The 144179-nt window shown below is 40.3% G+C and overlaps 5 protein-coding genes across 7 annotated transcripts in view; 3 read left to right on the top strand and 2 right to left on the bottom strand.

The window, feature by feature from the left end:
- Nucleotides 1-2965, bottom strand: part of LOC131105189 (THAP domain-containing protein 1-like) — a 6059-nt gene extending 3094 nt beyond the window's left edge. The window contains exons 1-2 of the mRNA XM_058053056.1: nt 2794-2965; nt 2132-2403 (exon numbers count right to left, since the gene is read on the bottom strand). Coding sequence (XP_057909039.1) covers nt 2132-2403; nt 2794-2960 — 439 coding nt within the window. The 5' untranslated portion in view covers nt 2961-2965. The remainder of the gene's footprint in view (nt 1-2131; nt 2404-2793) is intronic.
- Nucleotides 2966-3193: 228 nt separating this feature from the next.
- Nucleotides 3194-18104, top strand: rbm42 (RNA binding motif protein 42). Its single transcript, XM_058053050.1, has 12 exons — nt 3194-3485; nt 3905-3961; nt 5744-5879; nt 7455-7521; nt 7872-7946; nt 8026-8174; nt 8665-8835; nt 10947-11087; nt 14460-14580; nt 15751-15848; nt 17700-17796; nt 17917-18104. Exons 2-12 carry the CDS (start codon nt 3906-3908, stop codon nt 18027-18029), a joined length of 1224 nt encoding a protein of 407 aa, XP_057909033.1. The 5' UTR covers nt 3194-3485; nt 3905; the 3' UTR covers nt 18030-18104.
- A 3821-nt stretch (nt 18105-21925) lies between these two features.
- On the top strand, nt 21926-53137 carry LOC131105181 (protein Jumonji-like). 2 transcript variants are annotated; one of them, XR_009119892.1, is made up of 9 exons: nt 21926-22096; nt 29369-29488; nt 33623-34256; nt 36747-36879; nt 38284-38456; nt 44844-44954; nt 45065-45270; nt 48823-50035; nt 52789-53137. XR_009119892.1 is itself a non-coding variant. In XM_058053046.1 (8 exons), the coding sequence occupies exons 2-8, from the start codon at nt 29444-29446 to the stop codon at nt 49936-49938; spliced, it is 2418 nt and encodes an 805-aa protein (XP_057909029.1). In that variant the 5' UTR covers nt 21926-22096; nt 29369-29443; the 3' UTR covers nt 49939-53137. The 2 variants fall into 2 exon arrangements, 1 of the variants encoding a protein (XP_057909029.1); XM_058053046.1 differs by having other exon boundaries at nt 48823-53137.
- Nucleotides 53138-56614: 3477 nt separating this feature from the next.
- LOC131105187 (dysbindin-A-like) lies at nt 56615-70585 on the top strand. Of its 2 annotated transcripts, none has more exons than XM_058053052.1 (11): nt 56615-56654; nt 57039-57235; nt 59120-59173; nt 60712-60762; nt 60832-60892; nt 62145-62277; nt 62363-62486; nt 63102-63124; nt 63242-63385; nt 65801-65929; nt 65998-70585. In XM_058053052.1, exons 2-11 carry the CDS (start codon nt 57180-57182, stop codon nt 66183-66185), a joined length of 963 nt encoding a protein of 320 aa, XP_057909035.1. In that variant the 5' UTR covers nt 56615-56654; nt 57039-57179; the 3' UTR covers nt 66186-70585. The 2 variants fall into 2 exon arrangements, with proteins under 2 accessions (XP_057909035.1, XP_057909034.1); XM_058053051.1 differs by having other exon boundaries at nt 62354-62486; nt 65998-70581.
- Nucleotides 66584-128366, bottom strand: LOC131105180 (IgGFc-binding protein-like). The gene is made up of 38 exons (XM_058053045.1): nt 128308-128366; nt 128145-128241; nt 124739-124789; nt 124478-124629; nt 119554-120212; nt 116946-117379; nt 115369-115532; nt 112384-112560; nt 112091-112316; nt 110325-110570; nt 110062-110163; nt 107952-108099; nt 106388-106508; nt 105983-106312; nt 103443-103614; nt 102327-102424; nt 100417-100547; nt 100112-100281; nt 98939-99153; nt 98687-98881; nt 98435-98620; nt 95176-95609; nt 94163-94281; nt 92609-92805; nt 92298-92436; nt 89673-89855; nt 87316-87461; nt 85705-86051; nt 83546-83769; nt 79466-79607; nt 76814-77150; nt 75806-75922; nt 75634-75735; nt 73856-74051; nt 71878-72141; nt 69788-69930; nt 69647-69713; nt 66584-67066 (listed from the first exon to the last, which is right to left on the bottom strand). Exons 3-37 carry the CDS (start codon nt 124785-124787, stop codon nt 69681-69683), a joined length of 7098 nt encoding a protein of 2365 aa, XP_057909028.1. The 5' UTR covers nt 124788-124789; nt 128145-128241; nt 128308-128366; the 3' UTR covers nt 66584-67066; nt 69647-69680.
- Nucleotides 128367-144179: the final 15813 nt, after the last annotated feature.

Below are 144179 nucleotides of genomic sequence, written 5' to 3'. Positions count from 1 at the left end.
TACATTTTAAAAACGTATTTGTTATTTCTACCATATTGGTCTTGAGAAGCAGAACGTTATCGGCATCGTTTTAAAAAAAGCTATCCTGGATCTCTCACAATTATTCTAACAACACAAATTATTTTTGCAGTCTTAGCCAGCAACAAGGTAAAACTCAATTCTTAACCCCCGACATCACTTCCTGTCCTACAAGGTCTTAAATGTTCATCATTTTCTCTTACTATGTCTACTATATAAGGTAATAGGAGTGTAAAGGCGACTATAGGGGTGTTATGTCACGTCAAGAGAGCTCTGAGGAAGTTCAAAAGCCTACTGTTACTTATCAATGTTGGTTCTGGAACCAATTAACTGCCATGCGGGATTACTGGTGTGAAAAAGTGGTTGCCCCTTCCTGATTTTTTGTTTTTGTTTTTTGGCATGTTTGTCATACTTAAATGTTTAAGAACAAATTGAAATATTAGTCAATGACAACACAACTGAACACAAAATGCAGTTTTTTTCCAATGAAACTTGTTTATTAAGGGAGAAAAAAATCCAAAGCTACATGGCTCCGGGTGAAAAAGTGACACTCGTCCACCCCTTGCCCCTCGTTACAACACAACTGTGATTGGTCACACAGTTGAAGTGGAAAAGGCGATAAAGCTATTTCTAAAGCTTTGGTGCTCAGGCCAACCACAGTGAGAGCCGTTAGTCACAAATGGTGAAAACATGGAGCGGAGTGGTGAAGAGCGCAGCAACGACTCACCCAAGAGGTCACAAAAGACCCCGCAACATCTGCATTGCAGAGTACCAAGACCAAAACTACTGCTGAATAAAAAGAACATCAAGGCCAGAAAAATTTTGATGATCCCTAAGACCTTTGGGAAAATTAAAGTTGAACTTTTTGGAAGTAATGCCAATTAAAAAAAAGAACTTAAAATAAGTAAAATAAGGTGGTGGTAGTGTGATGGTCTGGGGCTGTTTTTGGACCTGGAAGACTTGCTGTGATAAATGGAAGCTTGAACTTTTTGGAAGGCGTGTGTCCCATTACATCTGGCGTAGAAGTAACGCCGCATTTCAGAAAAAGAAGGTTACATCATTACTGTCGCGTGTAGTGCTTCCGCTTCCCAGCATTTCAAAAGTTGTTTATTATTCCCCGTACTCGTTGTTTATTATCCCTCGCTTATGGTGGTTAACTGTTTTCAGGGCATTTCCACAAAGTAGGAGTCCTTATTTATAAATTGAATATTTACATACAGCATATTAAACCTGTTTACCAGCTTCTAAATACTTTTTAATTAGAGCCCTCTTGACATGAAATAACACCCCTATAGTTACCTTAATACTCCTATCACCCAATATAGTAGACACAATTAGAGACAATATCACATAATTAGCGTTGGGATAGTTCCTTGTTTTATTCTGGACATTACTTACTTTGGTGGCCATTACCTCATCAATTAACATTACTGACACCGAGTGACCAGCGTAGAATACTACACACCATCACAGTCTTTGAATGTATCTTCTGAAAGCCTTAAATTTGAAATTTAGACATTTTTATGATTGGAAATGCTTCATATGGGCACATAAACTTCATAAATATTAAATATTAGTAACTACGGCTGCACGTGGGACAAGTGGTTAGCGTGCAGGCCTCACAGCTAGGAGACCCGAATTCAATTCCACCCTCGGCAATCTCTGTGGAGTTTGCATGTTCTCCCTGTGCACGTGTGGGTTTTCTCCGGGTACTCCGATTTCCTCCCACATTCCAAAAACATGCTAGGTTAATTAGCGACTCCAAATTGTCCATAGGTATGAATGTGAGTGTGAATGGTTGTTTGTCTATATGTGCCCTGTGATTGGCTGGCCACCAGTCCAGGGTGTACGCCGCCTCTCGCCAGAAGACAGCTGGGATAGGCTCCAGCACCCCCACGACCCTTGTGAGGCTAAGCGGTAGAAAATGAATGAATGAGTGAATTAGTATCTATATTTGTTATTGATACTACACCATTGTAGGTTCAGTGTTTTGCTATGTCTGACCCAATGAAACAGTATCAGAAGAACCAAAGATCATCTCCCCAGGCTGCTTGGGCTGCACTTAGACTCAACTTAAGAAACTTTCCCAAATGGCCAAAAGGTGTACACCGACCCTTCTGCTGTTTTGCTGCTGCGTCCGTGCTGGAGTCGCCAGCAGCCTGCTTCCTCTTCCTGGGACCACGTCGTGTTGAGTCGGACTTGGGAGGATCGGGAAACTGAAAGACGTTCGGAACGGCGTTCCAGTTCAGCCTGTTCTTCACTTGCCGATTGGAGAACTGGTCCTCGGTGAAGTGTTCTGCGCACAAGCGGCAGTTTCTGGAGATGTAGAAAGTGGTCCGACTCAGCAGGTCTGTTCTTCTGGCGCTTACAACCCACTGCTGACATCTGAAGATATTTTAAACATGAAGAAAATAAAAAAATATATATAATGATCTGGATTTGGAGTCTGGATTTACACATTTGAGGTATAATTAATTTTTTTAGCCTAGAAAGCTTGACAATAAACTAAAATTCATCAAAAGCTATCACCCATTAACTCTATAATGAGCACACGCGGTATCATTAATTACTCTTACAGTAATCTAGATGTGGATAATTAACTCGTATTTAAGCAACATTTATTTCCATAATTCCATTAATCATCATCACTCACACAACAAAGATAGACTATGTGGAACTACACTTTGAGTACATACACACTTGGCGTCTTGGCCACTATCCCGTTTGTTTATAACTACCAGTGTCATCAGTCAACAACGCATTTATGACACATACCTGTCTTTGTTTCTGGGAAACTTGAAAAATGACAAATCTGGTCTTTTCAATCTTCGATTAGTACAATTTATTGCTGAACAATGTGCCGAGGACATCTTCGAAGTGAAGTGTACCGGGTGCTGCCTACCAAAATGGCGGCCAAGCTCGCACTCCTCAACCGTCGTCATCGCCGCTTCTCAGCGGAAGAGGAGGGACTAAGCGGTGGACGGCATTGACCAAAACAAGAGGCGGGTAGCTATTGTGGTATTAAAAACCATGCAAAACTAAATAAAGCAATAATAAATATATTAATATTATTAATATTTAATTAATATGAATGAACTAGTGAGGTTCATTTCCAGTTAGTGCACAAACACTGCATTTGACAGCCCTGAAGCATTAACAAAAGTGACCACTCCAGTCCAGCAGGTGGCAGTAATACAAGGCCAAGTATAGCCACGGCAACCTGCAGGCGAGAAGCTTGTGAATGGCTCGATCGTTTCGTTATTGATAGTATTTTTTCCCCGGAACCACGGTAGTGTTGAAATGTGCTTTTAGCGGACGTATCGTACTATTTAACTAATGAGTTGTATAGTTCGAGCGCCATGTTAACTGCATGATAGCAAGGACGACTGCTATTCATTTAGCTAATGCTAACGGTGCTTGTTTTAAAGCCTCGTTTCGACAGGACTTCACAATAACTAAACGTACAGGTGAGTGCCTTGGCTTATAAAACTACTATATGACAACATAGTTGCACTGATAAACACCAGTCGTGGTATCCTAATATTATGAGAACCGACATTTTATGCACTTCCATTTGGAGCAACATTGTCTTGCTATACAGTAGATACAAAACGAGACATTTCCTATGTAGTTATATTCCAATGCTAGTATTTAAATGTATTATAAAGACAGAATAACATTTGTTCCCCATGCAAAACATTGATTGTATTTGTATAATAATGTACTGTTTTGTAAGCCGGTCAAAAAATTAAAAGTAAATTAAAAATAAATAATGTGTTCAAATACCTAACTGTATTGTGTACATATTTCTTTTACATATTTCATATCTACTATAATATTTTGACAATTTTTCTAACGCTGAATAATGAAGGTTTGTGTGTCCTAGCATGGCGCTAAAGTCAGGAGAGGACCGTCTGAAAGAGATGGAGGCGGAGATGGCTCTGTGAGTACCACTCATCTTTAACTATTTACTATTTATGGGGGGGGGGGCTCAGTGCTCATGACTGCACTGTAAAAAAGACAAAAGCTGAACTTTTAGGAAGGTGTGTGTCCCATTACATATGGTGCAACAGTGATGCCGGACTTCAGAAAAGAACATCATAGCAACAGTAAAAAATGGTGGTGGTAGTGTGATGGTCTGGGACTGTTTCGCTGCGTGAGGACCTGGAAGACTTGCTGTGATAAATGATTTCTTCTGAAGGAGAATGTCCAGCCATCTGTTGGTGACCTCAAGCTGAAAGCAACTTGGGTTGTGCAGCAGGACAATGATCCAAAACACACCAGCAAGTCCACCTCTGAATGGCTTTGGAGTGGCCTAGTCCAAGTCCTGACCTGAATCCTATTGAGATGCTGTGGCATGACCTTAAAAAGGCGTCATGCTGGAAAAGCCTCCAATGTGGCTGAATGACAACAATTCTGCAAAGATGGGTGGGCCAAAATTCCTCCACAGCGCTGGAAGAGACTCATTGCAAGTTAGCACACACGCTTGATTGCAGTTGTTGCAGATAAGGATGGCCTGACCAGTTATTAGCTTTTGAGGGCAATGACTTTTTCAGACAGGGTCATGGAGCTTTGGATTTTTTTCTCCCTTAACCCTCCTTTTGTGTTAGGGTCGGCACCGACCGGTTTTACATTTTAATGCATAAAAAGAATCACATAACATTTGTTTATTGCATCAAGGCTTTTTGACTTTGTCAGAAAACTCTATTTCAACAAAATAAAACCCAAAAAATCATTTTTACTACATTTTAAAATGGTCTGGTTGAAATTATGACCACTGTATTGTTAGGGTCGGTTTGGACCCGGTTATAATAATATGACTATAAAGCAATATTTTGAGCCAAAACTGAAATCATAAGTGTCCAATTAGCCAACACAATGACAACCAGCTCCTCTTCTCATCATGTAAGCTTCAGGGGATTCTCATTTTGACCGCTTTTCCAGTATACCAGCAGAAAAACAAGGTCCAGACATGTGAGGTGAATTCACTCATTTGACTGATGGCTGATTTCACATTTACAATTTGGATCATGGAAAGAATGGCAAGAAGTACAGTGAACCAAGATCTGGACCTGTTCTGCTTTTTTATTTCACTTTATACTAAAGTTCTGTTGCTGAAAACAATCACTTTTTCTACCTTTTCTTGACATGAATATATATGGGTCAAAATTCACCCCAACACCATAGATGTTTCTTTAGTCATTAATACTAAAATGAGAAAATAAATCAAACTAATTGATTTAAGAGATATGTTCTATAGCCCTCAGTAATAGCCAGGTAACAAAATAACCTTCAATTTATGAATATGATTCTTTTGAGGTTCATTTGACCATTTTTGGAAATAGAAATGGAGGGGTATAGTGACAAAAAAAGGCCTACATGCCCACACCAAAAGTATTAAAAGCAACATTTTCATGGATGAGGAAGCCTAAGAAGGTAACCAAGACATGAGAAGCAAATTTGATGGTAACTTATTGTTTTTAGTGTATTTTATAGCTGATTTAATACATGGGTCAAAACCCACCCGTTAACATAAGAGATGATACCAGAAAGCTAACACAAGAGGAAGGTTAACGAAGTTTAAAAACTGCATTTTGTTTTCAGTTGTGTTGTCATTGACGCATTTACTTTTAAGTGTGACAAATATGCAAAACAATAAATTAGGAACCACGTATGTATGAGGTATGTTAAGAAGTGATCATTTATATACTGTCTCCTTCTGCAGGTTTGAGCAAGAGGTTCTGGGTGGACCGTTGCCAAAGGCAGGAGGTCCACATGTCATGGAGGCTGTACCCGTTGCTCTGGCTGTCACGGCGCTGCCAGTCGTCCGACCAATCATTGGCACCAATACCTACAGACAGGTTTGTGTGACTTTTAGAAGCAATGACGGCCACCAACTACCATTTAATACAAACAACAAATTTGTACACATATTTATTTCCATGTATTTGACTTATAATGGGGAAAAAAGGCTCCTTTATCAGTGTTAATCGTTTCCCGACTATATTATGATAAGTGAATTTCTGCCAATAAAGATCATATTTCCATAGAGCATAGAAAACCTGTTAACAACCTTCTGAACACAACTAGAGCCTACTAGACATGATATGTGTGTGTGTGTGTGTGTGTGTATATATATATATATATATATATATATATATATATATATATATATATATATATATATATATATATATATATATATATATATATATATATATGTATGTGTGTGTGTGTGTGTGTGTGTGTGTATATATATATGTAAAAATGTGTATATATATTTATATACACACACATTTATACACACACATATATATGTGTGTGTGTGTGTATATACACATATATGTGTATATGTGTGTGTGTGTGTATATACACATATATGTGTGTGTGTGTGTGTATATACACATATATGTGTGTATATGTGTGTGTGTATGTATGTACAGTATGTATATATATGTGTGTGTGTGTATATATGTATGTATGTATATATATATGTATATATATATGTATATATATGTATATATATGTATATGTGTGTGTGTGTGTGTCTATATATGTATGTATATGTATATATATGTGTGTGTGTGTGTGTATACGTATATATACTATGTATGTAGTATATGTATGTGTACATATGTGTGTGTGTGTATATATATATATATATACATGTCACCTGAAATTGAAAATGCTCAAGTGTTTTTTACTCGCAATTTTCATGCATACATACGTACATACACAACTGTGAAGCAGCAAGGAACTGCACAAATTTCTAAATGAATATACAGTCGTCCCTCGCTGCCTTGAATTTCGCAGCTGTGTCACTGTTTTTTTGTTGTTGTTTTTTTTTTCAAAAATATACATGTTGTTTTGTTGTTGAATATGGCCTATTATTTGTCAGAAATATGCGTATTTAAGTAGATTTTACATATTTGTCCTAAATGAATGAAATGAATGTTTGATAATACAAGGATGAAGAGTCTTGAACCAGTCATGATGTGCTATATATATCACTATATTGACACGCACTATGGTACACATTATGGCATTGGATGCTTATATCACCTCGTACTTTGGTACGAGGTACATTATTAAAAAAAAAGAAAAACAAAAAAAAAACCTTAAACTGTATTATGGGAAGCAGGAAGTGAACAAATGTAACAGTTGGTGATTGTAAAAGTACCAGATGGAGGGGTAGGATTGAATAAGCTTTGCTTCTTCCTACTCCTTTTGGACATGTAATCTGATGCCTGTTCAAATGAAATAAAACCAGTACCATTAGCATTACATTTATAGGTCAGAATATGTTAGTCATATATATGACTAACAAATATCACATAGCCAACCATGAATCAGCGAAGAGCCGCGATGTGATTATTTAATGAATATATTTGGAAAACCTGGGTGAATGTAGCGCTAATTCCAAGTTTCTTTTTCAGGTACAGCAAACACTCGAGGCCAGGGGAGCCTTTGTCGGACCTCCACCACCGACCTTTGTTGGGCCAGGTAAGCATCCTCATCCATCTCTTTCTCTGTTTCTACTGACTCCTGGCACTCGTTTCTTATTTATGTATTTCAAGGGAAGGGAAGGCTATTGCTAGCCGCAGATTGGGCTGCACTGTAGTAGACCGTCAGTGTGGGAAATTGCTAGATGTTTGTACCGAACTGAAACGTTCCAATGATGATGAAAATATTGTCATACGGACAGGGAGAAAATAACGGCGAGCTATTGTGAGGGCTGACTTTTTCATTTTTTCATTACGCTGCCCCCAAGTTCCAAGTGTGTACATAGCCCAGGATGAATTCATCTTGAACCACATAGGATGCTTTGTTGATATAGACTCTGTCTGGTCCAGTCCCTCCAGTACCTGCCCCCCCGCCTCCTCCGATGATGAGACCGGCCTTTGTTCCCCACATCCTGCAGCGGCCTGGTGAGAAGCACATTCATGATGTTTATGATTGCTGCTCTGGATGAATTCATGTGATGATACACGTGTGCTGGATACGCAGGTCCTCAGAGGATCCATATCATGCCTCCTGCTGCGCCTCCTTTGCCACGGCCGCCCCCACCTCCGCCAATGATGATCGCCCCTTCAATGCAGGGCCAAACACCTCAGGGTGTCTCGTCGCCCATCCAGCACATGGCTGCCGCACCCCCGGTTAGTATTGCTACATTTCATTGATTTCTGCTGCATATGCGGCGGTCTACCTATGGGTCACCCTTTTGCTTCCTCTAGGGGTTTCCAAAGTGCAGCTCAGGGACCATTTGTGGCCCTCTGCTTTTTTTTCTATTGGCCAACAGCACATTCTACAAATGTAATTTAACAAGAAAACTAAAATAAAACAAAAACTGAAAAAATGGCAGCATTGAAGTGATCAACACTGCCTGTTATTTGCTGATCGAAAGCTGCCCCCTGTGATGTAATGACACCCCACCCCTGGACAATGGAAAAAGTACATTGGTGTCAGAGTCGGACAAACCACCGAAACTGAATCCAGCACCAACACCAAAGTTCTTTACAGTATAAAAGGGCATATGTGGCCCTCGCTGCGAAAACCTTTGGACACAACCCGTCTTAGTCCCTTGTAGGACTAGAAGTTTGGAACGCTGATATTCCAACATCTGATGTTCCAACATGTTCTGTTCAGGTCAGCGATATGATGTCCATGGTATCCTCTCCACCCACAAGACCGGGAGTCCCGTCTCCCATCAAGTCGGCCCCGACAGTCTTCCAGGCTGCGCCTACTGTTTACTCCGCCCCTCCTGTCACGGTCGGACTCCCCAAAAATGATGTTCGAGCCCAGCGGCAAGCCAGAATGGTAGGATCTGTGATATCAATGACAAACATCAGCACTCATCTCACGTCAAATCTTGGCCCACTACCTCAGTTGTTTGTTTTTCATGTTTGATACTGGTACTACAGCAATACCAATCACATACACTAACCTCTTTTTTTGTACTTTGTTATAGTTTATTTTAGACATTAGACATTTTTTCCCCCAAACATACTGATAAAGATACTGATAAAGTGTTTTTTTTTACCTCAACCTTTTTAAAATTCAGATTGAAGTATAGTTTGTGCACACCCGGAAGTAATACAGGGCTCGTCAATAACGATGTACCGATGGCCCGGGGCAAGTTAAAACAAAATTGGGGCAAGTAAATCCAATCAGTGATATTCCCGTCGGGCAAGTGTACTTTGGCATGCCATACTGCCAAGAGTTTTTTTAAAGCGGTTCTTGTTGGGTGTTGGTAAAACACGGACTGCGTAATTCCGGTGCTAATTTGGAAACCAATCCTTGCAAATCTTGAAATGGACCAATCAGAGTCGTTTATTTAGACCGCGGTCCACAGTCCGCGTTTTACCCACACCCGTTCTTGTTGGCGATCAACCAATGAGCGATGGTTTGACTAGGAAAACATCTATCATGGCGTCCCTGCCAACATGGTCTAATTCAGGGGTGGGCAAACTTTTTGACTCGGGGGGGCCACATTGATTTAACAAAATTGACAGGGGGGCCAGACTATATATTTTGTATTTGTATATTTTCGCTTTGTAAACAGCAGACCACATCAAATAAACAAATTAATAAAAACAAAAAGTACGGGTTGCACGGCGGTCGAGTGGTTAGCGTGCAGACCTCACAGCTATGAGACCCGAGTTCAATCCCACCATTGTGTGGAGTTTGCATGTTCTCCCCATGCATGCGTTGGTTTTCTCCGGGTACTCCGGTTTCCTCCCACATTCCAAAAACATGCTAGGTTAATTGGCGACTCAGCTGGGATAGGCTCCAGCACCCGCCACGACCCTCGTGAGGATAAGCGATAGAAAATGAATGAATAAAAAAGCTACCGAAACCATCAAAAAGTTGGCTCAAGCCATGATGGATGCCAGGTTGTATGTTAAGTTTCAACGAAATATTTTGGAAAGAACATGCGGGCCGTATTTTAACACTTGGCGGGCCGGATGTGGCCCCCGGGCCGTAGTTTGCCCACCTCTGGTCTAATTCTTCAACAACTTGTGAAGGAAAAGAGCAAAAAGTGATGAAGCAGTGCCTCCTAAACAAGTATTTTATTAGCGGCAGCAAATCAAATGATGGCACAGGTGAGTGAATCACATTGCTGTGACAATTTGAAGTGGTCACAATGAAACACCACCCATTAGATCCAATACCAAGTGCTGATTTTGCACAAGCTACAAAATCTAGCGCTTCCATTTCTCGCTGGATTTTTCTCACCTTTGCTTCACAAATTATTGTTTGACAAATTGAGCATTTTCTTCTGGATTCAAAACACTTTACTAGTACACAAATGTGTCTATTCAATAATGTTTCATTGTGGTGCACAACTTATAAATATCACTGCTTACTACGACTACCATGTGTAAGGTAGTATGGCATGCCATGTTAACATACGTTTCAGACATTCCTCCAAATACAATGCATCAGTACTATTATCTGATGAATTATCAGCATATTCGGGCAAGTAGTTCTCACCTTAAGGATTCCACATGGGCAAGTCATTTTTGTTTTTAGTGTAGAGCCCTGGGTGTGTAAAGGTGACTATAGGGGTGTTATTTCATGTCTAGATGAGTGAAATGCATGAACAAGAGCCATACATGTTTTCATTTCTCTAAAAGTTTAGTCCCTGGATTTGCCACTAGTTGCTTTTTTGAAAAAGAGAAACTACAGATGTCCGATGACTGGCTAAATAGAGTGACAAACAGTTCTTACACTCTGGCAACCCAGGGGTGTTAAAATGTCTTTATGAGGTTGAACGAGCTTTGACCGTAGTAGGACAGATGCATTTAGGTAAGTTATGAAAAATAATAAGAAACGTCCACAAAGTAGGGGTAATGGTATTACCTTAGCTATGCAAAACATGCCGTGTTTTATGTCATCGTGATCAAAGCGGTCTGCTGCCTTCTCAGGAGGAGCTGGCTGCCCGGGTAGCCGAGCAGCAGGCAGCAGTGATGGCGGCAGGCCTCCTGGACAGGAGGGACAGCGAGGAGAGCAGTGCTGTCATTGGACCCAGCATGCCTGAGCCCGAACCTCACAGAGAGGTACACAAGGTACGCGCTTCAACTTTATTTTCAACAGGTAACAGCAGGGTTTGATGACTGAGGTGAAAAGTGTAAAAAGGAAGTCTATGAAAGCTGAAAGTTGGAGTGGACGTCCGAGATGCCCAGGCTGACTCCGGGAATTCTAAAAAAAAGCCAAACTTTAATTTTGGCCTTGATTTTCTAAATTACAACTGCAATATACATTGAAACCAATAAGCACAAAATCTTAAGACAATTTGAAAAATTGCAAGAATGAACATTTTGCACTATTGGATCTTAAAACCTTTATGGCAGACATTTTCTTCAAAGCCACCCTTTCAGTACCAGCCATTTTACATCATTTTGACTTCTTGGTCAAGGCCAACAGATTATTAGAGGACACTCTCTTCTTTCATCAGAAAAAACGTGTTTTCTAGCCTTTCCCATTCTTTAGTGATCAGCAGTAATTTCACCATAAACTCATTTCTAAACCAGGGGTCTCAAACTCAATTTACTTGGGGGCCACTGGAGCTAGGGTCTGGGCGAGACTGGGCCGCATCAGGTTTTCCAAAAAAAACAACAACAACTTTGCTCTGGTTTCGATTTTCTACAAGAAAAGCTCTGATAAAACATTCCACTGTTCATTTTTCTACACAAAATAAAATGAAAAATAAATAAACAAATCAAGAATAAAGAAAATCAATCAATAAGTAATAAATAAATATAATAATAACAATAAAACTGCAAATAATAAAAACTTAAGAAACCACATATAGTTGGTGGGTAGACAAATTATTTTTTTCAGATTAAAATGAACAAAGCATTATTAGAGCCCTGTAGACATGACAAAACACGACTATAGTCACATTTATACTCTTTTTATTTACAACATATTGCGCAACTGCAGGGTCTTGAGACACATGCTAACTCGCAAACTAGAGAGCTAGCGACCTAAACGGTAGCCTTCAAGTTATTTCCTTTAAACTTAAATAGCCAAAAACTTACCACTTCCACACGGGTAGAGAGGATAACTATTAACAGTTATTTAACCTTTAACATGAACATTAATCAAACGTAATAATTTTTTCTGGGTACATGATACCATACAGCATCCATATCAAATTTGCGCGGGCCGCACTAACATTAAACTTTCATATCAAGGCGGGGGCCTCAAACTAGTGTCCTGCGGGCCACATTTGGCCCGCGGGCCACGTGTTTGAGGCCCCTGTTCTAAACAAAATTCGGTGCACACCATGAACTTTAATTGCCTATGATCATATTTATGGCTTTGTGACCACAGTGGGTTCATTCTATACATTAAAACAAGCAGGTCTTTTGTTCCCATGGAGAGAGAAATGAACATGGATAAGACGGACTGCAGTTTGAGTTTTCAATCTTTCAGTGAACACTCATGAAGATATTACATATACTCATGGATATTACAAAGCCCCCAACACATTTTAAGAGACGATGGGTAGAAAAACAGCTCTGAAACTAGTGATGTTCCAAGAGGTGCCGGGGCTTCCAAGCGTGTGTCGAGTAATCGAGTGGGCACTTCCGCGAAGCGTGTACCGAGGCGTGATTCATTGGGGGGAGGGGCCAGAATTGATGATGCCCGGCTGTACCACGTGACGGGATTCGGGAAACAGTTCAGAATTTGCCGCAATGTTTGCCCGTCACTCGGCGATATAAACCCCCCAGGCTTAAACATTAAAATGTGGGATTTTGTGATGAGAGTCAGTCAGTTGAGCGTGTGGATAGTGTTTGTTGATAGTTTGGAGGGTTTGGTTACTACGGTTACGTTAGTTTGGAGTTCAGAGAGAAGATATGGAGCCAACTAGAAAGAGGAAAATTTCTCCTGTGTGGGAACATTTTGACTTGATCAGGAAGCCAAATCCAACACTATTAAGAGATGGTATGTTTGTATTTCAAAACCTTTATTTGTACTGTTTCTCATTGTTATTGAGAGGAGAAGTGCTTATTGGGATACAACACCTCATCATGTTCACGAACATGAAGATAAAACTGGCCCTTCACCCGTCCATGGTAAGGTTAATAGTACTACATTATAATATTAATATATTACAGTAATACTAACACCACTTATGTTCATTGTGCAAATGAAAGAGCACACGTTTTTATCAGCCACAAGAAAACAAGAGCCGATGAGGCCCTTGTTGACATGGATGTCAAAGATAAAGCATAGTGGAGATGTATCAAAAAAGAGGAATCGCCTCAAACCAAAAATTAAGAAAAAATCATTATTGAATAAAAATCAATTAAATCTCCCATATTCTGTCCAAGTTCCACAAGCATACATGTTCCTAGTTACACAAGCACTTTCCCTGAGCCCATGCCAGCTAGGTGACATATAACCATGATGAAGCTAGCCATATCACATGATACATAGTATTTATGGACAAGAAAACATTCAGTGTTTTATATATGCTGTATATTTTATTTTACACTTTGTAGATTAATCATTTGGTTATACAATTTTTTGTAGTACATAATCATTTTTTAAGAGCCAAAACAGATCAGCATTCAATGCATCACACATGAAGATCCAGCCGCCTGTAATTGTATCCAAGGCCAGCAGGTGGTGTCGTGTGCACATGAAGCTTCAAGAAATGAATCCATTCTCCAACCAGTTGACTGAAATGGTTCGAAGCCTCATGGGGCTTCATCTCGCCATCACTACCTGAAACTACTAAGTGCTATTATGGTGTTCTCTGGTCCCACCCTCCAAGGGTGATACCGCTCCCCTACATGTATATGTGTCTGCATCTATCTGGTTTTAGCTCGTGTCAATAGAGGGTCTGTTTTAATTTATTCCACCCACGGCCCACTTCCACTCTGCTGTGATTGATCACTGTACCGCCTGTTCAGCCAACAACTTGTACCTGGCATGCCCATATTAGGAAGTCCGGCTCACTCAGGGAGCCAATGTTGAAAGCGAGCGATTCAAACTTTTTTCAGGGCTCACGTCCAAATGTGCAAACTCCATTATCTGAAACTTTGGCATGGTTTAAGATGAGAATACAATGTTCTAACTACATTCATTGGTCAGAAAAGTGGTAGAAGTATAATAGGGTCCCCATTTCAACTTTTGATCAACTGACATTTCACTTGAATGCTTTTTTTTGTCTTAATCTTATTTCTTGTTTTTGAATTTTGAAGCTCTACTTAGAAAACTCTTTCAGATCCGACAGTGCAAAATGCATGATTTCCAGCTGGAGTGTGATTGGTGGGTAATAAGGAAATGTGTTGTGGCAGACTGTCTTGTCGGGACTCCACTGCAGTCATGGCGAGCGATAATGCCAAGGAAAATCCAGAAAAAAGAAAAAAAACACTCGTCCACATAAGCATATTCATGGGAATTATGTGAATTGTGTATTCTAGCCCGTGGAAAGTTCATCAGATGACAAGAAGGGAAAGGCAAAGACGGAGAAGGTGAAGAAGTGTATTCGAACAGCAGCAGGGACTTCCTGGGAGGACCCCAGTCTGTTGGACTGGGAGACAGGTAGAAACTTTACACTTGAACATGACACTGTATTACGTATGCCTGTTACATAAGGCCTAATGATTTCTATTTCAATTGTTTTTTTGTACCTTTTGGTCACCTTATGAGACATCCTTTACCCATGAAAAGATACATTTTACCTTGTAAAAACATTTTTAAAAACAATAAAAGATGATATGTTACTGAGAAGTACAAGAGCACAGCTCTAAAATGTTTTATGTTAATATTGGTAATTACTAATAAGTAACATCTGTGGTATTATGGGGGAATTTTATAATAGTAGATGGCGACAAAAAACATTATAGTAATAGAGGATACCAAAATTCATAATATTACATAGTAATAAAAAAAAAGATTGCGGCAAATCTAAAAATTATACATAAAATAAAAATGGCGTCAAATGAAAATGACAAATCTAAAAATAAAAAAAATAGCAAAAATTATAAATCAGATCTAAAGTAAAGCCAAAAGATGGAACCTCATCTAAAAATAACAATAACAAGATGGCGCCAAATGTAAAAAAAAAAAATTATGAATGAAAGTGACAAATCTTAAAAAAAAATAAAATAAAGCGCTACAATAAATTAGAGAAAAATAAAAAAGGACAAAAAAAATCATAAAATGTTGCCACATTAAAAAATTTTAATAAGACAACACCAAATCTAAAAAAAAAAAATTTTTTTTTTTTAAAAAAGCACCAAATTTAAAAGTACAAGAGAACACCAAATGTACAATAGAAAAGTTAAAGATAGTGCCCAATCTAAAAAAATAAATAATAATAATTAAAGATGGTGCCAAATATTTAAATCAGGGCGTCACATCTAAAAAATATATGTATAATAATAATAAATACAACATAATTGCACTCAATGTAAAATGTAAAATAAAAAGTGTAAAAGGGTGCCAAATATAAAACAAAACAAGCAGTAAGTGTTAAAAAACTAAAATATCAAACAAATTTATATAAATAAGAGTGCCAAATTAAAAATAAATATACAAGAAAGCGCTCAATCCCTCTTTACCAGTCCAAAAAGAACTGTGGTGAATTAATGAATGTATGGAATAAACCCTGGCATCTACATGTCAGGCTAAGCTCTTGACAGCTAGCTTAAGAACAATTTATTTTGTCAGAATAAAGACTTGGCAAATTTGTCTCTCTCTGCATTGCAGATGATTTCCGTATTTTCTGCGGTGACCTTGGCAACGAGGTCAATGATGACATCTTGGCCCGAGCCTTCAGCAGGTATCCATCTTTCCTCAAAGCAAAGGTGGGTTTTCCTTTCTTGCATTGCATTTTCTTCCTTTCTAAATGACAGCATTGCCTCGCCACTTGGCGCTTGTGGCTTCACTGTTATCCTGTTTTTTGAAAAACACATGAGTACATCATGGTTGAATATAGCCTCTTCTTCTTCTTTCTCTTTCGGCTTTCCTTCTACCAATATATTCACTATCTCTCCTCTGGACATGTCCCCACCATCTCAGTCTGGCCGATAACTGACTTTATCTCCAAGGCCTCTATCATGTAATGCCCCTGTGATGTACTCGTTCCTGATCCTATCCATCCTGGTCACTCCCAATGAGAACCCCAGCATCCTCATCTCTGCTACCGCCAACCATCTCAGTCTGGCCGATAACTGACTTTATCTCCAAGGCCTCTATCATGTAATGCCCCTGTGATGTACTCGTTCCTGATCCTATCCATCCTGGTCACTCCCAATGAGAACCTCAGCATCCTCATCTCTGCTATCTCCAACCATCTCAGTCTGGGCGATAACTGACTTTATCTCCAAGGCCTCTATCATGTATGCCCCTGTGATGTACTCGTTCCTGATCCTATCCATCGTGGTCACTCCCTATGAGAACCTCAGCATCCTCATCTCTGCTACCTCCAACCATCTCAGTCTGGCCGATAACTGACTATCTCCAAGGCCTCTATCATGTAATGCCCCTGTGATGTACTCGTTCCTGATCCTATCCATCGTGGTCACTCCCTATGAGAACCTCAGCATCCTCATCTCTGCTACCTCCAACCATCTCAGTCTGGCCGATAACTGACTATCTCCAAGGCCTCTATCATGTAATGCCCCTGTGATGTACTTGTTCCTGATCCTATCCATCCTGGTCACTCCCAATGAGAACCTCAGCATCCTCATCTCTGCTACCTTCAGTTCTGCTTCCTCAGTGGCACTGTAGATTTACTCTAGACCAAACGACATGGCTGGTCTCACCAGTTTTGTATACCTTGCCTTTCATTTTAGCTGAAACTCTTCTATCACACATCTCACCTGACACTTTTCTCTCCACCCGTTCTGAATTGTTGACCCCAAATACTTAAAATTCTCCACCTTCTGTATCTCTTCTCTCTGTAACCTCACTCTTTCACTTGGGGCCCTCTCATTCACACATATACTCCGTCTTGCTGTGGCTAATCTTCATTCCTCTCCTTTCCAGGGCAAACCTCCATTCTTCTAGCATCTCCTCCACGTGTTCCCTACTCTCACAACAAATCACAATGCCATCTGCAAACATCATAGTCCATGGAGATTCTAGTCTAACCTCATCTGTCAGTCTGTCCATCACCATAGCAAACAAGAAGGGACTCAGAGCTGATCCCTGATGCACTTTGAACTATTTTGTCACACCGACAATACAGCCCAATAATGTTGTTAGTCCAAAAATGCCTACGTTAAGCATCAAAATGGAAACCGATCCATCATTGCATGAAAACATTACACTGTCATTGTGTAATTGATTGATTGTAATTGACATTGATTTTATTGTATTCATATCAAATAGCCAATAGCAGGGGCGCAGCCAGGAATTCTGGGCTTCATGAAAAAAACACCCTAAAAAGTGGGTGCCTTTTTAGTAAATAGATACTAATCCTATTAGTATTTACTTATTCTTGGGTCCTCCTGGCAGTCAGGGGACTTTGGAATTTCATTCATGGATGATCAGTATGGGAATAGGTAGCGTAAGATCCATGATTGGAGCATCCCTAGTACTAGTACAACCCATACTTGAGTACCATCTACTCTACCATCTAATTAATGAAAAAAATGGTCTCAAAACAGACGCTTTACAGACGCTGTAGGTTGATGATATGTTGTGATTGCCAGGTCGTGAGAGACAAGCGCACAGGAAAGACGAAAGGCTACGGCTTTGTCAGCTTCAAAGATCCAAATGATTACGTCCGAGCCATGCGGGAGATGAACGGTCAGTCTTTTTGCTGGCAATGTCCAAACAACTGTAACAAAGTGACAAAGCTTCTTTACATGCTAATCCTACCCAACTTGGGGTCCTTTTGCCGTCTGTGTTGTTTTCTTGTGTGTGCAGGGAAATATGTTGGTAGCCGCCCCATCAAACTGAGGAAGAGCATGTGGAAGGACCGGAACATGGAGGTTGTACGGAAGAAGCAGAGAGAGAAGAAGAAGCTGGGACTCAGATAGTCTTCCATTGGAAGATGACTTGGATAGAGTGTATACCCTCCCTTTTTTAAATAAAGTTGAATCTTCACATTTGACATGTCTGGTTTTGCTTTAATTTTCTGTATTTATTACTTTAGTACTTGTGTCACACAGGGCTGACCTGTCAGTATTTGCATTGAATATACGTATTTTATATACTTAGCTGACAGGAAGCAATACGTACAGCTAGGAGAATACACATCTGCAAGTTCATATATTACGTGCGGAGTTCCCCAAGGGTCAATACTGGGGCCAAAATTGTTCAACTTGTATGTCAATGATATCTCCAAAGTAACGAAAGATTTAAAGCTGGTATTATTTGCGGATGATACCACTGCTTTTTGTTCTGGAGGGAGTACAGACGAAATCATTAGAAAGGTCAGAGAAGAAATGGTCACACTAAAAAGATGGTTTGATGATAATAGATTGTCCTTGAACCTAAATAAAACTAAAATCATGCTGTTTGCTAACAGCAGAAAGGACACGCACCAGCAAATACAAATAGACTGTGTAGACATTGAAAGGGTGAAGGAAAATACATTTCTGGGGATCACAATAGATGAAAATATGAGCTGGAAACCTCATATTACAAATATACAACATAAGGTGGCCAGAAATATTTCAGTATTGAACAAAGCAAAATTTGTTCTCAATCAGAAATCACTCCACACTCTTTATTGCTCTCTGGTTCTACCATATCTTACTTATTGTGTGGAAATATGGGCTAATAACTATAAAAGCAATCTCCACTCGCTAAATGTACTGCAAAAAAGGTCAGTAAGGATAATTCATAATGCCGCCTACAGAGAACATACTAACTCCTTATTTCTAAAATGACAAATACTTCAACTTGCTGATATAGTTCATCTTCAAACAGCTAAAATAATGCATAAGGCTAAAAACAACCAATGAGCTAAAAATGTCATCCAATACTTCTCTACAAGAGAGGAGAAATATGATCTCAGGGAAGAAGTACATTTGAAACACTTCTATGCTAGGACTACGTTATGCTAGCCATAGCATTTCAGTATGTGGAATCAAACTATGGAATGGATTGAGTAAGGACCTCAAACAATGCACAACGATGAGCCAATTCAAGAAACAATACAAGCAGTTGATGTTTGCGAAATACAAGGATGAAGAGTCTTGAACCAGTCATGATGTGCTATATATATCACTATATTGACACGCACTATGGTACACATTATGGCATTGGATGCTCATATCACCTTGTACTTTGGTACGAGGTACATTATTAAAACAAAAACACCTTAAACCGTATTATGGAAAGCAGGAAGTGAACAAATGTAACAGTTAGTGATTGTAAAAGTACCAGATGGAGGGGTAGGATTTAATAAGCTTTGCTTCTTCCTACTCCTTTTGGACATGTGGAACTGTGAACTGATTATGGGATGCACTCAATTGTAATCTGATGCATGTTCAAATGAAATAAAACCATTACCATTACCATTACCATTCATTCATTCATTCATTTTCTACCGCTTTTTCCTCACGAGGGTCGCGGGGGTGCTGGAGTCTATCCCAGCTGTCTTCGGGCGAGAGGTGGGGTACACCCTGGACTGGTCGCCAGCCAATCACAGGGCACATATAGACAAACAACCATTCACACTCACATTCATACCTATGGACAATTTGGAGTTACCATTACCATATATTTTCCCCAAAAAAGGGGGGAGCAACATATGGGAAACCGGGAGGGTCGACAGGTATGAACAGAACAATTGGATCCGATTCCATGCTATGGTTACATTTGTTGATGTAGATAATCTTACATCATAAAATAAAGATGTCACTTCCTGAAAGTGCCAGTCGTACAGTATTTTCAAATGTGGGAAACAGCACAATATTCCCAAACATGCTGTAAGGCAGGGGTCCCTAAAAACAAACTTTCAGGCTCAATGATGTAATGTAAATAAATAACTACACCTAATTTTATGTAAATGTTTTGGAAATATGGCCAATTATTTTCTTCAAAAATACACTATATGACCAAAAGTATTTGTTCACCTGCCGTGGCTCGTATATGAACTTAAGCGCCATCCCATTCCTAATCCATAGGTTTCAGTATGATGTCGGTCCACCGTTTGCAGCTTCAACTCTTCTGGGAATGCTGTCCACAAGGTTGAGGAGTGTTTTTATTGGAATTTTTGCCCATTCCTCCAAAAGCACATTGGTGAGGTCACATACTGATGTTGGTGGAGAAGACCTGGCTCTAAGTCTCCGCTCCAATTCATCCCGAAGGTGTTGTATCGGGTTGAGGTCAGGACTCGCATCCACACCAGACTCTGTCATCCATGTCTTTATGGACCCTGCTTTGTGCACTGGTGCACAGTCATGTTGGAAGAGGAAGGGGCCCGCTACAAACTGTTCCCACAAGGTTGGGAGCATGGAATTGTCCAAAATGTTTTGGTATCCTGGCGCATTCAAAGTTCCGTTCATTGGAATTAAGGGGCCAAGCCCGACTCCCAAAAAACAACCACACATGATAATTCTTCCTCCAATAAATCCACACTTGGCACAATACAGTCCCAAATGTACCGTTCTCCTGGCAACCTCCAAACCCAGACTCATCCATCAGATTGCCAGATGGAAAAGCGTGATTATTCATTGCTCTATAGTCCATTGGCGGCGTGCTTTACACCACTGCATCTGGCGCTTTGCATCGCCTTGGTGATGTATGGCTTGGATGCAGCTGCTCGGACATGGAAACCCATTCCATGAAGCTCTCTGTGTAGTGTACTTGGGCTAATCTGAAGGCCACGTGAAGTTTGGAGCTCTGTAGCAAATTGACGTCAGCATGGACGTCAGCATCCGCTGACCCCTCTCCATCAGTTTACATGGCCTACCACTTCCTGGCTGAGTTGCTGTTGTTCCTTTGCAAACTCTTCCATTTTCTTATATTAAAGCTGACAGTTGACTGTGTTTTTATTTTTGTTTTTGTTTTATTTAATATTTAGGAGCGAGAAAATTTCACGACTGGATTTGGTTTTATACACCTGTGGCCAGGCCCAGTCATTACGATACCTGATTCTCATCATTTGGATGGGTGAGCAAACACTTTTGGTAATCTAGTGTAATATATAGTTAGAAGTCTATTATGAATGGAAGTAAGTCATTTTAAAAGTATATTGCGGTAGCGGGGTGATTTACAATATTGCCTAAATGTACAACAACAGTAAAAACAGAACATAAATATGTGAAAATGGTATTTTAAACAATAAATAAAAATAAAACCATTACAATAAAACATTTATTAGTCAGAATGGAAACTTTATTCCCAACAATAAATGAAAATAAAACCATTAAAATAAAACATTTATTAGTCAGAATGGAAACTTTATTCCCAATTTACAATTTACAAATGTTTCAGAGGAAAATTATGTCAAAAAACGGAAGTATAAAAAGTATCAAAATTTTGATTTCTAATTAAGTTTGCAGATCATTAAGCGATGGAATTGGAAGTATTGATATTGCTAACGATCCACGTATCACTAGTGTCCAGAAGGAACTTTGCAAATACTAACTTTTGAGTCTATATTATATATTAGTTGTTATTTTCACTGATTATGTCCACTATGTTGGATAATAGGAATGTAACGCTGACAATAGGGGTGTTATTTCATGTCTGGAGGACTCTAACAATGCTAAAACCTATATTTCGAAGATGGTAAACAGGTTTTTTATGCTCAATTTACGAAAATATTCAATTAATAAGTAAAACAAATTAAAAAAAACTGTGGTAAAGGAGAGGATTTCTGTGTAGAAATCCAGAAATCTTAAACGGACTCCCAAATGAGGAAAGTGGGCTCGGCGGGAGTGAAGGCCACGCCCACTGAAAAGACCGGAAGAGAGGATTGACTTGCGCACGGCGCTGCACGCGCACTCAAGCCGCTAAACAGGAGGCTTCCGTACGGTCACGCCACCTTCGGCGGGGACCTCCGTAATGTGTCTTACCCTGGCTTGGAACGGCACGGCTCGGTGTGCTGCTGCTGCTACACGGCCCCGCTAGGCCGGCTGCCCTGCTTGAGGTGGGTGGTGTGCTCTACGCCATTGTTTGACTGCTTTGTTGAACCACAATGGACATGTCATCCCGTACACGTCATTTACCGTTATATGCAAACAATCCACGGCTTTACTCAACAACACGACCGCCACTTATATTGAATGTAATGTAATGTATTCTGTACTGTATAAATAAGCACCGATGCCGTACGAATAACAGCATGTATGAGGCCTGGATGTCCCTAACAGACACTAAAAACAAATGTCGTTTTTTCCCCCATTGTTGCTGCACTTGCTTGACATTCATAGGAACATGCAGCAATTCAACGATAGCCTCATTATGATTGTTATTATCTAATGTAAGGTTGTGTATGTTCTTTGCTGTGCAGTATGTCTATTGTTCCCGTGCCATCTTATGGACATCGAACCCCTCATGATATTGACTTCAATGTTCATATCACACACCACATAATGGAGATCTAATCTCTTACATTGACTCCAATCTGTCACATCATTGGAGGATCTTCATTTAAAAAAAAAAAATCCTTGGGGTCATTACCAACACACGCCAACGTGTATATATATTTCTTTGTAGGTTCAGCAAAAAAAAAATGAGATAAATCTTATCAAATCCAATAATTGTCGTACGTTAATTTCTTGTTTATGACTGTTGATTGGTTTCCGCACCACTGTATGTTTTCGCAAAACAGGATTCAATGTTAATATATTTGGTTGTTAGAATATAGATCATCGGGCTGCATGGCGGTCGAGTGGTTAGCGCGCAGACCCGAGTTCAATTCCACCCTTGGCCATCTCTGTGTGGCGTTTGCATGTTCTCCCCGTGCATGCGTGGGTTTTCTCCGGGTACTCCGGTTTCCTCCCACATTCCAAAAACATGCTAGGTTAATTGCCAACTCTAAATTGTCCATAGGTGTGAATGTGAGTGTGAATGGTTGTTTGTGCCCTGTGATTGGCTGGTGACCAGTCCAGGGTGTACCCCGCCTTTCACCCCAAGACAGCTGGGATAGGCTCCAGCACCCCCGCGACCCTCCTGAGGAAAAAGCGGTAGAAAATGAATGAATGAATGAATATAGATAATCGGTCTGCATGGCGGTCGAGTGGTTAGCGCGCAGACCTCACAGCTAGGAAACCCGAGTTCAATTCCACCCTCGGCCATCTCTGTGTGGAGTTTGCATGTTCTCCCCGTGCATGCGTGGGTTTTCTCCAGGTACTCCGGTTTCCTCCCACATTCCAAAAACATGCTAGCTTAATTAGCGACTCCAAATTGTCCATAGGTATGAATGTGAGTGTGAATGGTTGTTTGTCTATATGTGCCCTGTGATTGGCTGGCCACCAGTCCAGGGTGTACCCCGCCTTTCGCCCCAAGACAGCTGGGATAGCCTCCAGCACCCCCGCGACCCTCGTGAGGATAAGCGGTAGAAAATGAATGAATATAGATAATCTGTGTGTCTATGATTAGAGCCCTCAATACATGAAATAGCACCCCTATAGTCACCTTCACACACCTATTGGCCAATATAGCCGACATAATCAGAGAAAGTAAGCCATTTAGGGCATAAAGAAAGTGACTTGGGTCATTCAGAGTTGAGTGTTGAGTGTCATTATTAATATGTATTATGATTGTGTGCTAAATTATAATAAATATTAAAAGGATGTTAGTCCGGTGAATGTTACTTGTGCCACGTACCTTGTACTGCTGTACACTGCGGTGGCGGTGTCAAACTCAATGGCACAGGGGGCCAAAACTCGCAGCCTATGTTAGGTAGTGGGTACAAACCCCCACCCACATGGACATTTTTTTACATGGGAGTCGGGGGAATGTAGCTTTTTTTCTGTCCATTCATTCCTGCTTGAAAATAATAATAATACAAATATATAATAATAATATATAAAATAGTCATATAAAATAATATATAAAAATAATAATTAATAAATGAATATTCAAGCTAATTGTACTTATTCTTGACCTAAATTAAGCATTTACAAGCAGAAAAATGTCTAATTGATGTAACAATAGAATACAAAGTTGTACATTAGCCATTAGATGTTGTTGTTGTGTGAGACGCGCACTAAGGTTCCCTAGGGGACACATTTACTGTGACACTGCAGGAGCAGGAGTTTTACTTGCATCTTACATGGCTTGTTTACTCTAATTCAGTCTACTATATTGAGTAATACCAGTGTAAAGCCATTTAAATCCACAAGGAGTTACGCTGGCCAAAAAAAATGTCAGTCTCTTATCTTATTTAGGTCTAATACAAATGTAAAGGTGACGACTATAGGGGTGTTATTTCATGTGGAAAGGGCTTTAATAATGTTAACCCTCCTCTTGTGTTAGGGTCGGCACGGACCCGTTTTACATTTTAATGCATAAAAAGAATCACATAACATTTGTTTATTGCATCAAGGCTGTTTGACTTTGTCAGGAAACTCTATTTCAACAAAATAAAACCAAAAAAATCATTTTTACTACATTTTAAAATGGTCTGGTTGAAATTATGACCACTGTATTGTTAGGGTCGGTTTGGACCCGGTTATAATAATATGACGATAAAGCAATATTTTGAGCCAAAACTGAAATCATAAGTGTCCAATTAGCCAACACAATGACAACCAGCTCCTCTTCTCATCATGTAAGCTTCAGGGGATTCTCATTTTGACCGCTTTTCCAGTATACCAGCAGAAAAACAAGGTCCAGACATGTGAGGTGAATTCACTCATTTGACTGATGGCTGATTTCACATTTACAATTTGGATCATGGAAAGAATGGCAAGAAGTACAGTGAACCAAGATCTGGACCTGTTCTGCTTTTTCATTTCACTTTATACTAAAGTTCTGTTGCTGAAAACAATCACTTTTTCTACCTTTTCTTGACATGAATATATATGGGTCAAAATTCACCCCAACACCATAGATGTTTCTTTAGTCATTAATACTAAAATGAGAAAATAAATACAACTAATTGATTTAAGAGATATGTTCTATATCCCTCAGTAATAGCCAGGTAACAAAAGAACCTTCAATTTATGAATATGATTCTTTTGAGGTTCATTTGACCATTTTTGGAAATAGAAATGGAGGGGTATAGTGACAAAAAAAGGCCTACATGCCCACACCAAAAGTATTAAAAGCAACATTTTCATGGATGAGGAAGCCTAAGAAGGTAACCAAGACATGAGAAGCAAATTTGATGGTAACTTATTGTTTTTAGTGTATTTTATAGCTGATTTAATACATGGGTCAAAACCCACCCGTTAACATAAGAGATGATACCAGAAAGCTAACACAAGAGGAAGGTTAAAAAGCATATTTAGAAGGTGGTAAATAGGTTTTCTATGTTCTATCAGAGACAACAGGCTTTCATTGCAGGTTTGAATGATCTCACATCAGCCACAATGATCCCCAAGACATAACCCGCGCCAAGAGAGCATGTTTGGTGCGGTTTTAAGCCCAAAAAACAACCACAAAGGTGGCAGAAGTGCATTTTATAAGTGTTCAGCTTGCATCTCTCCCATTGATTTACAGCTGCACAGCAACCAGGAAGTGAAAAGGCATCGCGCCATGTTGCATGAAAGAGGTTACGCATTGAAGAGAAATTTTAACAAACGCATTCACACACAGTTCAGTTGCAAATGTGAAATTGTAACAAATTCATGGTGTTATATTTGTTACAAAATGTGTCTTTGTGTTGTTTATGTTTGGCATTGTGGTTTAGATATCCATCCATCCATCTTATCCTCATGAGGGTCGCAGGTACAGTGCATCCGGAAAGTATTCACAGCGCTTCACTTTTTCTACATTGTCATGTTACAGCCTCATTCCAAATTGCCTTTGCTTAATACTTTGTTGATCCACCTTTGGCAGCAATTACAGCCTCAAGTCTTTTTGAATATGATCCCACAAGTTTAGCACACCTATCTTTAGGCAGTTTTGCCCATTCTTCTTTGCAATAAGTCTCAAGCTCCATCAGGTTGGATGGGAGACGTCTGTACACAGCTATTTTCATATCTCTCCAGAGATGTTCCATCGGATTCAAGTCTGGACTCTGGCTGGGCCACTCCAGGACATTCACCGAGTGGTTCTGAAGCCAATCTTTTGAGATCTTGGCTGTGTGCTTCGGGTCGTTGTCCTGCTGAAAAATGAACCTTCGCCCCAGCCTGAGGTCAAGAGCGCTCTGGAGCAGGTTTTCATCCAGGATATCTCTATATATTGCTGCATTCATTTTTCCTTCTATCCTGACTAGTCTGCCAGTTCCTGCTGCTGAAGAACATCCCCACAGCATGATGCTGCCACCACCATGCTTCACTGTAGGGATGGTATTGGCCTGGTGATGAGCAGTGCCTGGTTTCCTCTTTGTCCCATCAGACCAGAGAATTTTATTTCTCATGGTCTGAGTCATTCAGGTGCTTTTTGGCAAATTCCAGACGGGCTGCCATGTTCCTTTTACTAAGGAGTGGCTTTCGTCTGGCCACTCTACCATACAGGCCTGATTGGTGGATTGCTGCAGAGATGGTTGTCCTACTGGAAGGCTCTCCTCTCTCCACAGAGGAACGCTGGAGCTCTGACAGAGTGACCATCGGGGCCTTGGTCACCTCCCTGACTAAGGCCCTTCTTCCTCGATCGCTCAGTTTAGAAGGCCGGCCAGCTCTAGGAAGAGTCCTGGTGGTTCCAAACGTCTTCCATTTACGAATAATGGAGGCCACTGTGCTCATTGGGACCTTCAAAGCAGCAGAAATGTTTCTGTATCCTTCCCCAGATTTGTGCCTCAAGACAATCCTGTCTCGCAGGTCTACAGACAGTTCTTTTGACTTCATGCTTGGTGTTTGTGCTCTGACATGCACAGTCAACTGTGGGACCTTATATAGACAGGTGTGTGCCTTTCCAAATCATGTCCAATCAACTGAATTTACTGCAGGTGGACTCCAATTAAGCTGTAGAAAGATCTCAAGGATGATCAGTGGAAAAAAGATGCACCTGAGCTCAATTTTGAGCTTCGTGGCAAAGGCTGTGAATACTTATGTAAATGTGATTTCTTAGTTCTCTATTTTTAATAAATTCAAAAAAAGTAAAAAAAAAAACTTTCACATTGTCATAATGGAGTATTTTGTGTAGAATTTTGAGGTAAGAAATTAAATTAATACAATTTGGAATGAGGCTGTAACATGACAAAATGTGGAAAAAGTGAAGCGCTGTGAATACTTTCCGGATGCACTGTATGCTGGAGCCTCGCCCAGCTGTCTTCGGGCGAGAGGCGGGGTACACCCTGGACTGGTGGCCAGCCAATCCCAGGGTGTACCCATCCCATTCATACCTATGGACAATTTGGACCAGTGATGGAACGCTTTGTGGAAAAGAATTACTTCTTAAAGGAGACCATTATGCTCATTTATCGGCCCTTTGTATTGTGCTGTGGACTCCTATAGAGCAGCTTCACACAAAACCAACACAGAAAACTTTCAAGTTTTTTCAGAATCTGCACCTATTCCAGCTTTATTTCCTTGGATTTGTGCTTCCCACCAAAACTGTTTGTTTTCATTTATTCTACCCATAACCTTCCTCCAGGCACGCCCACTCCACTGTGATTGGTCACACTACTTCCTGACTACTGCGAACAAAACTTTGTAATATAGTGGGTATAGGAGTTGGTAATAAATGAATAATTTATTTATTCATTTTTTTTAATTTTACCTTTATTTACCCAGGCAAGCAATTTAAGAATAAATTCTTATTTACAAATGCAGCCAAAAGTACCAGATGGAGGGGTAGGATTTAATAAGCTTTGCTTCTTCCTACTCCTTTTGGACATGTGGAACTGTGAACTGATTATGGGATGCACTCAATTGTAATCTGATGCATGTTCAAATGAAATAAAACCATTACCATTTCATGTCTCGAGGGCTCTAATAATGTTAAAGTGTATGTAGAAGGTGATAAACAGGGTTTCCGCGGTGAGGGCGATACATGCTGTGCGAGCTCCCTGCACCTTGACATATCAGTCTGGGTGCATTGGACCAACGTCCAACCTGAAACTAACTTTACCATGATACACTGCAGACATGTCTGCATGGTGGTGTTGCCTTTTCTTCTTCTTGGGTGTGGCGGGAATCAAGTTTGATGGTCATGACCGTACCAGGGTTATACAAATATTATCTTGTGGCAGAAATATCTGCACCAGATCTGTACCTCTATACCAGGAGTGCTCACACTTTTTCAGCATGCGAGCTACTTTTAAAATGACCGAGTCAAAATGATCTACCCACTACAAAAATGCAAAACATCTATTTATTTTCAAATGTATTGAGGATTATTTGTACGTACAATGTATGTTGATGTACCTTACATAACCAAATGAGCCAATATTGCAAAACACACATAATTAACTATTAACATTTTTTGTAATTACCTGAGTTTACTTTGATGACTTGCACTGAATTGAACCAGCCAGGGATGCATAGTCCGGACAGTAGCTGCTGATAGCCAGCCTCAAGCACACTTCCAAATGTTTATCAGTCATGGATAATATCCGTATCATAATATCCGTATAATATTCCATATCTGTATGGAAGTGATATGTTTTTTGCCTTTTTACTTGGTCCAGTTTTTGCCTTTTTACTTGGTCCAGCTCCTTCACTCATTTTAGTGACCATAAACTTTAGCGAGGGCTTAAAATCTCGCAATTCGCCGACTAGCTTAGCACTTTGCATCGTTGTTTACGCATGAGCGGTGACCTAAAGGTCAAAATTCAGTTGTCATCTGACTGGTTGTCCTGTATGTCAATCAAGTAACGGGGATGGATGATAGGCTGACATCGTAAGTTCTGCTGCACTTAGAGACGTTGTTTGATTTGATTGGTCGCCCGAAGGGCAACATTCAGTTGTCATCTGAATGGCTGCCCTGTATATCAATCAAGTGACGGCATTGATGCTGGGATGATATTTTTTTAATGTCACGCCGCGATCGATCAGCGATCGACCAGTACCACCTCCGCGACCGACCGGTAGCTCGCGATCGACTTAATGAGCACCCCTGCTGTATACTATTAAAATATTCCATTTATAAATCAGGAATCCTACTTCATGGAAATTCACTGATTACGGTGGGATCCGGAACCAATTAGCCACCATAAAGGAGGGACGGTGGTTTAGATTTGTGACATTCAAAGCGCTACATGGCGCGGGATTGTCATATTGGGATCCTCCACAATGATTTATGAACAAGTAACCTCAACCATTGTTTGTAAAGGTGATTGTTTTTCTTCTTGACTATTTTGCTCCAGGAAAGGACACGACTTCGCCAGCAGAGCAAGCCAAGCAGAAGACCACCTGTCCACGATTCATGTCAACCGTGCAAGATGAGTACAGACAGACCCAAACGGAATATCATCAAGAAAAAATTTGTGAGCAAATGTATATTCTATATTGTACAGGTATAAATACCGCACACACTACTGTTTCTTAATGTTTAATTGAATTGATTAAATTAAATTGAATCATTTAATAGCATTGTTGGCAAGCACAGTGTTCAGACGTTTGGTTGCACACATCTCGGGAGGGATTGAGCTGAGAGAAACATCCCCAAAGCAGAACGCTCCACAGTAGGGATGCTCATATTCACCATTTCTCTGCATGGGTCTACCAAAATAACCTTAAACTTGCCAAGACAACACAAAGCAGCGATCCTACAGTCATGGAAAAATGATTAGACCAGCCTTGTTTCTTGACTTTATTGATCCATTTTAATGCCTGGTACAACTATGATAACAAAAATAGATCAAGAGTTTCATTTAAGAGCTGATATGTAGCAACTTCCATGCTTTTCTTGATGATAACCAAAATCACTTAAATGATACCTTCATTCATTTTCTACCGCTTTTCCTCACAAGGGTCGCGGGGGTTGCTGGAGCCTATCCCAGCTGTCTTTGGGCGAGAGGCAAGGTACACCCTGGACTGGTGGCCAGCCAATCACAGGGCACATATAGACAAACAACCATTCACACTCACATTCATACCTATGGACAATTTGGAGTCGCTAATTAACCTAGCATGTTTTTGGAATGTGGGAGGAAACCGGAGTACCCGGAGAAAACCCACACAGAGATGGCCGAGGGTGGAATTGAACTCAGGTCTCCTAGTTGTGAGGTCTGCGCGCTAACCACTCGACCACCGTGCAGCCCTAAATGATACCTTCATTCATTCATTCATTTTCTACCGCTTATCCTCACGAGGGTTGTGGGGGTTGCTGGAGTCTATCCCATCTGTCTTCGGGCGGGAGGTGGAGGACACCCTGGACTGGTGGCCAGCCAATCCCAGGGCACATATAGACAAACAACCATTCACACTCACATTCATACCTATGGACAATTTGGAGTCGCCAATTAACCTAGCATGTTTTTGGGTCTGCGCACTAACCACTAGACCGCTGTGCCGCCTTAAATGATAACTATGATGCTTAAATGTAGTTAGAATGTTGTATTCTGGTGTTAAACTATTCCAAAGTTTCAGATAATGAGGTTTGTGCATTTGGAATTGAGCCCTGAAAGAAGTTTGGGATGGCTCAAAACGCTTGGTTTCAGAGGGCGTTCTAACACTGGTGGTTTGTGATGTCTAATAGCCTTTCCCCACTACCATTGGAAAAAACATCACTGTTTATAAACTCCTATACCATTTATCAACTCCTTTAAAGTGGAAAAACACCATAAGTCCTCCTGAGCTCCTGAGTGGGCGTGCCCGGAGGCGGGCCATGGGTGGAATGAATTAAAACAAACCGTTTCACAAAATCCAAAGAAATACTTCTGAATGGGTGCAGATACTGGTAGGTCTAGAAAACTTTCTGTGCGGGTTATTGTGTGTAGCTGCTCTATAGGAGTCCACAACTCAATACAAAGAGCCGAATAATGACCTGTAAGTTCTTACATCAATAGCTATAGCATTGTACTGTCAAAAAGTTCAACTCTTATGAGCCATTATGTTATTATGCTATTATTGCTATTATGCTATTATGCTATTATTCTCGTTGTGATTGTTATGACCATTATTATTATTATTATTAAAGTATGAAGTATTTTTGTTATCATTATATTTGACCAAATAAGGTACCTTTAGTTGTGCCAGGCATTAAAATGAAGAAGAAATTGAACAAACCAGGGTGCTCTAATAATTTTTTCCACAACTGGAGATTGGCCTCATCAGTCTCTGGAGGGAGCTGAAGCTTGGAGTTGCCAAGTGACAGCCTCGAAACAGTCACGATTTGGAAAGTGTCTGTCACGAGGAGCGGGACATGATCCCTCCTGAGATGTAACAACAAGAAACATCTGGCATCTATCTGGTGCTTTTGCCTCCATCAGGGGTGTCCAAAGTTTTCCCGCCAAGCGCCACATACTGATGACTCGATATTTTGATCAGCCGATATCAATATCAATCCAATGTTAGCATGTATCACATGTATGCGATTCATGATATACATGCTAACTCCACACAGAGATGCCCAAACAGAGTTTCCAACTGACTTGCATCTTTCATCAGAAGGATAAAAAAGTTTTTTTCTAGCCTTTTCCGCTCTTTAGTAATCAACAGTAGAACTTACTGTATGTAGGTTTCAGGAAAATATCTGTTTCCCACTAAAAACTGAGAAAAGACACTCTTCAAGCATAACTTTCACTTTGACGCAAATATTTTATGCTATTGTGAAGCTCAATAATCTAAACAACTATACCACAACATAAACACAAAAAACAAAAAATGGTTGTTAAACATCAAATATAATGTATTTACAAATACTGCGCCATTAACTATTTACAATTTTCACATTTGAAACATTTGGTGTTGAGGTGTTTGGTATGGTTTTATAAATGTAAAATTGTTTCTCTTTTTTTCACTTTTTTTTTTTTTACATTTTTAGAACTAATTGAACTTATTTTTAAATTTAAACAATTATATTTTTGTCTCCCCCCCCCCCCCCAAAGATACATCTTTATGTGTTTTCTTTGTCGTGATATTACGACATTAAAAAATACTTCTAAATTATGATTTCTTTTTCCATGAAAGGCAAGATTTTAACAACCATATCAACTATATTTGTTTTTTTTCCAAAACCAAATTTTCCAAAAGTTGCATCTTTATGCTTTGCTTTGTTTCTCATGATTAGGGCTGCCGCTATCAAACTGAAATTTTTGTCGATTAATCGAATAATCGGAAACAACATATTTTTGCTTGTTTAAAGACAAATAATGAATTCACGAGAAAAAATAAAACATTTCATTAAGTAACGGAGGACCAATTGGTTTAATTATTTAGATAATCAGGGATTTTATTTTTTAAAAGGATATAGTACATAGTGTAAATGGTGGTTATGTTTAGGGCTATATATACTATATGTCTTAAATGGACATAGTACATAGTGTAAATGGTGGTTATGTTTAGGGCTATATATACTATATGTCTTAAATGGACATAGTACATAGTGTAAATGGTGGTTATGTTTAGGGCTATATATACTACAGTAAACCTCGAATATATCGGACTCGGATATATCGGAAATTCGCTCACAACGGACAGATAAAAAGAACCAATTTTTCTGTCATGCATTTCCAATAAAAATTCATTGCATATATCGGATTTTTTATAACGGATTTCGCCTATTTCGGACAAAATCTCCAGTCCCGTTCCAATGCATTTCCATTAAATTTCCCTCGCATATATATACTATATATATACTATATGAAAAGGTGGATATGGAACAAAATATAAGAAACAGCCAGAAGAAAACAATGATTTAACTAACAGAAAACCACAGTTTTACTTAGGTTGTTGAGTAGAAGGATTTTGGGGGAAAAAGGAAACAAAATAATACCTTCATGGAGGTTGACAGTTCCCTGAGTTTTGTTGGTAAAAGATCATTCATTAGTTCAGATCAGGGATTAGCAACCGTTAAATATACAACAAACAGAGACGGCTATTTAAAAAAAAAAGCCAAAATGTAGGTAACACAACAAAAACTTAAGCCAATGACACAACTCGTCACTCAGTTACGCAATAATAAATTACTAACAAGTCAATGACAAAAATACATTATGACAATGTTGCAAAATTCTCTTTTTTTCTTGAACGATGACCACTTTTTCCCCTAATTTTTAAAATTGAATTCTCCTAAAATTGATACATTTCTTGCAAAATTACTGCTCTTTTCTTCAATTCTTTCATGTATTTTTTTTTTTTTTTACAAATATTTACAAATAAAATATACTCTATTTTTGTGAATCTTTTCCTTTGCAATCCTTTCCCAAAGGTTGCATCTTTATGCTTTTTGTTTCTCTTGATATCACAACATATTTTTTCCAAAATTTTTGAAAGATGACCACTTTATTTCTTTAGTTATCCTTGGCATGTTCCAAAAACGCAATTAAACAAATAATAATAAAAAAAAACTAACAGCATGTTGGACGCCCCTGGCTTAGATGCTTCCATGTTCCTTCAAAGCGACAGATGTTGAATTTGACTTATGTGTGTGTTTTTGCGTGCATGTGTCTCTGCAGGACATCAGCGATGGCATGCCTTGGTGTGAAGAACGTCTGGTGCGCAAAGTTCTTTTCCTCTCCCTCAGGGAATTCCGAGACACGCGCCGTGCCACACACAAACACTCCCACGAACGCGCACACAGACGCCAGCATGCGTGTAAAAAGTCGCTTTCACGTGCTCTGCAAAAGCCAGGCGAAAGAAGCCCGCAACAGCGAGTCTCACACAGGCTGCAGAACATGCAGAAAAACACAGATGGTCTTCAAGTCGACCCCAAGTCGCAACGCTCGCCTGATCACACCAGTAAAGTACAGAAAACCAAGTTGTCTCGGAATACGCAGTCACACAAACGTACCAGCACTCCTATGCGACAAAGCGTGCAAACACAATCCAAAGCCGTGCGACACCCCGGCTTGCGGGAACACGCGCACACGTTCCGGAAGGACTCTTCGACCAGGACGCTGCGGTCACACAAAACACAACACTCACCGTCAACGTTGAACTCAAAGTACACAAAAAGTATACAAGTAACATGCAAAGACCAGCACAAACACTCCGTAAAGAAGAGGAGCACACCACAGAACGTGCAGACCCTGCCCGGCGTTCCTGTTCCAGCCAGGAGGCGGAGGTCACACTCCACCAAAGGCATGAGGGGTCAGTACCTTTTAGTTCTTGTCACTTCTTCATTGCGACTCCTTTACTCGTTCATCATCAGCCACTCATCTGTTTATGCTGGAATTCCTCACTTGATCCAACCTTCCATTTGACGTGCCACTATTTGGCACTATGAGCCGGAAACCTCATATTACAAATATACAACATAAGGTGGCCAGAAATATTTCAATATTGAACAAAGCAAAATTTGTTCTCAATCAGAAATCACTCCACACTCTTTATTGCTCTCTGGTTCTACCATATCTTACTTATTGTGTGGAAATATGGGCTAATAACTATAAAAGCAATCTTCACTCGCTAAATGTACTGCAAAAAAGGTCAGTAAGGATAATTCATAATGCCGCCTACAGAGAACATACTACAGTAAACCTCGGATATATCGGACTCGGATATATCGGAAATTCGCTCACAACGGACAGATAAAAAAGAACCGATTTTTCTGTAATGCATTTCCAATAAAAATTCATTGCATATATCGGATTTTTTATAACGGATTTCGCCTATTTCGGACAAAATCTCCAGTCCCGTTCCAATGCATTTCCATTAAATTTCCCTCGCATATATCGGATGGCCGCATCGTGGCGCTCCGATTCGCCGAATCGTGACAGGCCGCTATACGACGTCATTTGCAGCGTTTGCAGCGTTGCCTGCGCGTCCAGGTACATTGGAAACATAGTCAAGGAAGTGCCTTTTTATAACGGATAAAATCCCATTTACGCATATACCGGATATAAATCCGATATATGCGTAAAACGGACATTTTCCGGTATACGCATATAACGGATTTCGCTTATATCGGACAAAACCAGTGGGAACAATTGAATCCGATATATCCGAGGTTTACTGTAACTCCTTATTTGTAAAATCACAAATACTTCAACTTGCTGATATAGTTCATCTTCAAACAGCTAAAATAATGCATAAGGCTAAAAACAAGCAATTAGCTAAAAATGTCATCCAATACTTCTCTACAAGAGAGGAGAAATATGATCTCAGGGAAGAAGTACATTTGAAACACTTCTATGCTAGGACTACGTTATGCTAGCCATAGCATTTCAGTATGTGGAATCAAACTATGGAATGGATTGAGTAAGGACCTCAAACAATGCACAACGATGAGCCAATTCAAGAAACAATACAAGCAGTTGATGTTTGCTAAATACAAGGATGAAGAGTCTTGAACCAGTCATGATGTGCTATATATATCACTATATTGACACGCACTATGGTACACATTATGGCATTGGATGCTCATATCACCTCCTACTTCAGTACGAGGTACATTATTAAAAAAAACAACCCTAAACAGTATTATGGATAGCAGGAAGTGAACAAATGTAACAGTTAGTGATTGTAAACTCAATTGTAATCTGATGCATGTTCAAATGAAATAAAACCATTACCATTAGCATTACTATTTCCTGTCAATCTAGGATCGATACTCTATACTCCCAAGGGGAAGTAAACACACCACTGTAGTCACCGTCAGCTCCATGTTTAATAGCCCAGCATTGGTGAATCTAAGATGGGCACAAAAAAAGCATATATTATACAATTATACGTATTATTGTGTTCACATTGCACCCCTGAATGTAAAGAAATGTGTTTTGAAAACAGATTATGTATTGATGAATTATTATTGACGTCATGTACGGACTTTAGGGCCACCCTAAACTCTTCGTTTGTGATAAAGCCTGTTTATTTTTTGTAGTATGTTTTTCCACTTAGTTTGGGTCTAACACAGGGGTGGGCAAACTACGGCCCGGGGGCCACATCCGGCCCGCCAAGTGTTTGAATACGGCCCGCCCAATCTTTCCAAAGTATTTAATTTAAACTCAACATACAACCTGGCATCATGGCCTGAGCCAACCTTTTGATGGTTGTATCAATTTCGTTGTTTGACATGGTCTGTTGTTTACTTAGTGCTCCTGAAAAAAGAGACACAAGCACATAATAATAATAAAAATTAAAATTATAATTATTATATTATTATAACTATTATGATTATTATATTTATTATATTAATGCTAATTATTATATTAATTATATATAATAATATTGTGATATTTGCATATTTTACATAATAATAATATAATAATTCTTATTTTAATTTTATTTTAATTATTATAATATTTTATTATTTTTAAAATATTTAAATATAAAATAATAAATAATAATAGCAGATTGCATGACAATTTCACAATTTCACAGATACAATAATACCCCCCCCCCCCCCCCCCCCCGGAAATCTTGTCAGAATCTACTATGTAGGAAACTAAAACTGCAGCAAATATCCATTTTTAGGTGACATTCTTGCTTCCTTCTTGCTTCCTGCTTCCTTCCGTCCTAATAATATTTGCCAGACAAAGCAACCAAAACAACCAACCATGCAGTCATTGTTGTGTGATATTGAGTCTATCTGTGATACTACAGTATTACAGTATTTACTACGTTTCTACCGCTGTCTAGGTTCCCTGCTTCACGGCATCGGCCACCGTCACCCCCTGTTGTCAGCTAACCCGAGCTGGAGCTGGTCCCTGCAGACCTGCCCTCAGCGCCACCCTGCCAGCCTCCTTTGTGACAAGAATGACCCAGATAGGAGGTCAGCTGCCCTTTCTGGTTTGCTTGTGTTTAAAGGGGACCTATTATGCTTTTTCTACATTTCTTACCTGTAAATGTAGTTGTAATGTCGTATCCTCGTGTTAAACCATGCCAAAGTTTCAGATAATGAGGTTTGCACATTTGGAAGTGAGCCCTGAAAGAAATTTGGGATGGCTCAAAACGCTCTGTTTCAATAGGCGTGGTAAAACTGCCCCCTTTGTGATGTCACAGAGGGGCAGACTTCCTTATAGGGTTCATATTTAGGAAGCACTGTGGGCGTGTGACCAATCACAGTGGAGTGGGCACGCCCTGAGGGAATAATTTAAACCGGAGACCGAAATAAATTAAAACAAGAGTTATGAAGACATAGAAAACCAGTTTACGACCTTCTAAATACGGTTTTCAACATTAGAGCCCTCTAGACATGAATTAACACCCCTATAGTCACCTTTACACTCCTATTACCAAATATAGTAGACATAGTACGAGATAAGACATATAGTATAAGACATAGAAAACCTGTTTACGACCTTCTAAATACGCTTTTTAACATTATTAGAGCCCTCTTGACATGAATTAACACCCCTATAGTCAGTCCTACACTATTACACAATATAGTAGACATAAAAGAAAGTAAGACATAGAAAACCTGTTTAGCACCTTCGAAATGTGGGTTTTACCATTAGTAGAGCCCTCTAGACAAATAACAACCCTATAGTCAGTTCTACACTCCTATTATACAATATAGTAGACATGTTTTTGTTTTTTTACTGGCCGGTGGCACATTCTAATAATAGAATTTAACTGTTGAAATATTTGGAAAAAAATTGTATAATTTTAGAGGAATAAAGTCAAAATATGACAAGGAAAAACAATATTCTTACAAGAATAAACTTGTAATATATAGAAAAAAATAGTAAGTAGACATTGTAAGTGGTACTAAATACTATTAAAAGTACTAAATCATTTTAGTAGCATAGTTCAAATAGTCAAGAAAATATTATTAATTTGTAACAAAAATGGTAAAAATGGTAAAAAATGGTAATGGGAAAAAGTCATATACTGTGAGAATAACATGAAAATATTATGGCAATAAAGGTTAGATTTAATGGATAGATTTACTACAAGAAACTTGAAATATTTTTGGAAAATACAAGAAAAAGCATCGGCAGAAAAAAAGGCAAAAAATGGCAGGAAGCACAACTCCAAGGAAATCCAGCTAGAATAGGTGGAGATTCTGCTAAATCGAAAAAATTTTCGGTGTGGATTATTGTGTGTAGCTGCTCTATAGGACACAACTCAATAGAATTGTCGAGAAATGAGCATAATAGGTCCTTTTTCAGAGAACTTGACAATGCCTTCCTGCACTGGTCTTGGAATATTGACATAACCCCTGTACTCGCAGGCCAAAAGTGCAAGCTCAAAGAAAGTTTGCCCAGTCCCCTCCCAGTTCTCCGTGTCCACTCAGGATGATGTCAACACAATACAGCCAGCACAACCACAACTCTGCCGCTGTCAGCAGTCTGACCAGACGTCGACCCAAAACCGAGGACTTCTTGTCCTTTCTCTGCCTGAGAGGTAAAACCTGATACTTGGCTCCACCAGGTCCAGACCAGGATGCTGTTACACACTTAGCAAGCCTCTCAAGCCCAGGCTTTAAGAGGTGGAAATGATCAATACAAGTAATCATAGTACTAGTGATTCATCCATTCATCGGTTTTCCATGCCGCTTAACCTCAAACTAGTGATTTACCACAATCAATAAACAATACAACCTTTGTATAGGACATTTGGTAATGACAGAGAGGATAAGTCATATCGAATGTAACTGGAGGAGCTTCACAAGGAGTGGACTGAGACCTGAGTCGACACATCAAGAACCACGATGCACAAACCCATCACCAGGATTGATGGTAGTGGTTCTTGGTGCACGTCCAGGATCGGTCTATGCATCGCGGTTGTTAATGCATGTCCAGGATCAGACTGCATACTGGTTCTTAAAGCACATCCAAGATCGGTCTGTGGTTCTCGATGCAAGTCCAGGATAAGACTGTGCATACTGGTTCTTAAAGCACATCCAAGATCGGTCTGTGGTTCTTGATGCACGTCTACGATCGGCCTATTTATTGTGGTCTTGATGCACGTCTAGAATCAGTCTGTGTGTAGTGGTCTTGATGCAAATCCAAGATCGGTCTGTGGTTCTTGATGCAAGTCCAGGATCAGACTGTGCATACTGGTTCTTAAAGCACATCCAAGATCAGTCTGTGGTTCTTGATACACGTCTATGATCGGCCTATTTATTGTGGTCTTGATGCACGTCTAGAATCAGTCTGTGTGTAGTGGTCTTGATGCCCATCAAGGGATCGGTCTGTGCATCGTGGTTCTTGATGCAAGTCCAGGATCAGACTGTGCATACTGGTTCTTAAAGCACATCCAAGATCGGTCTGTGGTTCTTGATGCAAGTCCAGGATCAGACTGTGCATACTGGTTCTTAAAGCACATCCAAGATCGGTCTGTGGTTCTCGATGCAAGTCCAGGATCAGACTGTGCATACTGGTTCTTAAAGCACATCCAAGATCGGTCTGTGGTTCTTGATGCACGTCTACGATCGGCCTATTTATTGTGGTCTTGATGCACGTCTAGAATCAGTCTGTGTGTAGTGGTCTTGATGCACATCCAGGGATTGGTCTGTGCATAGTGGTTCTTGATGCAAGTCCAGGATCAGACTGTGCATACTGGTTCTTAAAGCACATCCAAGATCGGTCTGTGGTTCTCGATGCAAGTCCAGGATCAGACTGTGGATACTGGTTCTTGAAGCACATCCAAGATCGGTCTGTGGTTCTCGATGCAAGTCCAGGATAAGACTGTGCATACTGGTTCTTAAAGCACATCCAAGATCAGTCGGTGGTTCTTGATGCACGTCTACGATCGGCCTATATATTGTGGTCTTGATGCATGTCTAGAATCAGTCTGTGTGTAGTGGTCTTGATGCAAATCCAAGATGGGTCTGTGGTTCTTGATGCAAGTCCAGGATCAGACTGTGCATACTGGTTCTTAAAGCACATCCAAGATCAGTCTGTGGTTCTTGATACACGTCTATGATCGGCCTATTTATTGTGGTCTTGATGCACGTCTAGAATCAGTCTGTGTGTAGTGGTCTTGATGCCCATCAAGGGATCGGTCTGTGCATCGTGGTTCTTGATGCAAGTCCAGGATCAGACTGTGCATACTGGTTCTTAAAGCACATCCAAGATCGGTCTGTGGTTCTTGATGCAAGTCCAGGATCAGACTGTGCATACTGGTTCTTAAAGCACATCCAAGATCGGTCTGTGGTTCTCGATGCAAGTCCAGGATCAGACTGTGCATACTGGTTCTTAAAGCACATCCAAGATCGGTCTGTGGTTGTTGATGCATGTCTATGATCGGCCTGTATATTGTGGTCTTGATGCACGTCTAGAATCAGTCTGTGTGTAGTGGTCTTGATGCAAATCCAAGATCGGTCTGTGGTTCTTGATGCAAGTCCAGGATCAGACTGTGGATACTGGTTCTTAAAGCACATCCAAGATCGGTCTGTGGTTCTTGATGCAAGTCCAGGATAAGACTGTGCATACTGGTTCTTAAAGCACATCCAAGATCAGTCGGTGGTTCTTGATGCACGTCTACGATCGGCCTATTTATTGTGGTCTTGAATCAGTCTGTGTGTAGTGGTCTTGATGCCCATCGAGAGATCGGTCTGTGCATCTTGGTTCTTGATGCAAGTCGAGGATCAGACTGTGCATACTGGTTCTTAAAGCAAATCCAAGATCGGTCTGTGGTTCTTGATGCAAGTCCAGGATCAGACTGTGCATACTGGTTCTTAAAGCAAATCCAAGATCGGTCTGTGGTTCTTGATGCAAGTCCAGGATCAGACTGTGCATACTGGTTCTTAAAGCAAATCCAAGATCGGTCTGTGGTTCTCGATGCAAGTCCAGGATCAGACTGTGCATACTGGTTCTTAAAGCACATCCAAGATCGGTCTGTGGTTCTCGATGCAAGTCCAGGATAAGACTGTGCATACTGGTTCTTAAAGCACATCCAAGATCAGTCGGTGGTTCTTGATGCACGTCTACGATCGGCCTATATATTGTGGTCTTGATGCATGTCTAGAATCAGTCTGCGTGTAGTGGTCTTGATGCAAATCCAAGATGGGTCTGTGGTTCTTGATGCAAGTCCAGGATCAGACTGTGCATACTGGTTCTTAAAGCACATCCAAGATCAGTCTGTGGTTCTTGATACACGTCTATGATCGGCCTATTTATTGTGGTCTTGATGCACGTCTAGAATCAGTCTGTGTGTAGTGGTCTTGATGCCCATCAAGGGATCGGTCTGTGCATCGTGGTTCTTGATGCAAGTCCAAGATCAGACTGTGCATACTGGTTCTTAAAGCACATCCAAGATCGGTCTGTGGTTCTTGATGCAAGTCCAGGATCAGACTGTGCATACTGGTTCTTAAAGCACATCCAAGATCGGTCTGTGGTTCTCGATGCAAGTCCAGGATCAGACTGTGCATACTGGTTCTTAAAGCACATCCAAGATCGGTCTGTGGTTCTTGATGCACGTCTACGATCGGCCTATTTATTGTGGTCTTGATGCACGTCTAGAATCAGTCTGTGTGTAGTGGTCTTGATGCACATCCAGGGATTGGTCTGTGCATAGTGGTTCTTGATGCAAGTCCAGGATCAGACTGTGCATACTGGTTCTTAAAGCACATCCAAGATCGGTCTGTGGTTCTTGATGCAAGTCCAGGATCAGACTGTGCATACTGGTTCTTAAAGCACATCCAAGATCGGTCTGTGGTTCTCGATGCAAGTCCAGGATCAGACTGTGGATACTGGTTCTTGAAGCACATCCAAGATCGGTCTGTGGTTCTCGATGCAAGTCCAGGATAAGACTGTGCATACTGGTTCTTAAAGCACATCCAAGATCAGTCGGTGGTTCTTGATGCACGTCTACGATCGGCCTATATATTGTGGTCTTGATGCATGTCTAGAATCAGTCTGTGTGTAGTGGTCTTGATGCAAATCCAAGATGGGTCTGTGGTTCTTGATGCAAGTCCAGGATCAGACTGTGCATACTGGTTCTTAAAGCACATCAAAGATCAGTCTGTGGTTCTTGATACACGTCTATGATCGGCCTATTTATTGTGGTCTTGATGCACGTCTAGAATCAGTCTGTGTGTAGTGGTCTTGATGCCCATCAAGGGATCGGTCTGTGCATCGTGGTTCTTGATGCAAGTCCAGGATCAGACTGTGCATACTGGTTCTTAAAGCACATCCAAGATCGGTCTGTGGTTCTTGATGCAAGTCCAGGATCAGACTGTGCATACTGGTTCTTAAAGCACATCCAAGATCGGTCTGTGGTTCTCGATGCAAGTCCAGGATCAGACTGTGCATACTGGTTCTTAAAGCACATCCAAGATCGGTCTGTGGTTGTTGATGCATGTCTATGATCGGCCTGTATATTGTGGTCTTGATGCACGTCTAGAATCAGTCTGTGTGTAGTGGTCTTGATGCAAATCCAAGATCGGTCTGTGGTTCTTGATGCAAGTCCAGGATAAGACTGTGCATACTGGTTCTTAAAGCACATCCAAGATCAGTCGGTGGTTCTTGATGCACGTCTACGATCGGCCTATTTATTGTGGTCTTGAATCAGTCTGTGTGTAGTGGTCTTGATGCCCATTGAGGGATCGGTCTGTGCATCTTGGTTCTTGATGCAAGTCGAGGATCAGACTGTGCATACTGGTTCTTAAAGCAAATCCAAGATCGGTCTGTGGTTCTTGATGCAAGTCCAGGATCAGACTGTGCATACTGGTTCTTAAAGCAAATCCAAGATCGGTCTGTGGTTCTTGATGCAAGTCCAGGATCAGACTGTGCATACTGGTTCTTAAAGCAAATCCAAGATCGGTCTGTGGTTCTCGATGCAAGTCCAGGATCAGACTGTGCATACTGGTTCTTAAAGCACATCCAAGATCGGTCTGTGGTTTTCGATGCAAGTCCAGGATCAGACTGTGAATACTGGTTCTTAAAGCACATCCAAGATCGGCCTGTGGTTCTTGATGCAAGTCCAGGATCAGACTGTGCATACTGGTTCTTAAAGCACATCCAAGATCGGTCTGTGGTTTTCGATGCAAGTCCAGGATCAGACTGTGAATACTGGTTCTTAAAGCACATCCAAGATCGGTCTGTGGTTCTTGATGCACGTCTACGATCGGCCTATTTATTGTGGTCTTGATGCACGTCTAGAATCAGTCTGTGTGTAGTGGTCTTGATGCCCATCGAGGGATCGGTCTGTGCATCGTGGTTCTTGATGCAAGTCCAGGATCAGACTGTGCATACTGGTTCTTAAAGCACATCCAAGATCGGTCTGTGGTTCTTGATGCAAGTCCAGGATCAGACTGTGCATACTGGTTCTTGAAGCACATCCAAGATCGGTCTGTGGTTCTCGATGCAAGTCCAGGATAAGACTGTGCATACTGGTTCTTAAAGCACATCCAAGATCGGTCTGTGGTTCTTGATGCAAGTCCAGGATCAGACTGTGCATACTGGTTCTTAAAGCAAATCCAAGATCGGTCTGTGGTTCTTGATGCAAGTCCAGGATCAGACTGTGCATACTGGTTCTTAAAGCAAATCCAAGATCGGTCTGTGGTTCTTGATGCAAGTCCAGGATCAGACTGTGCATACTGGTTCTTAAAGCAAATCCAAGATCGGTCTGTGGTTCTCGAGGCAAGTCCAGGATCAGACTGTGCATACTGGTTCTTAAAGCACATCCAAGATCGGTCTGTGGTTCTCGATGCAAGTCCAGGATAAGACTGTGCATACTGGTTCTTAAAGCACATCCAAGATCAGTCGGTGGTTCTTGATGCACGTCTACGATCGGCCTATATATTGTGGTCTTGATGCATGTCTAGAATCAGTCTGTGTGTAGTGGTCTTGATGCAAATCCAAGATGGGTCTGTGGTTCTTGATGCAAGTCCAGGATCAGACTGTGCATACTGGTTCTTAAAGCACATCCAAGATCAGTCTGTGGTTCTTGATACACGTCTATGATCGGCCTATTTATTGTGGTCTTGATGCACGTCTAGAATCAGTCTGTGTGTAGTGGTCTTGATGCCCATCAAGGGATCGGTCTGTGCATCGTGGTTCTTGATGCAAGTCCAGGATCAGACTGTGCATACTGGTTCTTAAAGCACATCTAAGATCGGTCTGTGGTTCTTGATGCAAGTCCAGGATCAGACTGTGCATACTGGTTCTTAAAGCACATCCAAGATCGGTCTGTGGTTCTCGATGCAAGTCCAGGATCAGACTGTGCATACTGGTTCTTAAAGCACATCCAAGATCGGTCTGTGGTTCTTGATGCACGTCTACGATCGGCCTATTTATTGTGGTCTTGATGCACGTCTAGAATCAGTCTGTGTGTAGTGGTCTTGATGCACATCCGGGGATCGGTCTGTGCATCGTGGTTCTTGGTACATATGTCGGATCAGTCTGCGCGTAGTGAATCATACGAACCATTATGCACAGACGGATTGTAGAGCACCGTGCACAGACCGATCCCAGACACGCATCAAGGATCACTACACACAGACCCATCCTAGACGTGTACAGATCCATCCCAGACGTGTGCTACAAATGTCCTTATGTAAAGCTACTCTCGAACCAAAACCACATCGGAAGCATTTTACCTGGGTTTCACGGTGTGAAGGAATGATCAGTAATAGGCATTAAATCAGCTATGCTTTTACCTACCCCTTTTCAGACATTTTGAATTTGTACATGTAACCATGTGAGTTTCCTTCATGTAAGTTGTTAAGCATGTCTGCAACAACCATACCATACCATACCAGACCAGACCAGACCAGACCAGACCAGACCAGACCAACATAGGAATGACAATGTAAGAAAGTAAAACCACTTTATGCCTCCTCAGGTTCTGCAGCGTTGCCAAGGCACGTGGCCTTCTTGAATGGCCGAGAGAAAGAACCAGCCTCCACGAGACGTGTTAGTCCTGTGACCGAGGGGAAGAACTTGACTCTTTTTGGTAAAAACGCTATTCTCTTTCATTTCTGCCATGTGGTCGATGTGCACAGAACGACATGTTGTGGGACGTAATTCACTTAAATGCCAATTTTGGAATGCTTTGTTCTACAGTGCGGAATCTTAGAGGCTCTGTCGCTGCGGAGGACAACAGCCTTTGCCCTCTAAGTGCCCGTGCACAGAGGAGGAGAGGGAGAGAGAGGTGGGATGAAGAACAGACGAGGAAGAAGGAGATAGTGGAGGAGGGGAGTAGAGAGGAAGCAACGAAACACTACCTAAGACCTAGACACCTCTCCATGCAACTCAGGAGGAATCAGAAGGTCTGTTGTATGTTTTCTTTTTGATCATTGGATATCTGTAAGTTTTCAAGAACCTTTGTTAGGCCCTTTTGAAACCTCTAAGTTTATTATTACAGTAAACCTCGGATATATCGGACTCGGATATATCGGAAATTCGCTCACAACGGACAGATAAAAAAGAAGCGAAATTCATTGCATGTATCGGATTTTTTATAACGTATTTCGCCTATTTCGGACAAAATCTCCAGTCCCGTTCCAATGCATTTCCATTAAATTTCCCTCGCGATGGCCGCATCGTGGCGCTCCGATTCGCCGAATCGTGACAGGCTGCTATACGACGTCATTTGCAGCGTTTGCAGCGTTGCCTGCGCGTCCAGGTACATTGGAAACATAGTCAAGGAAGTGCCTTTTTATAACGGATAAAATCCGATTTACGAAAACGGACATTTTCCGGTATACGCATATAGCGGATTTCGCTTATATCGGACAAAACCAATGGGAACAATTGAATCCGATATATCCGAGGTTTACTGTATTATAATTCCATGACTTTCCTCACATTTGCGAGTGCCTTAACATGCATGAAAAGTCCAAACCCCAAACAATATCAATTATGACAACAATATCAACACTAATGATAATAACAAATGGTAATGGTAATGGTTTTATTTCATTTGAACATGCATCAGATTACAATTGAGTGCATCCCATAATCAGTTCCCAGTTCCACATGTCCAAAAGGAGTAGGAAGAAGCAAAGCTTATTAAATCCTACCCCGCCATCTGGTACTTTTACAATCACTAACTGTTACATTTGTTCACTTCCTGCTTTCTATAATACAGTTTAAGTTGTTTTTTTTTTTAATAATGCACCTCGTACCGAAGTAGGAGGTGATATGAGCATCCAATGCCATAATGTGTACCATAGTGCGTGTCAATATAGTGATATATATAGCACATCATGACTGGTTCAAGACTCTTCATCCTTGTATTTAGCAAACATCAACTGCTTGTATTATGAACTGAAATGATGAACTGTCTGAGCCTATTTAACAGTTATAATAAATTCATACAATAAATCACATATTTCTGAATATTCAGACTTACTGTATACGTCTTTTAATTGCTTGTTTTAGGGAGATATAATGTAAGAGGTGACTTTTGGGTATATTATATTCATCACATAATAGACTAAAGAATTGCCATTTATAAATAATTTATAAATAATGTGCTAAAGTCTAGTAATCCCTCTATCTTTCCATATATTCCATTTCACTTTTATCAATTAAATATTAGGGTTATACCAGAAAAGTTGATTCAGAGATGTAGTTGGATTTATTCCAAGTATATTATGACTATGAATATTATGAATTTTAAAAATTAAAAGTTGCTTAAATTTTGCTCAGATTTGATGTATATACATTTTTATATAATATAAACTCTGTATGTGAATGTCCAAGTTAATTAACAATTCCCTTTCAATATAACAATATCGAGGTGTGTAGTGGTTCTTGGTGCACCTCTAGGATCGGTAGGTGTGTAGTGGTCTACCATCCGTAGGCGTGTAGTGGTTCTTGATGCACCTCTCGGATCGGGTGGGGTGTAGTGGTTTACCATCCGTAGGTGTGTAGTGGTTCTTGGTGCACCTTTCGGATCGGTAGGTGTGTAGTGGTCTACCATCCGTAGGCGTGTAGTGGTTCTTGGTGCACTTCTGGGATTTGTAGGTGTGTAGTGGTCTACCATCCATAGGCGTGTAGTGGTTCTTGATGCACCTCGAGGATCGGTAGGGTTGTAGTGGTTTACCATCCGTAGGTGTGTAGTGGTTCTTGATGCACGTCTAGGATCGGTGGGTGTGTAGTGGTTTACCATCCGTAGGCGTGTAGTGGTTCTTGGTGCACCTCTAGGATCGGTAGGTGTGTAGTGGTCTACCATCCGTAGGCGTGTAGTGGTTCTTGATGCACCTCTCGGATCGGGTGGGGTGTAGTGGTTTACCATCCGTAGGTGTGTAGTGGTTCTTGGTGCACCTTTCGGATCGGTAGGTGTGTAGTGGTCTACCATCCGTAGGCGTGTAGTGGTTCTTGGTGCACTTCTGGGATTTGTAGGTGTGTAGTGGTCTACCATCCATAGGCGTGTAGTGGTTCTTGATGCACCTCGAGGATCGGTAGGGTTGTAGTGGTTTACCATCCGTAGGTGTGTAGTGGTTCTTGATGCACGTCTAGGATCGGTGGGTGTGTAGTGGTTTACCATCCGTAGGTGTGTAGTGGTTCTTGGTGCACCTTTAGGATCGGTAGGTGTGTAGTGGTTTACCATCCGTAGGCGTGTAGTGGTTCTTGGTGCACCTCTCGGATCGGTAGGTGTGTAGTGGTCTACCATCCGTAGGCGTGTAGTGGTTCTTGGTGCACCTCTCGGATCGGTAGGTGTGTAGTGGTTTACCATCCGTAGGTGTGTAGTGGTTCTTGATGCACGTCTAGGATCGGTGGGTGTGTAGTGGTTTACCATCCGTAGGTGTGTAGTGGTTCTTGGTGCACCTTTAGGATCGGTAGGTGTGTAGTGGTTTACCATCCGTAGGCGTGTAGTGGTTCTTGGTGCACCTCTCGGATCGGTAGGTGTGTAGTGGTCTACCATCCGTAGGCGTGTAGTGGTTCTTGGTGCACCTCTCGGATCGGTAGGTGTGTAGTGGTCTACCATCCGTAAGCGTGTAGTGGTTCTTGATGCACCTCGAGGATCGGTAGGGTTGTAGTGGTTTACCATCTGTAGGCGTGTAGTGGTTCTTGGTGCACTTCTGGGATCTGTAGGTGTGTAGTCGTCTACCATCCGTAGGCGTGTAGTGGTTCTTTATGCACCTCGAGGATCGGTAGGGTTGTAGTGGTTCACCATTCGTAGGTGTGTAGTGGTTCTTGATGCACCTCTAGGGTCGATAGGTGTGTAGTGGTCTACGATCGTAGGTGTGTAGTGGTTTACCATCTGTAGGTGTGTAGTGGTTCTTGGTGCATCTCTAGGATTGATAGTTGTGTAGTGGTTTACCATCCGTAGGTGTGTAGTGGTTCTTGATGCACCTCTCAGATCGCTAGGTGTGTAGTGGTCTACCATCCGTAGGCGTGTAGTGGTTCTTGGTGCACCTCTAGGATCGGTAGGTGTGGTGTGGTTTACCATCCGTAGGCGTGTAGTGGTTCTTGATGCACCTCTAGGATCGGTAGGTGTATAATGGTTTACCATCCGTAGGTGTGTAGTGGTTCTTGGTCCACCTCTAGGATCGGTAGGTGTGTAGTGGTTCTTGGTGCACCTCTAGGGTCGATAGGTGTGTAGTGGTTTACCATCCGTAGGCGTGTAGTGGTTCTTGGTGCACCTTTAGGATCGGTAGGTGTCTAGTGGTTTACCATCCGTAGGCGTGTAGTGGTTCTTGGTCCACCTCTAGGATTGATAGGTGTGTAGTGGTCTACCATCCGTTGGCGTGCAGTGGTTCTTGATGCACCTCTAGGATCGGTAGGTGTGTAGTGGACTACAATCGGTCTGTGCATAGCGGTTCTTGATGCACGATATTCAGTGGCTAATTTCCACCTTTCTGTGCCCCCAGGTCACCCAGGTGACCAGACTCGCTGAACATAGAGCTTCCTTTGTCAGATCTGTGTCGACCTTGAAGCCGAAGACGGGGGTTGGCAGCCGGCGATCCTCGCGGCCGAGCAATAACCGTAAAGCTGGAGGCCACTCCCGAAGGCGATCACAGGAATCCAACAGCAGTCACCACTCCCCACCCAGCAACCAGCAGCTGCCTCACAATCAACACCTGAATGTTTCTCAGTTCAACAGAAACCCCAAGACTCTCAGAGCTCCTCAGAACTCAGGAAGAACTTTCATTCAAATGCCCTTGACTACTAACTTAGCCCATCTCAATGAGACCCCTGGGGCTATGAGATTGTCCCGAAGAAGACGAGGCCTTCCTCCAGACACGAGCTCGACTCCTGTCAATCATTTTCCCACAGACAATCCCACAAAAGAGAGGAAGAAGTACAGAACACTACAGTCCAACGGGAATATCCAGCTTGACATTGACTGCTGTAATGGCGACACCCTGGTGATGGAGGCTCGCTGTAACCAAGACGTCAACGTGGAACATGTTGGCCATCAGGTAAAAACCCCAGTCAAATGTGGGTATGGCGAGCTGACACCAGTACGGGACGGTTACTTTCCTATGGATCGAATCGGAAAGTTGGATTTAGCCAACGTTGCCACTCAGGAGGTCAACGACGACTCTGACCTCGGCGCAGTCGGCGAGATGATATACAGACACATGCGGGAAAAAGGGCTACGGAGAAACCAGACGGCTTCAACTCCAACCTCCAGGACTCCCGTTTCTAAGACTGTTATCAGAGCTGCGGGAGACGCCAGCGCTCCTCAAGCTTTAACCAACTCAGCGACATCAGCGTACGTCCGTGACCGCCCACCAGCCGATGCTGCTGCCGCGCGCAGTCCAAAGGGTGCTAAAAAAGGTGCTAGCAAAGATGTTGTCAAGTTGATTTCACCAGCCAGCAGCTGCTCTTCGAACTCTTCCAAGGGCTGCGCTGAAGACTCCACAAAGGATAGCAGCTACTCCAGCACTTCCAAGGGCTCCACAAAACGTCTTAGGCGGACCAAGTCTACTACCTCAAGCATTAAAACCAGGAGCAGCCCAAGAGTCCTTCTGAAGCGCTGAAAGCCACCTGAGCCATCTTTTAATGTGTTTACAGATTCACTGTTTGCTGCGTAACGACTTCAGGATCGTCACAAGATTACAAACGTCTCACAAACCAGTGAGTTCCATTTCGAGATTGCTATCAAAAATGCCTTCCTTTTCAAATGTGGATCCCCGTGTATCGTGATCAAAGTGTCGCTTTTTTTAGTGTCTGGTCTGGGAAAACAAACACACAATGACTTCATTGAACCAGATAATAATAACATGATAATAATAATGACTAAAATAATAGCTAAAACTCAACATTGATCATCCGACGTCACTTCCTGTTCTCCGCACATCTGTCCACCCACCGCTAAGGTCCCCTAGGGGACACATTTAGTCTGACACACACAAGCAGGAGCTTTATTTGCGTTATAAATGGCTTGTTCACTCACGGTACGACCAGAAATAACACAAGTAAGACATGCGGAACATACAGTTTATGAACGCTTATGCCTAAAACGGTAAGATTCAAACTGCACGCCATGTTGGGATGCCCACGTGCGCCGTGCGGGAGGGGAGGCGTTCGGTTTGATCAGCAGAGGTGCGACCCACCACACCTTCTAAAAATATACCTTAACAAAAAAAGAACAAAAAAGACTAAAGTCAAAGTATTAAGAGGAAAAATGTTTTCGTCTAACAAGAAAAAGTCTTAATTTTAAGAGAAAGTTGTAATTTTATGAGGCAAAATTGCATTTTAGAAGCTTAAAGTAGAAATGTTAAAGAAAATATATTTTTTATTTATTTTATTTATTTTTATTTTATTTTTTTGAAGCGGTAATATGAGAAACAAAACAACAAAGTTGTAATTTTTGTTGTTGAACCGACATAACCAACCAACACATTTGTTTTTGTCATACATAAGCTTGTTTTGTTTGTGCCTCATTATAATATAATGTTCAAAAATATTTTAAAAAGAAGAATATTACAAGTCTATTCACATAAAACTGCAACTTTGCAACCCCCGTGCCCCCATTTTCATTTTTTTAAAAAGATTTTTTTATTTGTTTGAACTCGCTTCTTGTAAGATAAAAAAGCCAAAATGTAAAACTTAAGCTAATGACACAACTCGTCACTCAGTTACGCAATAATAAATTACTAACAAGTCAATGACAGAAATACATTATGACAATGTTGCAAAATTCTTTTTTTTTCTTGAACGATGACCACTTATTTTCCTAAATTTTTACATTTCAATTCTTCTAATATTTATACATTTCTTTCAAAATTACTGATCTTTTCTTAAATTTTTTCTTGTATTTTTTTTTTTTTTTTACAAATATTTCAACTATATTTTTGTGAATTTTTTCCTTTGCAATCCTTTCCCAAAAGTTGCATCTTTATGCTTTTTGTTTCTCATGATATCACAACATACATATTTTTTTCTTCTTTGAAAAATCTTTCTTCTCAAAAATATTTTGACTTTATTCTCATATTATAACTTTTTTACCCTACCTGATTTTCCCAAAAATCCAACATAAGCTTGTTTTGTTTGTGCCTCATAATAATACAATGTTCAAACATATTTTAAAAAGTAGAATATTATAAGTTTATTCACATAAAACGGCTACTTTTTTCTTGTCGGAATAGACCCCCCGCCCCCATTTTCACTCTTTTTTTTTTTTTTTTTTTAAAGATTTTTTAATTGTTTGAACTTGCTTCTTGTAAGATTTCTTCCTGTACTTATTTATGACTTTATTCTTATAATATTTGGACTTGATTTTTGTAACATTTAAACTTTTTCCGCAACCAACCTAAAAATTGCAACTTTGGTGCCATTATTTTTCCTCATAATATTATGAAATGACCACTTGTTCTTGTTTTATTACTGTAGATTTTTCAATGTTTGCTGTTGCAATGTTTTTTTAAAATAGTTTTCTTGCTAAATAATTTTTTTAGAATGTGGCGTCGGCCAAATGGTCCCTGGACCGCACTTTGGACACCCCTGGTTTAGAGAGATTCGGCCACTTCCCATTTCAAGCTCATCATTTTGTTTTGTATCCTTCTAAGTAGTTCTGGCATAGCTTGGGTTTTTGGGAATTTTGCCACTACAGTAACCCCTCACCACTTTGCGCTCCCGGTGTCCCGTCTTTTTAAAATCATACGCCGTTTCATGTTTGAAATTTGAAATTGAAATTTGAAATTGTTGCTCAATAAATATACATACTGAAGCAAATTTGACATATTGTGGCTTAAGTGAAGCATTTTGAAGCATCGAAATGTCTAAGTGAAGTCAAATAGAATTAGAAGGCATTCAGATGATGCATTCAAAGACGTAGTGATGATATGTAGTATTCTACACTGGCTACTCGGTGTCAGTAATATTACTGCAAAAACCACCTCTGAACACCCAACGTCACGTCCTGTCCATGTCACCGGAACACATTTAGTCTTATTTAGGTCTTCTATATCTTCTTATGTCTTATTATATATACTATATTGTGTAGTAGGAGTGTAAAGGTGGCTGTAGGGGTTCATATGCATTTTGAAGTGGCTCAAATGAAGCATTTTCAAGCATAAAAATGGCTAAATGAAGTCACATGCTGGCAGTATAAAGCAGTCTAAAGATGCTTTCTAAGATGAGATGTAGTATTCCACACTGGTCACTAGGTGTCAGTATTGTTATATTGATGAAAAAGAGTTCAGAACAAGGAACTCTCCCAATGCCAACATGTAAGTCTATGTCTGTGTATTCTATACATACATATACATATACATATAGGGGTGTTATTTCATATTTAGAGCGCTCTAATCATGTTTAAAAAGCATATTTAGGAGGTGGTAAACAGATTTTTTATGATCTAACTATCAAAAGTATTTCTTTTTTAGATAAGGAATCCTACATCACGGAAATTCCCTGATCACAGGTCTGTAACCAATCAACTGCCATGAAAAAGGGATCATTGTATATTTTGTAACAGTCACAATAATCCATAACGTGCTATTGGAATGGAAGCTAAAACTCAACTGTCCCCGAACAAGAGAACGCATTTACAGCAACACAGAAGAGTCTTATGTCTTATTTTCTCTTTCCACTAATTCATATGAGTGGAAAGGTGACTATAGGGGTGTTATTTCATGTCTAGAGGGCTCTAATAATGTTAAAATCCATAAACATTCATTCATTTTCTACCGCTTATCCTCACGAGGGTCGCGGGGGTGCTGGAGCCTAGCTGTCTTCGGGCAAGAGGCGGGGTACACCCTGGACTGGTGGCCAGCCAATCACAGGGCACATATAGACAAACAACCATTCACACTCACATTCATACCTATGGACAATTTGGAGTCGCTAATTAACCTAGCATGTTTTTGGAATGTGGGAGGTGTACCCGGAGTAAACCCACGCATGACAGAGATGGCCGAGGGTGGAATTGAACTCGGGTCTCCTAGCTGTCTGCGTGCTAACCACTAGACCGCCGTGCAGCCTGGCTGAAAATTCAGTTTTTCGCATGGAAAGTTTCAGGTGTACGTCATCATACAGTGCTGTGAAAAAGTGTTTGCCCCCTTCCTGATTTATTTTTGTCACACTTAAATGTTTCAAATCATCAAAATGATTAACTAAATATTAGTCAATGACAGGCGGCACGGTGGTCTAGGGGTTAGCGCGCAGACCTCACAGCTAGGAGACCAGGGTTCAATCCCACCCTCGGGCATCTCTGTGTGGAGTTTGCATGTTCTCCCCGTGCATGCGTGGGTTTTCTCCGGGTACTCCGGTTTCCTCCCACATTCCAAAAACATGCTAGGTTAATTGGCGACTCCAAATTGTCCATAGGTATGAATGTGAGTGTGAATGGTTGTTTGTCTATATGTGCCCTGTGATTGGCTGGCCACCAGTCCAGGGTGGACCCCGCCTTACGCCCGAAGACAGCTGGGATAGGCTCCAGCACCCCCCGCGACCCTCGTGAGGAAAAAAGCGGTAGAAAATGAATGAATAGTCAATGACAACACAACTGAACACAAAATGCAGTTTTAAAATAAAACTTACTAAAGGATTAAAACATGACAGAGAAATGAATTGAGATCTATCAGTATGGAAGATTTTATAAAGAGATTTGTATAGCTCCCTCCAGCCAACCTCAGTTAAGGTCAGTCTTCATGACGCCACCATAAGAAAGACACTGGGCAAGAACGGGCCTGCATGGCAGAGTTCCAAGACCAAAACCACTGCTGAACAAAAATAACATAAAGGTGGCTCTCTATTTTGCCAGAAAACCCAAGACCTTGATCCCCAAAACCTGCTTATGGAAAGCAGGAAGTGAACAAATGTAACAGTTAGTGATTGTAAAAGTACCAGATGGAGGGGTAGGATTTAATAAGCTTTGCTTCTTCCTACTCCTTTTGGACATGTGGAACTGTGAACTGATTATGGGATGCATTCAATTGTAATCTGATGCATGTTCAAATGAAATAAAACCATTACCATGTTGACAATTGTCTAAACTCCTCAGTAGTATTACGATGTTAGCGTACACCAACGTTTGGAAACCTTGTACACATTCCGTCGATTTACTGCGATACTGCAAGTGGCCCGAAAAGCAACGTAGAGGTAAAATGGTCAGCAGGCGTGTCTGTGCTAGGCTGTGTCACAATGCTGAAATAAAACTGATGTTTCTCTCTTTTTTTGTTTGTTGGCCGTTCCTGTCCTGCTTGTAGTGTACCTGTGCATGCCTTCGAAAGGTGTTGGCTTCTGTTTGTGTGCTAAGTAATAAAAGTCCACGTGAAATATTGTAGATACAAACTGGGTTCTTCACACATGGATGATGCAGCACATTATCAATATAGGCTTTAGCAAGAAAAACAGAAGTAAAAAAACAAAAATGTGCAATAATTTACACGAATGAAGTCCAAATATGAAGAGAAAAAAACGAAAAGGTCCTTTCATGAGAATATTGTGAGGAAAGATAAAGGACAAAGTTTTAAATTATATATATATATATACAGTAAAGTCTCATTATATCGATATTGTCGGGAGTCGGAAAAAATATCGATATAACCGGACTGTCGATATATCCGATCCTGCGCCGAACTGCATTAAAAGTGGCCAATAATGCACTCGACATTGTTCTATAGTATAGAACAATGTCGAGCAGCTTAAATCAATCTTTGCTTAAGGATTTCAATACCAAAAAAGAACACGGCGAACGGCTGCTTCCAGTCAACTTTATTTTTCACACTTCCACCACCAGAGCACACCACACACACCGATTCCCGCACTTCCTGGTTCACAGGTCATGCTCAACCCGCCCCACATAGTTGGCCAAACACATGCCTGCAACAGAAGAACCAACTGCGTTCGTGGTTTCTCTCGTGTGTATAGAATAAAAAGATATCTGAATACAACACAATTAAATACATGTATTTGTACGCTTGTGTCTTCGTTGGAATAGGTGTGTATGCTATGTCAGTTGGTTCTTCTGTTGCAGGCATGTGTTTGGCCAGCTATGTGGGGCGGGTTGAGCATGACCTGTGAACCAGGAAGTGCGGGAATCGGTGTTTGTGCTGTGCTCTGGTGGTGGAAGTGTGAAAAATAAAGTTGACTGGAAGCAGCCGTTCGCCGTGTTCTTTTTTGGTATTGAAATCCTTAAGCAAAGATTGATTTAAGCTGCTTTTGTATCGATATAAGCAGACCAAATTGGCTGGCGGGAGATGAAAAGGGCATCGTAGTAACCGGATTATCATAATAACCGGGTATCGTACTAACGGAACTAATTATATTATAAAAGACTAGAAATTTGCCTGGAAATGAAAATAGTATCGTAATAAGCAGTAATTCGTTATAACCGATATCGATATAACGAGACTTTACTGTATATATTTTTTTAATTGTAATATGAGAAAATAAAGTATTTTTTTCATAATTAGGTTGATGGAAATAAAGTTCAAATATAATGGCAAAGCCATAATGATGAGAATAAATTATACAAGAAAGTTGGAAAGCAGAAATGAAAAGAAAAAAAACAGCTGCGATTTTATAATAATAAAGTCCAAATATTAAGAAAAAAATAACTGTATAAACTATGTATTTATATTTTCATAGAATAAAATAGGAATAAAGGCCAAATATGTCATACTAAAAAATTAAAATGAAAGTAAAAATTGATTGAAAGTTAAATAACAGCAGAATTTTTGTGAGAATAAAATGAAAACATTAAGAGAACAATTATTCTAATGTCAAAAAATAATATTATGTAATATTGTAAGGAAAAATAATGTCATTTTGTAGCATAGAGATGAACTATTAAAGAAAAAAATACCTAAAAGTCCCAATATTTTATTTTAATTATACTAATAAAGTTGTGATTTTTGGAAAATTAAGTTGTGGGAAACGTTATAAAATGTCAAGTGAAAATGTGGCAATAATTATAATTTAGCAAGAAAAAAACTGAAATAGTTGTAATATTAGTTGTATATTATAATAATATAATAGTTTTATATTAACAAAATTATTTCTTAAATAATAGTATATATTAGTATATTATATACAGTATATCATATATATTAATAATAGTATAATAGTAATAATAATAAAGGACTAGAAGAACTAAAATAGAAATTGAAGACATAAAGCACATTGAAAGACACGTTCATATGTAGTATTCCACACTGGTCACTAGATGTCAGTAATGTTCCATTGCTGAGACAATCACCACCGTCGTACGTACCGGAAGTAACAACAACAAGGAAGTTGCTAACAGGTTTGAATCTATACATATTATATTGTGTTATTAATGCTTATTTTTCTACTAAATTGGGTAATAGGAGTGTAAAGGTGACTATTTCATGTCCAGTGTGTATATCATTGGGGGTCCTGAAGCCAATTAAACGTGATAAACGAGGGATGCCTTGCAGATCCATATAACTTAACCAGTGAATTATTATTATTATTATCAGAAAAATACGCAGTACAATATAGTGGCCAAGACCACCCTTTGCTTTAATTCAGCTTCCATAGTCTATGACTATGGTCATAGAATACCGTAGTGTCCCAACACAGACCATTGAGTGCTGCTAGCATTACTGTAGGAGTTGAAAGAATCTGGCATTAGCAATACCCCGTTTCATGAAATGTTGTTTCACAGCGAGACCAGAGAGGGCAGTAAAGAGTCTCCGGGGTTTACTGCAGCGTAGAAGAAGAATTGCGGAAGACGAGCATCAGCATGTAAAAGCGGATCCATTCCACAACACAGCACATCTTGGGAATTAAAGCACTCGGCGGAATCATGTTTGAAAACTTCAGGGAAAGACTTCACATGGTGCAACAGGATTTAACCACAGGGTTGGTATGATTCGTCCGTGCTTGTTTGCCGACATTTTAGTAGAGTGGAACAGACGGTGGCCTTTATGTTACATAGTACATGACACATGAGTTGTGAATTACCACGCACACATAAACGGTCTTATAGCTAAACTGCTAAAAAAGCTAGGTCGTTAGCCTTTCCAAGTGATTGCTCTCAGCTGACGGTCATGTGATGTAAGATCAACTCTGTCTGTCAATCTGGGGAGAAAGTCGAGGTGGGCGGAACGATCCAAATATCGATACCATGGTGGTATCGCATAACCTTGTAAAAATTGCAACGTTAAAAAAAAACATTACTCTAACATTACGGCTCTTTTTACCTTATTTCTGCTGCTTTTTATTTAAACTTATTGCAAATGTTCATCATGTAATATATGACTTTATTCCCATAATATTAGAACCTTTTCCCCAAAAACGACAACTTTATTTATTACTTTTTGGTTTCTCATAACTTTACGACTTCAGAAAAATAACTGAAACATTTTTTTCTCTTTATAGTATGACTTTTGTTAGAAAATGACTATGTAAGTACAGCTGTTTTTTCTAATTCTGCTCTTATTTTTCCATTTTACCACAATTTCACTTCCCTCCTGCTTTTTATTCCAATAATATTCCCTTAAGATTCCCATATTAGAACCCCACCTCGTTTTCCTGAAATGACAACTTGATTTTTCTTTGTTTCTCATAAACTACTTAAAACGTAAAAAAAAATCTTTAATTTTTCAATTCTATGCAACAAAATATTTTTCTTCATATTTTAATATAATTTTCCCCATAATATGTTTATATTTTAATATTTCTTCTCATAGTATTTACTTGTTAAAATTGAAACTTATTAGAATATGATGTGAACAATTGTTATTATTTCCATATTTGCGAACAGAATCACGGAATTAGCCAATAACAACTGAATTAAAGTGGAATCTCGTGGAAATTATCACAATGGAAAAAACTGGAATTGTAAAAAATTAAAAACAAAAATTGTGGAATCAGTATGCGGATCAAAAAGATCCGCTGCGGCGACCCCATAATCAGGGAAAAAGACGAAAGAAACAAACAAAAAACAAAAGTGGAATGAAATAAAACAAATTTCATAGGGCCCCATCATGCTGATAAAATGACCTCATTTCTTCAGATAATAATATGAGTACTTACAATTTCAGCTTTCTATATTTGTCTTGACTTGACTTTATTCCGCTAATCTTTTCTTCCACCCAATTCTTGAATATTCCAACTTTGCTATTGAAAGGAAGTTGTTTTTCTTGACAAAAGAGATAAAGATATGCCTTTATTTATGCCTTTATTAATATGAAGATTGCACAGAGTTTCTTTTCAATGTTTATGTATATGTTTGTTAAAGAAGGATGTGTCGACTAGGGATCGACCGATATGTTTTTTTTTTTCGGGCCGATACCGATTTTTTTCCCATCATGCTTAGCCAGTGGCCGATACTGCTTTTGCTCCCTCAATTTACATGAAAAAATGACAATGATAACAAATATTACAGGTCTCAAGTTGAAACAAATATTTATTGAAATGTAAACACTGAACGAATGAATGAACCCTTGTTGTGATTCACCACTCTAGCAGTGTGGGAGGGGTACCGCGACTGCGTGTGTTGCAGGGTCCTCCGGCAACACAAAGCTACCCGGCGGATGCCTGTCTGTAAATCATGCGGCGGAAAAATCCGATGTATTTTTCTCGGCCGATACCGATTCAAGTGAAGAACGCAAATATCGGCCCCATATATCAGCCGGCCGATGTATCGGTCGATTCTTAGTGTCGACATCCTTGGCCTTCTGGTGTGGAGTCTGTTTTGTTGTGTGTTGCACAGCTTGATGGATTTGTTTTTGTTTCTGTTAGCCTAAAAACACTTGGAGACAAAACAAAGGAGTCCAAAAGCAGGAGGAAGTCCAGGTACGTTTGCTGCCCGTGACGTTTACAGTAATATGCACACATGTAAAATGAAGCATTGTCAAGCCTAAAAATGCTAATGGTAATGGTAATGCTAATGGTTTTATTTCATTTGAACATGCATCAGATTACAATTGAGTGCATCCCATAATCAGTTCACAGTTCCACATGTCCAAAAGGAGTAGGAAGAAGCAAAGCTTATTAAATCCTACCCCTCCATCTGGTACTTTTACAATCACTAACTGTTACATTTGTTCACTTCCTGCTTTCCATAATACAGTTTTTTTTTTTTTTTTTAAATGCACCTCGTACCGAAGTACGACATTTTTACCACCTTCTAAATATGCTTTTTAACTTTTATTAGAGCCCTCCCAGACATGAAATAACACCCCTATAGTCACCTTTACACTCAAATTAACTGATAAAATAGACATAAGGCAGATAATACAGTTTAAGGTTTTTTTGTTTTGTTTTGTTTTTACCTCGTACCGAAGGGGTGATATGACCATACAATGACATTAAAATAGAAATATTTGTAGCATATTCAGAAGGTCATAAACAGGAATCCTACTTCACGAGTCACAGTCAGGTGTGGAACCAAATAGCCGCCCGCCGTAAAGGAGATTTAACGTGTTCCTTTTGTGTTTTTCGTGGAACCAACCATCCATGACCCAGTCCTTTATTACCTTTCCTCTACTTCAGGGGTGCTCATTAAGTCGATCGCGATCTACCGGTTGATCGCGGAGGTGGTACTGGTCGATCGCTGGTCGATCGCGGCGTGACATTAAAAAAATATCATCCCAGCATCAATGCCGTCACTTGATTGATATACAGGGCAGCCATTCAGATGACAACTGAATGTTGCCCTTCGGGCGACCAATCAAATCAAACAACGTCTCTAAGTGCAGCAGAACTTACGATGTCAGCCTATCATCCATCCCCGTTACTTGATTGACATACAGGACAACCAATCAGATGACAACTGAATTTTGACCTTTAGGTCACCGCTCATGCGTAAACAACGATGCAAAGTGCTAAGCTAGTCGGCGAATTGCGTCAGATTTTAAGCCCTCGCTAAAGTTTATGGTCACTAAAATGAGTGAAGGAGCTGGACCAAGTAAAAAGGCAAAAACATATCACTTCCATACGGATATGGAATATTATACGGATATTATGATACGGATATTATCCATGACTGATAAACATTTGGAAGTGTGCTTGAGGCTGGCTATCAGCAGCTACTGTCCGGACTATGCATCCCTGGCTGGTTCAATTCAGTGCAAGTCATCAAAGTAAACTCAGGTAATTACAAAAAATGTTAATAGTTAATTATGTGTGTTTTGCAATATTGGCTCATTTGGTTATGTAAGGTACATCAACATACATTGTACGTACAAATAATCCTCAATACATTTGAAAATAAATAGATGTTTTGCATTTTTGTAGTGGGTAGATCATTTTGACTCGGTCATTTTAAAAGTAGCTCGCATGCTGAAAAAGTGTGAGCACCCCTGCTCTACTTTGTCTTGTTTGCTTTCAAGGTTAGAAGAAAGTCTTCCTCAGTTCACTGCTGGACAAGACATCCTCAGCAGGTACACACACACACACACACACACACACACACACAAGATGTATGACGTGCCAATGATGTGTTTGTGTAGGTATGAGGAGAGTTGGTTTGTGCTCCACAAGAAAACCAAAGACTGTGGTCAGGCTGCCGAGGTAAATCTACTTCTTCTTCTACTATTTTCATACTTGGCTAAATGAACCAAAATCTTCTCAGCGAGTAATTCACCAGAAGAAGAAGTTTAATCATGAGCAGCACCATTCAGAGTGTTGATGGGATTTGGTTTCAGCCGCAGACACACGTCGTCCAATGTTTGGGTGAATACAATTAACCATTGCAGTGATTTGCTGCAACGCTGTGAGTGTGCATGGTGTGTTGAATAAAGACATGGATCAGGCCGACATTGACAAAGCTTTTCTTATCCGACGGAATCAATGCAGCAGATGAAAGTAACGCCGCTAACGTGTCCAAGGAGCTGCCTGTGGGACGTTCTTCAAACATCATGGAACAAGAAAAAACAGAAACAAAAGCAGCAGTCATTTTACTAGAGTCAAATGAAAAAAACGAATATACTATTATTCATTCATTTTCTACCGCTTTTTCCTCACAAGGGTCGCGGGGGTGCTGGAGCCTATCCCAGCTGTCTTTGGGCGAGAGGCGGGGTACACCCTGGACTGGTGGCCAGCCAATCCCAGGGCACATATAGACAAACAACCATTCACACTCACATTCATACCTATGGACAATTTGGAGTGGCTAATTAACCTAGCATGTTTTTGGAATGTGGGAGGAAACCGGAGTACCCGGAGAAAACCCACGCATGCACGGGGAGAACATGCAAACTCCACACAGAGATGGCCGAGGGTGGAATTGAACCCTGGTCTCCTAGCTGTGAGGTCTGCGCGCTAACCACTTGACCGCCCCAATATACTATTATGAAGAAGCATAATTTAACATGGGCGGCACGGTGGTCCAGGGGTTAGCGCACAGACCTCACAGCTAGGAGACCAGGGTTCAATTCCACCCTCGGGCATCTCTGTGTGGAGTTTGCATGTTCTCCCCGTGCATGCGTGGGTTTTCTCCGGGTACTCCGGTTTCCTCCCACATTCCAAAAACATGCTAGGTTAATTAGCGACTCCAAATTGTCCATAGGTATGAATGTGAGTGTGAATGGTTGTTTGTCTATATGTGCCCTGTGATTGGCTGGCGACCAGCTGGGATAGGCTCCAGCACCCCCGCGACCCTCGTGAGGAAAAGCGGTAGAAAATGAATGAATGAATAATTTAACATAACATAATTTTAATAGCATAACCATGAACTATAAAGGGTCATGTACTTGCCATGATGGAGGATGAAGAAGAAGAAGGTGGCTGTAATAAGAGTGTATTTTCTCTGTGGCTTTGCTAGGTGGTGGATGGGGACGTGGTGATGCTGTCAGCACTTTGGGAGAAGAGACGATCTGCACTGACGCAACTACAGGAGCAGTTGCAAAGCTTGCCCGCTTTTATCGACCAACTCGACGCCGTCACGGCTTCCATAGGTGCCAGACGGGGGTGGGAACCAACATATCGTCGGCCTGGAAGTTAAATGCTGCGTCTTTTTTTTTCTTTGTCCAGCTCATTTAGAAGGCGACTTTGAGGAGATGGAGAGCAGACTGGTGCACTTGGAGACGCTGTGTTGTCGCTGTGAGCAGCAGACGTCCAAACAGCATCATCTTGACCAACTGGAAACCTATAAGAAGCACAAGAGGTACCGCCTTCATGACACAAAAAACATATGGCTTCTACTCATTTCATACATGCTAATCTTCCACACGACTGAGTACACTAATCTACCTTTATGGCCCTCCATTGCTTCCACATCGAAAACATTTTTACCACCTTCTAAATATGCTTTTTTTAACTTTATTAGAGCATGAAATAACACCCCATAATCACCTTTACATTCCTATTACCCAATATAGTAGACATAAGACATAGAAAACATTTTTACCACCTTCTAAATACGCTTTTAAACTTTATTAGAGCCCTCTAGTCACTAAATAACACCCCTATAATCACCTTTACATTCGTATTACCCAATATAGTAGAAATAAGACATAGAAAATATTTTTACCACCTTCTAAATATGCTTTTTAACTTTATTAGAGCCCTCTAGTCGTGAAATAACACCCCTATAATCACCTTTACATTCCTATTAGCCAATATAGTAGACACATAAGACATTGAAAACATTTTTACCACCTTCTAAATATGCTTTTTAACTTTATTAGAGCCCTCTGGTCATGAAATAACACCCCTAAAGTCACATCTACAGTGTGTTGCTGTCTTAATGGCCGTTTGTCTGATGTTTGTCTTTCCAAAGGAGAGAACTGAAGTCACTGGAAGGTGAGCTCTTGTTTCTCCATGTTCTTGCTGGCAAGTCTGGGAAGTAAAAGGATGCTGGAGCTCACCCAGGCGTCCTGGAAGCACGTGTGAAATATGACGTGTCTTCCGTGCACGCAGCCCAGCTCACCAGCGAGCACGCGCACAAAGCCGCCCAACTGGAGCGAAGTCGCCAGCAGAAACTGAAGCAACGGCAAAAAGTCTACGAAGAAGCCTTTCACCAAGACCTGGAACAATACCGCTCCACCGGATTCATTCCCAGACGTACGTACGCCTTTACCTGCACCCGTCCCTCTCTCTCTACTACTACTACTACTACTACTACTACTACTCTACTACACATACAGTACATATTATCCTTCTAAAAAGCAATATATAGTACAGTAAACACTAAGGGTGTGGAAAATAATCAATATTAATCGATACATCGATGATTAATCGATGCGAGTACATCGGCTCATTCACTTGGTATGAATGCCAATTGATGGGTGTCGAGATTCATCACGATGCGTTTGTGGATATCGGTAAAATCCGATTCAAGCGCCGTTTTATTAATGTTCAACTTCACCCCATATGCTGTTCCCCAGGCGCCATGAATGCACCATCATTATTTGGCGTTTTGTATTGAATATGAACGGAAGACTGTGTTTCCTTGGAAGGATGGAAGGATGGAAGGATGGAAGGATGGAAGGATGGAAGGATGGAAGGATGGAAGGATGGAAAGATGTTATATTATGCTATATGTTTTATGTACGTATGTGTTATGTACTATGTGGTGTTACATTGAAAAGGTACATGTATTTATGGAAGCCCCTTTCAACCACTGAAAGGAAAATATAATATGACTTTTTAGTTTTTATTTCAAAAATTAGGTCTTTTTTGTCATAATTTTCATAAAATTTTTATCAACTGGTTTTAGTTTTAACTTTAGTTAACTTTCTAATCCTATATTGACTTTGTCATAATTATGACTTTTAATCTCAAAATTATGACTCTCATAAATTTGACTTATGAGTTGTAGTATCATAACTTTTTATTTCAAATGATTTTTTAGGTAAAAATGTCCACTTTGTATGTCATAATTTTTTTAATCGCATACATTTTATCTTGTAATTTGGACCTTTTTTTCTCAGAAATATAACATTTTAACTCGTAATTTTGATTTTTTTAATTTCTTTTCAACTTACAATTTACATTTTCTATCTCACAATTTCAACTTTTTCTCATAATTATGACTTTTAATCTCATAACTATGACATTGTATCTCATACTTTTCATCTCATAAACATTGTGTTTTATCAATTTCTATTTTTTAAATCATAATTTCCATTTTTCATCTAAAATTTGTTTTTAAATCTCTTAATTATGACCTGGCATTGGGATATTTTTTTACTTATGTTAACATTTAATTATGTTATATTACGCTATATGTTTTATCTATATGTTATGTATTATGTGGTGTTACATTGAAAAGGTATTATTATTTATGCAAGCCACTTTCAACCACTGAAAGGAAAATATAATATGACTTTTATTTTTTTCAAAATTAGGTCTTTTTACGTCATAATTTTCATCAAATTTTTATCAACTTGTTTTAACTTTAGTTGACTTTCTAATCCTATATTGACTTTATTTCATAATTATGACTTTTAATCTCAAAATTATGACTCTCATAAATTTGACTTATGAGTTGTAGTATCATAACTTTTTATTTCAAATGATTTTTTAGGTAAAAATGTCCACTTTGTATGTCATAATTTTTTTAATCGCATAAATTTTATCTTGTAATTTGGACCTTTTTTTTCTCAGAAATACAACTTTTTAACTCGTAATTTTGATTTTTTTTTTTTTTTTCATCTTACAATTTACATTTTCTATCTCACAATTTCAACTTTTTCTCATAATTCTGACTTTTAATCTCATAACTATGACATTGTATCTCATACTTTTTATCTCTGATTTCAACTTTTCATCTCATAAACATTGTGTTTTATCAATTTCTATTTTTTAAATCATAATTTCCATTTTTCATCTAAAATTTGTTTTTAATCTCTTAATTATGACCTGGCATTGGGATATTTTTTTAATTATGTTAACATTTATTTATGTTAACATTTAATTATGTTATATTACGCTATATGTTTTATCTATATGTTATGTATTATGCGGTGTTACATTGAAAAGGTATTATTATTTATGGAAGCCCCTTTCAACCACTGAAAGGAAAATATAATATGACTATTTTTTATTTCAAAATTAGGTCTTTTTATGTCATAATTTTCATCAAATTTTTATCAACTTGTTTTAACTTTAGTTGACTTTCTAATCCTATATTGACTTTATTTCATAATTATGACTTTAAATCTCAAAATTATGACTCTCATAAATTTGACTTATCTTATGATTTGTAGTATAATTTTTTTTTTATCTCAAATGAATTTGGATTTTTTTTCCCCTGCACATGAAAACCAACAAAATTAGGTGTAAACCAAACGTTCATCATAGTGTAATGGTAGTGTATATAATAATAGTGTATGCATAAGTGGCTTCATTTTAATGAATGGATTTAAAGAGACGGTACGCTAGAAAAGACGAAGCGTTGTTGAGAGAAAGCGTAGATGCCGACGGCGCATATGAGAGGAAACGGGAGTGAAGTGTAAGGTGAAGCTGTCAATCCAGACGCAGCAGAAGCGGCGGCGATGGGGGTTCTGGATCAGATGACGTTCACCGACCCGTCAGACCAGGAGGCTTTGGATGACTTCTTGAACTCCGGAGACGACACCAGCACCGAGTCGTCCCTCACCTCAGGTGAAGCCGTTTCAAACCCCGACGCTCACTCCGTCAATACCTGGCTAACGGGTCCGCGTCTCCAACAGGTCCGGACCTCCAGTCTGACTTGGACAAAACCTGCTCTGATAAGGACTCTGAATGTGTCCAAGAGGACGAGGACGGTCACACGGTTCAGTCGGATGAGGACGACATTCAGCCCGACATGACGTTGGTGGTTGACGCGGCCGGGGGCTCGGAGGACAGTGACTCTTTGGGGGACGCGCCTTCTGGTTAACCTGCTCCACCCGGGGAAACACGCTGCCTGCTACTAGTCGGTCCCAAATATGGCGGCCATTGGTGATTCCTGCTTGTCGTGTTCATGATCCACTAAGTCTTTAGTAAGTAAATCAACATTTCAACCCCATCTTTCCGTTTCTGTACACCCTTCTTAACATCTCATCCAGTGTACACTTGGGGTTTTTGCAATGAAAAGACTGTCAGTGAAGTCTGGTGCTTGTGTGTCTCATCCAACATTACGTTGGCCAACAACCTCTTTCAACGCGTCTCCTGAGTACCTTGTATTTGGATTTGACTTCCGGCTGCACGGCGGTCAAGTGGTTAGCGCGCAGACCTCACAGCTAGGAGACCAGGGTTCGATTCCACCCCCGGCTATCTCTGTGTGGAGTTTGCATGCGTGGGTTTTCTCCGGGTACTCCGGTTTCCTCCCACATTCCAAAAACATGCTAGGTCAATTGGCGACTTTGGGTGTTCCTAATGATTTGACCTTGTGAGCAAGTACTGCATGAAGAACCCACCCCGGCGGTACTGCTGACATTTTATTTGAACAAGAACAGATCCTGAGATGGTCTCAACAAAACCATTCAGTTCTACCCCAAACCCCCCTAAACTTATCATAGAATTTGCTGACTTTTTAAGAAATGTTATTTCCACAACAACAAGCTCTGTGCTACAGGTGGCCCCCGGGGGCCGCACGTTGGACACCCCTGCTGCTTTATAAAGCCCCCATTATTTACCCGCAGATAGCGACAGGCGTACAGACAGTTGAGTCCCTTGCAGAAAGCAGCTTTAAAGATTCTCCCCTTTTTCCCACAATCCCTTTCTCCACATGGGGGCCGTCTTCATGCAGGATGTCCTCTTGAAGAACATCACACACACCTTAGGAGATACAAAGTCGCATTAGGAAACACGCAACGAAGTCAGCAGAGAAAAAGTCATAATTAGCAGATAAAGTCCACAATATGAGAGAAAGTCAGAATGATGACATAAAAACGAACAAAGTTTGGAGATAAAAGTCACAATTATGAGATAAGTCATGATTAATACTTATAATTAAGAGGTAGGATAGTAATAATTATGAGATTAAAAGTTGGAATTATGACCAAAAAGTCAAGGTTATGAGATAAAATGTCCAAATTCAGAAATCAGAGTCAGACGTATGAGATCAAAAGTTTGAGAAATAACTGAGATTTAAAAAAAATGAAAAATGATGAGTCATACTAACAGATAAAGTCACAATTATGATGAAATTAAGTCATAATTATGAGATAAAAAGTCAAAAGTATGAGAGAAATCATAACTGAGATAAAAAAAAATGTCAAAATGAGAAAAAGTCACAATTATGAGATAAGTCATGATTAAAACTCATAAGAGGTAGGATAGTAATAATTATGAGATTAAAAGTTGTAAATATGACAGAAACGTCATAATTATGAGACACAAAGTTGGAATTATGACCAAAAAGTCAAGGTTATGAGATAAAATGTCCAAATTCAGAAATCAGAGTCAGACGTATGAGATCAAAAGTTTGAGATAAATCATAACTGAGATTTAAAAAATTAAAAATGATGAGTCATACTACCAGATAAAGTCACAATTATGACAAAATTAAGTTGTAATTATGAGATAAAAAGTCAAAAGTATGAGAGAAATCATAGCTGAGATTTAAAAAAAACATCAAAATGATGAGAAAAAGTCGCAATTATGAAAGAAAAAGTCAAAATTGTGAGATTAAAAAAAAATACAATGATGAGCCAAAGTCAAAGTCAGACGTATGAGATCAAAAGTTTGAGATAAATCATAACTGAAATTTAAAAAAATGAAAAATGATGAGTCATACTAACAGATGAAGTCACAATTAAGACAAAATTAAGTCGTAATTATGAGATTAAGTCAAAAGTATGAGAGAAATCATAACTGAGATTTAAAAAAAAAAAAGTCAAAATGAGAAAAGGTCACAATTATGAGATAAGTCATGACTAAAACTCATAATTAAGAGGTAGGATAGTAATAATTATGAGATTAAAAGTTGGAATTATGACCAAAAAGTCAAGGTTATGAGATAAAATGTCCAAATTCAGAAATCAGAGTCAGACGTATGAGATCAAAAGTTTGAGAAATAACTGAGATTTAAAAAAATGAAAAATGATGAGTCATACTAACAGATAAAGTCACAATTATGATGAAATTAAGTCATAATTATGAGATAAAAAGTCAAAAGTATGAGAGAAATCATAACTGAGATAAAAAAAAATGTCAAAATGAGAAAAAGTCACAATTATGAGATAAGCCATGATTAAAACTCATAAGAGGTAGGATAGTAATAATTATGAGATTAAAAGTTGTAAATATGACAGAAAAGTCATAATTATGAGACACAAAGTTGGAATTATGACCAAAAAGTCAAGGTTATGAGATAAAATGTCCAAATTCAGAAATCAGAGTCAGACGTATGAGATCAAAAGTTTGAGATAAATCATAACTGAGATTTAAAAAATTAAAAATGATGAGTCATACTACCAGATAAAGTCACAATTATGACAAAATTAAGTTGTAATTATGAGATAAAAAGTCAAAAGTATGAGAGAAATCATAGCTGAGATTTAAAAAAAACATCAAAATGATGAGAAAAAGTCGCAATTATGAAAGAAAAAGTCAAAATTGTGAGATTAAAAAAAAATACAATGATGAGCCAAAGTCAAAGTCAGACGTATGAGATCAAAAGTTTGAGATAAATCATAACTGAAATTTAAAAAAATGAAAAATGATGAGTCATACTAACAGATGAAGTCACAATTAAGACAAAATTAAGTCGTAATTATGAGATTAAGTCAAAAGTATGAGAGAAATCATAACTGAGGTTTAAAAAAACGTCAAAATGAGAAAAAGTCAATTATGAGAAGTCATGATTAAAACTCATAATTAAGAGGTAGGATAGTAATAATTATGAGATAAAAAGTTGTAAATATGACAGAAAAGTCATAATTATGAGATACTAAGTCGGAATTATACAAAAGGTCAAGGTTATGAGATAAAATGTCCAAATTCAGAAATCAGAGTCAGACGTATGAGATCAAAATTTTGAGATAAATCATAACTGAGATTAAAAAAATGAAAAATTATGAGTCATATTATCAAATAGTCACAATTATGATCAAATTAAGTCGTAATTATGAGATAAAAAGTCCAAAGTATGAGAGAAATCATAACTGAGATTAAAAAAAATGACAAATTATGAGTCATACTAACAGATAGTCACAATTATGACAAAATGAAGTCATAATTATGAGATAAAAAGTCAAAAGTGTGAGAGAAGTCATAACTGAGGTTTTAAAAAAATGTCAAAATGATGAAGAAAAAGTCCAAATTGTGAGATAAAAAAAGAACAATGAGAGCTAAAGTCATAACTGATATAAATTTCTAAGATGAAAAGTCCACCTGAGGATAGGAAAGCCATACCTTGGGGATATTTTGGCGGAGAGGAGACCCTGACTCACTGACACTGGGCCAATGGCACGCAGCCGCCCTAAAAGCAAACCCCATCAGGCCCAGTGCGACACTTTTTGGTGGAATGAAAGAAAACACAGCAAATAATCTCACCTGAGTGGAAAAGTACCCTGGGTTACACACACAACCCTCACTGGGGGGGCTTTTACACTCCACAGGTGACGACAAAGACGCACAGCTGAGTGGACATCCTGGCGCTGTGACGCTGTACATGCTGTTGGCGGGACACTGCATCCCTGACACACACACACAGCAAAATAAATGGCAGACTGTGTTTCCATGGAAGGATGGAAGGATGGAAGGATGGAAGGATGGAAGGATTTCTCCACATCCCCTCAGTCATAATGAAATGTGATGATGTTATATTATGCTATATGTTTTATGTACGTATGTGTTATGTTACATTGAAAAGGTACATGTATTTATGGAAGCCCCTTTCAACCACTGAAAGGAAAATATAATATGACTTTTTAGTTTTTATTTCAAAATTTGGTCTTTTTATGTCAAAATTCCCATCAAATTTTTATCAACTTGTTTCAGTTTTAACTTTAGTTAACTTTCTAATCCTATATTGACTTTGTCATAATTATGACTTTTAATCTCAAAATTATGACTCTCATAAATTTGACTTATCTTATGATTTGTAGTATCATAACTTTTTATCTCAAATGAATTTTTAGGGCAAAACTTCCACTTTTTATGTCATAATTTTTTTAATCGCATACATTTTATCTTGTAATTTGAACCCTTTTTTCTCAGAAATATAACATTTTAACTCGTAATTTTGATTTTTTTTTAAAATTCTTTTCATCTTACAATTTACATTTTCTGTCTCACAATTTCAACTTTTCATGTCATAATTTCGACTTTTATCAATTTCCATTTTTTATCTCATAATTTCCATTTTTCTTCTAAAATGTGTTACTTTTTAATCTCTTAATTATGACCTGGCATTGATATATTTTTTAAATTATGTTAACATTTACTTATCTAGGTCTTATCGAGGTCTTTATATGTCATAATTTTCATCAAAATTTTTTCAACTGTCAGTTTTAGTTTTAACTTTAGTTGACTTTCTAATCCTATATTGCTTTCTGTCATAATTTCAATTTGTATTAGTTTTAGTTTTAACTTTAGTTAACTTTCTAATCCTATATTGACCTTATTTCATAATTATGACTTTTAATCTCAAAATTATGACTCATAAATTTGACTTATCTTATTTTTAGGTCAAAACTTCCACTTTTTATGTCATAATTTTTGTAATCGCATAAATTTTATCTTGTAATTTGGACCTTTTTTTTCTCAGAAATACAACATTTTAACTCGTAATTTTGATTTTTTAAAATTTCTTTTCAACTTTTCATTTCATAATTTTGACTTATCAATTTCCATTTGTATCCCATAATTTTCATTTTTCATCTAAATTTTTTTTTACTTTTTAATCTCTTAATTATGACCTGGCATTGGGATATTTTTTAAATGTTATATTACGCTATATGTTTTATGTACGTATGTGTTATGTATTATGTGGTGTTACTTTGAAAAGGTACATGTATTTATGGAAGCCCCTTTCAACCACTGAAAGGAAAATATAATATGACTTTTTATGTCATAATTTTCATCAATTTGTATCAACTTTAGTTAATTTTCTAATCCTATATTGACTTTCTGTCATAATTTCAATTTGTATTAGTTTTAGTTTTAACTTTAGTTAACTTTCTAATCCTATATTGACTTTATTTCATGATTATGACTTTTAATCTCAAAATTATGACTCTCATAAATTTGACTTATCTTATGATTTGTAGTATCATATTGACATATGACATTGTATCTCATACTTTTTATCTCTGATTTCAACTTTTCATATCATAATTTCGACTTTTATCAATTTCCATTTTTTATCTCATAATTTCCATTTTTCATCTAAATTTTTTTACTTTTTAATCTCTTAATTATGACCTGGCATTGGGATATTTGTTTTGTTTCATTGGTGGAAACGGGCTGCATTAAATATGAAATGAAAAAAGAAGAGGCGTGCATAGACTATTTCCATCCATTGAGATGTTTCTACAGGTTGGTTACTTGGTGATGTGGAAAGGACCACACCTGACTACATGTATGTAGTATGTATGGAGTATGTATGTAGTATGTAGTATGCCAACACGATGAAGGCTTACAGCAGAGCTGCCTGGTCCTCCACGGCTTGACGCAGCCTCCCTTCAGCTGGCATTCTTCCACGTAGTCACTGATGACGTGACAGGCCGCTTCCTGTTTGCCGCCATGGAGCACCATGTCGTATATGCAGTCGTCACGGAACTGCTGCGATTCCACTCGGCCGATGCAGTCGGCCAGGGGGCCGTTCTCCGCAGTGATGACATCACAGGCGGAAGTGTAGCTCGGCGGTACAAAGTCGGGGGGGAGCGGCTGGGCGCAGTCGTCACCTAGCGGCACAAACCATTTTCAGTTCAGATCTACACACCAATAAGTTGGCTTTATATGATTTGGCCTTTACGGTTTGGTTTTGAACTGAACCAGTCGCTCAATAATCAGCATATCGGAAGTCCGTAATTCCACATTTCCAAAACAAAATTCCCATTGGAAATTAGTTAACCATTTTCTACTAGCAATTTTCTTAGGATTTAAACCGACAGGTCCAAAAACTGATTAACCTTGACATCTTTGTATTCACTATAAAGGGGACTGCACTTTTGGGGGAATATTGGCCATCATTCCGAATCCCTATGAACTTATTTCTTTCCCAAAATTTGGTCTTTTTATGTCATAATTGTCATACAATTTTTATCAACTTGTGTTAGTTTTAGTTTTAACTTTAGTTAACTTTCTAATCCTAAACCTACAGGTCCAAAAACTGATTAACCTTGACATCTTTGTATTCACTATAAAGGGGACTGCACTTTTTGGGGAATATTGCCCATCATTCCGAATCCCTATGAACATATTTCTTTCCCTTTTCTGTGCATTCTAGCACGAGAAAAACGAGTTAATATGAGCTAGCTAACAACAGATGTCATGGGAAATACCAATTTTGATGCTAAAGCCCTCACAAAAAAAAACAAGAAAATTATTGTAGCCGCTAGCATGAATCATCTCAATTCATCTCGCGGACTAATATGACGAGCCGCTAATCGCTAGTCTCATTCACAGACGGAAGAGTGCATACCTAGCTCTCGATTTACCTGAGGGCTGGAGCACACGTCATGTACTGGAAGACACAGCCACGCCCAATGAGAGCGGACGTCGTAAGTGTTGTCGCTGTATCTGACAACTAGCATACTAAGTATATCAACGCGCCTCGGAAAGAAGTTTTGGTTGTGTTTTAAATCGTCAAAACAAGGCGAAATACTGCAACTATTACATGTAGTATGCATGATCACAGCATGGATATCAAACCATGCATTGGTGTGTTCCAATGACAGCATTGTAAGCTAGCTCATATTAAATCTTCCTCTTCCGCTTATTCATTGGACGGTTAGTGCAATTTCGGCGATATAAGACACTACTATGAACCTTGCAGTTTATACAGTAAACTTCGGATATATCGGATTCAATTGTTCCCACTGGTTTTGTCCGATATAAGCGAAATCCGTTATATGCGTATACCGGAAAATGTCCGTTTTACGCATATATCGGATTTATATCCGGTATATGCGTAAATGGGATTTTATCCGTTATAAAAAGGCACTTCCTTGACTATGTTTCCAATGTACCTGGACGCGCAGGCAACGCTGCAAACGCTGCAAATGACGTCGTATAGCGGCCTGTCACGATTCGGCGAATCGGAGCGCCACGATGCGGCCATCCGATATATGCGAGGGAAATTTAATGGAAATGCATTGGAACGGGACTGGAGATTTTGTCCGAAATAGGCGAAATCCGTTATAAAAAATCTGATATATGCAATGAATTTTTATTGGAAATGCATTACAGAAAAATCGCTTCTTTTTTATCTGTCCGTTTTGAGCGAATTTCCGATATATCCGAGTCCGATATATCCGAGGTTTACTGTACATATACGTAAAGAGTGTATATTCCCACTTTGTACAGTCTGTACACACAGTACTTACAGTCAAATATGAAAATATCTTCTCCAATAGAAATATCAGTTGTATTATTTCCCAGAGGAAAGTAACTTACACCCCTTAGAGCAGCCCCGCACGTCGGCCACCCATTGGCTGACGCCAAACTCATTGGCATCGGACGCCAGCTTCCCGTTAGCCAGCGTCAAGTCATCCGTGGGATTGCTGTTGAAGTTTCCACAAAGGCCACACGTGGTCCCGTGATAGCTGGTGGCCAGCTCCACTCGGACGGCGCTCGCAAAGTCAAAAGACACCTGTGATGCATGAACACGTTTCCTGTCAACACATCTTCTCTCTTCCTGGACAGGAAATACACATATGGGCGCTGCTGGCTCTTATTTTGCTACCGTTTTGTTTTCCTGCTGCTGTTTACTATCCTACAACTCGCTCTGGTGACTAAATGTCCTGTTTTCTTAGGACATGTGCTTCCTGAGACGTGCTGGGTTTTTTTCCATTGAGCGGCATGACGGCACTCGATGACGCCGTGCTTGTCTGAGTTCGACTTCTTGACAGTCCAAAAACAATGGCAAAAAATACCATCCATTCGTTTTCTATGCCACTTAGCCTCAGTAGGGTTATGGGTATGCTGGGGATACACCCTGGACTGGTGGCCAGCCAGCCAATCACAGGGCACATATAGACAAACAACCATTCACACTCACATTCATACCTATGGACAATTTGGAGTCGCTAATTAACCTAGCATGTTTTTGGAATGTGGGAGGAGAAAACCCACGCATGCACGGGGAGAACATGCAAACTCCCCACAGAGATGGACAAGTGCAGATTCCAATCCAGGTCTTCCTAATCTCCTGACTGTGTGGCTGGCCTACATGCTAACCACTAATCCACTATGCGGCCTTGTAAAAAATACCCATGTAACGTAAAGGTTTGTTGTATTTGAAGGGGTGGACTTGCATTATTAGGGTAACACATTACAAAGTGTCCAAAGTGCAGCCTTGGGGACATTTGGGGACCATGGCTTTTTTTTTTTTTGTCCTTGGAACATTGGAAAATCTGCAGTAATTTTAAGAATAAAGTCCAAATACTACGAGAAAAAAAAATGTAATCTAACAGGAAAAAGTCAAGACCAGCATAGCAATGTTACTTTATATTCCATTATTTTATTTTATTTTATATTCCATTATTTTATTTTTTTATTTTATTTTATATTCCATTATTTTATATTCATTTTATTTTATTTTCCTTTTCTTTTCTTTTCCTTTTACTTTATTTTATATTCATTTCATATTCATTTTATATTAATTTCATTTTATGTTCATTTTATATTCATTTGATTTTATATCATTTTATATCCATTTTATATCATTGTATATAATTTTATTTTATTATATTTTATATCATATCATTTTATTTTTTATAGTTTTATTTTATTTTGGCGTTTGCATGTTCTCCCCGTGCATGTGTGGGTTTTCTCCAGGTACTCCGGTTTCCTCCCACATTCCAAAAACATGCTAGGTTAATTAGCCACTCCAAATTGTCCATAGGTATGAATGTGAGTGTGAATGGTTGTTTGTCTATATGTGCCCTGTGATTGGCTGGCCACCAGTCCAGGGTGTACCCCGCCTCTCGCCCCAAGACAGCTGGGATAGGCTCCAGCACTCCCCGCGACCTTCGTGAGGATAGAGTTAAACTTATTCTATGCTCTTTTATGTGTCTAGGTATGTACAATGACCTTGGGTTCCCTGAAAGTTGCTTCCCAAATAAAATGATGATGATGATGATGATGATGATATTGCTTGCATCCATCCATATTTCAGTGTGTGGCCTGGGGTGTTGGCTTTAAATGCATTGAAAGTTTAGATGATGTCTTACCTTTAAAAAGTGTGTTTGAAGGACAGCCCACCTGTACCTGCCATGAACCTCAACCACTGATTGATTGGATGAGAAGGGAAGGAACTTTTCTCCATCATCCACCTGCAACAAACACAAGTGTCACTTATTTGTGTGTGTGTTTGTGTGTGTGTGTATACTGTATGTTTCTTACCAGTACTTTATTGGGGTGCTCCACAGAGAAGGTGTACACGTGTCCAAAGACTTTTACCGTCACCACTTTGGCATAGGATACTCGTTTGTTTCCACGGTTGATGTTCTCCAGGAGGACCTGCACAGGTAGTGACGACATTGAGCAGAGACGTGATAACACAAACCTTTTGGACAATTCACTTGGACAATTCATGAAAAACTACACAAATACAATTACTTATAGACAGTAAATAAAGAAGGACTAGTACATCAATAAATAAGTTTAAAGGATTAAAATAAAATTGTAAAAAAAAATGATAAAAATAAAATAAAAAAATAAAAATAACTTAAAATAAAGTGAAATGAAATAAAAATGTCAAAAAATAAATAAATAAAATGCCGTATATAATATAAAAAGTATCCAATAATAAAATACAAATAAATAATTAAAAGGACTTCCAATAGAAATTACAAAAACAATACAAATTTAAGGAAATGTTAAATGACTTCAATAATAGTGGGTGGCAACTTCATGACCATTGGAGAATGTGGGGCCCAGTTCGAGACCATTTCAGAATCCCTGACTTGAAAAAAAGATTTTTAAAAAAGTGTAAAAGATAAAAGTGTCAAACATATTGAAAATCAAAAATAAGTGGCTTAAATAAGTGTAAAAAAATTCTCATGATATTCATAAAATATAAATAAAATAATACAAATAAATACAAATATAAAATGACTTGAATAAAAGTGGGTTGTGACTGGAAAATGCGGGTCCCAAGTTGAGACTATTTGAGAAACCCTGACTTAAATAAAAAGCAATATATAAATAATTCAAGAAGTGTTACTTAATTATTTCAAATAAAATACGTGTAAAAAAAAAATCAAGAAAAAAACAAAAATTATTTGGATGGGTTCGAGATTAAAATTAAAATAGCCTTGCAAATCCAAGGAATTTCAAGGAATTTCAATGAATCACTGGGATAATGCATAAAACACGACACCACATTCGCAAGAAAAACCACCAAAGTACCTCAAAGTGCTCAAGGCCTTCGGCGTCTTCACACAGACCGGCCAGTCGGTACACACAGTTGCCCTGGAAATCAAACTTGCGTCCGTCAAAGGTGTAGAAGTGAGGATCTCCACGTGCGGAGCAGGTCTTGAAGCTGGTCGGGTAACAGTCTTGGACTCCATCCACCACTCGACATCGCTCTCCGCTTCGACAGCCCTTTGCATGGCAGCGCACCGTTTGTGTCGCGGCATCGCACACACACTGTTGCTTGCACTGGGAGTCGGCCCAGAACATCTCGCCCGGCATGTAATAGTAGCCGCCGTGGTTACAGCCGCAGGCCTTCTTCTTTTCAACGCACCTGATAAGAACACACGCTTACAGTCAGTCAGCGGATCTGGACGGGCCTTCCCAAAGCTCCATTTGTGGGACGATGCCACACCCAGAAGAAAACACCACAAAGCCAGAAATGTTCACACAAAACATCTTGTTATGGTTTCACAATCATTCTTTTACATGAAAACAATTGCAAATGCATAGAAATGATACATGAACATTTCAACTCACTTTAGCCTTTCTTTTATTTTGCAATGAGTTATTTATTGATATAGTTCATCTTCAAACAGCTAAAATAATGCATAAGGCTAAAAATAACCAATTAGCTAAAAATGTAATCCAATACTTCTCTACAATATGATCTCAGGGAAGAAGTACATTTGAAACACAAAATTTGTTCTCAATCAGAAATCACTCCACACTCTTTATTGCTCTCTGGTTCTACCATATCTTACTTATTGTGTGGAAATATGGGCTAATAACTATAAAAGCAATCTTCACTCGCTAAATGTACTGCAAAAAAGGTCAGTAAGGATTATTCATAATGCCGCCTACAGAGAACATACTAACTCCTTATTTCTAAAATCACAAATACTTCAACTTGCTGATATAGTTCATCTTCAAACAGCTAAAATAATGCATAAGGCTAAAAACAACCAATTAGCTAAAAATGTCATCCAATACTTCTCTACAAGAGAGGAGAAATATGATCTCAGGGAAGAAGTACATTTGAAACACTTCTATGCTAGGACTACGTTATGCTAGCCATAGCATTTCAGTATGTGGAATCAAACTATGGAATGGATTGAGTAAGGACCTCAAACAATGCACAACGATGAGCCAATTCAAGAAACAATACAAGCAGTTGATGTTTGCTAAATACAAGGATGAAGAGTCTTGAACCAGTCATGATGTGCTATATATATCACTATATTGACACAAGGTACATTATTAAAAAAAAAAAAACCCTTAAACTGTATTATGGAAAGCAGGAAGTGAACAAATGTAACAGTTAGTGATTGTAAAAGTACCAGATGGAGGGGTAGGATTTAATAAGCTTTGCTTCTTCCTACTCCTTTTGGACATGTGGAACTGTGAACTGATTATGGGATGCACTCAATTGTAATCTGATGCATGATCAAATGAAATAAAACCATTACCATTCGAACATCATCCAAAGCACAACAAACCAAACATAAATCAACACAAATAAAAAATACCAATGTATATATAAACATACACATGTTCCAAAGGGAATGGGAAGAAGTCAAGACTTATCTAGTCCTTATCACCCCCCTAACCACCCAGATTCCGACCTCATCCCAACAAAACATATATTATTCCTTGTCTACCAGAATGAAAACCCCACATCCAACCACCCTCACCCAGTTTGAGGCACCCAACCACGTGCCAAGAGCAACCACTTCATTACTAGTCATCGTATCGTACATAGTCCAGTACAAAAGAAAGAAAGAACCAGTGAAACCACTCCAACTGTACAGTCATCACACCAGTCATCACAAGCTAACATGGATATAAAAAACATCAATGTATCATCAAGGTATTGTTTCAGTGAGATTGAAAAAGAAAAATATTCTTTAAAATACCTCAAATGAAATAATCACACTTGAGTCTTACTACTTCCTTATTGTCACTGCTAGCCCAACTACAGTGTTTTCCACTTCCACTTCCTTTATTCTTTTATTTTTTGTTTATTTATGAATTTATTTAATTGTATTTATCATCCTTCATCTTTCCCCTCATGCATTAAAAAGCCACGGTGTGGAGTGGACCTGTTGAGTGGACTGCAGCCCCACTCAGCAAGCCCTCACCCGGCTGCCCTATCGACTTAACTTGAGTTAATCAGTGCTGTGTTGTCCTATGCTGTGTGTTGCATTAAAAAGACGGGATGGGAGTCTGTTGGGATGGATAGCCCCCCCCCCCCCCTTCCAGCTACCATTCAAAACCAAACACATTTTTATAAACCCAAATGCTAATCCCAACAATGTATTTATCCGATTTGACATATTTTTGCACAAGCAAAAAGAGGTGATGATGCAACCCCACACTCATGCATTTCATTTAGCTCAGCAGGGATCTTCAATGGATTTCAATGGCGGAATCACATGTGACAGGAAGGAAGTCTATAATCGCTATAGGACACAATATTGTGTGTGCCTTGAGAGATCAGTCAAAAATCCTCAAAAATGGCTAATGAAGGGGTTGTCTTTTGAAAAATGTCTGGGATTGAGTCATGAGTTAATAGTCATGAGTTAATAGTGTGTCCTGCAAAAGTTGAAATCAAAATAAGCAGGAACTAAGAAGCTTGTTTGCACTCACTCATTTCTGCTGAGTAGGTATCCGGGGTCACAGAAGCAGCCTTCCACGCAGCCTTCATGGCACTCCTCTGGTTGAGCCCCACAGCTGGCTGGACAGGCTGGTCCACACACCTCATAGTGGCTGTTGGATGGACACTCGACAGCTAAAGACACAGGGAGGAACCATGTCACTGGAACTCAAGCAATCTGGGATAACATCGTCAATAATTGCTCCTCATTTGGTTTGGATCTTAATGGTAATGGTAATGGTAATGGTTTTATTTCATTTGAACATGCATCAGATTACAATTGAGTGCATCCCATAATCAGTTCACAGTTCCACATGTCCAAAAGGAGTAGGAAGAAGCAAAGCTTATTAAATCCTACCCCTCCATCTGGTACTTTTACAATCACTAACTGTTACATTTGTTCACTTCCTGCTTTCCATAATACATTTTAAGGTTTTTTTTTTTTTTTAATAATGTACCTCGTACTGAAGTACGCGGTGATATGACATGATATGGCATCCAATGCCATAATGTGTACCATAGTGCGTGTCAATATAGTGATATATATAGCACATCATGACTGGTTCAAGACTCTTCATCCTTGTATTTAGCAAACATCAACTGCTTGTATTGTTTCTTGAATTGGCTCATCGTTGTGCATTGTTTGAGGTCCTTACTCAATCCATTCCATAGTTTGATTCCACATACTGAAATGCTATGGCTAGCATAACGTAGTCCTAGCATAGAAGTGTTTCAAATGTACTTCTTCCCTGAGATCATATTTCTCCTCTCTTGTAGAGAAGTATTGGTTGACATTTTTAGTTAATTGGTTATTTTTAGCCTTATGCATTATTTTAGCTGTTTGAAGATGAACTATATCAGCAAGTTGAAGTATTTGTGATTTTAGAAATAAGGAGTTAGTATGTTCTCTGTAGGCGGCATTATGAATTATCCTTACTGACCTTTTTTGCAGTACATTTAGCGAGTGAAGATTGCTTTTATAGTTATTAGCCCATATTTCCACACAATAAGTAAGATATGGTAGAACCAGAGAGCAATAAAGAGTGTGGAGTGATTTCTGATTGAGAACAAATTTTGCTTTGTTCAATACTGAAATATTTCTGGCCACCTTATGTTGTATATTTGTAATATGAGGTTTCCAGCTCATATTTTCATCTATTGTGATCCCCAGAAATTTACTTTCGTTCACCCTTTCAATGTCCACACCGTTTATTTGTATTTGCTGATGCGTGTCCTTTCTGCTGTTACCAAACAGCATGATTTTAGTTTTATTTAGGTTCAAGGACAATCTATTATCATCAAACCATCTTTTTAGTGTGACCATTTCTTCTCTGACCGTTCGAAGGATTTTGTCTGTACTCCCTCCAGAACAAAAAGCAGTGGTATCATCCGCAAATAATACCAGCTTTAAGTCTTTCGTAACTTTGGAGATATCATTGATGTACAAGTTGAACAGTTTTGGCCCCAGTATTGACCCCTGGGGAACGCCGCACGTAATATATGAACTGGGTCGTGACTGAAAGTTTTCTCTGTAGGGTTGCTACACATACATTTGCATCACAAAACTGATTTAAGGGGAGCTATTATGCTTTTTTCCCCACTTTTCTGACCTATAAATGTAGTTACAATGTTGTATTCTCATGTTAAACCATGCCAAAGTTTCAGATAATGAGGTTTGCACATTTGGAAGTGAGCCCTGAAAGAAGGTTGGGATGGCTCTGAACGTTCGGTTTCAGAGGGCGTTGTAAAATGGACAGATGAAGTGATGTCACACAGCACAGGCCTTATATGGGCGTGGCTGTAGGCCAGATATGCTCTCTTCCCTCCCCCAAGCTCTGCTTCTGTGTTTATTGTGTTAGTAATGTCTCCCAGGAAGTGTTTCATCGGGTGTAAAAGAAAGCTACCTTCTGTTTGCAATACTTAACAAGGCAAACATCAGGCACAAGTGGTTGGAGTTCCTGATTACCAACGAGCAAAAAGAAATGCATTTTAATGTGTCAACGTGTATTTAACACTGGACTGTTTTGTGAACATGGGCCGATATGCAGCTGGACTAGCCTACAAACTGTTGCTGAAGCCCTACGCCTTTCCAACGTTACTTGGTCGTGTGGAAGAGTCAGAAGAGCAAGCAGTAAGTAACAGTTTATCAGTGTTCTAACTGTGTTTATTTTGTGTAAGTCATGGAGCAAAAGTGCTTGTTTGTGTAGCATTATAGAGTGTGCATACAGGGAGCGGGGTTGATAATAGCCATTTCCCACCACAATCTGTGGCTCTACCAGAGTATTTTAAACATGGGCAGTCCGGCATAAAACGTGCAATGATCACATTAGACCAGGGGTGGGCAAACTACGGCCCGGGGGCCACATGCGGCCCACCAAGCGTTTGAATCCGGCCCGCCAGTTGCTTTCTAAGTAACTTCAACTTTTAACATACAAACTGGCAACATGACTTGCAAGTCGGATGTCTGATTTAGTAAAAAATAAACAACAAAACTGTCAAATTAAATGACATAGTTTGATGTGGTGTGATGTTTAAAGTGGGTTAGGGTTAAAAAAAGGGTTAAAAAAGGGTTAAAAAAGGGACATGAGAACATACAACTGATATAGGATAACACTTTTACAGATAAAATTAGACAAATAATTCAAGGAAAATGATAAGCATAAAATAGTGTGTGTGTGTTAAATATATGTTCTGGCCCCCCAGACAATTTTGTTAACTCAATGCGGCCCTCGAGTCCAAATATTTGCCCACCCCTGCATTAGACGTTACTGATAAAAAAAAAAACTAAATACTAAAATGCTAAAGCGGGCGGCACGGCGGTCTAGTGGTTAGTGCACAGACCTCACAGCTAGGAGACCAGGGTTCAATTCCACCCTCGGCCATCTCTGTGTGGAGTTTGCATGTTCTCCCTGTGCATGCGTGGGTTTTCTCCGGGTACTCTGGTTTCCTCCACCATTCCAAAAACATGCTAGGTTAATTAGCCACTCCAAATTGTCCATAGGTATGAATGTGAGTGTGAATGGTTGTTTGTCTATATGTGCCCTGTGATTGGCTGGCCACCAGTCCAGGGTGTACCCCGCCTCTCGCCCAAAGACAGCTGGGATAGGCTCCAGCATCCCCCGCGACCCTCATGAGGAAAAAGCGGTAGAAAATGAATGAATGAATGAATAAAATGCTAAAGCTACTTACCCTTGAGAAATGTCTTAAAGTAACCTCTTTTCTTGAGAACTTGGGACTGTCCAGTCTCTACTTCCGGATCGGATTCCAACACATATGGCTGTATGTTAAAAGCGGCCAATATAAGAAGATACATGGCCGTTTATTATCAACTCCTATAAAGTTGGGTTCAGCGCCAGCGGCACAAACCAGAAGTCCTTCGAAGCACTTGGGAGTGAGGCCAAGTTTTTCACGGGAAACTGATGTGTTTCGCAGACTCCAGTTTTCATGAGTCACTCGCTGAAATGAATTGAGTATTCGATTCTTTTGGGGTGGGGGGGTGGTGGGAGGGCAATCGCTTTTTCTCCACAGGGTAATGTAGCTTTTGATTTATTTTCGACATTAATAATTAATTCATTCATTCATTTTCTACCGCTTTTCCTCACGAGGGCCGCGGGAGCCTATCCCAGCTGTCTTCGGGCGAGAGGCGGGGTACACCCTGGACTGGTGGCCAGCCAATCACAAGGCACATATAGACAAACAACCATTCACACTCACATTCATACCTATGGACAATTTGGAGTAGCATGTTTTTGGAATGTGGGAGGAAACCGGAGTACCCGGAGAAAACCCACGCATGCACGGGGAGAACATGCAAACTCCACACAGAGATGGCCAAGGGTGGAATTGAACCCTGGTCTCCTAGCTGTGAGGTCTGCGTGCTAACCACTAGACCGCCGTGCAGCCTGAAATTAATAATAAAAAGTTTTATTTAAAAATAAGAAATCAGGAAGTTGGCAAATATTTTTTCACACCCCTGTGATTGACTGGAGCCCAATCCAGGATGTACCACCTTTCTAAATGAGTCAGAGTCAAAGTTTACTTGTATTTCTGAAAGTATATAGTAAAAAACTTACTGCAGTTGGCTTGCTGTCTCCAAGGCAGTACAGAAGCTCCCGCCTCCTGACATTCAGCCAGGTAATTGCTCAAGGACTCACAGAGTACTTCACGTCGTCCTGTATTGACGCAAACGTCGTACAAACAGTCCGACGCCGCCTCTCCTACCGGCACGCTACCATGGCAACCAGCGAACGCTCCCTTCTTGTTGCTCAGGATTCCACAGTACTCCGGACCAGAGTACCTGAAGTTGATTTCAAAGACAAAAAGGACAGTATATGTAGACTCCATTGTGTTCTATAAAAAAAGCATTTTGTGCTCCAAAAATACATTTTTCCGCATATCTCTACCCCTTCAAACATTTGTAGAATTCCTGTTTGTATGCATTTTTTAACCTACATTAAGAAAGTATTTAAGAGGAAAAATGTCTAAATGAAGTGAAATACAAATATAAAGCATTCAGAAGATATGTAGTATTTTACGCTGGTCACTAGGTGTCAGTCATGTGACTCATTCGGTGAGACACACAAGCACCAGACTCTGTCAGACTAGCTCAGCTCCCCTAGCACTTGTGGAAAAGATTTAGAGCAACACACGCACAAGCACTAGCCTTCATTCATTCATTCATTCATTTTCTACCGCTTTATCCTCACGAGGGTCGCGGGGGTGCTGGAGCCTATCCCAGCTGTCTTCAGGCGAGAGGCGGGGTACACCATGGACTGATCGCCAGCCAATCACAATTAACCTAGCATGTTTTTGGAATGTGGGAGAAAACCCACACATGCAAACATGCAAACTCCACACAGAGATGGCCGAGGGTGGAATTGAACCCTCGTCTCCTAGCTGTGAGGTCTGAACGCTAACCACTCATCCACCGTGCCGCCCAGCAATAGTCTTATTTCTTCTTATTATATCTACTATGTTGGGTAATAGGAGTGTAAAGGCGACTATAGGGGTGTTATTTCGTGTATAGAGGGCTCTAAGGTGCATTTAGAAGGTGGTACACAGGTTTTAAAAAATATTCCATTTACAAAAGAATCTTATTTTGCGGACATTTCTGTATCCCGGTCGGGTCTGGAACTATTTCACCACCATAAAGGAGGGATTCCTGTAAACCAGGGGTCTCAAACACGCGGCCTGCAGGCCAAATGTGGCCCGCAGGACACTAGTTTGAGGTCCCCGCCTTGATCTGAAAGTTTAATGTTAGTGCGGCCCGCGCAAGTTTGATATGGATGCTGTATGGTATCATGTACCCAGAAATAATTATTACGTTTGATTAATGTTCATGTTAAAGGTTAAATAACTTTTAATAGTTATCCTCCCTCGCCATGTGAAAGTGGTAAGTTTTTGGCTATTTAAGTTTAAAGGAAATAACTTGAAGGCTACCGTTTAGGTCGCTAGCTCTCTAGTTTGCGAGTTAGCATGTGTCTCAAGACCCTGCAGTTGCGCAATATGTTGTAAATAAAGAGTATAAATGTGACTATAGTCGTGTTTTGTCATGTCTACAGGGCTCTAATAATGCTTTGTTCATTTTAATCTGAAAAAAATCATTTGTCTACCCACCAACTATATGTGGTTTCTTAAGTTTTTATTATTTGCCGTTTTATTATTATTATTATTATATTTATTACTGATTGATTGATTTTCTTTATTCTTGATTTGTTTATTTATTTTTCATCTTATTTTGTGCAGAAAAATAAAAATTAAGATATTTGAGAACAGTGGAATGTTTTATCAGAGCTTTCATTGTAGAAAATCGTAACCAAAGCACTGAAAAAGTTTGTATATTTTTCTGTTTTTAATAAATGCATATTTTTTTTGGAAAACCTGATGCGGCCCAGCCTTGCCCAGACCCTAGCTCCAGTGGCCCCCAGGTAAATTGAGTTTGAGCCCCCTGCTGTAAACGATTCAATAAATTGCATACATTGCATGAACATAATTTAACTGTCATACAATAAGAAGATCCCTTGCAACTGAAGGTGTCCATATCATTTGCATGCGTCCAACCTCATAGGGGTGTGGGGGTATGCTGGAGCCTATGCAGAAGGTTACGTCTACTTCATACGTCTCTACCTATGAAGCTTGTTTTCGACTCACTGCTTCTACCAAGCCATAGTCATGGAATAATCATATAAACATAAACAGTCATTAATATCTGATGTGGTTTGCCTGCCATTACCTAATCCGGTCTTCCTCAGAGCACTGAGGACACACGTTGTCACAGTAATGGTAGCAGAATGGGTCCCCATCGGGGACGCTCCACGTCCCCGCCCAGTTGGTCACATTGACCGCTTTGTGTCCTTCCCGGGTGGTCATCTCGTCCTCCTTGTCACCGTTGTAGTTGCCACAGAGCCCGGCCACGTTACCGTAGTAACTGCTGCTGAGGGAAACCATCACCAGCGTGGACCAATCAAATGTGACGGTGATTCCCAAATCACTTTGGAGTATGCCTCTCATTCCTTGCCATGTGATGAAAAGGCTGCCACCTTCAAGGGAGGCTGGGAGACCAGTCTTGATACCATCAATCTGGAGCGGGAAAAAGAAGAACAAGTGGTTAGGAGTTTTTTGTTCATCCGTGCATTTTCTACTGGTCCTCATTGTGGCTGGGCATGCCCAGAACACTTCACCAGAAAGGCATCCAGTACGGATTTGGGAGTGGAGACACTTTTAGTGCAGCAGGAACTTTGGTTGTGTGTGGGGGTGCGTCAGGCTACAGATGACGTGTGATGCGTGTGCCCTCTGCAACAACGTCTGACTACGTGAGCAAGCACGTGGTGGTTGCACGTCAGTGTCTGCACTTCCACAGTTTGGCTGTCCAATGACTGCTTGCGTGGATCGTGACGAGAAAGTATATGTGCCGTGCTCGAAACTTATTTTGTGCACACCGATTTCAATTTTAGCAGTGGTGCCAACGTGACGGACGAGTGCCAGCATTTTGTCACCCCTCCGGGGGCACAAAAGAAGGCGTGCTGCATCTGCGGTTCAGAAGGCAGAGGACCCAGCAGAGGCGGGCAAACCTGCTTTTCATTCAGATTTTCAGTTAATAATGTGAGAGGACAATAAATAAATTGTGAAATACAAAAGGTCATTTCATTCAGTTTGTTCATGTTCTGGTAAAACAAGCATATTGGCTTTGTTTGGTTTGAAATAAGATATGAAAATAAATGTTACAGAAATTAGTAGCTCAAGAAAAAAATGACTTTTCTATCTCATAATATCGACTTTTTATGTCAATTATGAATTTTTATTTAATCATTTTGACTTTTTATCTCATAATTGCGACATTTTACCTAATTACTGGGGCTTTCTGATCTCATAATATTGTTGTTTTATCTCATAATTAGGAGTTTTTAACTCATAATTTCAACTTGAATTTCGACTAGCTGACAATTTGGACTTTTTTTCTCATAACTTTGGCTTTGAAATCTCATAATTAGGACATTTTAGCTCATAATTTTTATGTTTTATCATTAGGAGTTTCCTATCTGGTAACTTTAACTTCAACTTCAACATTAATATAATAATAATAATATTAATATAATAATTCTGACTTTTTATCTTGTAATTTCAATTTCTTCTCACTTTCCTACCTCATAATTTTGACTTTTTATCTCATGATTATGATATTTTTCTTCATCCATGGTGGAAACGGGCTTCCATAGAAGACCTTTTAGCACAAGCAACCTCTTTGGAAACTGTGGCCCAGGACTAAATGCTCTACAGTCCTGCCCCATTGCTGGGACCCCAATGGACCTACAGTATATGTTGTGTTCAGAAAAGTACAACCTACCAGTACAAAGCCCCTCTCATCCTTTGGAATGGATATCGTGTGGCCCATCATCTCCACGGTGGCTGAACGCACAAAAGAGCCTTCAGAGTTCCCGCGAAGCTCATTTTTGGTTGTCACGGTTACCGCAGGCAGGGAGGGATCAACACCTGGTAAGGTCGAAAAAGGTTATTAACATCTGGTTATATGGTATACTCCTCCACCTGGGGCAGGACCTCATTCCCAACCTGGAGGGAGCACTCCACCCTTTTCCGACTGAGAACCATGGCCTCTGATTTTGCTTCACACTCCGATGCAAACCGTCCCAGTAAACGCTGAAGGTCACAGCCCGAAGAGGCCATAAGAACCACATCATCTGCAAATAGCAGAGATGAGATTCTAAGGCCCCCGAACCGGACTCCCTCAACACCTTGGCTGCGCCTAGAAATTCTGTCCATGAAAATTGTAAATAGAATCGGGTACAAAGGGGAGCCTTGGCGGAGGTCATCGTTCACCAGAAACAGCCTCGACTTACTACTGGCAATGCCAACCAGACTCCTGCCCCGTTTGTACGAAGACTGGATGGCACTTAGTAGCGCGCCACCAATCCCGTACTCCCGGAGCACCCCCCAAGGGACACAGTCGAATGCCTTTTCCAAGTCCACAAAGCACATGTAGACCGGTTGGGCAAACTCCCATGCACCCTCAAGCACCCTCATGAGGGTGTAGAGCTGGTCCAGTGTTCCACGACCAGGATGAAAACTGCATTGGACCTCTTGTAGCAAAGGTTCGACCAACGGTCGTACGTTTCTCTCCAGCACCCTGGAATAGACTTTCCCAGGGAGGCTGAGGAGTGTGATCCCTCTATAGTTGGAACACATCCTAGGGTCACCCTTCTTAAAGAGGGGGACCACCACGTCGGTCTGCCAGTCCAAAGGCACTGTACCAGACTTCCACGCAATGTTGAAGAGACGTGCCAGCCAAGACAGTCCCTAAACATCTACAACCTTGAGGAATTCCTCAAGACGCTCTACCACTTCACACAAACAGTACACATCTTTGGAGGGCGGCACGGCGGTCGAGTGGTTAGCGCGCAGACCTCACACCTAGGAGACCAGGGTTCTCCATGTGTATGCGTGGGTTTTCTCCGGGTACTCCGGTTTCCTCCCACATTCCAAAAACATGCTAGGTTAATTGGCTACTCCAAGTTCTGTTCTGTTAGTTCTGTTTGCCATTCTTTGAGCTCGGAGACCTTCAGGATCATTTTTGTGGAACTTTGCAAAGAAATTGGGAATTAAGAGACAAAATCGTTTTGGGCTGAAGTGGTTAGCATGCAGGCCTCACAGCTCAGAGACCTGAGTTCAATTCCACCCTCAGCCATCTCTGTGTGGAGTTTGCATGTTCTCCCCGTGCATGCGTGGGTTTTCTCCGGGTACTCCAGTTTCCTCCCACATTCCAAAAACATGCTAGGTTAATTTGGCGACTCCAAATTGTCCATGGGTATGAATGAGAGTGTGAATGGTTGTTTGTCTATATGTGCCCTGTGATTGGCTGGCCACCAGTCCAGGGTGTATGCCTCCTTCCTCCAGACAGAATCATGTTATTGTGTACTAGGCAGATCAGGCTATAGTGAAACACATACACAAAAAACCGTTCCAAAAACTTCCAATGTACGCTCTCATTGGGATACTGACTGGTGGAATAGCACCAATAGTATCTTTCAGCACAAAACATGTTCTCCCTGTTCAGCTGCTAAATTCAAAATAATCCTCAAGTAAAAAAATGCTCAGAACAATCTCCGTAGCGATGTTGTCGGGTCTAAGTTGGGAGTTGCTAGCATATTGACAACCTTCAACCTTTGTATAATACTGTATACAGGTCAGTAGTAGCTAGCTCGTATTAACTCCTTTTCTCACTTCTTAATGCACAGAAAAGAGTAAGAAATATTTGATTATGTTTTCATTCATTCACTTTCTACCGCTTTTTCCTCACAAGGGTCGCGGGGGTGCTGGAGCCTATCCCAGCTGTCTTTGGGCGAGAGGCGGGGTACACCCTGGACTGGTGGCCAGCCAATCACAGGGCACATATAGACAAACAACCATTCACACTCACATTCATACCTATGGACAATTTGGAGTGGCTAATTAACCTAGCATGTTTTTGGAATGTGGGAGGAAACCGGAGTACCCGGAGAAAACCCACGCATGCACGGGGAGAACATGCAAACTCCACACAGAGATGGCCGAGGGTGGAATTGAACCCTAGTCTCCTAGCTGTGAGGTCTGCGCGCTAACCACTTGTCCGCCGTGCCGCCCTGTGATGATGTTTGTATACCTCAAATCTTCAATCTTGGCATACAAAGCGTTGAGTGGATGACAAACCTGTTGTGTTGAGGAGAAGGTAGGTACAGGTTCCTTGAAAAGAATAACTCCAGCCGTCAAACGTGGTGTAATGTGGGTCCCCAAAGGCCCAGCATAAAACGCTGGTATCGGGCACACACACTCCTTGGCCTTCTGATACTTCACAGTGCTCCTTTGTCCTGCACACAATGTCCGCACAAGGATCTGGAAGAAGCAAAGATTAACACAATTGGAGTCATGTAGTATCCATCAATCCTTCACCACTTTCAGCTTGTTATTTAAAATGTCACTCAATCACTGGTTTTCAAAAATGTATTATACTGTGTCATGGTTAAATACACTATTATTACAACAAAAATATGCATATTTAAGCAAAATGATTTTTTGCCTAAATAAAACATTTTCAATCATAAAAGTGACTAAATGAAGTGAAATACAAATATAATCATAATATGTAGTATTCTACACTAACAGAAGTGAATGTCAGTAATGTTGTGTGAGACACACAAGCACCAGACTTGATCACCTGAACAACAACAGGCTTTTAATGATTGATGATCTTAATGATTAATGATCTTATTTTCTCTTTTTATGGGTAATAGGAGTGTAAACATGACTATAGGGGTGTTATTTCATGTCTAGAGGGCTCTAATAATGGTAAAAGTAATGGTAATGGTTTTATTTCATTTGAACATGCATCAGATTACAATTGAATGCATCCCATAATCAGTTCCCAGTTCCACATGTCCAAAAGGAGTAGGAAGAAGCAAAGCTTATTAAATCCTACCCCTCCATCTGGTACTTTTACAATCACTAACTGTTACATTTGTTCACTTCCTGCTTTCCATAATACAGTTTAAGAGTTTTTTTTTTTAAATAATGTACCTCATACCGAAGTGGTGTACATCCCGACTAATTACTAAACAACCCTTTTTCCTGATGAAAGACAAGAGTCTAATTTTTCTTTTTGGTAGGTTCCATGTTGATGTAGCCCTAGACAAAGTGTGTGAGTTAGAACTCATCGCTTGTCCCTTGTGTTGTTGTATTCAGAATGTCATTGTTTGTGGAGTTTTGTCACTGATAACAGTGCTGTGTTAATCCAGGCTAAATTGGGATTCGAACAGGTGTACAGAGTTTGTCTTACCTGGGGATACTTACCAGGGAAGTCACCTGCAGGAATGTTTGGGGAGGAGCCGCTATGAGTCTCTGGGTTTTATAAGTTTGGTGACGTCATTAGTGACATCAGACCATAGCATGTACTGAGGATGGGGGGAGGGGGTTGTAAGGTTGGACGGGTATTTAATCCTGGGTTCGGGTAAGGAAATATGTGTATGGGTTCATGTTTTATGGAGATTAGTAGTAGCAGTGGGGTCGCATCAGATGATGGTGTTGAAATCCAGTTTTAAGAGTTTCATGATTAGATGTGTTTTGTAGACTCACCCATGGACGAAAGTGGGACATTCTGGGCAGATTGGGAGCCCGAGAAGAGGAGCAGCTGGGGATGTATGTGGAGGGTGGCTGCTTTTTTTTTTTTTTCTCCCTTCGTCTTCTTCTTGTTTTGGGAAGTGAAGTCATTCTTTTTTTTTTTAAATTTATTATTTTTTTATTTTTAGTGTTATCCATAGGTTTCTCTGCCAAGCTAAATAAATGTGCCTCGACTGGGCGAACTGCAAGTCTGCCTCCTGAATTGTTTTGGCCTTCGGACACCGCATTACAACAAGTAGGAAGAAGCAAAGCTTATTAAATCCTACCCCTCCATCTGGTACTTTTACAATCACTAACTGTTACATTTGTTCACTTCCTGCTTTCCATAATACAGTTTAAGGTTTTTTTTGTTTTTTTTTAATAATGTACCTCATACCGAAGTAGGTGATATGAGCATCCAATGCCATAATGTGTACCATAGTGCGTGTCAATATAGTGATATATATAGCACATCATGACTGGTTCAAGACTCTTCATCCTTGTATTTAGCAAACATCAACTGCTTGTATTGTTTCTTGAATTGGCTCATCGTTGTGCATTGTTTGAGGTCCTTACTCAATCCATTCCATAGTTTGATTCCACATACTGAAATGCTATGGCTAGCATAACGTAGTCCTAGCATAGAAGTGTTTCAAATGTACTTCTTCCCTGAGATCATATTTCTCCTCTCTTGTAGAGAAGTATTGGATGACATTTTTAGCTAATTGGTTGTTTTTAGCCTTATGCATTATTTTAGCTGTTTGAAGAATAACAGTGTATTTAGTATTTAGAAGGTGGCAAACAGGTTTTTATGCTCTACCTACAAAAATTTGTTATGTCAAAAATCAGTTATGACAATTGGGTCTGGAACCAATTAACCGGCATTAACAGTGGATTATGTACCACAGCTGTTTGTGTCATCAAACATCTCTCAATAAATCCCAATTAGTTCAGATGCAGCAGTTGGAGATTTTTGAAAATAGCAAAGAAATAATGACTTTCAGATATTTCAGGCCATCCTCGGGTTCACGCCGCTGCAGGTTTTGAGGCTCAATAAAGTTTTTGTGTGTTTGATGGAGTTTTTTTCCCCTCATACAAGTGAGCTCAGGGGAAGTTATGGCATGATGCACGGCTAGGATCATTTTCTACACCTAAGGTAGAAACTACACGTAAAGTCCTAACCTGTGGGGAAGCAGCCCATAACGCCGTCCTTGATGGTGCACTCCTGCTGGTCCTGGCAACTTGCGGGTTTGCAGGTGAAGCGTCCATATTGGCAGACGCAGTGCTCAGAACAGTCCTCCATTAAGATTGATGTGTTTAACTGCAAAGAGTTTGATTCTGGTTAATGACCACTAATGCAAAGAATACACATAATTAAAATACTGCTACTACTAAAAGTCCTAAGAAATGATAAGAAAAGTTAATTTGCATGTATAAAATGTAATCCTTGGGAAAAGAGGGTAAAACTCTGGGAGGTGAAATGTGACAGTCACCTTGTAATAATGTCCGTCCACTGCGCAGCCACATTTCTCCACAGGAACACAGCGCTCCCCATCCGACACCAGCCCATCGTCACACTGACATCCCTCCTGGCACGCCGGGCAGGGATCGGACCTCTCCAGAGAGACACACGTGGACGAGCAGGAGGAGGAGCATAACTCGTAGTGACTTCCGGCTGGACATGTTAGTGCTGCAAAGAAATATGATAATCCATGTGATTCAATCTCCATGAATACAAACAGTACACATCACTGCACGTAAAGTAGACCCCTGTAGACCCCCCGTATTGTGGCTTTTACTATCTTATCACATTCAAGTAGAGAAGGAAGAAATTGAATACAAATGGCAAAGAGAAACATTTAAGTCTTTACAGGAAAAGTGGGAATTTTGGGGATGAGGAAAATTGCTAGCCTGAACGTTATGTTGGGAGTGCTTTATATAGTTTGAGAAAACTGGACATAGTAAGAATTCTCAACATCTTTTTGTTCAGTAAAAACATGGAATTTTGGGAAAAGTGTGAATTTTGGTGTTGTGGAAAAATGTTAGTCCCAATGTTGTGAATTAGCTGAATGTTGCAATGGTTTGAAATGCTTGATAAATGTAGAAAAAAGTGTGATTTAAATGTAAAAAATACAGTCCATACATTTTTATTAGGGATTTTGCTTTGGAAAATGTGGAATTGTAGGAAAAGTGGGAATTTATTAATTTTTTGAATTGTTACCCTTAAGGGCGGCACGGCGGACTAGTGGTTAGCGCGCAGACCTCACAGCTAGGAGACCAGGGTTCAATTCCACCCTCGGCCATCTCTGTGTGGAGTTTGCATGTTCTCCCCGTGCATGCGTGGGTTTTCTCCGGGTACTCCGGTTTCCTCCCACATTCCAAAAACATGCTAGGTTAATTAGCGACTCCAAATTGTCCATAGGTATGAATGTGAGTGTGAATGGTTGTTTGTCTATATGTGCCCTGTGATTGGCTGGCGACCAGTCCAGGGTGTACCCCGCCTCTCGCCCGAAGACAGCTGGGATAGGCTCCAGCACCCCCCGCGACCCTCATGAGGAAAAAGCGGTAGAAAATGAATGAATGTTACCCTTAATGTTTTGATGTTGGAATGGTCGGAATTATTTGAGATGTGCATTTATTTTCATTGAGAATTGTGTTGTGGACTATGTGGAATTACGGGAAAAGTGGGAATTTCTGTGAAAAAAACTGTGAAAAATTGTTACCCTGAATGCTTTGCTAGTTGGATGCTTGATGGAAAAAAGATGATCAGTGTAGTATAAAGACATAAACATGTAAAACGTGCGGTGTTACATGTATGATATAATTATAAATGATTACCTATTTATAGTGAATGAGGTGTTTTCTGAAGAAAAACCTACTTTGAGAGAATTTTTTTTAAATTAGTTTTGACCAAAAATCTGCAAATTTGCGGGGCTCCACTGCACAAGTTTTTCCATTCTTCATTTTTGGTGGTGTTGTCACGCAAAGTGAGGCAAAGCAAAAAGTATAAAGAATAGAAGAAGCGTAAAAGAATAGACGAGTCTTACGACAGAAGCCATCGCTCCTCCATTTGCTTATCTTGGCACCAGCAAGTTGACAGGCACTGACATAATTCTGAATGTGACCACAGAGAAGGCTTTGGTCTTTTCCAGCGGTGGACATCTCCCTTGAAATAAGCAGAGGTGAATATTATAGTATTCAGGATGGCATATTGTTACTACATGGAAAAGAAATAGTCCAATAAGAGTACACACAGATAACTTTTCCACATTGGAACTGCAATGTTTCTCCATGGAATTTCATGTGGATGTTATTGTTAGTAGAAATGCATGGTATTTTTTTTTTCAAACCGATACCAGGTACTTTCTGCTTTTCAAGACCGATATGGTACTGCTAGCTTTTTAATACAGTGGTACCTTGGTTAAAATCCAATCCGGTTAATGCGATTTTTTAGTTAGCAACCGAAATTTTGCCTTGGCTTGTGTTCGCCCACCTATGTAGCATCAAAAAGACCGGGTACTCCGGTTTCCTCTCGCATTCCAAAAACATGCTAGGTTAATTGGCGACTCCAAATTGTCCATAGGTATGAATGTGAGTGTGAATGACAGCAGTGAAAAGTTTGAAGGAATAAGTATGAATTTAACCAAATCAGAGGCGGTTTTTTAGGCTCAAGTTGAGGGAAGGGAGAAGTGCTGGAGAGGAGAGGATTTAGGAAAAATGGCAAAATGCTAAAGGTGCACCACTTTGGTCCACTGGGTTGAAAAAAAAAATGTATAAAAATTGGTAACACCGCGTAACACCGCGTAGCATCGCGTAGCATCGCGTAACATCGCGTAACATCGCGTAACATCGCGTAACATCGCGTAACATCGCGTAACATCGCGTAACATCGCGTAACATCGCGTAACATCGCGTAACATCGTGTAACATCGCGTAACATGCTATCACCTCGAAAGACAGTTCTATAGTGATGAAAATGGTTAAAATTCCAACATGCTAACAGTTAGCAACATGGAAGGAGAACGTTTGATAAGACTCAGAAACAAAATACAAAGCAGACCTGACACAATCATCGAAGTGGGGTGTTGGGCACACGGTGGCGTGGCATCCTGCAAACGGCCCCTGCGGATCTTTGATGATGTCACAAGTCTTTTCAGCTTCTGTGGTCTTTTGTCCATCCGGGTCAGGGCAGGATGTTTCTCCGCACCCTGTCTTACAGTTGACGTCATCCTTGTCCACGACCAAAGCTGAGATGTCTGCAGGTTTCCCTCCCTCTGAGAGTGGGTCATCTGAAGGCACATCGTTGTAGTTTCCACAGAGACCACGTGCTAAACCTCGATAGGTGGATGGGATTTGTAAGCGGATGCCCGCCATGCAGTCATAGATCAGCTTTAGATGGAAGTCTGTTTCGATGATGATGTTGATGCCATTCTGATACGCTTGCACTTGTCCGTCCGCCATTGATGCAGGAAGGGAGACCTTGATGTCATCGACCTGACTCACAAGGCAAATGTGTGAACACTGCATCTGGCTTACAAATCAAATGTTATTAATGCTAATAACATGCTATCAGTTAGCATTGGCAAGATAGCGCTATACATTGAATGTGCTATGGCGGTTCCATTGTGATTTTACACTGACCATGGATAAAATACTAATACTAATAATACTAATACTGCATGCTACCACCTGCCATGTAATTTTAAACTTCATATGCTGAGAGGAATACAGGATACAATCCCTACATGCTAAGAGCATACTACCACATATATAAATAAAGCTACTTAGCGAATAGCACAAAGTACTAAAAGTGCTAAAGCTGTTCTGATGTGATTTTACATTATGCCATGTATTTTTAAACCATTTAAAATGCTGAGATTGAATACAATGCTATCATGCAAACAGTTAGGCAAGATAGCACTGAACCGTAGCTTAACTACCATAGCACTGAATGCATACCAATGAATAAAATGCTAACATAAGAATTTGCGTGATACCTAGCACCTTAGTAGCACTCAGTACCAAAAATGCGTTATGTATAGTGATATATAGTGATTTTACATAATGCCATTTAAATAAAATGCTAACAGTTACTATGCTACCAGCTAGAGAAATGGCACTATCAAACAGTATCAAAGTATCAAACATGCTACAGCAGTTCTATTGTAATTTTACATAATTCCATTTAAATAAAATGCTAACAGTTACTATGCTACCAGCTAGAGAAATGGCACTATCAAACAGAATCAAAGTATCAAACATGCTACAGCAGTTCTATTGTAATTTTACATAATGCTATTTAAATAAAATGCTAACAGTTACTATGCTACCAGCTAGAGAAATGGCACTATCAAACAGTATTAAAGTATCAAAGTATCAAACATGCTACAGCAGTTCTATTGTAATTTTACATGATGCCATTTAAATAAAATGCTAACAGTTAGTATGCTACAAGCTAGAGAAATGGCACTATCAAACAGTATCAAAGTATCAAACATGCTACAGTTCTATTGTAATTTTACATGATGCCATTTAAATAAAATGCTAACAGTTAGTATGCTACAAGCTAGAGAAATGGCACTATCAAACAGTATCAAAGTATCAAACATGCTACAGTTCTATTGTAATTTTACATAATGCCATTTAAATAAAATGCTAACAGTTACTATGCTACCAGCTAGAGAAATGGCACTATCAAACAGTATCAAAGTATCAAACATGCTACAGCAGTTCTATTGTAATTTTACATAATTCCATTTAAATAAAATGCTAACAGTTACTATGCTACCAGCTAGAGAAATGGCACTATCAAACAGTATCAAAGTATCAAACATGCGACAGCAGTTCTATTGTAATTTTACATGATGCCATTTAAATAAAATGCTAACAGTTAGTATGCTACAAGCTAGAGAAATGGCACTATCAAACAGTATCAAAGTATCAAACATGCTACAGCAGTTCTATTGTAATTTTACACAATGCCATTTAAATAAAATGCTAACAGTTACTATGCTACCAGCTAGAGAAATGGCACTATCAAACAGTATCAAAGTATCAAATATGCTACGGCAGTTCTATTGTAATTTTAAATGATGTTATGTCTTTTTCCACCATTTCAAATACAAACATGCTAACAGTTAGCATGTTACTACCTGGAAAGACAGTGCTAAGTACTGAAAATGCTATGGTAGTTCTACATTGATTTGACATCAGGTCATGTTGGTTTACACCATCTCAAATGCTGAAAGAGCATTTAGCATTAGCATTAGCATTGGCTATGGCTATGGCAGGTTATATTGATTTTCCATCATGCCATCCAAATCTAATGCCAAAAATGGATAAAATGGTAAGAGTTAGCATCCTACCAGCTAACTTTGACAGCCCTAGTTTATAATATTGTAAATGCCAAAAATTGATAAAATGCAAATGATTAGCATACTTTCACACGGAAGTACCAAAAGCAGAAAGATAACACAAAGTACTAAAACTGCTACAGTTGTTTTACATCATTCCGTGTCATTTTACACCATTATAAACGCTGAATATATATATATATATATATATATATATATATATATAATACACTTTCTGGAAAGTGCAAAGTAGTGAAAGTGCTATGGTAGTTCTACAGTGATTTGACATCAGGTCATGTTGGTTTAAACCATTTCAAATGCTGAAAAATGATGAAATGATGACATGCCAACAGTTAGCCTGCTACCACCTACAAGCTAAGCTAAGCTAAGCTAAGCTAGGCTAAGCATTGAAAGTGCTATGGCAGGACTGAGATTTTAGACTGACAATGCTATATAAAATGCTATCAAAAAGCATGCTACCACCTAGAAAAGTGCTCTAGCAGTTTTATAATAATTTCACGTCATGCTGTTGTAGGTTTATACCATTTCATTCATTCATTCATTTTCTACCGCTTTTACTCACAAGGGTCGCGGGGGTGCTGGAGCCTATCCTAGCTGTCTTTGGGCGAGAGGCGGTGTACACCCTGGACTGGTGGCCAGCCAATCACAGGGCACATATAGACAAACAACCATTCACACTCACATTCATATCTATGGACAATTTGGAGTGGCTAATTAACCTAGCATGTTTTGGGAATGTGGGAGGAAACCGGAGAAAACCCACGCATGCACGGGGAGAACATGCAAACTCCACACAGAAATGGCCGAGGGTGGGATTAAACCCTGGTCTCCTAGCTGTGAGGTCTGCGCGCTAACCACTCAACCGCCGTGCCGCCTTTTATACCATTTCAAACGGCCAAAATAGATTGAATGCTACGATGCTATAGCACTGCTCCTTAATCATACCTTGATCTCCCACGCTGCCCCAGCCTCCATGGTGAGCTCCATGCCATACACTCGGAGCTCCACACTCCGAGAGACGTTTCCATCTTTTTGGGTTTGCTGCTGAAGCAACACGGAATAATCTGCCAGATCTTCTCCTTCCTCCACTTCCGACATTTGGAACAAGCAATTCCCCAGGAGAGGATAAGCCTGAAAAAACCCCATAACCCACTAATTGGCTTTGTCACATAAACCTAGCATGTTTTGTTAGAGTACCTGTCCGTCAAAGGATCGGACTGTTGAGAGTCCGTAGACAGAGCAGGAAGCAAAGCTTTTAGGAGCGCATGAGGCCGCCCCATCTGACAGGACGCACTCCTCGTTGTGCGAACAGTGGAACCGAGGGCTGCACTGGACTTGTCCGCTGTCGCCACACACACAGCGACTGTCACATGACCTTCCAGGATGGAACACCTGAGAGAGGAAGAGAGTGAGCGGCGACACACAAGCAACGCGTCCCGGTTGGTCTACCTGTGAGTGCTGGTAATACTGTCCCTCGTACTGACAGCCGCACTCTGACAGTGGAACACACGTGTCGTGGCTCAGCATGAAGCCGTCGTCACACACACAGCCCTCCGTGCAGGGGGCGCTGTCATCACAGCCCTCGGGGGGGCCCAGACCGCTGCAGGTGGGCTGGCAGGGCGGGGCGCACACCTCATAGTGACTGTTTGCACCACACGATGGTGCTGGTGGAGAAGCAGTGGAAAGGTTATTGTTCAACTTTACAATGATAGAAATACATATTATCTTCTTTTTAATTCAAGTTATTCATTTAAATACTTTATGTAAATTATGTTGTATTACATTTTATTTTGTAGTTCATTCATTCATTCATTCATTTTCTACCGCTTATCCTCACAAGAGTTGCGGGGGTTGCTGGAGCCTATCCCAGCTCTCTTTGGGCGAGAGGCAGGGTACACCCTGGACTGGTGGCCAGCCAATCACAGGGCACATATAGACAAACAACCATTCACACTCATATTCATACCTATGGACAATTAATGTGGGAGGAAAACCGGAGTACCCGGAGAAAACCCACGCATGCACGGGGAGAACATGCAAACTCCACACAGAGATGGCCGAGGGTGGAATTGAACCCTGGTCTGTGAGCTGTGAGGTCTGCGCACTAACCACTCGACCGCCGTGCAGCAAATGTATATATTATACAAATTAAAACAAAATGTTTAATGTCTAGGGCGGCACGTTAGTCGAGTGGTTAGCGCGCAGACCTCACAGACAGGGTTCAATTTCTCCGGGTACTCCGGTTTCCTCCCACATTCCAAAAACATGCTAGGTTAATTAGTGACTCCAAATTGTCCATAGGTATGAATGTGAGTGTGAATGGTTGTTTGTCTATATGTGCCCTGTGATTGGCTGGCGACAGCTGGGATAGGCTCCAGCACCCCCGCGACCCTCGTGAGGAAAAAGCGGTAGAAAATGAATGAATGTTTAATGTCTACAACAAAATAAATATAAATATCATTTTTATTTAGTCTAATTTCTCTGACACGATTTATTTGTATGTAGATAATATATTTTTAATTCATAATTGTTTAAAATGCTTCAAATGATTTAGTTTTAAATACGTCATAATTTAATTCCCTTGGTAACGGACGCGCGTCGTATTTCTTAAATGGGTCTTACGACAAAGCTCTTGTGTTCTCCAGGTCTCCACAGTGGCTCCTGCCTCCTGGCAAGCGGTGCTGAAGGCTGAAAGGCTGTTACACAGGGCGGAGGCGTGGCCTTGGTACATGCACAAATCAAACACGCAGTCTGTCAGGAAACCAGCGTGGTCCAGTTTGCTGTGACAGCCGCTGTGTGGACAAATAAATACATTGGAGAGTTAAAAACACACCACTTCAAAATGAGCAGTGCATTAACTAAAAGGAAACTTAGCGTCCATAACACAAGGATGCTAACATAAGAGGGGTATAAAATGACGCTGGCACCTGAAAGGACCTGATTCGTCAGCAATGATGCCACAGTAGCTCCCCTGCTGGTAACGCAGGAGTAGTGCAGGGTCACACTCGGGACATTTACCACCAGGGCAGTCACTGGTGCAGCCGGGGTCTCCTCCTGCCTGCAGAAATTCACACAACACAAAGAAAACTCACAATGTGGAAAGGGAGAGTCGATAATAGAGAATAGAGAATAGCGTCGGGCCATTGTGAAAAATGAAAAGATGCAACTTTGCCACTTTGACAGTTTGTAAAGCAACACATGTAGATATGCAAATAAGTTTTTTACAAAAAACTTCTGCATCTCAGCTTTGTCATATACAGTAGATGAAAAGCCTATGATTAGTATCAACTTCACTCTTAGCTCTTTTGCCAACCCCGTCTTTGCAGGGTTTTTAAAATGTTCCAATTATTTAAACTTTCTTGTTAAAGGGGACCTAACAGCAACAGCAGAACAGCAGAAAAGACACGCACCAGCAAATACAAATAGACGGTGTGGACATTGAAAGGGTGAAGGAAAATACATTTCTGGGGATCACAGTAGATGAAAATATGAGCTGGAAACCTCATATTACAAATATACAACATAAGGTGGCCAGAAATATTTCAGTATTGAACAAAGCAAAATTTGTTCTCAATCAGAAATCACTCCACACTCTTTATTGATCTCTGGTTCTACCATATCTTACTTATTGTGTGGAAATATGGGATAATAACTATAAAAGCAATCTTCACTCGCTAAATGTACTGCAAAAAAGGTCAGTAAGGATAATTCATAATGCCGCCTACAGAGAACATACTAACTCCTTATTTCTAAAATCACAAATACTTCAACTTGCTGATATAGTTCATCTTCAAACAGCTAAAATAATGCATAAGGCTAAAAATAACCAATTAGCTAAAAATGTCATCCAATACTTCTCTACAAGAGAGGAGAAATATGATCTCAGGGACGAAGTACATGCTAGGACTACGTTAAAAAGCCATAGCAGTTCAGTATGTGGAATCAAACTTGTGTCATTGTATGGTCATATCACTTTGTACTTCAGTACAAGGTGCATTATTAAAAAAAATGTATTATGGAAAGCAGGAAGTGAACAAATGTAACAGTTAGTGATTGTAAAAGTACCAGATAGAGGGGTAGGATTTAATAAGCTTTGCTTCTTCCTACTCCTTTTGGACATATGGAACTGTGAACTGATTATGGGATGCACTCAATTGTAATCTGATGCATGTTCAAATGAAATAAAACCATTACCATTACCATTACCTATTATGCAAATTTTTCAACCCATTGTATTTTGTGGACTCCTATAGAGCAGGTATATACAATAACCAGCACAGAAATCTTTGTCTTTTGTTGGTTGGTAACAAGGAACTCCAACCATGTGTGCCTTATGGTGGTATCTTTACAAATTGTAATCAAATGTAGCTTTCCCTTATACACGAAAAAACACTTTCTGGGAGACATTGCGAACAATGTTAAGAGAGAAGCAGAGAGCATATCTGGCCTACAGCGCATGCCCATATAAGGAAGCCTGCCCATATGTGACATCACAAACCACCAGTGTTAGAACGCCCTCTGAAAGCGAGCGTTTTGATCCATCCCAAACTTCTTTCAGGGCTCAATTCCAACTGCGGAAACCTCATTATCTGAAACTTTGGCATGGTTTAACACAAGAATGAAATATTCTAACTACATGTATAGGTCAGAAAAGTGGAAAAGGCATAATAGGTCCCCTTTAAAAACAAAATCATTCAATGAGCCTGAGAAATTTGTAGTAAAAAGTATCAGTATAATCAGTACAGACCGTGTATTGACTTATGTTTGTATTTTACTGATATAATGTATTGCTAAAAATATACAGTGCATAAGGCAGCCCTACTCCACATATAGATACCTTCCAGCTGTGACCAAATACGCTAGCGTGTTTAGCCTGAGTGCCATCAGGTTGCAACATGTCGTCACCCGCTTGTCCGTTGTAATTTCCACACAGTCCTGACAGAAAAACATGGAATCAATCAATCATGTTATGTCATCACTCGAGGTAGAAGAAAATGAAAATTATTTTGTAGGAAGAAAATGATTTGACTCGCTAAATGTACTGCAAAAAAGGTCAGTAAGGATAATTCATAATGCCGCCTACAGAGAACATACTAACTCCTTATTTCTAAAATCACAAATACTTCAACTTGCTGATATAGTTCATCTTCAAACAGCTAAAATAATGCATAAGGCTAAAAATAACCAATTAGCTAAAAATGGGAAGAACTAAATTTGAAACACTTCTATGCTAGGACTACGTTATGCTAGCCATAGCATTTCAGTATGTGGAATCAAACTATGGAATGGATTGAGTAAGGACCTCAAACAATGCACAACGATGAGCCAATTCAAGATGATCATATCACCTCGTACTTCGGTACGAGGTACATTATTAAAAAAACAAAACAAAACAAAAAAACCTTAAACTGTATTATGGAAAGCAGGAAGTGAACAAATGTAACAGTTAGTGATTGTAAAAGTACCAGATGGAGGGGTAGGATTTAATAAGCTTTGCTTCTTCCTACTCCTTTTGGACATGTGGAACTGTGAACTGATTATGTGATGCACTCAATTGTAATCTGATGCATGTTCAAATGAAATAAAACCATTACCATTACCATTACCAATTGAGCTTGAAACCTTTATTAGAATACCACCTCACAACCCATCGGAACTAGGGAAAGGTGATTTAATACAGTCGCAGTCTTTTGTGATTGGATGTGTATAATATGATAATCACACATATTAGTGGAAGTTGACAAAATCGCTTTTTCTCCCCCTAATTACAACAAATTAACTTGTCTTCCTTAATGATGCAGGACATTCTTAATGGCTGATCTCAACTGGTAGGAAATTTCTACTAGGATTCTGGCTTTTTGGTGATTTTGAAATGTAAATCTAAATACAAAAGTAAGCAACGGTGAGAAGACGGCCTTAAAGCAACAGCACTCTTCTTCAATCCTCTTCTTACCAGTCGTAGCAGAAGCGTAGGAACTAGGAAGGGTCAAGGCCACGTGGCTTTTCCAGTTGAACTTGAGAGTCAAGCCAAAGTATGTTGTCACGATTCCAAAGTAGCCTCTTCGGAAAAAGGACAGCTTGCCATCCTCAGTTGTGTACGGTAGATTGATGGCTCTGCCGTTCATCTGGAGGAACGTGGTAATGAATAAAATATTCTTCATCTTTACACACACAGACGTAGATCTTTCATGCATTATTCACAGCCAGTCACGCAGAGGTTGTGCCAAGTTCATGGAATAAGGTCTTTACTACTTTGACATTGCCCCTCCTAAATAAAATATTTTTGGTGTAAATACTTTAAAATCTTAGGGTGAGGAGCTCAGCCATCCGGGAGGGGCTCAGAGTAGAGCCGCTTCTCCTTCACATCGAGAGGAGTCAGTTGAGGTGGCTCGGGCATCTAGTCCGGATGCCTCCCGGACGCCTCCCTGGTGAGGTGTTCCGGGCATGCCCAGCCGGGAAAAGGCCCCGGGGCAGACCTAGGACACGCTGGAGGGACTATGTCTCACAGCTGGCCTGGGAACGCCTTGGTGTCCTCCCGGTGGAGCTGGAGGAGGTGGCCGGGGACCGGGAAGTCTGGGCTTCCCTACTAAGACTGCTGCCCCCGCGACCCGGACCCGGATAAGCGGAGGAAAATGGATGGATGGATGGATGGACTTTAAAATCTCAGATTAGTGAAAAGAAAAATGTTTTGTTGGCCAGTGCAGTGACGGCATCACTGCAGACACTGCGCCGATCCGTCTTGAATTACTTGATCTTGAAGTACTTGAAGTCTTTCACCTGGGTCAAGACCTCACTACCAACCCAGAGGCTGCAATCCACTCTTTTCTGACTGAGAACCATGGCCTCAGATTTGGAGGTGCTGAGTCTCATCCTAGAAGCTTCACAGTCAGCTGCAAACCACCCAAGTAAACGCTGAAGGATGCAGCCTGATGAGGGCTTCAGGGCCACTCGCAAGGCCCCCAAACTGGACCTTCTTGATGCCTTTCTGTCTATGAAAACTATGAACAGAAACGGTGACAAAGGGCACCCTGGAGGAGGCCAACGTTCATGAGAAAACCAGTTTTTCAAAGTCACATGCACATGTGACTCGTTGGGCAAACTCCCATGTACCCTCCAGCACCCTTGCAAAGGTGTAGAGCTGGTCCTGTGTTCCTCAACCGAGACCAAAACCACTTTGCACGTTTAGTAGCCGAGGTCATAGTCTTTCTCCAGCACCATTGAATTGACTTTCCCAGAGTGGCTGAAGAGCCCCCGTAGTTGGAACAAACCCTCGGGTCACCTTTCTTAAAAAAGGGACCACCACCTTGGCCTGCCAATCCAGAGGTACTGTTCCCAACATTCCCTGAACATCCAGAGCCCTGAGAAATTCAAAGTGGAGCTTGTGCACCTCTGGCACTGTAGAGTGTTTTTGGCTACCCCAGATACCTCAGCCACGGTCATGGAACTGTCCACATTTGTGTCCTTAAACTCTGCTTTTTCTATTGAAGGTATGTCAGTGGGGTAGAGAAGGACCTCAAAGTGTTCCTTCCACCGTCCAAGTATATCCTCAGTTGAGTCAACAGTGCGGACCGGGCACTGCTTCTCCTTTCTGAGTCGTCGATTGGTTTGCCAGAACCTCTTTGAGTTCTTCTCTATGGCCTCATCAAACTACCGCTAAGTCCATGTGCCACGTGGCTTTGCCGGTATCTGTCAGTTGTTTCAGGAGCCCCACAAGTGCATAACTCTGTTATGTTCCTCTGGGTAGTAACAAAAATAGCCAGAAATTGTCACATAGTAGTACTCTCCTCATCCTGAAGTGAGCTGGAAGGTGCATAAAATGCATAAAAGATATATTTATGCGCTGCTGAATGAATAAATGAAGATAAATGAAGACGGAAGATTATATATCAAAGCTCACCAAGAGGGGATCAGACTTTTACAACAAAGTAGAGAAGATTTCATGTATTGGTCATGTATTTCAATCACAACAAAAGACCACAAATGTTTTTAAGTCAACAAAAAAATATATGTAAACGGGACTAAGAAGTATTTGAAAACGGGCGGCACGGCGGTCGAGTGGTTAGCGCACAGACCTCACAGCTCGGAGACCAGGGTTCAATTCCACCCTCGGCCGTCTCTGTGTGGAGTTTTCCTGTTCTCCCCGTGCATGTGTGGATTTTCTCACATTCCAAAAACATGCTAGGTTAATTAGCGACTCCAAATTGTCCATAGGTATGTGAGTGTGCATGGTTGTTTGTCTATATGTGCCCTGTGATTGGCTGGCGACCAGACCAGGGTGTTCCCTCACCTCTCGCCCAAAGACAACTGGGATAGGCTCTTTGAAAACATTCTTTTTAAGAACCAATGTGAATTATTCTCTTCTTTTCTTGTTATCTTGTTAATGAGCAACCTGGATTAACATAAAAAAGCAGTCGGTGGCTCGCCAGCCATGAACCTCATCGCAGGTCACTGTCTGTTAGAACTCAAGGTAAAGTAAATAAATACCAGACTTACCAGTATTCTGCCCGGGTTGGCACGGCTCATGCTGACAGTGTTTCCAAGTACAGTAAGGGAGACCGACTTGGTGTAGGAAACACGTTTGTTACGTCCTCTGTTGTCATTTTGGACAAGCACCTGAAAGGGTGTCAGACCCTGGTTTGCACCTTCACTGTGTTGAGACAGAATATAAGTACAAGTGCCCTGGAAATCAAATCTCCGTTTGTCAAAGCTTCGGTAGTGGGGGTCCCCGGTCGCCTGGCATGTGGCATAAGATACCGGGTAGCAGTCTCTCACGCCCCCCTTGAGGGCACAGTGCTCGTTCTTCTTACAGGTAACTGGGGTGCACTTTAGCAGAGAAACACAAAAGAGCAAACACGAGATCATGTAAACATTAACGCTGGCAAGATGTATTCAACTGACCTTGACTTTGCCGCCGAGGCAGTGACACCTGGTTGTACAGGTGCTGTCAGCCCAAAAAGTGGAGTCAGATGGGTAATATTTGCCCTGATGCTGGCAACCACAGCTAGACTGAGGAACACATCTACAGTGAAGAACAACAACATTTTAGACATGATATTGAATATCTGTCTCTTGAGGTTCTAATAAACCTGCCATGAAAGTGATGGCCTCGTCATATCTTTGTAAAAGGTACAGAATCTGCATTCAGGATTAAACACTCACTTTCCCTGTTCTGTAGTGTAATGGTAATGGTAATGGTAATGGTAATGGTAATGGTTTTATTTCATTTGAACATGCATCAGATTACAATTGAGTGCATCCCATAATCAGTTCACAGTTCCACATGTCCAAAAGGAGTAGGAAGAAGCAAAGCTTATTAAATCCTACCCCTCCATCTGGTACTTTTACAATCACTGTTACATTTGTTCACTTCCTGCTTTCCTAATATAATTTCAGTTATTTTTAAATTTAAATTTTGTCGCGTACCGAAGTACGCGGTGATATGAGCATCCAATGCCATAATGTGTACCATAGTGCGTGTCAATATAGTGATATATATAGCACATCATGACTGGTTCAAGACTCTTCATCCTTGTATTTAGCAAACATCAACTGCTTGTATTGTTTCTTGAATTGGCTCATCGTTGTGCATTGTTTGAGGTCCTTACTCAATCCATTCCATAGTTTGATTCCACATACTGAAATGCTATGGCTAGCATAACGTAGTCCTAGCATAGAAGTGTTTCAAATGTACTTCTTCCCTGAGATCATATTTCTCCTCTCTTGTAGAGAAGTATTGGATGACATTTTTAAATAAATTGTTATTTTTAGCCTTATGCATTATTTTAGCTGTTTGAAGATGAACTATATCAGCAAGTTGAAGTATTTGTGATTTTAGAAATAAGGAGTTAGTATGTTCTCTGTAGGCGGCATTATGAATTATCCTTACTGACCTTTTTTGCAGTACATTTAGCCAGTGAAGATTGCTTTTATAGTTATTAGCCCATATTTCCATACAATAAGTAAGATATGGTAGAACCAGAGAGCAATAAAGCAATAAAGTGTAGTGTCAAGTTTGATGAGCCAATTCAAGAAACAATACAAGCAGTTGATGTTTGCTAAATACAAGGATGAAGAGTCTTGAACCAGTCATGATGTGCTATATATATCACTATATTGACACTTACTATGGTACACATTATGGCATTGGATGCTCATATCACCTCGTACATCGGTACGAGGTACATTATTAAAAACAAAACAAAACAAAACAAAACAAAAAAACCCCATAAACTGTATTATGGAAAGCAGGAAGTGAACAAATGTAACAGTTAGTGATTGAAGTACCAGATGGAGGGGTAGGATTTAATAAGCTTTGCTTCTTCCTACTCCTTTTGGACATGTGGAACTGTGAACTGATTATGGGATGCACTCAATTGTAATCTGATGCATGTTCAAATGAAATAAAACCATTACCAAGTTTGGAAAATTACATCTAAATGTGATGCTTTTGATACCCAAATACCTGTCTCCACTAAGTACAAGTCCTTCATTACACTGGCATCCCTCCTCACAAGGGGCATCACAATCCTCGCCACTATCTTTGGACCCACAGGAAGCAGGACATGCAGTACCACACGCTTCATAGTGGCTCCCTGCTGGACAGGAAAAGGCTAGGGAAGGAAACATTGATAATTGTTAGGAAAACCATTGGGAAATATGAGGATTCTTGTCAGAACTCTGCTGAAATGAAGTCCAAACAGCTAACAAACATGCGAACATCACATCAGCGTTCACATTTCTGTATGTACAGTGGTGTGGAAATGTGTGTGTCCCCTTCCTGATTTCTTATTATTTTGACCGTTGCTTGCTTATTGATGTGCATGTTGTGGCCACATGGTGGAATTTTGGCCCACTCAATCATTCAGCCCCTTTTTAATAGGATCATCTCAATAGGATTCAGGTCAAGACTTGGACTAGGCCACTCCAAAGTCTTCATTTGGTTTTTCTTCAGCCATTCAGAGGTGGACTTGGTGTGTTTTGGATCATTGTCCTGCTGCACAACCCAAGTTGCTTTCAGTTTGAGGTCACCAACAGATGGCTGGACATTCTCCTTCAGAAGAATTCATGGTTCCTTGTCTTCCAGGTCCAGTAGCAGCAAAACAGCCCAAGACCATCACACTACCACCACTATATTTTACTGTTAGTTTGCGGCGTTACTTTTACGCCAGATTTAATGGGACACACACCTTTCAAAACGTTTTGTATACTGTAGAGTATTTTCCCAAAGTTCTTAGGGATCATCAAGATGTTGATGGCAAAATGGAGCCAAGCTGTAATGTTCTTTTTGTTCAGCAGTGGTTTGGGTCTCGGGACTCTGCCATGGTGTCTTTCTTAACTAGAAACAAGCGAGGCCTGCAGTTCTTTGAATGTTGTTGTGGGGTCTTTTGTGACCTCTTGGATGAGTTGTCACTGTGCTCTTGGGGTCATTTTGGTCGGCCGGCCACTTCTGAGACTGTTCATCACTTTTCTATGTTTTTGCCATTTGTGGATATTGGCTCTCACTGTGGTTGGCTGGAGTCCGAAAGCTTTAGAAATAGTAATGGTTTTATTTCATTTGAACATGAATCAGATGAATCAGTAACTGTTACATTTGTTCACTTCCTGCTTTCCTAATATAATTTATGTTTTTTTTTCTTCACGTACTGAAGTATAAGGAGATATGAGCATCCAATGCCATAATGTGTACCATAGTGCGTGTCAATATAGTGATATATATAGCACATCATGACTGGTTCAAGACTCTTCATCCTTGTATTTAGCAAACATCAACTGCTTGTATTGTTTCTTGAATTGGCTCATCGTTGTGCATTGTTTGAGGTCCTTACTCAATCCATTCCATAGTTTGATTCCACATACTGAAATGCTATGGCTAGCATAACGTAGTCCTAGCATAGAAGTGTTTCAAATGTACTTCTTCCCTGAGATCATATTTCTCCTCTCTTGTAGAGAAGTATTGGATGACATTTTTAGCTAATTGGTTGTTTTTAGCCTTATGCATTATTTTAGCTGTTTGAAGATGAACTATATCAGCAAGTTGAAGTATTTGTGATTTTAGAAATAAGGAGTTAGTATGTTCTCTGTAACAAATGGCTTGATAACTTTTTAAAACCACACTGATACATCTCGGTTTTTTTCGAATTTGTTCCTGAATTTCGATTTAGATCTCGGCATGATGTTCAGATTTTGGGGATCTTCACTTTGTCCGGCAGGTCCTATTTAAGTGATTTCTTGATCGAGAACGGGTGTGGCAGTAATCAGGAAATTGAACTCAGGTGTGATAAACCACAGTTAAGTTATAATTTTAAAAGGGCCATGTAGCTTTGGAATTTTTTCTCCCTTAATAATAAAAGGTTTGAGTAAAAAACTGAAAACGATTGAAATGATCTTTCCATGCAGCGAGTAAGTTTTTCTTAAATTAAGAATGTCGTTACTTGGGGTATGACTTTTGGGATTTTTCAGGCATGTAAACATTGCCTGACAATTTGACATGGATATTTTTGTAACTTCCTGTTGCAAAAATGTTCTGTGGTCCAAACGATCCAGCAGAGATTGCGTTCAACCCATCGACTTACGGCACTTAGTGATCATCCTCCAATCGGGATTGATCTTCACTCCCTCTGCCAGACAGACGTCGCTATAACTCTTCAGGTTATCGCAGAGAAACTGTTTTGCGCCTGGAAAAGCACACAATCAAATCAACAGATTTCATCCAAACGTGCAGTACAGAGATGTCATGAAAAGGCCGATTCAGCAAATATGCAAAGACGACAAGGCAAAAATATTTCCAATAGTCTTTTTAAACCTGGGTTGTGTGTGCCTGCATTGTTTTGCCTACCCTTATTGATGCATACATCGTATAAACAGTCCGCCAGGTACAAAGAGGGGTTGAGAACTTTGTGGCAGGATGAAAATGGACCATCGGCCTTTGTGAGTATGCCGCATTTTGTGGTGAGGCTGAAGAAATAATGTCTCTCTGGTGGACACGTGGGGCAGCGTCCACCACAACCATCTTGGCAGAACGCATCTGAATCTTTCACTTTCCACTGCTGAATCATCTTTAGTACTGCTGAGCGGGGAGAGCCTGCAAGAGTTCAACAAAGAAACCAGAAAGCTTTAGTCTGGTAATGGTAATGGTAATGGTAATGGTAATGGTAATGGTAATGGTAATGGTAATGGTAATGGTAATGGTAATGGTAATGGTTTTATTTCATTTGAACATGCATCAGATTACAATTGAGTGCATCCCATAATCAGTTCACAGTTCCACATGTCCAAAAGGAGTAGGAAGAAGCAAAGCTTATTAAATCCTACCCCTCCACCTGGTACTTTTACAATCACTAACTGTTACATTTGTTCACTTCCTGCTTTCCTAATATAGTTTTTTTTTAAAATTTTTAATTTTTTGTCAATACTTCAACTTGTTGATATAGTTCATCTTCAAACAGCTAAAATAATGCATAAGGCTAAAAACAACCAATTAGCTAAAAATGTCATCCAATACTTCTCTACAAGAGAGGAGAAATATGATCTCAGGGAAGAAGTACATTTGAAACACTTCTATGCTAGGACTACGTTATGCTAGCCATAGCATTTCAGTATGTGGAATCAAACTATGGAATGGATTGAGTAAGGACCTCAAACAATGCACAACGATGAGCCAATTCAAGAAACAATACAAGCAGTTGATGTTTGCTAAATACAAGGATGAAGAGTCTTGAACCAGTCATGATGTGCTATATATATCACTATATTGACACGCACTATGGTACCCATTATGGCATTGGATGCTCATATCACCTTGTACTTCGGTACAAGTTTTTTTTAAATAATGTACCTCCTACCGAAGTACGAGGTACATTATTTAAAAAAACAAACAAAAAAAACCTTAAACTGTATTATGGAAAGCAGGAAGTGAACAAATGTAACAGTTAGTGATTGTAAAAGTACCAGATGGAGGGGTAGGATTTAATAAGCTTTGCTTCTTCCTACTCCTTTTGGACATGTGGAACTGTGAACTGATTATGGGATGCATTCAATTGTAATCTGATGCATGTTCAAATGAAATAAAACCATTACCATTACCATTACCATTACCATAACTTAATACTGTTATTTACAAATGGATGCCAAGCATGCTAGGTAGTCCAGCAGCAACAACAATAAGCTATGAACAACAAAACATTGGATATCAAGAGTATGTTAACGTCCCTCCTTGCTTACTACCCCGATGACCTCCTCAATGTTGGGAGAGAGTAGCACATGCCTACCCAACATGCCTTGCGACAGGACTATATGAGTGTAATTGTGGAAGAACTATATGAATTAGAATGCACACATGGTGCAGTATTGGATCATACGTATGTACCATGTTTTGTGTTCTTTGATCGTCTTTTTGATTGCATCAGATTTCCACAATAGCCCTGCAAGTCACGTTGCTGGATACAGCTTTGATGTTAAAGGTTTCAAAATAGGAATTTGGAAACGCCCTGTGGGATAGATAAAACCCTTGTCGGGCCTAATGCGGCCCACAGGCCACATTCTGCCCACCGCTCGATGAGGATAACGTATATTACCAGCACTGCTTGTGTACTTCCTGCTTACCTTTTGGCTCAGGCAGGTCATCTGCTTTGTCTCCATTGTAGTTTCCACAGAGGCCCCCTAGGTGTTTATAGTAAGAGGAGGGTACTGTGACGTAAAGCCGCATGTTCCAGTCGTATTTCACAGTCAGACCAAAGTGAGTTTTGAGGACGGCGTAGGTGCTACGATGCTTCACGGTGACTTTTCCGTCTAGCAAAGTGACTGGCAGGTACTGAAGTTCACCGTTGACCTGAGAATTGAACAATAAATGACAATTCTGTAGATTTTTTTTCTGTGAGTGTCATTTAGTGAGTTACCTGAACTTGTTTTTTATGCCTCCCGATGACAATGGTATGCCCATCAAGGTCTACAGTTACAGTCCTCACAAAGGAAACACGACGGTTGCCTCGATGGTCGTTCTTGGTGGTCACAGTGAACGGGAAGAGACCGGGTACCTTCTCTGCAAGTGTTGCCATAATATACGTGCAGGCACCCTGGGAGACATCCCGGACACACAGAAGCTTTAGAACTGGGAACAACTGAGAGAGGTATTTATAAAGTGCCTGGGACCAGCAGTCCTTGGTGACCTGGTCTCTTGACATGAAAGGTATCCCCAGTTCCCAGTGGCTCTCTTAAAATATCCTCGGCCACATAATGAGTCCTAAAGACTCAACTGAGTCTTTAACCTCCTCAACAGAACAGGCTTTGGAATGCGGTTTTTCAAAAAAAACTCCCAACGGGTTCTGATACTACAGACTCCAAGTGACGAAAAATGACCATTAAAGGTCCCCTTTAATAAGGAGACTTTGGATGTGAGAGCATATTGGTGGAGTCCAAGCAAGACTTCCACGGAGCCCGTAGGTGGACTCCAAGTGAAACAGCAGTTGGTGAACTCATCTCATCCAATGAATTCAGTTCTTTTTTCAATCCTTAAATGAAGGGACTGTAGATGAGTGATTTTCAACCACTGTGCCGCGGCACACTAGTGTACCTTGAGAAACCGTCAGGTGTGCCGTGAGGAATTATCCAATATCACTTTTTATAATTAACATTTATTAATCATCATTTGCAAATATTATGTCAATAGCCATTATGTCAATAGTATACATGGACCGAAATATTACAATTCACTTTGGTTTATTTGCTCAAACGGAAAGAATTGAACAGGGATGGAATATTCCTTTAACCCAGGGGTCTCAAACTCAATTTACCTGGGGGCCACCGGAGCTAGGTTCTGGGTGAAGCCGGGCCGCATCAGGTTTTCAAAAAAAACCCAAAACGCATTTATTAAAAACTGAAAAAAAAAATCAATAAAAAAAACTATCTTCAATGCTTTTGCCTCTGCTATACCCTACACTTTTTCAGGACTTTGGTTCCGGTTTTCCACACCAAAATATCTGATAAAACATTCCACTGTTCTCAAATATCTTAATTTTTATTTTTCTATACACAAAATAAGATAAAAAAATAAACTAATTAAGAATAAATCAAATAAATCAATCAATCAGTAATAAATAAGTAAAATAATAATAAAACAGCAAATAAGAAAAACGTAAGAAACCACATATAGTTGGTAGAGAAATTATTTTTTCAGATTCAAATGTACAGTATTAACAGTTATTTAACCTTTAACATGAAAATTAATGAAACTTAATAATTTGACCCAATTAGCAAGTTAGCATCGTACTCAGTTCCATCTGGGAGCAGCGTCGTAACTTTAACATGTTTGATGAGATGCTTTATCTTGACGTGTATTTTCCCTTTTATTCCAAATCATTTCCTGCATTTATTTGTACCCAGCGTCATAAGCCTTTAGCTTCATTGCTAATCCAAAGCAAAACAGGGCGGGGTAACAGGGTAGGGTAACAGTATGGGCGGGGCAAAATCATGTTAATTGTGTCTGGTGTGCACACAGCTTTAAGCTGTAGTTTCAACATTAAACTTTGGTATCAAGGTGGGGGCCTCAAACTAGCGGGCCGCGAGTTTGAGACCCCTGCTTTAACCAATCCGATTGAGGTATCTTGTACCCGCTCAAATGGAAAGTTGTCAGGGTGCCTTCTTCTTCGTGGTGTTTTTCTTCTTCTGTTGTTTATTGGCGGTTGGCAAGCAGCTTTCGTTTGCATTACCGCCATCTGTGGAACAGAATCTAAACCCTTCTATACTTTATTCACAAGTCCAGTTTTATTAAAATATATATATATATCTATATAAAACATGTCCTGAGTTTAATTATAAAATATTAGCAAGATTGAATGTGATCTTTTCCTGTTTAAATTGATCCCGGGTGCGTTCTTTCAGCGCATGCTCAGATATGACGTAACACGCAGATCCAGACGTTCTTCACTTTTAAAAATGGAGGCCAGCAATCGGCACTGGACTAAGCAAAGTTTGTTTCTGATTCAAACTAAATTTCAAGACTGGACAGACGAAAAACTGGCAATACGGAGTTATTCCAACAAGTGAAAGAAAAACTCGGGGAAGCCGGTATCACGTGATGTTGATGTTTACGTTTTACTGGGCATGCCCTATTGACTATTCTGTTTGATTTTCACGGCGCATGTAGACAAGAGATTGGAATATTCCTTTCCATGGATACCATTGTTTCCCAAATGAATAATCGATACATCGATGCGAGTGCATTGGCTCATTCACTTGGTACGCATGCAATTGACAGGTGAAATCGAGATTCATCGCGATGCGTTATCGGTATGGTATGGGTATGGGTATGGGTATGGGTATGGGTATCGGTAAAATCCGATCCAAGTGCCGTTTTATTAATGTTCGACTTCACCCCATATGCTGTTCCCCAGGTGCAATGAATGCACCATCATTATTTGGCGTTTTGTATTGAATACAGACGGAAGCCGTGAGGCACATTCAACTACCAGTAAAACAGCATGGAGGAAGCAGCGAGGAAGTTTCTATATTCAACCCCCCCCCCCCCCCCCCCCGCAACGTTTAAATGGTATGTTTGGAAACACTACGGATTCGCAAAGAACGTCGGAAAGCTCGACAAATTGTCTGTCATTTGCAAAGAATGCCGCGTTAAGAAGCCGTACAACGGCAGCACGACAAACCCCCTTAAAAAGGGGACAAGTCTACCGCGGCGGCTTTATGAATTATCCTTACTGACCTTTTTTGCAGTACATTTAGCGAGTGAAGATTGCTTTTATAGTTATTAGCCCATATTTCCACACAATGTTATATTGTGATTATAATCCTGATCAACAAATTAAGAGGAAAACCGCATTATGAACCACATTATGTATTTTTTCTGAGTCAGCGGCATGTCTCCACCTTACCTGGAAGTCGTAACGTCTTCCATCAAATGTCATGTAGTGAGGGTCACCAAGCGCGTGACAGGTCGCCGTGGACACATGAACACATCTTCCATCCACGCAGCGCTCCTTTTCTCTGCATTTGACATCTTCACAGGGATCCTTGGGTGGCGTAGGAGGAGGGGCGCCTGGAAAAGTACACACATACGTAAATCTACGTATATCTCCAAAGTTACGAAAGACTTAAAGCTGGTATTACATTTTTAGCTAATTGGTTTTTTTTAGCCTTATGCATTATTTTAGCTGTTTGAAGATGAACTATATCAGCAAGTTGAAGTATTTGTGATTTTAGAAATAAGGAGTTAGTATGTTCTCTGTAGGCGGCATTATGAATTATCCTTACTGACCTTTTTTGCAGTACATTTAGCGAGTGAAGATTGCTTTTATAGTTATTAGCCCATATTTCCACACAATAAGTAAGATATGGTAGAACCAGAGAGCAATAAAGAGTGTGGAGTGATTTCTGATTGAGAACAAATTCATTCATTCATTTTCTACCGCTTTTCCTCACGAGGGTCGCGGGGGTGCTGGAGCCTATCCCAGCTGTCTTCGGGCGAGAGGCGGGGTACACCCTGGACTGGTGGCCAGCCAATCACAGGGCACATATAGACAAACAACCATTCACACTCACATTCATACCTATGGACAATTTGGAGTGGCTAATTAACCTAGCATGTTTTTGGAATGTGGGAGGAAACCGGAGTACCCGGAGAAAACCCACGCATGCACGGGGAGAACATGCAAACTCCACACAGAGATGGCCGAGGGTGGTCTCCTAGCTGTGAGGTCTGCGTGCTAACCACTAGACCGCCGTGCCGCCCTTTGAGAACAAATTTTCATCTCCTAAAATGGACATCAGATCCAGACAGTGGATGCCCTCCGTGAAGGCATCTTCACCACCTGGATCAACATTCTTACTAGTCTCGTGGAAACTTTCGGGGAGTGTCAGGGTATTTTTGAGCTATGGTCTAAAACTTTTCATCTGATGAACTAAACTCCTATAAGCATGTTTTTGTCTCACTTCCATTTTTTTTTGCATTTTGAACCTCTACGTGGCGGCACGGTGGTCGAGTGGTTAGCACGCAGACCTCACAGCTAGGAGACCAGGGTTCAATTCCACCCTCGGCCATCTCTGTGTGGAGTTTGTATGTTCTCCCCGTGCATGCGTGGGTTTTATCCGGGTACTCTGGTTTCCTCCCACATTCCAAAAACATGCTAGGTTAATTGGCGACTCCAAATTGTCCATAGGTATGAATGTGAGTGTGAATGGTTGTTTGTCTATATGTGCCCTGTGATTGGCTGGCGACCAGTCCAGGGTGTAATCCTGCCTCTCGCCCATAGACAGCTGGGATAGGCTCCAGCACCCCCCCGACCCTCATGAGGAAAAAGCGGTAGAAAATGAATGAATGAATGAACCTCTACGTAGAACCTCCTTAAGGTCCAACAGTGCTAAATGTACACTGTTATGATGTTGATCAGGAGTGCATGTGGATCAGGAATACATGTGGATGTGTGGATGTGGATTCTACATGTGTGTGCACCTGAAGAGCAGACTCCAGCAGTTCCATATCCATGGCGACTTTTCCAACCGTAGCCGTAGACCAGCATACGTGCGTCGCCTTCCACTGTCACATGACTCTCATGCTTCCCCACCGCCACATTAGACCACACCCAGCGTTTATCTGAAATGAAGTCATTCCACCGAGGCGACAGGCAGCGTCCCCTCGTGCACACCTTGACGCTGGACGACCCCTCCCTCTCTGACAGAATGGCTACAGCGCTGGAGAACCCGTCCACCGTCTCCACCGTCCAGTCATTGGACATCTTGCAGGTGGGGGTCAGGGCGATTAAGAATGGGTCATGGGGTTTGTTGTTGCTCAGAAGGAGCACCATGACTCTCTTGTTGCTTTGGACGACTAGAGGATGTCTGCTGATCAGTTTCTGGACGGTCACCAGTCCGGCGGTCTTCAGCGTCCTGTTGGTGAAGGATTTGTTTCAATGTTAGATTAAATATACTTTGTCATTTACAGTACACATTTACACCATTTTATTGGACTTGTTGGTCCCGTGTGAGGCAATTATGACATCATGCCGGTAAATCTAAAAATATCTCCAATAAGGATTAAAAAAACCCTCCAATGAGGCCAGATTACCCGTACTCCGGTGCTCTTTTTTTCTCCCACCTGTGATGCTAACAGCCTGAGGTTACTTGTAAACAGACATTCCCTTTCCAAGGAAGCTAGTTGTACCAAATGCTCCATAAGGAGAGAAAACAATCCATGGAGAACACTAAAAACACCTGAAGTCACCTGAAACGCCCACACTGCCGTATTTCAAAGGTGCAAAAGATTTGCCAGAGACCTTTGTGGAGTCACACGGGCTGCTCGGAGCATGTATCTGAATACAGTGCACTTTGCTGGGCCATGCCAGGTGCTATACTCTGGTTCTTCTGATAGTAGTGATGTGGTAGTAGTACTATCATGATATTTGATCAGCTGGTGTAGTCCTACCAAATTTGTTTGAGTAATACATTTTAAAAAGTAAATATAAAAAACTGGGCGGCACGGGGGTTGAGTGGTTAGCGCGCAGACCTACCAGAATCTGGCAGCTTCGTCACAGTTTTTCATAATTATATGAATGAATTATGCTGTTTTGTGGTTGAATAAAGCTAATTACTAATAAAAAAAAGGATATGCAAGCTTAAAGAGCGGCACAGACCTCACAGCTAGGAGACCAGGGTTCAATTCCACCCTCGGCCATCTCTGTGTGGAGTTTGCATGTTCTCCCCGTGCATGCGTGGGTTTTCTCCGGGTACTCCGGTTTCCTCCCACATTCCAAAAACATGTTAGGTTAATTGGCGACTCCAAATTGTCCATAGGTATGAATGTGAGTGTGAATGGTTGTTTGTCTATATGTGCCCTGTGATTGGCTGGCCACCAGTACCCCGCCTATGTATATATAAATCAAATCAACTTTATTTGTAGAGCACTTTTCCTGCAAAGACATGCAACACAAAATAAAAATAAAAATAAAAATAAAAATAAAAATAAAAATAAAAATAAAAATAAAAATAAAAATAAAAATAAAAATAAAAATAAAAATAAAAATAAAAATAAAAATAAAAATAAAAATAAAAATAAAAATAAAAATAAAAATAAAATAGAAGAGACAAGACAGCTGGAATAGGCTCCAGCACCCCCCACGACCCTCGTGAGTACATTTACAGCATTAAATTGAATTAAATAATTAACTACAAAATAAAATGTAATAAGAAAAATACAACATAATATACATCAACTATTTAAATGAATAACTTGAATTAAAAAGAAGATAATATGTATTTCTATGATTGGAAATCGGCCATCTCTGTGTGGAGTTTGCATGTTCTCCCCGTGCATGCGTGGGTTTTCTCCGGGTACTCCGGTTTCCTCCCACATTCCAAAAACATGCTAGGTTAATTAGCGACTCCAAATTGTCCATAGGTATGAATGTGAGTGTGAATGGTTGTTTGTCTATATGTGCCCTGTGATTGGCTGGCCACCAGTCCAGGGTGTACCTCGCCTCTCGCCCCAAGACAGCTGGGATAGGCTCTGGCACCTCCCGCGACCCTTGTGAGGATAAGCGGTAGAAAATGAATGAATGAATATAAAAAACTGGGCAGCACAGCAGTTGAGTGGTTAGCGCGCAGACCTCACAGCTAGGAGACCAGGGTTCAATTCCACCCACGGCTATCTCTGTGTGGAGTTTGCATGTTCTCCCCGTGCATGCGTGGGTTTTCCCCGGGTACTCCGGTTTCCTCCCACATTCCAAAAACATGCTAGGTTAATTAGCCACTCCAAATTGTCCATAGGTATGAATGTGAGTGTGAATGGTTGTTTGTCTATATGTGCCCTGTGATTGGCTGGCCACCAGTCCAGGGTGTACCCCGCCTCTCGCCCGAAGACAGCTGGGATGGGCTCCAGCACCCCCTGCGACCCTCGTGAGGAAAAAGCGGTAGAAAATGAATGAATGAATGCCCTGTGATTGGCTGGCGACCAGTCCAGGGTGTACCCCGCCTCTCGCCCTAAGACAGCTGGGATAGGCTCCAGCACCCCCGCAACCCTCGAATGAATGAATGAATATAAAAAAGTGAGGTATAAAAAACTCAACTGTTTTCGTGTTGCACGATGACCGCCATTCAGTGTCAGCTCAGTGTCGTCTTCGGCCGCAACGATCACCGCCAAGTTTGTGGCATGGCAGCTTCCTGTTGTGGGCACCATGTAGTTCTTACCCAAACTCGCCACAGGGGGGAGCTGTTCATAGATGTGTTCACAACCCAAACCCATGGCGAGACACTGGTGACCCGCTAGGACAGCCACAGGCAACTGGGACCTAACGAGCCCCGTCCAAGCGTTATGGCTGCGTACCAGGTAGGATGCGTGCGGGGCCAGGGTAAAGGTCACCGCCTTCCCGTGCCGCCACTGACCGCCACCTCGCAGCGACACGTCAGCGCTTGGTATGATGGTGATCTGGTTGGGGCTGTCGCCGTTAACAATAGCCAGTAGCTTGTCCATGCACTTTGTGCCTCCTTGTGGCGTGAACACCAGATACTCGGTTCCCAGTTGTCCTGTTGGGGAAACCACGGTGCCATCTCCTGTCCGGTCCCGCCGGTTAAAAGCGACCACTGAGATGTCAGCACTTGATGAAATCCGGACGGCTGACTTCTCTGTAAGAAACTGCTGCTGCAGTTCAGCTCCAACCGGCAGGGAAACCCAGCGGCTTTCTCCCGCAGAGAGACTCAACTTCATGGAGAAGTCCACTGACGCTATCTGTGGATCAACATCACGTCAAATTTAGTCAAAGCATTACCTGTGTTTGATTGAAATGCCAAATGACAACAGCACATTCATGAGGGCAGGGGTGGACAAACTCCGGCCATATTCAGGCAGTTCATTTTCATCCCGGTCCAGTCCGGTCCGGTCCGGTCTGGTAAGTCATGAATCAGTTGCTCAATCAAATTCATTCCAACAGTTGGTGAAACTAGAAGTGCTGTGCTTTCCAGTGACGTACGTGACATCACAATAATCTAACGGAAGACAAAGCGTTGATTCAAAGCAGAGTGGGGGTTTGTTTACAAAGCAGAGCAAGACTGTGATGGACGGAAAAGCATTTTTTTTATATGACAGATCTTATCTGCAGATAATTTGTATTTTACCAAATGTGCTTACCATTTGGTAATGGTAATGGTAATGGTAATGGTAATGGTAATGGTAATGGTTTTATTTCATTTGAACATGCATCAGATTACAATTGAGTGCATCCCATAATCAGTTCCCAGTTCCACATGTCCAAAAGGAGTAGGAAGAAGCAAAGCTTATTAAATCCTACCCCTCCATCTGGTACTTTTACAATCACTAACTGTTACATTTGTTCACTTCCTGCTTTCCATAATGTAGTTTAAGTTTGTTTTTTGTTTTTTTTAATAATGTACCTCATACCAAAGTACAAGGTGATATGAGCATCCAATGCCATAATGTGTACCATAGTGCGTGTCAATATAGTGATATATATAGCACATCATGACTGGTTCAAGACTCTTCATCCTTGTATTTAGCAAACATCAACTGCTTGTATTGTTTCTTGAATTGGCTCATCGTTGTGCATTGTTTGAGGTCCTTACTCAATCCATTCCATAGTTTGATTCCACATACTGAAATGCTATGGCTAGCATAACGTAGTCCTAGCATAGAAGTGTTTCAAATGTACTTCTTCCCTGAATTTGGGTGTACCTTACTTTCGGTTTTAGTGTTTCGCATTTTTGTTTACTATTTTATATTTCATATTTCCAACCCTTCTGTGACCCTTGCCACTTAGTGCTTCGAATCTGGCAGCTTTGTCACAGTTTTTCAAAAATATATGAATGAATTATGCTGTTTTGTGGTTGAATAAAGCTAATTATTAATAAAAAAAATATGCAAGCTTAAAGGCCGGCATGGCGGTCGAGTGGTTAGCGCGCAGACTTCACAGCTAGGAGACCAGGGTTCAATTCCACCCTCGGCCATCTCTGTGTGGAGTTTGCATGTTCTCCCCGTGCATGCGTGGGTTTTCTCCGGGTACTCCGGTTTCCTCCCACATTCCAAAAACATGCTAGGTTAATTAGCCACTCCAAATTGTCCATAGGTATGAATGTGAGTGTGAATGGTTGTTTGTCTATATGTGCCCTATGATTGGCTGGACACCAGTCCAGGGTGTACTCCGCCTCTCAACCCAAGACAGCTGGGATAGGCTCCAGCACCCCCGCGACCCTTGTGAGGAAAAAGCGGTAGAAAATGAATGAATGAATGAATGAATGCAAGCTTAAAGGAAAACTGCACTTTTTTGGGCAATTTTGCCCATCATCCACAATCCTTATATAATACATGAACATGTACTATATAAGGGTATCTTTCCTGTGTGTTATAAAGCTATACAAATAGACAAAAAGAGGCAGCTGATCAATGCATGAATGGTACACAGCTATTCCGCCTAGAAAGACCACCATTAAACCATTAAACCACCATTAAACCTGTAAAAATCCAACAAGGTTTTATGGTTTTCTATGCATGCTGTGAGCAAGTAGTAACAGGTACATTCATGATAACATGTAATCATTCAATATTGCAATGGCAACAACTGTAGCGTGATGTAGCATCACCTTTCAATAGCTGAAAAGACAAAGACGTGTATTCATGTTTCGTTGTGAATGATGGGCAAAATAAAAAAGTGTAGTTTTCCAAATGTAACAGAAATTTTTTTTGCCCAATATTTTCAGGCATAAATATTGCTAAACGATGCAAAATATAAATATAAGGCATTCAGAATACGCATTCAAAGATGTTTTGATGATATTGTATTACACACTGGTGTTGTAATACATTGTAGGAAGTACATTGTAGGACAGGGGTGGGCAAACTACGGCCCGGGGGCCACATCCGGCCCGCCAAGTGTTTGAATACGGCCCGCCCAATCTTTCAAAAGTATTTAATTTAAACTCAACATACAACCTGGCATCATGGCCTGAGCCAACCTTTTGATGGTTGTATCAATTTCGTTGTTTGACATGGTCTGTTGTTTACAAAGTGCTCCTGAAAAAAGAGACACAAGCACATAATAATAATACAAATTAAAATAATAATTATTATATTATTATTATAACTATTATGATTATTATATTTATTATATTAATGCTAATTATTATATTAATTATATATAATAATATTGTTATATTTGCATATTTTACATAATAATAATATAATTATTATTATTTTAATTTTATTTTAATTATTATTATATTTTATTATTTTTAAAATATTTAAATATAAATATAAAATAATAAATAATAATAGCAGATTGCATGACAATTTTACAGATACAATAATAGCAGGTGGACTGTTACGTGTAAAATATATAGTCTGCCCCCCCCGGAAATTTTGTTATATCAATGCGGCCCGCGAGTCAAAAAGTTTGCCCACCCCTGTTGTAGGAAGTACTACTGCACAGAAACCAAACAACAACAAGGACTGCTTTCAGTGCTAACATATGAGTCTATATTATGTTTTCTCTTATATCTTATCTTATCTTGGGCAATAGGAGTGTAAAGGTGACTATAGGGTTGTTATTTCATTCTACAGGGTTCTAATAATGTTAAAAAGCATACTTAGAATAAGGGTCAGCAAGCGGTTTCTACGCTATAACTACAAATTTATTACATTTGTTAAGAAGAACTACTTTGTAGGAATTCACGTATCACAATCGGGTCTGAAAACAATTAACCTTCCTCTTGTGTTAGCTTTCTGGTATCATCTCTTATGTTAACGGGTGGGTTTTGACCCATGTATTAAATCAGCTATAAAATACACTAAAAACAATAAGTTACCATCAAATTTGCTTCTCATGTCTTGGTTACCTTCTTAGGCTTCCTCATCCATGAAAATGTTGCTTTTAATACTTTTGGTGTGGGCATGTAGGCCTTTTTTTGTCACTATACCCCTCCATTTCTATTTCCAAAAATGGTCAAATGAACCTCAAAAGAATCATATTCATAAATCGAAGGTTCTTTTGTTACCTGGCTATTACTGAGGGATATAGAACATATCTCTTAAATCAATTAGTTTGATTTATTTTCTCATTGTAATCACTTTTAATCACTAAAGAAACATCTATGGTGTTGGGGTGAATTTTGACCCATATATATTCATGTCAAGAAAAGGTAGAAAAAGTGATTGTTTTCAGCAACAGAACTTTAGTATAAAGTGAAATGAAAAAGCAGAACAGGTCCAGATCTTGGTTCACTGTACTTCTTGCCATTCTTTCCATGATCCAAATTGTAAATGTGAAATCAGCCATCAGTCAAATGAGTGAATTCACCTCACATGTCTGGACCTTGTTTTTCTGCTGGTATACTGGAAAAGCGGTCAAAATGAGAATCCCCTGAAGCTTACATGATGAGAAGAGGAGCTGGTTGTCATTGTGTTGGCTAATTGGACACTTATGATTTCAGTTTTGGCTCAAAATATTGCTTTATAGTCATATTATTATAACCGGGTCCAAACCGACCCTAACAATACAGTGGTCATAATTTCAACCAGACCATTTTAAAATGTAGTAAAAATGTTTTTTTTTGTTTTATTTTGTTGAAATAGAGTTTCCTGACAAAGTCAAAAAGCCTTGATACAATAAACAAATGTTATGTGATTCTTTTTATGCATTAAAATGTAAAACGGGTCGGTGCTGACCCTAACACAAGAGGAGGGTTAAATGAGTTTCACGAGACGAGACAATAGTCATGAGTGAGGGGAAGATGAAGCGTGTCGGTCCTTTGTGGTGAAGAGAGAGCTGAGCCGAAATACAAAGCTCTCAATTTACAGAATTTATTAATTTATTATGGTCCCGGTCCTGGTCTGCCATCATAGCTAGCTTAGGGTCACTACGCTGGTTAGAGTCCCGCCACTTAACAACCATCGCGGCCTATGAGTCCAAAAGTTTGCCCACCACTGAACAAAAAATACCACACATGAACATTTTTTCCTACATGGTACCTAATAATATTTCTGACCTGAATGTGGACATTGGCCTCAGAGCCCGGAGCAGTGAGAACCACCTGGAGTTTATGGTCATTTCCAAGGAAAAGTACTCTCCATAAGGCATTCTGGTAGTTGGGGAGGAACGTCGTGATGAACTCCTTTCCTGTTGCACATCCGTGACTGACTGGAGAAGCAAAGGAATGATATCAAGATGACAACCCGGCGATGATGCTGACTGAATATACCTATATAAAATATATAAAATATATATATAATATATATATATGAAATACCTGACAATAGCGTAGCCGCAGTCAAGCTCACGAGAAGATATCTTTCCATGGCTGATCGAAAAATGGGACACATGGTAAATAATTACAAAACAAATGCACATAAAAACAAAAAGAAGTTACAGTTATGAGATCCACAAAGTGAATCTGTGGCTGGAGGCAACCTCCTACTGTAAAAAGTGTTTATGTAATTCATTTTCAATGCAAGTCATAACATGCCTCCAATGCAGGTTCTTGATAACAGACACAAGTTAAAGTTAAAATTATATTTATATTTGTTTGTTTCTTTCTGGGGCGGCACAGCGGTGAAGTGGTTAGCGCGCAGACCTCACACCTAGGAGACCAGGGTTCAATTCCACCCTCAGTCACCCTCTTGTGTGGAGTTTGCATGTTCTCCCCGTGCATGCGTGGGTTTACTCCGGGTACTCCGGTTTCCTCCCACATTCCAAAAACATGCTAGGTTAATTAGCCACTCCAAATTGTCCATAGGTATGAATGTGAGTGTGAATGGTTGTTTGTCTATATGTGCCCTGTGATTGGCTGGCCACCAGTCCAGGGTGTACCCCACCTCTCGCCCAAAGACAGCTGGGATAGGCTCCAGCACCGCCCGCGACCTTTCGTGAGGAAAAGCGGTAGAAAATGAATGAATGTTTCTTTCGGCTTTTTCCTGATTACGGAGTCGCCACAGCGGATCTGAAAACTGAAAAGAATCCAAAAGTCAAACCTTCATAATGCTGGCTCCGATGCCACAATAATTTCACAAAAGTGATCACTCCTCTCACAAGGAATTAACTAATTCACTGCCTACTACTAATTAATTTCTATGTCTTTTACATTTGTTTTTGCATTAGAGGCAAAAAAGGTGATGATGCAAGTGCACAATAGAAGAGATGATGTTTGGTGCCGTTTTAAGCCGTGAAAACAGCCACAAGGCAGCAGAAATGCATTTTATAGGCGCTCGGCATGCACTTTTATGTGCTCCAGGGCGAGCAGGAAGTCAAAAAGCATGGAGCTGTGTAGCATGCACAAGGTTCACATTGAAGGGACATTTTTAAAGGGAACTGCACTTTTGGATTTGGAATTTTGCCCATCATTCCCAATCCTTATGTGAAACATGAACACATATTTCTTTCCCTTTTCTGTGCATTCTAGCACCAGAAAGTTAATATAAGCTTGTTAACAACGGACATCATGGGAAATACCTATTTTGACGCTAAAGTCCTCACAAAAAAACTAAAAAACAGTGTTCTATTTACATAACCGACTTATATGAACCAAGCTACAGCCATGTTATTATTGTAGCAGCTGGTGGACTAACATCACGCTTTGCTAGCCCGCTAGTCTCAGCGTCATTCACAGACGGAAGAGTGGATACCTAGCTCTCAATTTTGCTACCAAGACTCAACAAGATGCTGGTTTGGTGTCAGCATTTTTTACCTGACGACTGGAGCACACGTCTTGTGCTGGAAGATACAGCCATCCCAATGAGAGTGGACAGAACTAGCAAAAGTATGTGTATCAATATGCCATAAGAAAGAAGTTTGGGTAGCTTTTTAAATCATCAAAATATGGCAAGATATTGCAAATATTACATGTTATCATCAATGTACGTGTTCATGCATGATCACAGCATGGATATCAAACCATGCAACATTGTTAGATTTCCTAGTCTAAATAGGTGTATTCCAATTGTTAGCTAGCTCATATTAACTTGTGTTATAATGCACAAAAAAGCGAAATAATTGTGTGTTCATGTTTCAAATAAGGATTGGAAATGATGGGCAAAATAAAAAATGTGCAGTTCCCTTTTAATGAATGCAAACACAGTTCAGTTCCAAAAATTGTAAATAGTGTAAATAGCGTAAATAGGTGTAAATAGTTCATGGTGTTGTACAGTATGTTCCCTACGATTGGCTGGCGATCAATCCAGGGTGTACCCTGCCTCTCGCCCAAAGTCAGCTAGGATAGGCTCCAGCGACACTACTAAGGATAAGATGGATGACACGGATACTCATTACGGATAATTAATTTTGTCCAAAACGATCATGAAACGAGTACATTTCGTCATTACTTCACATGATCCATACATAAAATATTATATTTATTACTACACGTTGTGAACGATCGTGCATCAGTCAGTGTTCTTTTTTTATCTGCTTGTTTCGGGTGGTGGCTGGTGATATAAAGTCTGTTTGTTGTACAAAACTGCTTGTTGTACTGAACAAGGTGCTTCTGAGAAAAATACAGCCAGCAAGGCTGACATATTATTATGTTTATTGCCATGTATGCATGAATCATCAACTTCACACAGCCCATTTCAATGAAATTAATGAATTATAATATATATGAATAATGAAATATTAAAGTGTCAAGGATCACTTACATATTTTTATATGTATAAGTATATATATTTCACATATATACTTAGATACACACTCATATAGCTGAATAATAAACAATACATATCGCAATTTCTGATCAATTTCAGACTTAAAATAATGTACAGCTTTAGGCTCCGCCCATTCCCGGTTTAAACCCCAGCCACTTCAACTACGGATACAAATACAGGTAATTTAGATGGGGAACAGATACACATACACATACAGATAGTAATGGTAATGGTAATGGTAATGGTAATGGTTTTATTTCATTTGAACATGCATCAGATTCCAATTGAGTGCATCCCATAATCAGTTCACAGTTCCACATGTCCAAAAGGAGTAGGAAGAAGCAAAGCTTATTAAATCCTACCCCTCCATCTGGTACTTTTACAATCACTAACTGTTACATTTGTTCACTTCCTGCTTTCCATAATACAGTTTAAGTTTTTTTTTTGTTTTTTTTAAATAATGTACCTCATACCGAAGTGGTGTACATCCCGACTAATTGCTAAACAACCTTTTTTCCTGATGAAAGACGAGAGTCAAATTTTTCTTTTTGGTAGCTTCCATGTTGATGTAGCCCTAGAACACAATATTCTGCATACCTTGAACAATCAGTGAAAATGGTCGAAAATGAATGAGTTCATACCCGCTTCCACCTTCCATATGAGAAATAACCAGAATAAGTGGAAATACGACTGGAAATAAGCCACCAAGTCAGGGAAAGTGCGGTAAAACTACGAAGAATGAACAGTTGACCTTTTCATTGATTACATTACAGTCATATTGTACAGTTATATACATATGACAATATAATACAGACATATACTATAATAAAATAAATACCAGCATAACTCAGGGGCACCATGGTGGAAAAAGATTTCTGTAAAATTTTGGAAGTTTGATTCTATGAGTAATTCAATGCAACATTGATGCCGTCTATAAAAAAGATTCATCATCAATGACTTTCAATGCATTCAGGACATCACTGGTCCCATCAGCATAGAGAAGAGAAGATGCATCCTTACCGTGAAGCGTTCATCGGGGGAAGCAGCAGAAGACAAAAAGGAGGGAGGCTCATATCAAGGACGTTGTGAGGCAAAGATAAACAACACGACGTGATGCCTGAATGAAAAGCATATTGAATATTGGTGGCTTTGTTGGAGATGCGCTGTGCTTGGGATAACAGACCTTTCAGGGACGTCAGTCATCCAGTCAAATCATCACCGTGTCAACGTGTCCTTAAACACTGCAGAATGTACACACATTACACACAAAATAAAATAATTATTGATAATAAATAAAATGTGTAAAAGAACACATCATATCATATCCCCAAGCATGTCGCTTATAAAAAATGTAATATACAGTTAGATGTCCCAGACTTTTTGCATGTTTTTGTAAGTAAAACTAAAATCATGCTGTTTGGTAACAGCAGAAAGGACACCAGCAAATACAAATAGACGGTGTGGACATTGAAAGGGTGAAGGAAAATACATTTCTGGGTATCACAATAGATGAAAATATGAGCTGGAAACCTCATATTACAAATATACAACATAAGGTGGCCAGAAATATTTCAGTATTGAACAAAGCAAAATTTGTTCTCAATCAGAAATCACTCCACACTCTTTATTGCTCTCTGGTTCTACCATATCTTACTTATTGTGTGGAAATATGGGATAATAACTATAAAAGCAATCTTCACTCGCTAAATGTACTGCAAAAAAGGTCAGTAAGGATAATTCATAATGCCGCCTACAGAGAACATACTAACTCCTTATTTCTAAAATGACAAATACTTCAACTTGCTGATATAGTTCATCTTCAAACAGCTAAAATAATGCATAAGGCTAAAAACAACCAATTAGCTAAAAATGTCATCCAATACTTCTCTACAAGAGAGGAGAAATATGATCTCAGGGAAGAAGTACATTTGAAACACTTCTATGCTAGGACTACGTTATGCTAGCCATAGCATTTCAGTATGTGGAATCAAACTATGGAATGGATTGAGTAAGGACCTCAAACAATGCACAACGATGAGCCAATTCAAGAAACAATACAAGCAGTTGATGTTTGCTAAATACAAGGATGAAGAGTCTTGAACCAGTCATGATGTGCTATATATATCACTATATTGACACAAGGTACATTATTAAAAAAAAAAAACCCTTAAACTGTATTATGGAAAGCAGGAAGTGAACAAATGTAACAGTTAGTGATTGTAAAAGTACCAGATGGAGGGGTAGGATTTAATAAGCTTTGCTTCTTCCTACTCCTTTTGGACATGTGGAACTGTGAACTGATTATGGGATGCACTCAATTGTAATCTGATGCATGATCAAATGAAATAAAACCATTACCATTCGAACATCATCCAAAGCACAACAAACCAAACATAAATCAACACAAATAAAAAATACCAATGTATATATAAACATACACATGTTCCAAAGGGAATGGGAAGAAGTCAAGACTTATCTAGTCCTTATCACCCCCCTAACCACCCAGATTCCGACCTCATCCCAACAAAACATATATTATTCCTTGTCTACCAGAATGAAAACCCCACATCCAACCACCCTCACCCAGTTTGAGGCACCCAACCACGTGCCAAGAGCAACCACTTCATTACTAGTCATCGTATCGTACATAGTCCAGTACAAAAGAAAGAAAGAACCAGTGAAACCACTCCAACTGTACAGTCACCACACCAGTCATCACAAGCTAACATGGATATAAAAACAACAATGTATCATCAAGGTATTGTTTCAGTGAGATTGAAAAAGAAAAATATTCTTTAAAATACCTCAAATGAAAAAAATCACACTTGAGTCTTACTACTTCCTTATTGTCACTGCTATCCCAACTACAGTGTTTTCCACTTCCACTTCCTTTATTCTTTTATTTTTTGTTTATTTATGAATTTATTTAATTGTATTTATCATCCTTCCTCTTTCCCCTCATGCATTAAAAAGCCACGGTGTAGAGTGGGCCTGTTGAGTGGACTGCAGCCCCACTCAGCAAGCCGTCACCCGGCTGCCCTATCTACGTAACTTGAGTTAATCGGTGCTGTGTTGTCCTATGCTGTGTGTTGCATTAAAAAGACGGGATGGGAAGGGAGTCTGTTGGGATGGATAGACCCCCCCCCCTTCCAGCTACCATTGAAAACCAAACACATTTTTATAAACCCAAATGCTAATCCCAACAATGTATTTATCTGATTTGACATTTTTGCACAAGCAAAAAGAGGTGATGATGCAACCCCACACTCATGCATTTCATTTAGCTCAGCAGGGATCTTCAATGGATTTCAATGGAGGAATCACATGTGACAGGAAGGAAGTCTATAATCGCTATAGGACAATATTCTCTCAATATTTTGAAAGATAATTCAAAAAACATCGAAAATGGCTAATGAAGGGGTTGTCTTTTCAAAAATGTCTGGGATTGAGTCATGAGTTAATAGTCATGAGTTAATAGTGTGTCCTGCAAAAGTTGAAATCAAAATAAGCAGGAACTAAGAAGTTTGTTTGCACTCACTCATTTCTGCTGAGTAGGTATCCGGGGTCACAGAAGCAGCCTTCCACGCAGCCTTCATGGCACTCCTCTGGTTGAGCCCCACAGCTGGCTGGACAGGCTGGTCCACACACCTCATAGTGGCTGTTGGATGGACACTCGACAGCTAAAGACACAGGGAGGAACCATGTCACTGGAACTCAAGCAACCTGGGATAACATCGTCAATAATTGCTCCTCATTTGGTTTGGGTCGTAATGGTAATGGTAATGGTAATGGTAATGGTTTTATTTCATTTGAACATGCATCAGATTACAATTGAGTGCATCCCATAATCAGTTCACAGTTCCACATGTCCAAAAGGAGTAGGAAGAAGCAAAGCTTATTAAATCCTACCCCTCCATCTGGTACTTTTACAATCACTAACTGTTACATTTGTTCACTTCCTGCTTTCCATAATACATTTTAAGGTTTTTTTTTTTTTTTAATAATGTACCTCGTACTGAAGTACGCGGTGATATGACATGATATGGCATCCAATGCCATAATGTGTACCATAGTGCGTGTCAATATAGTGATATATATAGCACATCATGACTGGTTCAAGACTCTTCATCCTTGTATTTAGCAAACATCAACTGCTTGTATTGTTTCTTGAATTGGCTCATCGTTGTGCATTGTTTGAGGTCCTTACTCAATCCATTGCATAGTTTGATTCCACATACTGAAATGCTATGGCTAGCATAACGTAGTCCTAGCATAGAAGTGTTTCAAATGTACTTCTTCCCTGAGATCATATTTCTCCTCTCTTGTAGAGAAGTATTGGTTGACATTTTTAGTTAATTGGTTATTTTTAGCCTTATGCATTATTTTAGCTGTTTGAAGATGAACTATATCAGCAAGTTGAAGTATTTGTGATTTTAGAAATAAGGAGTTAGTATGTTCTCTGTAGGCGGCATTATGAATTATCCTTACTTACCTTTTTTGCAGTACATTTAGCGAGTGAAGATTGCTTTTATAGTTATTAGCCCATATTTCCACACAATAAGTAAGATATGGTAGAACCAGAGAGCAATAAAGAGTGTGGAGTGATTTCTGATTGAGAACAAATTTTGCTTGTTCAATACTGAAATATTTCTGGCCACCTTATGTTGTATATTTGTAATATGAGGTTTCCAGCTCATATTTTCATCTATTGTGATCCCCAGAAATTTACTTTCGTTCACCCTTTCAATGTCCACACCGTTTATTTGTATTTGCTGATGCGTGTCCTTTCTGCTGTTACCAAACATGATTTTAGTTTTATTTAGGTTCAAGGACAATCTATTATCATCAAACCATCTTTTTAGTGTGACCATTTCTTCTCTGACCGTTCGAAGGATTTTGTCTGTACTCCCTCCAGAACAAAAAGCAGTGGTATCATCCGCAAATAATACCAGCTTTAAGTCTTTCGTAACTTTGGAGATATCATTGATGTACAAGTTGAACAGTTTTGGCCCCAGTATTGACCCCTGGGGAACGCCGCACGTAATATATGAACTGGGTCGTGACTGAAAGTTTTCTCTGTAGGGTTGCTACACATACATTTGCATCACAAAACTGATTTAAGGGGAGCTATTATGCTTTTTTCCCCACTTTTCTGACCTATAAATGTAGTTACAATGTTGTATTCTCATGTTAAACCATGCCAAAGTTTCAGATAATGAGGTTTGCACATTTGGAAGTGAGCCCTGAAAGAAGGTTGGGATGGCTCTGAACGTTCGGTTTCAGAGGGCGTTGTAAAATGGACAGATGAAGTGATGTCACACAGCACAGGCCTTATATGGGCGTGGCTGTAGGCCAGATATGCTCTCTTCCCTCCCCCAAGCTCTGCTTCTGTGTTTATTGTGTTAGTAATGTCTCCCAGGAAGTGTTTCATCGGGTGTAAAAGAAAGCTACCTTCTGTTTGCAATACTTAACAAGGCAAACATCAGGCACAAGTGGTTGGAGTTCCTGATTACCAACGAGCAAAAAGAAATGCATTTTAATGTGTCAACGTGTATTTAACACTGGACTGTTTTGTGAACATGGGCCGATATGCAGCTGGACTAGCCTACAAACTGTTGCTGAAGCCCTACGCCTTTCCAACGTTACTTGGTCGTGTGGAAGAGTCAGAAGAGCAAGCAGTAAGTAACAGTTTATCAGTGTTCTAACTGTGTTTATTTTGTGTAAGTCATGGAGCAAAAGTGCTTGTTTGTGTAGCATTATAGAGTGTGCATACAGGGAGCGGGGTTGATAATAGCCATTTCCCACCACAATCTGTGGCTCTACCAGAGTATTTTAAACATGGGCAGTCCGGCATAAAACGTGCAATGATCACATTAGACGTTACTGATAAAAAAAATACTAAATACTAAAATGCTAAAGCGGGCGGCACGGCGGTCTAGTGGTTAGTGCACAGACCTCACAGCTAGGAGACCAGGGTTCAATTCCACCCTCGGCCATCTCTGTGTGGAGTTTGCATGTTCTCCCTGTGCATGCGTGGGTTTTCTCCGGGTACTCCGGTTTCCTCCCACATTCCAAAAACATGCTAGGTTAATTAGCCACTCCAAATTGTCCATAGGTATGAATGTGAGTGTGAATGGTTGTTTGTCTATATGTGCCCTGTGATTGGCTGACGACCAGTCCAGGGTGTACCCCGCCTCTTGCCCATAGACAGCTGGGATAGGCTCCAGCACCCCCGCGACCCTCGTGAGGAAAAAGCGGTAGAAAATGAATGAATGAATGAATAAAATGCTAAAGCTACTTACCCTCGAGAAAAGTCTTAAAGTAACCTCTTCTCTTGAGAACTTGCTTTTTTGAATCGCTTTTCCCCCACAGGGTAATGTAGCTTTTGATTTATTTTCGACAATAATTCATTCATTCATTCATTTTCTACCGCTTTTCCTCACAAGGGTCGCGAGGGGTGCTGGAGCCTATGCCAACTGTCTTCGGGCGAGAGGCGGGGTACACCCTGGACTGGTCGCCAGCCAATCACAGGGCACATATAGATAATTGAACTTGGATTGGAATTTAACCCTGGTCTCCTAGCTGTGAGGTCTGCGTGCTAACCACTAGACCGCCGTGCAGCCTGACATTAATAATAAAACGTTTTATTTAAAAATAAGAAATCAGGAAGGGGGCAAGTACTTTTTCACACCACCGTAAACAAAGAAAGGTCGAACCCCTGTGATTGACTGGAGCCCAATCCAGGATGTACCACCTTTCTAAATGAAGTTTACTTGTATTTCTGAAAGCAAATAGTAAAAAACTTACTGCAGTTGGCTTGCTGTCTCCAAGGCAGTACAGAAGCTCCCGCCTCCTGACATTCAGCCAGGTAATTGCTCAAGGACTCACAGAGTACTTCACGTCGTCCTGTATTGACGCAAACGTCGTACAAACAGTCCGACGCCGCCTCCCCTACCGGCACGCTACCATGGCAACCAGCAAACGCTCCCTTCTTGTTGCTCAGGATTCCACAGTACTCCGGACCAGAGTACCTGAAGTTGATTTCAAAGACAAAAAGGACAGTATCTGTAGACTCCATTGTGTTCTATAAAAAAAGCATTTTGTGGTCCAAAAATACATTTTTCCGCATATCTCTACCCCTTCAAACATTTGTAGAATTCCTGTTTGTATGCATTTTTTAACCTACATTAAGAAAGTATTTAAGAGGAAAAATGTCTAAATGAAGTGAAATACAAATATAAAGCATTCAGAAGATATGTAGTATTTTACGCTGGTCACTAGGTGTCAGTCATGTGACTCATATTCGGTGAGACACACAAGCACCAGACTCTGTCAGACTAGCTCAGCTCCCCTAGCACTTGTGGAAAAGATTTAGAGCAACACACGCACAAGCACTAGTCTTCATTCATTCATTTTCTACTGCTTTTTCCTCACGAGGGTCGCGGGGGGGTGGTGGGGCGAGGTGGGTGGGTGGTGGGGCGTGGTGGGGGGGTGGAGCCTATCCCAGCTGTCTTGAGGCGAGAGGCGGGGTACACCCTGGACTGGTCGCCAGCCAATCACAGGGCACATGCAGACAAACAACCATTGACACTCACATTCATACCTATGGACAATTTGGAGTCACCAATTAACCTAGCATGCTTTTGGAATGTGGGAGAAAACCCACACATGCAAACATGCAAACTCCACACAGAGATGGCCGAGGGTGGAATTGAACCCTCGTCTCCTAGCTGTGAGGTCTGCACGCTAACCACTCACCCACCATGCCACCCAGCAATAGTCTTATTTCTTCTTATTATATCTACTATGTTGGGTAATAGGAGTGTAAAGGCGACTATAGGGGTGTTATTTCATGTATAGAGGGCTCTAAGGTGCATTTAGAAGGTGGTACACAGGTTTTAAAAAATATTCCATTTACAAAAGAATCTTATTTTGCGGACATTTCTGTATCCCTGTCGGGTCTGGAACTATTTCACCACCATAAAGGAGGGATTCCTGTAAACCAGGGGTCTCAAACACGCGGCCTGCAGGCCAAATGTGGCCCGCAGGACACTAGTTTGAGGCCCCCGCCTTGATATGAAAGTTTAATGTTAGTGCGGCCCGCGCAAGTTTGTTATGGATGCTGTATGGTATCATGTACCCAGAAAAAATGATTACGTTTGATTAATGTTCATGTTAAAGGTTAAATAACTGTTAATAGTTATCCTCCCTATCCGTGTGGAAGTGGTAAGTTTTTGGCTATTTAAGTTTAAAGGAAATAACTTGAAGGCTACCGTTTAGGTCGCTAGCTCTCTAGTTTGCGAGTTAGCATGTGTCTCAAGACCCTGCAGTTGCGCAATATGTTGTAAATAAAGAGTATAAATGTGACTATAGTCGTGTTTTGTCATGTCTACAGGGCTCTAATAATGCTTTGTTCATTTTAATCTGAAAAAAATCATTTGTCTACCCACCAACTATATGTGGTTTCTTAAGTTTTTATTATTTGCCGTTTTATTATTATTATATTTATTTATTACTGATTGATTGATTTTCTTTATTCTTGATTTGTTTATTTTTCATCTTATTTTGTGCAGAAAAATAAAAATTAAGATATTTGAGAACAGTGGAATGTTTTATCAGAGCTTTCATTGTAGAAAATCGGAATCAAATCGGAGCCTATGCAGAAGGTTACGTCTACTTCATACGTCTCTACCTATGAAGCTTGTTTTCGACTCACTGCTTCTACCAAGCCATAGTCATGGAATAATCATATAAACATAAACAGTCATTAATATCTGATGTGGTTTGCCTGCCATTACCTAATCCGGTCTTCCTCAGAGCACTGAGGACACACGTTGTCACAGTAATGGTAGCAGAATGGGTCCCCATCGGGGACGCTCCACGTCCCCGCCCAGTTGGTCACATTGACCGCTTTGTGTCCTTCCCGGGTGGTCATCTCGTCCTCCTTGTCACCGTTGTAGTTGCCACAGAGCCCGGCCACGTTACCGTAGTAACTACTGCTGAGGGAAACCATCACCAGCGTGGACCAATCAAATGTGACGGTGATTCCCAAATCACTTTGGAGTATGCCTCTCATTCCTTGCCATGTGATGAAAAGGCTGCCACCTTCAAGGGAGGCTGGGAGACCAGTCTTGATACCATCAATCTGGAGCGGGAAAAAGAAGAACAAGTGGTTAGGAGTTTTTCGTTCTTGCGTGCATTTTCTACTGGTCCTCATTGTGGCTGGGCATGCCCAGAACACTTCACCAGAAAGGCATCCAGTACGGATTTGGGAGTGGAGACACTTTTAGTGCAGCAGGAACTTTGGTTGTGTGTGGGGGGCGCGTCAGGCTACAGATGACGTGTGATGCGTGTGCCCTCTGCAACAACGTCTGACTACGTGAGCAAGCACGTGGTGGTTGCACGTCAGTGTCTGCACTTCCACAGTTTGGCTGTCCAATGACTGCTTGCGTGGATCGTGACGAGAAAGTATATGTGCCGTGCTCGAAACTTATTTTGTGCACACTGATTTCAATTTCAGCAGTGGTGCCAACGTGACGGACGAGTGCCAGCATTTTGTCACCCCTCCGGGATGCCTGGGGCACAAAAGAGGGCGTGCTGCATCTGCAGTTCAGAAGGCAGAGGACCCAGCAGAGGCGGGCAAACCTGCTTTTCATTCAGATTTTCAGTTAATAATGTGAGAGGACAAGAAATAAATAAATTGTGAAATACAAAAAGTCATTTCATTCAGTTTGTTCATCTTCTGGTAAAACAAGCATATTGGCTTTGTTTGCTTTGAAATAAGATATGAAAATAAATGTTACAGAAATTAGTAGCTCAAGAAAAAAATGACTTTTCTATCTCATAATATCGACTTTTTATGTCAATTATGAATTTTTATTTAATCATTTTGACTTTTTATCTCATAATTGCGACATTTTACCTAATTACTGGGGCTTTCTGATCTCATAATATTGTTGTTTTATCTCATAATTAGGAGTTTTTAACTCATAATTTCAACTTGAATTTCGACTAGCTGACAATTTGGACTTTTTTTCTCATAACTTTGGCTTTGAAATCTCATAATTAGGACATTTTAGCTCATAATTTTTATGTTTTATCATTAGGACTTTCCTATCTGGTAACTTTAACTTCAACTTCAACATTAATATAATAATAATAATATTAATATAATAATTCTGACTTTTTATCTTGTAATTTCAATTTCTTCTCACTTTCCTACCTCATAATTTTGACTTTTTATCTCATGATTATGATATTTTTCTTCATCCATGGTGGAAACGGGCTTCCATAGAAGACCTTTTAGCACAAGCAACCTCTTTGGAAACTGTGGCCCAGGACTAAATGCTCTACAGTCCTGCCCCATTGCTGGGACCCCAATGGACCTACAGTATATGTTGTGTTCAGAAAAGTACAACCTACCAGTACAAAGCCCCTCTCATCCTTTGGAATGGATATCGTGTGGCCCATCATCTCCACGGTGGCTGAACGCACAAAAGAGCCTTCAGAGTTCCCGCGAAGCTCATTTTTGGTTGTCACGGTTACCGCAGGCAGGGAGGGATCAACACCTGGTAAGGTCGAAATAGGTTGTTAACATCTGGTTATATGGTATACTCCTCCACCTGGGGCAGCACCTCATTCCCAACCTGGAGGGAGCACTCCACCCTTTTCCGACTGAGAACCATGGCCTCTGATTTTGCTTCACACTCAGATGCAAACCGTCCCAGTAAACGCTGAAGGTCACAGCCCGAAGAGGCCATAAGAACCACATCATCTGCAAATAGCAGAGATGAGATTCTAAGGCCCCCGAACCGGACTCCCTCAACACCTTGGCTGCGCCTAGAAATTCTGTCCATGAAAATTGTAAATAGAATCGGGTACAAAGGGCAGCCTTGGCGGAGGTCATCGTTCACCAGAAACAGCCTCGACTTACTACTGGCAATGCCAACCAGACTCCTGCCCCGTTTGTACGAAGACTGGATGGCACTTAGTAGCGCGCCACCAATCCCGTACTCCCGGAGCACCCCCCAAGGGACACAGTCGAATGCCTTTTCCAAGTCCACAAAGCACATGTAGACCGGTTGGGCAAACTCCCATGCACCCTCAAGCACCCTCATGAGGGTGTAGAGCTGGTCCAGTGTTCCACGACCAGGACGAAAACTGCATTGGACCTCTTGTAGCAAAGGTTCGACCAACGGTCGTACGTTTCTCTCCAGCACCCTGGAATAGACTTTCCCAGGGAGGCTGAGGAGTGTGATCCCTCTATAGTTGGAACACATCCTAGGGTCACCCTTCTTAAAGAGGGGGACCACCACGTCGGTCTGCCAGTCCAAAGGCACTGTACCAGACTTCCACGCAATGTTGAAGAGACGTGCCAGCCAAGACAGTCCCTAAACATCTACAACCTTGAGGAATTCCTCAAGACGCTCTACCACTTCACACAAACAGTACACATCTTTGGAGGGCGGCACGGCGGTCGAGTGGTTAGCGCGCAGACCTCACACCTAGGAGACCAGGGTTCTCCATGTGTATGCGTGGGTTTTCTCCGGGTACTCCGGTTTCCTCCCACATTCCAAAAACATGCTAGGTTAATTGGCTACTCCAAGTTCTGTTCTGTTAGTTCTGTTTGCCATTCTTTGAGCTCGGAGACCTTCAGGATCATTTTTGTGGAACTTTGCAAAGAAATTGGGAATTAAGAGACAAAATCATTTTGGGCTGAAGTGGTTAGCATGCGGGCCTCACAGCTCAGAGACCTGAGTTCAATTCCACCCTCAGCCATCTCTGTGTGGAGTTTGCATGTTCTCCCCGTGCATGCGTGGGTTTTCTCCGGGTACTCCAGTTTCCTCCCACATTCCAAAAACATGCTAGGTTAATTTGGCGACTCCAAATTGTCCATAGGTATGAATGAGAGTGTGAATGGTTGTTTGTCTATATGTGCCCTGTGATTGGCTGGCCACCAGTCCAGGGTGTATGCCTCCTTCCTCCAGACAGAATCATGTTATTGTGTACTAGGCAGATCAGGCTATAGTGAAACACATACACAAAAAACCGTTCCAAAAACTTCCAATGTACGCTCTCATTGGGATACTGACTGGTGGAATAGCACCATTAGTATCTTTCAGCACAAAACATGTTCTCCCTGTTCAGCTGCTAAATTCAAAATAATCCTCAAGTAAAAAAAATGCTCAGAACAATCTCCGTAGCGATGTTGTCGGGTCTAAGTTGGGAGTTGCTAGCATATTGACACAACCTTCAACCTTCGTATAATACTGTATACAGGTCAGTAGTAGCTAGCTCGTATTAACTCCTTTTCTCACTTCTTAATGCACAGAAAAGAGTAAGAAATATTTGATTATGTTTTCATTCATTCACTTTCTACCGCTTTTTCCTCACAAGGGTCGCGGGGGTGCTGGAGCCTATCCTAGCTGTCTTTGGGCGACAGGCGGGGTACACCCTGGACTGGTGGCCAGCCAATCACAGGGCACATATAGACAAACAACCATTCACACTCACATTCATACCTATGGACAATTTGGAGTGGCTAATTAACCTAGCATGTTTTTGGAATGTGGGAGGAAACCGGAGTACCCGGAGAAAACCCACGCATGCACGGGGAGAACATGCAAACTCCACACAGAGATGGCCGAGGGTGGAATTGAACCCTAGTCTCCTAGCTGTGAGGTCTGCGCGCTAACCACTTGTCCGCCGTGCCGCCCTGTGATGATGTTTGTATACCTCAAATCTTCAATCTTGGCATACAAAGCGTTGAGTGGATGACAAACCTGTTGTGTTGAGGAGAAGGTAGGTACAGGTTCCTTGAAAAGAATAACTCCAGCCGTCAAACGTGGTGTAATGTGGGTCCCCAAAGGCCCAGCATAAAACGCTGGTATCGGGCACACACACTCCTTGGCCTTCTGATACTTCACAGTGCTCCTTTGTCCTGCACACAATGTCCGCACAAGGATCTGGAAGAAGCAAAGATTAACACAATTGGAGTCATGTAGTATCCATCAATCCTTCACCACTTTCAGCTTCATATTTAAAATGTCACTCAATCACTGGTTTTCAAAAATGTATTATACTGTGTCATGGTTAAATACACTCTATTATTACAACAAAAATATGCATATTTAAGCAAAATGATTTTTTGCCTAAATAAAACATTTTCAATCATAAAAGTGACTACATGACGTGAAATACAAATATAATCATAATATGTAGTATTCTACACTAACAGAAGTGAATGTCAGTAATGTTGTGTGAGACACACAAGCACCAGACTTGATAACCTGAACAACAGGCTTTTAATGATTGACAATCTTAATGATTAATGATCTTATTTTCTCTTTTTATGGGTAATAGGAGTGTAAACATGACTATAGGGGTGTTATTTCATGTCTAGAGGGCTCTAATAATGGTAAAAGTAATGGTAATGGTTTTATTTCATTTGAACATGCATCAGATTACAATTGAATGCATCCCATAATCAGTTCCCAGTTCCACATGTCCAAAAGGAGTAGGAAGAAGCAAAGCTTATTAAATCCTACCCCTCCATCTGGTACTTTTACAATCACTAACTGTTACATTTGTTCACTTCCTGCTTTCCATAATACAGTTTAAGAGTTTTTTTTTTTAAATAATGTACCTCATACCGAAGTGGTGTACATCCCGACTAATTACTAAACAACCCTTTTTCCTGATGAAAGACAAGAGTCTAATTTTTCTTTTTGGTAGGTTCCATGTTGATGTAGCCCTAGACAAAGTGTGTGAGTTAGAACTCATCGCTTGTCCCTTGTGTTGTTGTATTCAGAATGTCATTGTTTGTGGAGTTTTGTCACTGATAACAGTGCTGTGTTAATCCAGGCTAAATTGGGATTCGAACAGGTGTACAGAGTTTGTCTTACCTGGGGATACTTACCAGGGAAGTCACCTGCAGGAATGTTTGGGGAGGAGCCGCTATGAGTCTCTGGGTTTTATAAGTTTGGTGACGTCATTAGTGACATCAGACCATAGCATGTACTGAGGATGGGGGGAGGGGGTTGTAAGGTTGGACGGGTATTTAATCCTGGGTTCGGGTAAGGAAATATGTGTATGGGTTCATGTTTTATGGAGATTAGTAGTAGCAGTGGGGTCGCATCAGATGATGGTGTTGAAATCCAGTTTTAAGAGTTTCATGATTAGATGTGTTTTGTAGACTCACCCATGGACGAAAGTGGGACATTCTGGGCAGATTGGGGGCCCTATAAGAGGAGCAGCTGGGGATGTATGTGGAGGGTGGCTGCTTTTTTTTTTTTTTCCCTCTCCCCCCCCCCCCCCCCCCCCCCCCCCCCCCTCACTTCTTCTTCTTCTTGTTTTGGGAAGTGAAGTCATTCTTTTTTTTTTTTTAATTTATTATTTTTTTTATTTTTAGTGTTATCCATAGGTTTCTCTGCCAAGCTAAATAAATGTGCCTCGACTGGGCGAACTGCAAGTCTGCCTCCTGAATTGTTTTGGCCTTCGGACACCGCATTACAACAAGTAGGAAGAATCAAAGCTTATTAAATCCTACCCCTCCATCTGGTACTTTTACAATCACTAACTGTTACATTTGTTCACTTCCTGCTTTCCATAATACAGTTTAAGGTTTTTTTTTTTTTGTTTTTTTTTAAATAATGTACCTCGTAGCTAAGTAGGAGGTGATATGAGCATCCAATGCCATAATGTGTACCATAGTGCGTGTCAATATAGTGATATATATAGCACATCATGACTGGTTCAAGACTCTTCATCCTTGTATTTAGCAAACATCAACTGCTTGTATTGTTTCTTGAATTGGCTCATCGTTGTGCATTGTTTGATTTCCTTACTCAATCCATTCCATAGTTTGATTCCACATACTGAAATGCTATGGCTAGCATAACGTAGTCCTAGCATAGAAGTGTTTCAAATGTACTTCTTCCCTGAGATCATATTTCTCCTCTCTTGTAGAGAAGTATTGGATGACATTTTTAGCTAATTGGTTGTTTTTAGCCTTATGCATTATTTTAGCTGTTTGAAGAATAACAGTGTATTTAGTATTTAGAAGGTGGCAAACAGGTTTTTATGCTCTACCTACAAAAATTTGTTATGTCAAAAATCAGTTATGACAATTGGGTTTGGAACCAATTAACCGGCATTAACTGTGGATTATGTACCACAGCTGTTTGTGTCATCAAACATCTCTCAATAAATCCCAATTAGTTCAGATGCAGCAGTTGGAGATTTTTGAAAATAGCAAAGAAATAAAGACTTTCAGATATTTCAGGCCATCCTCGGGTTCACGCCGCTGCAGGTTTTGAGGCTCAATAAAGTTTTTGTGTGTTTGATGGAGTTTTTTTCCCCTCATACAAGTGAGCTCAGGGGAAGTTATGGCATGATGCACGACTAGGATCATTTTCTACACCTAAGGTACACGTAAAGTCCTAACCTGTGGGGAAGCAGCCCATAACGCCGTCCTTGATGGTGCACTCCTGCTGGTCCTGGCAACTTGCGGGTTTGCAGGTGAAGCGTCCATATTGGCAGACGCAGTGCTCAGAACAGTCCTCCATTAAGATTGATGTGTTTAACTGCAAAGAGTTTGATTCTGGTTAATGACCACTAATGCAAAGAATACACATAATTAAAATACTGCTACTACTAAAAGTCCTAAGAAATGATAAGAAAAGTTAATTTGCATGTATAAAATGTAATCCTTGGGAAAAGAGGGTAAAACTCTGGGAGGTGAAATGTGACAGTCACCTTGTAATAATGTCCGTCCACTGCGCAGCCACATTTCTCCACAGGAACACAGCGCTCCCCATCCGACACCAGCCCATCGTCACACTGACATCCCTCCTGGCACGCCGGGCAGGGATCGGACCTCTCCAGAGAGACACACGTGGACGAGCAGGAGGAGGAGCATAACTCGTAGTGACTTCCCGCTGGACATGTTTGTGCTGCAAAGAAATATGATAATCCATGTGATTCAATCTCCATGAATACAAACAGTACACATCACTGCACGTAAAGTAGACCCCTGTAGACCCCCTGTATTGTGGCTTTTACTATCTTATCACATTCAAGTAGAGAAGGAAGAAATTGAATACAAATGGCAAAGAGTTTAAACATTTAAGTCTTTACAGGAAAAGTGGGAATTTTGGGGATGAGGAAAATTGCTAGCCTGAACGTTATGTTGGGAGTGCTTTATATAGTTTGAGAAAACTGGACATAGTAAGAATTCTCAACATCTTTTTGTTCAGTAAAAACATGGAATTTTGGGAAAAGTGTGAATTTTGGTGTTGTGGAAAAATGTTAGTCCCAATGTTGTGAATGAGCTGAATGTTGCAATGGTTTGAAATGCTTGATAAATGTAGAAAAAAGTGTGATTTAAATGTAAAAAATACAGTCCATACATTTTTATTAGGGATTTTGCTTTGGAAAATGTGGAATTGTAGGAAAAGTGGGAATTTATTAATTTTTTGAATTGTTACCCTTAAGGGCGGCACGGCGGACTAGTGGTTAGCGCGCAGACCTCACAGCTAGGAGACCAGGGTTCAATTCCACCCTCGGCCATCTCTGTGTGGAGTTTGCATGTTCTCCCCGTGCATGCGTGGGTTTTCTCCGGGTACTCCGGTTTCCTCCCACATTCCAAAAACATGCTAGGTTAATTAGCGACTCCAAATTGTCCATAGGTATGAATGTGAGTGTGAATGGTTGTTTGTCTATATGTGCCCTGTGATTGGCTGGCGACCAGTCCAGGGTGTACCCCGCCTCTCGCCCGAAGACAGCTGGGATAGGCTCCAGCACCCCCCGCGACCCTCATGAGGAAAAAGCGGTAGAAAATGAATGAATGTTACCCTTAATGTTTTGATGTTGGAATGGTCGGAATTATTTGAGATGTGCATTTATTTTCATTGAGAATTGTGTTGTGGACTATGTGGAATTACGGGAAAAGTGGGAATTTCTGTGAAAAAAACTGTGAAAAATTGTTACCCTGAATGCTTTGCTAGTTGGATGCTTGATGGAAAAAAGATGATCAGTGTAGTATAAAGACATAAA

The sequence above is a fragment of the Doryrhamphus excisus genome, chromosome 17, assembly GCF_030265055.1.
Source record: "Doryrhamphus excisus isolate RoL2022-K1 chromosome 17, RoL_Dexc_1.0, whole genome shotgun sequence".
Lineage (NCBI taxonomy): Eukaryota > Metazoa > Chordata > Actinopteri > Syngnathiformes > Syngnathidae > Doryrhamphus > Doryrhamphus excisus.
The sequence above is the reverse complement of the archived record's forward strand: the minus strand, read 5'-3'. Positions and strand labels throughout refer to the sequence as shown.

Excerpts from the sequence above, each read along its gene's own strand:
- LOC131105181 (XM_058053046.1), top strand. The coding sequence starts at position 29,444 with ATGAGTACAGACAGACCCAAACGGAATATCATCAAGAAAAAATTT. Across the intron at positions 29,489-33,622 it reads ATATCATCAAGAAAAAATTT|GACATCAGCGATGGCATGCC; the intron begins GTGAGCAAATGT and ends GTGTCTCTGCAG. Across the intron at positions 45,271-48,822 it reads AACTCAGGAGGAATCAGAAG|GTCACCCAGGTGACCAGACT; the intron begins GTCTGTTGTATG and ends CTGTGCCCCCAG.
- rbm42 (XM_058053050.1), top strand. The coding sequence starts at position 3,906 with ATGGCGCTAAAGTCAGGAGAGGACCGTCTGAAAGAGATGGAGGCGGAG. Across the intron at positions 8,175-8,664 it reads ACATGGCTGCCGCACCCCCG|GTCAGCGATATGATGTCCAT; the intron begins GTTAGTATTGCT and ends TGTTCTGTTCAG. Across the intron at positions 8,836-10,946 it reads CCCAGCGGCAAGCCAGAATG|GAGGAGCTGGCTGCCCGGGT; the intron begins GTAGGATCTGTG and ends CTGCCTTCTCAG.
- LOC131105180 (XM_058053045.1), bottom strand. The coding sequence starts at position 124,787 with ATGGAAAGATATCTTCTCGTGAGCTTGACTGCGGCTACGCTATTGTCA. Across the intron at positions 106,509-107,951 it reads CTTGTACTTAGTGGAGACAG|ATGTGTTCCTCAGTCTAGCT; the intron begins GTATTTGGGTAT and ends TCTTCACTGTAG. Across the intron at positions 99,154-100,111 it reads GAGAACACAAGAGCTTTGTC|CACCATCGTGTGGTGCAAAC; the intron begins GTAAGACCCATT and ends CTTCTCCACCAG.
- LOC131105187 (XM_058053051.1), top strand. The coding sequence starts at position 57,180 with ATGTTTGAAAACTTCAGGGAAAGACTTCACATGGTGCAACAGGATTTA. Across the intron at positions 57,236-59,119 it reads CAACAGGATTTAACCACAGG|CCTAAAAACACTTGGAGACA; the intron begins GTTGGTATGATT and ends TGTTTCTGTTAG. Across the intron at positions 59,174-60,711 it reads AAAAGCAGGAGGAAGTCCAG|GTTAGAAGAAAGTCTTCCTC; the intron begins GTACGTTTGCTG and ends TTTGCTTTCAAG.